The 135,429-nt window shown below is 58.4% G+C and overlaps 4 protein-coding genes across 4 annotated transcripts in view; 3 read left to right on the top strand and 1 right to left on the bottom strand.

Moving 5' to 3' along the window:
• Positions 1-31,705: 31,705 nt before the first annotated feature.
• On the bottom strand, positions 31,706-44,918 carry METTL4 (methyltransferase 4, N6-adenosine). Its single transcript, XM_054381724.1, has 8 exons — positions 44,312-44,918; positions 43,459-43,521; positions 41,956-42,322; positions 40,755-40,824; positions 39,843-40,017; positions 33,765-33,871; positions 33,156-33,244; positions 31,706-32,232 (listed from the first exon to the last, which is right to left on the bottom strand). The coding sequence occupies exons 1-8, from the start codon at positions 44,720-44,722 to the stop codon at positions 32,087-32,089; spliced, it is 1,428 nt and encodes a 475-aa protein (XP_054237699.1). The 5' UTR covers positions 44,723-44,918; the 3' UTR covers positions 31,706-32,086.
• Positions 44,919-46,045: 1,127 nt separating this feature from the next.
• On the top strand, positions 46,046-55,625 carry NDC80 (NDC80 kinetochore complex component). Its single transcript, XM_054381623.1, has 16 exons — positions 46,046-46,155; positions 46,396-46,482; positions 46,922-47,045; positions 47,168-47,340; positions 48,138-48,240; positions 49,058-49,147; positions 49,579-49,672; positions 50,160-50,266; positions 50,904-51,048; positions 51,641-51,846; positions 52,497-52,646; positions 52,764-52,853; positions 53,631-53,723; positions 54,665-54,795; positions 55,208-55,310; positions 55,482-55,625. Exons 1-16 carry the CDS (start codon positions 46,046-46,048, stop codon positions 55,623-55,625), a joined length of 1,950 nt encoding a protein of 649 aa, XP_054237598.1.
• A 1,412-nt stretch (positions 55,626-57,037) lies between these two features.
• Positions 57,038-123,041, top strand: SMCHD1 (structural maintenance of chromosomes flexible hinge domain containing 1). The gene is made up of 48 exons (XM_054381622.1): positions 57,038-57,235; positions 62,593-62,668; positions 71,983-72,144; positions 73,453-73,535; positions 73,647-73,777; positions 75,131-75,245; positions 76,045-76,164; positions 76,453-76,619; positions 77,350-77,443; positions 77,630-77,840; positions 79,128-79,248; positions 79,342-79,525; positions 81,404-81,601; positions 81,765-81,878; positions 84,523-84,629; positions 84,871-84,953; positions 85,106-85,219; positions 87,620-87,697; positions 87,786-87,905; positions 88,928-89,072; positions 89,960-90,056; positions 93,117-93,189; positions 94,011-94,150; positions 95,282-95,416; positions 96,163-96,390; positions 97,290-97,438; positions 99,252-99,340; positions 99,941-100,059; positions 100,864-101,031; positions 104,098-104,223; positions 105,138-105,217; positions 105,837-105,994; positions 106,595-106,710; positions 107,449-107,510; positions 108,186-108,273; positions 109,706-109,837; positions 110,571-110,711; positions 111,765-111,891; positions 112,936-113,055; positions 113,801-113,886; positions 114,987-115,109; positions 115,815-116,005; positions 116,407-116,516; positions 117,381-117,451; positions 119,554-119,725; positions 121,092-121,250; positions 121,962-122,079; positions 122,885-123,041. The coding sequence occupies exons 1-48, from the start codon at positions 57,038-57,040 to the stop codon at positions 122,979-122,981; spliced, it is 6,096 nt and encodes a 2,031-aa protein (XP_054237597.1). The 3' UTR covers positions 122,982-123,041.
• Positions 123,042-132,242: 9,201 nt separating this feature from the next.
• Positions 132,243-135,429, top strand: part of EMILIN2 (elastin microfibril interfacer 2) — a 25,718-nt gene continuing 22,531 nt past the window's right edge. Inside the window, exons 1-2 of the mRNA XM_054381621.1 lie at positions 132,243-132,367; positions 133,098-133,220. Coding sequence (XP_054237596.1) covers positions 132,243-132,367; positions 133,098-133,220 — 248 coding nt within the window. The remainder of the gene's footprint in view (positions 132,368-133,097; positions 133,221-135,429) is intronic.

Genomic DNA, 135,429 nt, shown 5'->3' with positions numbered 1-135,429 from the left:
GACAGGAAGGAGGTTCTGGAGAGGGAGGGTGACCAGGGCAGACAGGAAGGAGGTTCTGGAGAGGGAGGGTGACCAGGACAGACAGGAAGGAGGTTCTGGAGAGGGAGGGTGACCAGGACAGACAGGAAGGAGGTTCTGGAGAGGGAGGGTGACCAGGACAGACAGGAAGGAGGTTCTGGAGAGGGAGGGTGACCAGGACAGACAGGAAGGAGGTTCTGGAGAGGGAGGGTGACCAGGACAGACAGGAAGGAGGTTCTGGAGAGGGAGGGTGACCAGGACAGACAGGAAGGAGGTTCTGGAGAGGGAGGGTGACCAGGACAGACAGGAAGGAGGTTCTGGAGAGGGAGGGTGACCAGGACAGACAGGAAGGAGGTTCTGGAGAGGGAGGGTGACCAGGGCAGAGAGGAAGGAGGTTCTGGAGAGGGAGGGTGACCAGGACAGAAGGAAGGAGGTTCTGGAGAGGGAGGGTGACCAGGACAGACAGGAAGGAGGTTCTGGAGAGGGAGGGTGACCAGGACAGACAGGAAGGAGGTTCTGGTGAGGGAGGGTGACCAGGACAGAGAGGATGGAGGTTCTGGAGAGGGAGGGTGACCAGGACAGACAGGAAGGAGGTTCTGGAGAGGGTGGGTGACCAGGGCAGAGAGGAAGGAGGTTCTGGAGAGGGAGGGTGACCAGGACAGACAGGAAGGAGGTTCTGGAGAGGGAGGGTGACCAGGACAGACAGGAAGGAGGTTCTGGAGAGGGAGGGTGACCAGGACAGAGAGGAAGGAGGTTCTGGAGAGGGAGGGTGACCAGGACAGACAGGAAGGAGGTTCTGGAGAGGGAGGGTGACCAGGACAGACAGGAAGGAGGTTCTGGAGAGGGAGGGTGACCAGGACAGACAGGAAGGAGGTTCTGGAGAGGGAGGGTGACCAGGACAGACAGGAAGGAGGTTCTGGAGAGGGAGGGTGACCAGGACAGAGAGGAAGGAGGTTCTGGAGAGGGAGGGTGACCAGGACAGACAGGAAGGAGGTTCTGGAGAGGGAGGGTGACCAGGACAGACAGGAAGGAGGTTCTGGAGAGGGAGGGTGACCAGGACAGACAGGAAGGAGGTTCTGGAGAGGGAGGGTGACCAGGACAGACAGGAAGGAGGTTCTGGAGAGGGAGGGTGACCAGGGCAGACAGGAAGGAGGTTCTGGAGAGGGAGGGTGACCAGGACAGACAGGAAGGCGGTTCTGGAGAGGGAGGGTGACCAGGACAGACAGGAAGGAGGTTCTGGAGAGGGAGGGTGACCAGGACAGACAGGAAGGAGGTTCTGGAGAGGGAGGGTGACCAGGCAGACAGGAAGGAGGTTCTGGAGAGGGAGGGTGACCAGGACAGACAGGAAGGAGGTTCTGGAGAGGGAGGGTGACCAGGACAGACAGGAAGGAGGTTCTGGAGAGGGAGGGTGACCAGGACAGACAGGAAGGAGGTTCTGGAGAGGGAGGGTGACCAGGACAGACAGGAAGGAGGTTCTGGAGAGGGAGGGTGACCAGGACAGAGAGGAAGGAGGTTCTGGAGAGGGAGGGTGACCAGGACAGACAGGAAGGAGGTTCTGGAGAGGGAGGGTGACCAGGACAGACAGGAAGGAGGTTCTGGAGAGGGAGGGTGACCAGGACAGACAGGAAGGAGGTTCTGGAGAGGGAGGGTGACCAGGACAGACAGGAAGGAGGTTCTGGAGAGGGAGGGTGACCAGGACAGAGAGGAAGGAGGTTCTGGAGAGGGAGGGTGACCAGGACAGAGAGGAAGGGGAGGTTCTGGAGAGGGAGGGTGACCAGGACAGAGAGGAAGGAGGTTCTGGAGAGGGAGGGTGACCAGGACAGAGAGGAAGGAGGTTCTGGAGAGGGAGGGTGACCAGGACAGAGAGGAAGGAGGTTCTGGAGAGGGAGGGTGACCAGGACAGACAGGAAGGAGGTTCTGGAGAGGGAGGGTGACCAGGACAGACAGGAAGGAGGTTCTGGAGAGGGAGGGTGACCAGGACAGACAGGAAGGAGGTTCTGGAGAGGGAGGGTGACCAGGACAGACAGGAAGGAGGTTCTGGAGAGGGAGGGTGACCAGGACAGACAGGAAGGAGGTTCTGGAGAGGGAGGGTGACCAGGACAGACAGGAAGGAGGTTCTGGAGAGGGAGGGTGACCAGGACAGACAGGAAGGAGGTTCTGGAGAGGGAGGGTGACCAGGACAGACAGGAAGGAGGTTCTGGAGAGGGAGGGTGACCAGGGCAGACAGGAAGGAGGTTCTGGAGAGGGAGGGTGACCAGGACAGACAGGAAGGAGGTTCTGGAGAGGGAGGGTGACCAGGACAGACAGGAAGGAGGTTCTGGAGAGGGAGGGTGACCAGGCAGAGAGGAAGGAGGTTCTGGAGAGGGAGGGTGACCAGGACAGACAGGAAGGAGGTTCTGGAGAGGGAGGGTGACCAGGACAGACAGGAAGGAGGTTCTGGAGAGGGAGGGTGACCAGGACAGACAGGAAGGAGGTTCTGGAGAGGGAGGGTGACCAGGGCAGACAGGAAGGAGGTTCTGGAGAGGGAGGGTGACCAGGACAGACAGGAAGGAGGTTCTGGAGAGGGAGGGTGACCAGGACAGACAGGAAGGAGGTTCTGGAGAGGGAGGGTGACCAGGGCAGACAGGAAGGAGGTTCTGGAGAGGGAGGGTGACCAGGACAGACAGGAAGGAGGTTCTGGAGAGGGAGGGTGACCAGGACAGACAGGAAGGAGGTTCTGGAGAGGGAGGGTGACCAGGACAGAGAGGAAGGAGGTTCTGGAGAGGGAGGGTGACCAGGACAGAGAGGAAGGAGGTTCTGGAGAGGGAGGGTGACCAGGACAGACAGGAAGGAGGTTCTGGAGAGGGAGGGTGACCAGGACAGACAGGAAGGAGGTTCTGGAGAGGGAGGGTGACCAGGACAGAGAGGAAGGAGGTTCTGGAGAGGGAGGGTGACCAGGACAGAGAGGAAGGAGGTTCTGGAGAGGGAGGGTGACCAGGACAGACAGGAAGGAGGTTCTGGAGAGGGAGGGTGACCAGGACAGACAGGAAGGAGGTTCTGGAGAGGGAGGGTGACCAGGACAGACAGGAAGGAGGTTCTGGAGAGGGAGGGTGACCAGGACAGACAGGAAGGAGGTTCTGGAGAGGGAGGGTGACCAGGACAGACAGGAAGGAGGTTCTGGAGAGGGAGGGTGACCAGGACAGACAGGAAGGAGGTTCTGGAGAGGGAGGGTGACCAGGACAGAGAGGAAGGAGGTTCTGGAGAGGGAGGGTGACCAGGACAGACAGGAAGGAGGTTCTGGAGAGGGAGGGTGACCAGGACAGACAGGAAGGAGGTTCTGGAGAGGGAGGGTGACCAGGACAGACAGGAAGGAGGTTCTGGAGAGGGAGGGTGACCAGGACAGACAGGAAGGAGGTTCTGGAGAGGGAGGGTGACCAGGACAGACAGGAAGGAGGTTCTGGAGAGGGAGGGTGACCAGGACAGACAGGAAGGAGGTTCTGGAGAGGGAGGGTGACCAGGACAGACAGGAAGGAGGTTCTGGAGAGGGAGGGTGACCAGGACAGACAGGAAGGAGGTTCTGGAGAGGGAGGGTGACCAGGACAGACAGGAAGGAGGTTCTGGAGAGGGAGGGTGACCAGGACAGACAGGAAGGAGGTTCTGGAGAGGGAGGGTGACCAGGACAGACAGGAAGGAGGTTCTGGAGAGGGAGGGTGACCAGGACAGACAGGAAGGAGGTTCTGGAGAGGGAGGGTGACCAGGACAGACAGGAAGGAGGTTCTGGAGAGGGAGGGTGACCAGGACAGACAGGAAGGAGGTTCTGGAGAGGGAGGGTGACCAGGACAGACAGGAAGGAGGTTCTGGAGAGGGAGGGTGACCAGGACAGACAGGAAGGAGGTTCTGGAGAGGGAGGGTGACCAGGACAGACAGGAAGGAGGTTCTGGAGAGGGAGGGTGACCAGGACAGACAGGAAGGAGGTTCTGGAGAGGGAGGGTGACCAGGACAGACAGGAAGGAGGTTCTGGAGAGGGAGGGTGACCAGGACAGACAGGAAGGAGGTTCTGGAGAGGGAGGGTGACCAGGACAGACAGGAAGGAGGTTCTGGAGAGGGAGGGTGACCAGGACAGAGAGGAAGGAGGTTCTGGAGAGGGAGGGTGACCAGGACAGACAGGAAGGAGGTTCTGGAGAGGGAGGGTGACCAGGACAGAGAGGAAGGAGGTTCTGGAGAGGGAGGGTGACCAGGACAGAGAGGAAGGAGGTTCTGGAGAGGGAGGGTGACCAGGACAGACAGGAAGGAGGTTCTGGAGAGGGAGGGTGACCAGGACAGACAGGAAGGAGGTTCTGGAGAGGGAGGGTGACCAGGACAGACAGGAAGGAGGTTCTGGAGAGGGAGGGTGACCAGGACAGACAGGAAGGAGGTTCTGGAGAGGGAGGGTGACCAGGACAGACAGGAAGGAGGTTCTGGAGAGGGAGGGTGACCAGGACAGAGAGGAAGGAGGTTCTGGAGAGGGAGGGTGACCAGGACAGAGAGGAAGGAGGTTCTGGAGAGGGAGGGTGACCAGGACAGACAGGAAGGAGGTTCTGGAGAGGGAGGGTGACCAGGACAGACAGGAAGGAGGTTCTGGAGAGGGAGGGTGACCAGGGCAGACAGGAAGGAGGTTCTGGAGAGGGAGGGTGACCAGGACAGAGAGGAAGGAGGTTCTGGAGAGGGAGGGTGACCAGGACAGACAGGAAGGAGGTTCTGGAGAGGGAGGGTGACCAGGACAGACAGGAAGGAGGTTCTGGAGAGGGAGGGTGACCAGGGCAGACAGGAAGGAGGTTCTGGAGAGGGAGGGTGACCAGGACAGACAGGAAGGAGGTTCTGGAGAGGGAGGGTGACCAGGACAGAGAGGAAGGAGGTTCTGGAGAGGGAGGGTGACCAGGACAGACAGGAAGGAGGTTCTGGAGAGGGAGGGTGACCAGGACAGACAGGAAGGAGGTTCTGGAGAGGGAGGGTGACCAGGGCAGACAGGAAGGAGGTTCTGGAGAGGGAGGGTGACCAGGACAGACAGGAAGGAGGTTCTGGAGAGGGAGGGTGACCAGGACAGAGAGGAAGGAGGTTCTGGAGAGGGAGGGTGACCAGGACAGACAGGAAGGAGGTTCTGGAGAGGGAGGGTGACCAGGGCAGAGAGGAAGGAGGTTCTGGAGAGGGAGGGTGACCAGGACAGACAGGAAGGAGGTTCTGGAGAGGGAGGGTGACCAGGACAGACAGGAAGGAGGTTCTGGAGAGGGAGGGTGACCAGGACAGACAGGAAGGAGGTTCTGGAGAGGGAGGGTGACCAGGACAGACAGGAAGGAGGTTCTGGAGAGGGAGGGTGACCAGGACAGACAGGAAGGAGGTTCTGGAGAGGGAGGGTGACCAGGGCAGACAGGAAGGAGGTTCTGGAGAGGGAGGGTGACCAGGACAGACAGGAAGGAGGTTCTGGAGAGGGAGGGTGACCAGGCAGACAGGAAGGAGGTTCTGGAGAGGGAGGGTGACCAGGACAGACAGGAAGGAGGTTCTGGAGAGGGAGGGTGACCAGGACAGAGAGGAAGGAGGTTCTGGAGAGGGAGGGTGACCAGGACAGACAGGAAGGAGGTTCTGGAGAGGGAGGGTGACCAGGACAGACAGGAAGGAGGTTCTGGAGAGGGAGGGTGACCAGGACAGACAGGAAGGAGGTTCTGGAGAGGGAGGGTGACCAGGACAGACAGGAAGGAGGTTCTGGAGAGGGAGGGTGACCAGGACAGACAGGAAGGAGGTTCTGGAGAGGGAGGGTGACCAGGACAGACAGGAAGGAGGTTCTGGAGAGGGAGGGTGACCAGGACAGAGAGGAAGGAGGTTCTGGAGAGGGAGGGTGACCAGGGCAGACAGGAAGGAGGTTCTGGAGAGGGAGGGTGACCAGGACAGAGAGGAAGGAGGTTCTGGAGAGGGAGGGTGACCAGGACAGACAGGAAGGAGGTTCTGGAGAGGGAGGGTGACCAGGACAGAGAGGAAGGAGGTTCTGGAGAGGGAGGGTGACCAGGACAGAGAGGAAGGAGGTTCTGGAGAGGGAGGGTGACCAGGACAGACAGGAAGGAGGTTCTGGAGAGGGAGGGTGACCAGGACAGAGAGGAAGGAGGTTCTGGAGAGGGAGGGTGACCAGGACAGACAGGAAGGAGGTTCTGGAGAGGGAGGGTGACCAGGACAGACAGGAAGGAGGTTCTGGAGAGGGAGGGTGACCAGGACAGACAGGAAGGAGGTTCTGGAGAGGGAGGGTGACCAGGACAGACAGGAAGGAGGTTCTGGAGAGGGAGGGTGACCAGGACAGACAGGAAGGAGGTTCTGGAGAGGGAGGGTGACCAGGACAGACAGGAAGGAGGTTCTGGAGAGGGAGGGTGACCAGGACAGACAGGAAGGAGGTTCTGGAGAGGGAGGGTGACCAGGACAGACAGGAAGGAGGTTCTGGAGAGGGAGGGTGACCAGGACAGACAGGAAGGAGGTTCTGGAGAGGGAGGGTGACCAGGGCAGAGAGGAAGGAGGTTCTGGAGAGGGAGGGTGACCAGGACAGAGAGGAAGGAGGTTCTGGAGAGGGAGGGTGACCAGGACAGACAGGAAGGAGGTTCTGGAGAGGGAGGGTGACCAGGACAGACAGGAAGGAGGGTCTGGAGAGGGAGGGTGACCAGGGCAGAGAGGAAGGAGGTTCTGGAGAGGGAGGATGACCAGGACAGACAGGAAGGAGGTTCTGGAGAGGGAGGGTGACCAGGGCAGACAGGAAGGAGGTTCTGGAGAGGGAGGGTGACCAGGACAGACAGGAAGGAGGTTCTGGAGAGGGAGGGTGACCAGGACAGACAGGAAGGAGGTTCTGGAGAGGGAGGGTGACCAGGACAGACAGGAAGGGGGCTCTGGAGAGGGAGGGTGACCAGGGCAGACAGGAAGGAGGTTCTGGAGAGGGAGGGTGACCAGGACAGACAGGAAGGAGGTTCTGGAGAGGGAGGGTGACCAGGGCAGAGAGGAAGGAGGTTCTGGAGAGGGAGGGTGACCAGGACAGACAGGAAGGAGGTTCTGGAGAGGGAGGGTGACCAGGACAGAGAGGAAGGAGGTTCTGGAGAGGGAGGGTGACCAGGACAGACAGGAAGGAGGTTCTGGAGAGGGAGGGTGACCAGGGCAGAGAGGAAGGAGGTTCTGGAGAGGGAGGGTGACCAGGACAGACAGGAAGGAGGTTCTGGAGAGGGAGGGTGACCAGGACAGAGAGGAAGGAGGTTCTGGAGAGGGAGGGTGACCAGGACAGACAGGAAGGAGGTTCTGGAGAGGGAGGGTGACCAGGACAGACAGGAAGGAGGTTCTGGAGAGGGAGGGTGACCAGGACAGACAGGAAGGAGGTTCTGGAGAGGGAGGGTGACCAGGACAGACAGGAAGGAGGTTCTGGAGAGGGAGGGTGACCAGGACAGACAGGAAGGAGGTTCTGGAGAGGGAGGGTGACCAGGACAGACAGGAAGGAGGTTCTGGAGAGGGAGGGTGACCAGGGCAGACAGGAAGGAGGTTCTGGAGAGGGAGGGTGACCAGGACAGACAGGAAGGAGGTTCTGGAGAGGGAGGGTGACCAGGACAGAGAGGAAGGAGGTTCTGGAGAGGGAGGGTGACCAGGGCAGACAGGAAGGAGGTTCTGGAGAGGGAGGGTGACCAGGACAGACAGGAAGGAGGTTCTGGAGAGGGAGGGTGACCAGGACAGACAGGAAGGAGGTTCTGGAGAGGGAGGGTGACCAGGACAGAGAGGAAGGAGGTTCTGGAGAGGGAGGGTGACCAGGACAGACAGGAAGGAGGTTCTGGAGAGGGAGGGTGACCAGGACAGACAGGAAGGAGGTTCTGGAGAGGGAGGGTGACCAGGACAGACAGGAAGGAGGTTCTGGAGAGGGAGGGTGACCAGGACAGACAGGAAGGAGGTTCTGGAGAGGGAGGGTGACCAGGACAGACAGGAAGGAGGTTCTGGAGAGGGAGGGTGACCAGGACAGACAGGAAGGAGGTTCTGGAGAGGGAGGGTGACCAGGACAGACAGGAAGGAGGTTCTGGAGAGGGAGGGTGACCAGGACAGACAGGAAGGAGGTTCTGGAGAGGGAGGGTGACCAGGACAGACAGGAAGGAGGTTCTGGAGAGGGAGGGTGACCAGGACAGACAGGAAGGAGGTTCTGGAGAGGGAGGGTGACAGGGCAGACAGGAAGGAGGTTCTGGAGAGGGAGGGTGACCAGGGCAGACAGGAAGGAGGTTCTGGAGAGGGAGGGTGACCAGGACAGACAGGAAGGAGGTTCTGGAGAGGGAGGGTGACCAGGACAGACAGGAAGGAGGTTCTGGAGAGGGAGGGTGACCAGGACAGACAGGAAGGAGGTTCTGGAGAGGGAGGGTGACCAGGACAGACAGGAAGGAGGTTCTGGAGAGGGAGGGTGACCAGGACAGACAGGAAGGAGGTTCTGGAGAGGGAGGGTGACCAGGGCAGACAGGAAGGAGGTTCTGGAGAGGGAGGGTGACCAGGGCAGACAGGAAGGAGGTTCTGGAGAGGGAGGGTGACCAGGACAGAGAGGAAGGAGGTTCTGGAGAGGGAGGGTGACCAGGACAGACAGGAAGGAGGTTCTGGAGAGGGAGGGTGACCAGGACAGACAGGAAGGAGGTTCTGGAGAGGGAGGGTGACCAGGACAGACAGGAAGGAGGTTCTGGAGAGGGAGGGTGACCAGGACAGACAGGAAGGAGGTTCTGGAGAGGGAGGGTGACCAGGACAGACAGGAAGGAGGTTCTGGAGAGGGAGGGTGACCAGGACAGAGAGGAAGGAGGTTCTGGAGAGGGAGGGTGACCAGGACAGACAGGAAGGAGGTTCTGGAGAGGGAGGGTGACCAGGACAGACAGGAAGGAGGTTCTGGAGAGGGAGGGTGACCAGGACAGAGAGGAAGGAGGTTCTGGAGAGGGAGGGTGACCAGGACAGACAGGAAGGAGGTTCTGGAGAGGGAGGGTGACCAGGACAGACAGGAAGGAGGTTCTGGAGAGGGAGGGTGACCAGGACAGACAGGAAGGAGGTTCTGGAGAGGGAGGGTGACCAGGACAGAGAGGAAGGAGGTTCTGGAGAGGGAGGGTGACCAGGACAGAGAGGAAGGAGGTTCTGGAGAGGGAGGGTGACCAGGGCAGACAGGAAGGAGGTTCTGGAGAGGGAGGGTGACCAGGACAGAGTGGAAGGAGGTTCTGGAGAGGGAGGATGACCAGGACAGACAGGAAGGAGGTTCTGGAGAGGGAGGGTGACCAGGACAGACAGGAAGGAGGTTCTGGAGAGGGAGGGTGACCAGGGCAGAGAGGAAGGAGGTTCTGGAGAGGGAGGGTGACCAGGACAGACAGGAAGGAGGTTCTGGAGAGGGAGGGTGACCAGGACAGAGAGGAAGGAGGTTCTGGAGAGGGAGGGTGACCAGGACAGACAGGAAGGAGGTTCTGGAGAGGGAGGGTGACCAGGACAGACAGGAAGGAGGTTCTGGAGAGGGAGGGTGACCAGGACAGACAGGAAGGAGGTTCTGGAGAGGGAGGGTGACCAGGACAGACAGGAAGGAGGTTCTGGAGAGGGAGGGTGACCAGGCAGACAGGAAGGAGGTTCTGGAGAGGGAGGGTGACCAGGACAGACAGGAAGGAGGTTCTGGAGAGGGAGGGTGACCAGGACAGACAGGAAGGAGGTTCTGGAGAGGGAGGGTGACCAGGACAGACAGGAAGGAGGTTCTGGAGAGGGAGGGTGACCAGGACAGACAGGAAGGAGGTTCTGGAGAGGGAGGGTGACCAGGACAGACAGGAAGGAGGTTCTGGAGAGGGAGGGTGACCAGGACAGACAGGAAGGAGGTTCTGGAGAGGGAGGGTGACCAGGACAGACAGGAAGGAGGTTCTGGAGAGGGAGGGTGACCAGGACAGACAGGAAGGAGGTTCTGGAGAGGGAGGGTGACCAGGACAGACAGGAAGGAGGTTCTGGAGAGGGAGGGTGACCAGGACAGACAGGAAGGAGGTTCTGGAGAGGGAGGGTGACCAGGACAGACAGGAAGGAGGTTCTGGAGAGGGAGGGTGACCAGGACAGACAGGAAGGAGGTTCTGGAGAGGGAGGGTGACCAGGACAGACAGGAAGGAGGTTCTGGAGAGGGAGGGTGACCAGGACAGACAGGAAGGAGGTTCTGGAGAGGGAGGGTGACCAGGGCAGAGAGGAAGGAGGTTCTGGAGAGGGAGGGTGACCAGGACAGACAGGAAGGAGGTTCTGGAGAGGGAGGGTGACCAGGACAGACAGGAAGGAGGTTCTGGAGAGGGAGGGTGACCAGGACAGACAGGAAGGAGGTTCTGGAGAGGGAGGGTGACCAGGACAGACAGGAAGGAGGTTCTGGAGAGGGAGGGTGACCAGGGCAGACAGGAAGGAGGTTCTGGAGAGGGAGGGTGACCAGGACAGAGAGGAAGGAGGTTCTGGAGAGGGAGGGTGACCAGGACAGACAGGAAGGAGGTTCTGGAGAGGGAGGGTGACCAGGACAGACAGGAAGGAGGTTCTGGAGAGGGAGGGTGACCAGGACAGACAGGAAGGAGGTTCTGGAGAGGGAGGGTGACCAGGACAGACAGGAAGGAGGTTCTGGAGAGGGAGGGTGACCAGGACAGAGAGGAAGGAGGTTCTGGAGAGGGAGGGTGACCAGGACAGACAGGAAGGAGGTTCTGGAGAGGGAGGGTGACCAGGGCAGAGAGGAAGGAGGTTCTGGAGAGGGAGGGTGACCAGGACAGACAGGAAGGAGGTTCTGGAGAGGGAGGGTGACCAGGACAGACAGGAAGGAGGTTCTGGAGAGGGAGGGTGACCAGGGCAGAGAGGAAGGAGGTTCTGGAGAGGGAGGATGACCAGGACAGACAGGAAGGAGGTTCTGGAGAGGGAGGATGACCAGGACAGACAGGAAGGAGGTTCTGGAGAGGGAGGGTGACCAGGAAGGAGGCGAGGGAGACAGGAGAGGAGGGTTCTGGAGAGGGAGGGTGACCAGGGCAGACAGGGAGGAGGCTCTGGAGAGGGAGGGTGACCAGGACAGACAGGGAGGGGGCTCTGGAGAGTTGTGGTTGCCTCCTCCCTGGGGGTGCTGAAGCCAGGCTGGATGAGGCCTGGAGCAAGCTGGGCTGGTGGGAGGCATCCCTGCCCCCTGGGAGGTTGGAGCAGGGGATCTCAGAGCTCCCTTCCAGCCTGAGCCATTCCAGCAGCCTCTGCCCTTGAAAGGTCCCTCCCTACCCACAGCCTTGCAGGGGGGAAGCTGTGCCCCATCTCTGGCTGCTGTCATTGATCTCCACTCTGACCCCAAACCTCTCTGCCCTCAGAAGCAGCTCTGCATTTTTCCAAGAGCTCCCAGAGGACAGGGAATCACCCACTTGGAATTCAACCCAGCCACCAAACTGCTTCTATTTATTAGTCCCAGGACTAATCCCATTTCTATTAAAACCTCCTCCCCCAATAAGCCACTCCCTGGAGACCTTCCAATGTCTTTATTTCTCTTTAAGGCTGAACAAAACCAGGCCTGCAGAAGCCAAACACAACAGCAAGGATTTTTCTTCCCTGCATCTGAGATCAGCAGTAATCAGCCTGCTGATCCAGAGGGAGTTTGGGGCTCTGGGAGGTCCACAAGCCCTTGGCAAGCTTCAGGAGACAGCTGGAGCCTTGTGAGGGTTCTTAATGCATAAAGGAATTGGAAGGAAGGAGATCTTCAGCAGTGAGATCAGCAGAGCTGGGGGCTGGCTGGGAGCCCTTGGAGGAGGCTGCAGGGAAGTGGCTGCTGGCTGAGTGCAGCTGGAGTCATGGGCCACCCCAGGGGACTGCAGGGGAGGGGGAAAAAACATCTCGCCTTTGGGGGCACCCCCGCGTGAGCAGGGCTGGGGGGGCCTGCTTCGAACATAAAAAGGTCATGAGGGTGCATACTCATAAGCTTAGAGAAGAGGAAGGGACCTGGCCAGGGGCTCACGGGAGAAGGGATTGACGGTGGGGACCTATCCAGCAATCTGGAAGGGGGGGCTCTCCAAGGAAAAAACAGCAGGGGGGAAGGGCTGGAACTTTGTTGTGGGGTGCCAGGGGGGATGGTGATAGGGGTGATGTAGGGGGGGGAACGGGAGCGACACAATTAGTGGAATTGGGGAGATGTGAGAAGGGATGTTAGGAAGAAAGAAATGGGTGGGGGCGTGGGGGGGTAGGGAGTTTTTGGACCAGTGGCAACAGGGTTGCCCGGGAGGGGGGAGTGTGAGAGGGCCCTCATGCCTGAGATGGTTTTTGCCAGCCAGGGGTGGTTTGTGAGGCTGTGAGGCAACCCTTTTGCGTTTGGATTAACAGATAGTGGGAGGTGGTCATGGGGGCATTTGGCAGGGGGGTGGCATCTGGCTTTTGAGCCTTGATGGGAGCCCTGGCCATGGAAGTCTCTTCAAAGAAAGCCCTCAAGGCTCTCCAACAATCTCCACTGGAGGATTATTCCCTGGATTGCAGGTTGGGGACAGAGAGGAGTCACCTGTCCCCTCAAGCTATCTCCATGCCAGCTATTAATAGGTTAGGGAATTACCTTTCCCCAGCTTGAAGGGAAGCTTTCTCATGGCAGGAGACCTTGGTGCAGGGGATCTGCTCCCTCCCAGCACCTGTTTAGCCTCACAGCCCTGTGTTTTAGGGTGGTTTACTTTCTTCAAGAGCCACAGAACTGCAGAGAGCTGATGACCAGGGTCTGCCCACAGCTCCTTTCAGGCCTCTACAACCTCTGTGGGCAGCCTGTACCTGGGGGAACCTACAGCAGCTGCCCCAGCACTCCATGACCCCAGCAGAGAAGGGGCAGCAGGAAAAGGAGACCCAGGGGGGGTAGAATGAAAATTGATCTAAAGAAACAACCAAACTCATGCCAAAGCCAACATGAAGAGCAGAAAGGTAAACTCACCCCAGGGGATGCAGCACTCACCAGGAGCAGGAAGGTTGTCCTCAGGAGCAGAGTCAGGAGGAACCCAAGCAGGAGAAGCTTCTCTCCTCCAGCTTCCCCCTTTAGACTGAGCCTGGTGTGGGTGAGAGCCACCTGAGAGCAAAGAGGGGCAGCTGCCCTGGCTGACTCCCTTGATAGCTGCATGCCTGTCAAGGGCATTGGGTGATGGACCAGCAGCTTCTCCTCACCATCACCACCTCCAGAGGAGAGGCTCTGTCTGCCCACACTGAGACAAATCCCTGCCCCTGGAATCTCACCCCTGTGCTTCTCATCTGACAGTCCAGAGGGGTAAAGAGCTCAGGAAGGCACTGGAGGACACTCCTTGATCAACTGTCCTCTGTCTGGACTTGAGGAGTGAGCCTGCCCTGTGGTGCTGTCCTACCAAAGAGGTGTCAGAGAGCAAGCATGAGGGGAGCCCTTGTGATAGAACCAAATCCCTCTGTGGTGAGGTGGGAAGGGAGAGACCACAGCCCAACCCCTGCTCCAGCAGGGCACCCACAGCAGCTTGCCCAGCAGCACAGTGCCCAGGGGGGGTTGGAAGCTCTCCACACAAGGAGACTCCACAACCTCTCTGGGTAGCCTGCTCCAGGCCTCCAGCACCCTCACACCAAACAACTTTCTCCTCCTGCTCAGCTGCCACCTCCTGCCTTCCACTCTGTGCCCCTTGGCCTGTCCCTGGGCACCACTCAGCAGAGCCTGGCCCCAGCCTCTTGCCCCCCACAGCTCCTTCAGCTCTTGCTGAGCATTGCTCAGATGCCCTCTGGGGCTGCTCTTCTGCAGGCTGCACAGCCCCAGGGCTCTCAGCCTTTGCTCCTCACACAGCTGCTCCAGGCCCCTCAGCAGCTCTGCAGCCTGCCCTGGACTCTCTCCAGCAGTTCTCTGTCTCTGTGGGACTGGGGAGCCCAGCACTGGCTCCAGCACTGCAGCTGTGGCCTCAGGAGGGCAGAGCAGAGGAGAACCTCCCTTGCCCTGCTGGCCACACTCTTCCTCATGTCCCCCCAGGCCACCTTTGGCCTCCTTGGCCATCAGGGCACTTTGCTGGCTCGACAACTCCTCACCCTTTAAGCACTTTCTGCCCCAACCCAGGTGCCCCTTTCTGAGCTTGCAGCACCAAAATGTGCTCTTTGAGAAGGTCACTGCTGGGCTGCAGTTCCATGGTGACAAAAAACCAGCAGCTGCAGAGGCTGCTGATGGAGCTTGCTCTTTTCAGCAGCCCCCAGCCCACCCCAGCTCTCTCCTTGTAGCTGTCCCTTGCCACTGCTCTGACTGGCTCCCCTCTGTCAGACTGAAACTGCACAGTGGCAGGCTCCGTCCTCAGGCTGCTGCTGCTGCTTGCTCCAACCACTGCTGCAGCTGTGGGGCTGGGAGCCACCAGTGGCAGGACAGTCTGGGTCACCAGCCAGGGGGGGCTGCTGCTGACAGAACAGCCTCAGGGGAAACAACAGCCCTGGGGGGGAAACAACAGCCTGAGGGGAAACAATGGCCTGAGGGGGAAGAAGAGTCTGGGATGGAAGAGTCTGGGGTGGAAGAACAGCTTGGGGAAAAACAACAGCCTGGGGGGAAACAAGAGTCTGGGGGGGAAACAAGAGCCTGGGATGGAAGAAGAGTCTGGGATAGAAGAGCAGTCTGGAATGGAAGAGCAGCCTGAGGGGAAAGAAGAGTCTGGGATGGAAGAACAGTCTGGGGGAAAACAACAGCCTGGGGTGAAACAAGAGTCTGGGATGGACGAAGAGTCTGGGATGGAAGAAGAGTCTGGGATGGAAGAAGAGTCTGGGATGGAAGAGCAATGGAGCCACATGGAAAAGCAATCAACAAGTCCAGCAGGCTGGAGGGGTTCCTCAGCTGGGAGCCAGCAGAGCACTAAGCCCTGCCTGTCAGTCCAGATGCAGGAGAAGCCTCCTCCAGCAGGAGCTCCAACCATCCCTGGGCACAGTTGGCTGTCTGACCACCTCTAAGGATGCTCCACCACAAGGAAGCAGCCTTAGGATTAGCCACAGACAGAACAGACTCACAGAGTCATTCAGATTGGGGCAGACATTGAAGGTCATCCAGCCCAACCATCAACCCAACACCACCACGGCCACCAAACCTGGGCCCCAGGTGCCATGGCCTGGGTTCATGCCTCTCTGGGCAGCCTGCTCCAGGCCTCCAGCACCCTCACACCAAACAACTTTCTCCTCATCTTCAGGTGGAACTTCCTGGGCTCCACTTTATGCCCTTTGTCCACAAACCAAGTCTGAAACAAACCTCATTCCAGAACATTCTGCTGTTGCCTTTCCTTGGGGTGCTGGGCTGGATCTTATTGATTTGGGGTTGGATCCTGTTGGTTTGGGGATGGATTTTGTCGGTTTGGGAGTGGATCTTGTTTGGAGACAGATCTCCTTGGTTTGGGAGTGGATCTTGTTGGTTTGGGGTTGGATCTTGTTGGTTTGGGAGTGGATCTTGTTGGTTTGGGAGTGGATCTTGTTGGTTTGGGGTTGGATCTTGTTGGTTTGGGAGTGGATCTTGTTGGTTTGGGAGTGGATCTTGTTGGTTTGGGAGTGGATCTTGTTGGTTTGGGGTTGGATCTTGTTGGTTTGGGAGTGGATCTTGTTGGTTTGGGGTTGGATCTTGTTGGTTTGGGAGTGGATCTTGTTGGTTTGGGGTTGGATCTTGTTGGTTTGGGAGTGGATCTTGTTGGTTTGGGGTTGGATCTTGTTGGTTTGGGAGTGGATCTTGTTGGTTTGGGGTTGGATCTTGTTGGTTTGGGAGTGGATCTTGTTGGTTTGGGGTTGGATCTTGTTGGTTTGGGGTTGGATCTTGTTGGTTTGAGAGGGGATCTTGTTGGTTTGGGGTTGGATCTTGTTGGTTTGGGGTTGGATCTTGTTGGTTTGGGGTTGGATCTTGTTGGTTTGGGAGTGGATCTTGTTGGTTTGGGAGTGGATCTTGTTGGTTTGGGAGTGGATCTTGTTGGTTTGGGGTTGGATCTTGTTGGTTTGGGAGTGGATCTTGTTGGTTTGGGGTTGGATCTTGTTGGTTTGGAAGTGGATCTTGTTTTGGGGATGGATCTCATTGATTTAGGGTTGGATCATGTTGGTTTGGGGATGGATCTTGTTGGTTTGAGAGTGGATCTTGGTTTGGGAGAGGATCTTGTTTTGGAGATGGATCTTGTTTGGGGGCTTATCTTTTTACTCTTGGGATGGATCTTGATTTTGTAGTGAATCTTTTTGATTTGGAGTGGATCTTCTTGATTTGGGGATGGATCTTGTTGGGTCTAGGGTGGATCTCATTGATTTTGGAGTGGATCACGTTGGTTTGAGGCTGGATCTTGTTGATTTGGGGCTGGATCTCATTGATTTTAGAGTGGATCTTGTTGGGTTTAGGGTGGATCTCATTGATTTGGGGATGGATCTAGTTGATTTGGGCTGGATCTCATTGGTTTTGGTGTGGATCTTCTCGGGTTTAGGGTGGATCTGGTTGGTTCAGGGCTGGATCTTGTTGGGTTTAGGGTGGCTCTGATTGATTCAGGGCTGAATCTCGTTGGTTTGAAGGCAGCTCCTTTCCCAGGAGCCTGGAGGAGCCCTGGACCTGCTGCAGCTCTGGGCTGCTCCTGGAGGCTGCTGCTGGCACCGTGGCTCTGGATACTGAGGAGGCAGGAGGCTGCCTCCAAAAAGTGGGAAGCAAACCCAAGTTGCCAGACACAGGCAAGGAAGAGCAGCCCAAGGCAAGCTGACCCCAGCTCAGGAGGGATGGGCAGCAGATGCCTCCTCCTGCAGCAGCAGGGGTGGTGGTGATGGAGGAGGTGGAGAAGTACAGCAAAGCAAGGCAGAGGGAGGGAAGTCCTGAGGGTGGCTTCTGCTGGAGCACCAATGCTCAAACCCTCAGACAAGAGGACTTTAGCAGTGGGGTACCCCAGCCCATGCCAAGGCCAGAGATAGGGGGGGTTGGCCCTGCTGGGGTCAGAGATGCTGTGGTCCAGAGTCCAGAGGAGCTCTGACAACTTCAGAAGCTTCCCTGTGGGTTTGGGGCTTGCAAGGATTACAGGCCCCAGGGGTTCCAGCAGCTTGGGCTTCCTGCTCACCTAAGAGACAGAGAAAATTCCTTACAGGAAGGTGGGGGGAGACACTGGCATAGGCTGCCCAAGGAGGTCGTGGATGCCCCCTCCCTGGGGGTGTTCAAAGCCAGGCTGAATGAGGCCTTGAGCAGTTGAGTCTGATTGAGAGGTGTCCCTGGGCATGGTGGGCAGATTGGAGGAGATGAGCTGCTGAAGGACATCCTGACACAAAAGACTTCTCTGCCTTCATTGCAGAGAGGTGGCTGGAGGAAGGCCAAAAGTGCTGTGGAGTGCAGCATCCAAGTTGGTGGCACAGCAGTGAGGGCATCTGAGAGGCTTTGCTCTGACAGACACAGATCACAGAATCAACCAGATTGGAAGAGACCTCCAAGATCATCAAGTCCAACCCAATGGTTCAGATGGTTCAGACCCTGGAGCTCAAACCAGACCTGGAACTCCCAGAGATGCAAGCACTCAGCTGGCAGAACTCTGCTTCCCTTCCCTCAGCTGAGAGCTCTGGGTCCATCCTTTGTCTGAGCTCATGGTCTTTGAAAGCTCTCCAGCAATCTTCTCCAGCAGGTCCCCTGGCTGTGCTGAACCATCCCTGTTAGATGAGACCAGGCCTGAGCTGCTGCCTTTGGGCACTGCATGAGTCCCTGCACGAGGAGTGCAGGCAGGTCCTCACGGGTGCAGAGCCAAACCCAGGCTTCACCTAACCTTCAAGGCACCTGAAGCTGGCAGGGACCTCTGGAGCTCCCCCAGCCCAAGCCCCAGCTCCAGCAGGGCACCCACAGCAGCTTGCCCAGCAGCACAGTGCCCAGAGGAGGGGGTTTGGAAGCTCTCCAGAAAAGCAGACATCTCAGGTCATCCTGTCCAGCCCTGAGGAGGATTCTCTCTTTGCCTCAGTCTGTGTTTCTGCTCTGGTGTCTGACTCCATCCCATAGCCTTTCCTCAGCTCTCTTTGTGCTGCTTTTCCCACACCCACCCTGGTCAGCATCAGGCAGGGAGGCTGAGGAGGTTGTAAGTGGTGGGGAGGAGATCAGGAAGGGAGGAAAGAGGCCAGAAGACCTGCTCAGATCTTCATAAAGTGGGAGGCTGCATGCTGCTGATCTTAATGCTAGAGCCCAGACTATGCAGACCCAGCCTAAGCTTACTCGGTCCAAACGTTCTCTAACTCAGGCCAGAGCTGCCCCATGGCCCTCAGCACCACAGCTCTGCCTCTGGGAAACACCTCCAGGGATGGGCATTCAGCCACCTCCTGGGCAGCCTGGGCCAGGCTTGGAGAACCCTTTCAGTCAAGAAGTTTCTTTTCATGTCCAACCTGAACCTCCCCTGGGGCAACTTGAGGCAATTTCCTCCTGTCCTGTCCCTGGTTCTGTGGCAGAGGACACCAAGCCCCACCTGGCTCCAGCTTCCTTTTGGAGAGCTGGAGAGTGCCAGAAGGTCTCCCCTCAGCCCCCTGGTCACTCAGGTCCCCCCGATGAGATGTGAGATGTCTCCACTGACTAATTTGCTAACACCTTTTCTTCCACCTCAGGAAGCAGCCAGGTGGCTCCCACCCAGGATGAAGGTTCTGCTGAGCAAACCCCTTCCTTACGCAGCAGAGAAGGGAGTTCTGGTGTAAGAATTTCTCCTGAGCACCCTCCTGAGCTTCAACTCCACATCTCCAGTGGCCAGGGCTCTTGCTGGAGCAGGAGGCAGGCAGATCCTGCCCTGGTTTTGCTTTTCTCCACCTGGCTCGTTGCCAGCTTGCTGCTTTCTGAGCGTGGAGGAAGGCAGGCAGGGCAGAACCGAATCCATCACAGGCTCCTCTTTGGGGTGCTCTTCTCATCAGGAACACAAATTGCTCTCATCCATCATCCCCTGATGTAATCACATCAAAGCCTTCCCCACCCTCAGCCCCACAAGGCAGCTGCTTTGCTCTATTGGATTAGAGAGACAAATGACAGCATCTCCTGCGTGGCTTCAGCCAGCAGACACCTCCGAAGGGTTGGGCACTCTGCAGTGCCACCGCTGGAGGTGGCGCTGGATGGAGGCTGAGCTTAGGACTCCTTGTGCCAGGGACTTCACACAGGGCTGGCTCTGAGAGCAAAGTAACCCAACAACCCCACCCCCCAAAGCAGTGCCCTTAAGACAGCCCCACACACCCCAGGCAGTACCTGGTACGTGCAGGTTGCCACCCAAGTGGGAGATCCATCCAGAGATTCCACTCTGGGGATGCATCACAGAATGGTTTGGCTTCAGGGGTCCCCTAGGCCACCCCTTCCCTGCAGTCAGCAGGGACACAGAACCCTGGAATGGCTCAGAGCTCATCTGCTCCAACCTGCTGCCACGGGCAAGGACACCTCTCAGCCAGAGTCAAGGCCTCAGCATCTTGAACGTGCTGGACAAGGTCAGGTTGCTCAGAGCCCCACCCAAGCTCACCTCAAACCACGCAATGAGGATCCTACCCTTTGGAAACGAGAGGAGGGGGAGCAGAGTTTGTGACCATGGGGAGGAGATGCTCCGTGGCAGGTTTAGTCTGGAGAGCAAGAGGTTGGCTACAGAGAGCAAGGGGAAATCAAGTGCAGGACCACAGGGGGACAGGAACTCCAAATCCCAACATGGTCAGGTGGGAAGGGACCTCTGGAGCTCCCCAGCCCAACCCCTGCTCCAGCAGGGCACCCACAGCAGCTTGCCCAGCAGCACAGTGCCCAGGGGGGATTGGAAGCTCTCCACACCAGGAGACTCCACAACCTCTCTGGGCAGCCTGCTCCAGGCCTCCAGCACCCTGAAAGTGAAGAAGTCCTTCTGGTACAGCCACTGAGTCCTTGGGTCAGCAAGCAGCCAGAGGAGCTGAGCTCTGGTCTTCTGCCTTCCACAGGCTTTGTGCTGGAGATTTCCACTGAGTTCCATGGCCTCTTGCCTCCTTCCCCACCAGTGTGACAGAGGTGACTCAGCTCTCTGATGTCACTGCTTCCTCCTTCTGGAGATGATGGAGTGCTCAGTGACGGGTTTCTTGATGAAATGAATGGGGACCCATTGAAGAGACTCCAAATCCCAATCCCATTGGAGCACAGAGCCCCCACCAACAGCACTGCAGGGGCATGGAGAGCTCCAGAGAATGGCTTGGGTTGGAAGGGATCTTAAAGATCATCCAGTTCCAACTTCCTGCCATGCCCAGGGACACCTCTCAGCTAGACTCAGCTGCTCAAGGCCTCATCCAGCCTGGACTTGAGCACCCCCAGGCAGGAGGCAGCCACAGCCTCCCTGGGCAGCCTGTGCCAGACTCTCACCACCCTCACACTCAAGAACTTCTTCCTCAGTTCCACTCTGGCCCTGCTCTGCCTCAGCTCCAAACCATTCCCCTTGGCCTGTCTCCAGACACCCTCAGCAAAAGTCTCTCTGCAGCCTTCCTGCAGGATCCCTTCAGGTCCTGGCAGGCAGCTCTAAGGTCCCCCTGGAGCCTTCTCCTCTCCAGGCTGCACACCCCCAGCTCCCTCAGCCTGGTCTCACAGCAGAGCTGCTCCAGCCCAAGGATCATCTTTGTGGCCTCCTCTGGCCTCTCTCCAGCAGCTCTGAGTCCTTCTCCTGCTGGGGCCACCAGAGCTGGAGGCAGGATTGGAGGTGAGGTCTGAGCAGAGCAGAGCCCAGGGGCAGAATCCCCTCTCCTGCCCTGCTGCCCACACTCCTCTGGCTGCAGTCCAGCACACAGCTGCCTGCTGGGCTGCAGGAGGGCTCTGCTGGCTCCTGGGGAGCTGCTCAGCACCCAGCACCCCCAAGGCTCTTCCTTCAGGGCTGCTCCCAACCCACTCTGCACCCAGCCTGGATCTGTGCCTGGGGCTGGCCTGACCCAGCTGCAGGACCTTGCAGTTGGCCTGGTTGAACCTCATGCAGTCGACACTGGCACACTCCTCAAGCCTGTCAGGAGCCTTCTGGATGCCATCCCTGCCCTCAGGTGAGTCCAGCAGCACACAGCTTGGTGTCACCCAAACCTGCTGAGGCTGCCTCAGGGCCTGTGTGCATGTGGCTGAAAAACCACAGAGAGAACCATGGGCACTGAAGTTCAGCCCAGCAGGAGGAAGTGGCAGGGCTGGGGGAGTTGTGGCAGGGCTGGGGGAGTTGTGGCAGGGCTGGGGGAGTTGTGGCAGCCTGGGGGAGTTGTGGCAGGGCTGGGGGAGTTGTGGCAGCCTGGGGGAGTTGTGGCAGGGCTGGGGGAGTTGTGGCAGCCTGGGGGAGTTGTGGCAGGGCTGGGGAGTTGTGGCAGGGCTGGGGGAGTTGTGGCAGGGCTGGGGAGTTGTGGCAGCCTGGGGGAGTTGTGGCAGCCTGGGGGAGTTGTGGCAGCCTGGGGGAGTTGTGGCAGGGCTGGGGGAGTTGTGGCAGCCTGGGGGAGTTGTGGCAGCCTGGGGGAGTTGTGGCAGGGCTGGGGGAGTTGTGGCAGGGCTGGGGGAGTTGTGGCAGGGCTGGGGGAGTTGTGGCAGGGCTGGGGGAGTTGTGGCAGGGCTGGGGGAGTTGTGGCAGGGCTGGGGGAGTTGTGGCAGCCTGGGGGAGTTGTGGCAGGGCTGGGGGAGTTGTGGCAGCCTGGGGGAGTTGTGGCAGGGCTGGGGGAGTTGTGGCAGGCTGGGGGAGTTGTGGCAGCCTGGGGGAGTTGTGGCAGGGCTGGGGGAGTTGTGGCAGGGCTGGGGGAGTTGTGGCAGCCTGGGGGAGTTGTGGCAGGGCTGGGGAGTTGTGGCAGGGCTGGGGGAGTTGTGGCAGCCTGGGGGAGTTGTGGCAGGCTGGGGAGTTGTGGCAGGGCTGGGGAGTTGTGGCAGGGCTGGGGGAGTTGTGGCAGGGCTGGGGGAGTTGTGGCAGCCTGGGGGAGTTGTGGCAGGCTGGGGGAGTTGTGGCAGGGCTGGGGGAGTTGTGGCAGCCTGGGGGAGTTGTGGCAGGGCTGGGGGAGTTGTGGCAGGGCTGGGGAGTTGTGGCAGCCTGGGGGAGTTGTGGCAGGGCTGGGGGAGTTGTGGCAGCCTGGGGGAGTTGTGGGCAGGGCTGGGGGAGTTGTGGCAGGGCTGGGGGAGTTGTGGCAGCCTGGGGGAGTTGTGGCAGGGCTGGGGGAGTTGTGGCAGGGCTGGGGGAGTTGTGGCAGCCTGGGGGAGTTGTGGGCAGGGCTGGGGAGTTGTGGCAGGGCTGGGGAGTTGTGGCAGCCTGGGGGAGTTGTGGCAGGGCTGGGGGAGTTGTGGCAGGGCTGGGGGAGTTGTGGCAGCCTGGGGGAGTTGTGGCAGGGCTGGGGGAGTTGTGGCAGGGCTGGGGGAGTTGTGGCAGCCTGGGGGAGTTGTGGCAGGGCTGGGGGAGTTGTGGCAGCCTGGGGGAGTTGTGGCAGGGCTGGGGGAGTTGTGGCAGGGCTGGGGGAGTTGTGGCAGGGCTGGGGGAGTTGTGGCAGCCTGGGGGAGTTGTGGCAGGGCTGGGGGAGTTGTGGCAGCCTGGGGGAGTTGTGGCAGGGCTGGGGAGTTGTGGCAGCCTGGGGGAGTTGTGGCAGGGCTGGGGGAGTTGTGGCAGGGCTGGGGGAGTTGTGGCAGCCTGGGGGAGTTGTGGCAGGCTGGGGGAGTTGTGGCAGGGCTGGGGGAGTTGTGGCAGGCCTGGGGGAGTTGTGGCAGGGCTGGGGGAGTTGTGGCAGGGCTGGGGGAGTTGTGGCAGGGCTGGGGGAGTTGTGGCAGCCTGGGGGAGTTGTGGCAGGGCTGGGGGAGTTGTGGCAGCCTGGGGGAGTTGTGGCAGGCCTGGGGGAGTTGTGGCAGCCTGGGGGAGTTGTGGCAGGGCTGGGGGAGTTGTGGCAGCCTGGGGGAGTTGTGGCAGGGCTGGGGGAGTTGTGGCAGGGCTGGGGGAGTTGTGGCAGCCTGGGGGAGTTGTGGCAGGGCTGGGGGAGTTGTGGCAGCCTGGGGGAGTTGTGGCAGGGCTGGGGGAGTTGTGGCAGCCTGGGGGAGTTGTGGCAGCCTGGGGGAGTTGTGGCAGGGCTGGGGGAGTTGTGGCAGGGCTGGGGGAGTTGTGGCAGGGCTGGGGGAGTTGTGGCAGCCTGGGGGAGTTGTGGCAGGGCTGGGGGAGTTGTGGCAGCCTGGGGGAGTTGTGGCAGGGCTGGGGGAGTTGTGGCAGGGCTGGGGGAGTTGTGGCAGGGCTGGGGGAGTTGTGGCAGCCTGGGTCCCTGGCGTGGCTGGTGACAGAGGCATGGAGCTGCTCAGGCAGCCCCACACGTGAGCGTTGCCATGGCAACCATACATTTTTTATGAGTTCTGATCATGACAGAGCAACATCTCCTGAATTAGCAGCACTCAAAGCCAGAGCTGCTTGGCTTTGTCCTCCCTCAGGACACCCTGAGCCTTTCATGCCTACCTGGCACCACCTCTGTGCTCTCCAGGAGTGCTGGGAAAGGAGGACCACCTTCTGAGGAGGACTTTCCTTTCTCCGGCCTTTCCAGACCACTTTTTCCTTCTTTTTAAAGCAAATCTGTCCCTCGGCAGCACTGTGAGAGCCATGAGTGCAACTGGAGTGCTGGTGGGAGAGCTTGGTGCTCCCCAGCATCCTAGAACCAGGGAAGAGTTTGGGTTGGGAAAGCCTTCCCAGATCCTGCAGTCCAACACCAACCCAACCCCGCCATGGCCACCAAACCCTGTCCCCAAGTGCCACAGCCACACCTTCCTGGAACACCTCCAGGGATGGGGACTCCACCACCTCCCTGGGCAGCCTGTGCCAATCCCTGACCACTCTTGCAGCACACGAATTGTTCCTCATACCCAACCTAAACCAAGCTGTCACTGTCCCAGGTGCCTTTTGGAAACACCTCCGGGGATGGACATTCAGCCACCTCCCTGGGCAGCCTGAGCCAGGCTTGGAGAACCCTTTCAGGGAAGAAGTTTCTTCTCATGTCCAACCTGAACCTGCTCTGGGGCAACTTGAGGCCATTTCCACTTGTCCTGTCCCTTGTTCCTTGGTAGAATAGCCCAACCCCACCTGGCTGCAGCCTCCTCTCAGGGAGCTGTAGAGAGCAATGAGGTCTCCCTCAGCCTCCTCTTCTCCAGGCTGAGCACCCCCAGCTCCCTCAGCTGCTCCTCCCCAGCCCTGCCCTGCTGCTGCCCTGTTGCCATTTCACCTTCTGCTGAAAGCTGCCAAGCTCAGGGTCCCTTTAAGCAGGGCCCACAGAGGCATGGACAAGCCACAGCTCCTTGCAGCAGGGCTGCCCACGTGTAGCTCCGGAGCCAGCAACTGCTCTCCACCCTGAGCTCCAGGGCGTTAATTATTCATGGCCCCTAATGAGCCTTCCAGCATGCAGCACACCAGAGCCAGGCCTGATGGCCTCAGAAGATCATTTCCTGCCGGGAGAGAGGCAGAGAGCAGCAGGCACAAGGGGCAGGGGTGGTGGCTCTGCCCTGGGCACACAGCTGGCTTGCAGGCACCACCTCACCTCCAGCTCATGGAACTGCTGAGCTTGGAAGAGACCTCTGAGCACAGGGAGGGCCTTGAGGCTCCATCCCTGGGGCTAGGCAAGGTGAGGCTGCAGAAGGCTCTGGGCAACCTGCCCTGGGGGAGGTGCCCCTGCTGAGTGCAAGGGGGTTGGACTGGATGACCTCTGGGGTCCCTTACAACCCAACCCAACCCATCCTAGGAGGCTCTGATCCAGTCCAACCTCTCAAGCTGGAGCTCAATGCCACACCGCTGCTGCTAAGCCACTGACACCAGACCATGTCCCTCAGCACCACGTCCCTCAGCACCACATCCCTCAGCACCACGTCCCTCAGCACCACGGCCACACCTCTTTCACACCCCCTCCCCAGGGATGGGGGCTCCACTGTTCCAGTGCCTGACAACCCTTGCTGGGAAGGAATTGTTCCTGATGGCCAAAACTGTTCTTAATATCCAAAACTTTTCCTAATATCCAAACCTTTTTCCTAATATCCAAACTTTTTCCTAATTTCCAAACCTTGTTCCTAATATCCAAACCTTGTTCCTAATTTCCAAACCTTTTCCTAATATCCAAACCTTGTTCCTAATATCCAAACCTTGTTCCTAATTTCCAAACCTTTTCTTAATATCCAAACCTTGTTCCTAATATCCAAACCTTTTCCTAATACTCAATCCTTTTCCTAATATCCAAAACTTTTCCTAATATCCAAACCTTGTTCCTAATATCCAAACCTTTTCTTAATATCCAAACCTTGTTCCTAATATCCAAACCTTGTTCCTAATTTCCAAACCTTTTCCTAATATCCAAACCTTGTTCCTAATATCCAAACCTTGTTCCTAATTTCCAAACCTTTTCTTAATATCCAAACCTTGTTCCTAATTTCCAAACCTTTTCCTAATACCCAAACCTTTTCCTAATATCCAAACCTTGTTCCTAATTTCCAAACCTTTTCTTAATATCCAAACCTTGTTCCTAATATCCAAACCTTTTCCTAATACCCAAACCTTTTCCTAATATCCAAAACTTTTCCTAATATCCAAACCTTGTTCCTAATATCCAAACCTTTTCCTAATACTCAATCCTTTTCCTAATACCCAAACCTTTTCCTAATATCCAAACCTTGTTCCTAATATCCAAACCTTTTCCTAATACCCAAACCTTTTCCTAATTTCCAATCCTTGTTCCTAATTTCCAAACCTTGTTCCTAATATCCAAACCTTGTTCCTAATACCCAAACCTTTTCCTAATATCCAAACCTTGTTCCTAATTTCCAAACCTTTTCCTAATATCCAAACCTTGTTCCTAATATCCAAACCTTTTCCTAACATCCACATTTTTTCCTACTCAGTATCCCAGAGTTCCCTCTTGCAAACCCTTCGTAGCTGCTGGGGTTTCACACCAGCTGCACACCTCCCACCTCTTTCCTCTGCCACCCAGCACTGCTCTGCCCGAGGCTCTGCTGAGCTCCCCTGTGCTGCTCAGGCTTCTCCGACCCTTCAGGAGGTTCCTCCCCCTCCAGGGTCTCTCCTCAGCACTCAGCCAGGCCCCCCGAGCAGTGCAGTGCCTCTGCCCTTCCCCTCACCCAGCTCCTGCATGCAGCCAGGGCTGTCCCTGGGCACTCTGACAGCTGCTGCCCCACTGCCTCCTTCTCCACTGCTCCTTCCCCTCCTGCACATCTGCAGCAGCCTAGAGCTGCACCTCAGGGTCTCACCGAAGGAGTTCCCCCCCAGAGCTCCTGCCTGGGTGAGGCTGAGTGGCTGAGGCTGAGCCAACTCCTCCCAGTCGTGGAATCAGAGACTGGTTTGGGTGAGAAGGGACCTCTGGAGCTCCCCCAGCCCAACCCCTGCTCCACAACCTCTCTGGGCACTGTTATTAGGGAAGACCTCTGGAGTCACCAACTTCTGCCAGATTTTGTGCCCAGCATAGGGGCAGGGTTTGGGGGTTTTTTCTTTTGTTTTTAGTCCTTTTGGGGAGGGGAGATTTGACCCCTGGGATACTGGTCTGCTGTTATGAGGAGGTGCCAGTCTCCTTTCAAAGGTGCCCAGGGACAGGCCAAGGGGCACAGAGTGGAAGGCAGGAGGTGGCAGCTGAGCAGGAGGAGAAAGTTGTTTGGTGTGAGGGTGCTGGAGGCCTGGAGCAGGCTGCCCAGAGAGGTTGTGGAGTCTCCTGGTGTGGAGAGCTTCCAACCCCCCCTGGGCACTGTGCTGCTGGGCAAGCTGCTGTGGGTGCCCTGCTGGAGCAGGGGTTGGGATGGGGGAGCTCCAGAGGTCCCTTCCCACCCCTCCACTCCATGACTCTGACTCTCTCAACTGCCCCCTCTGACGAGCTCCAGAGGTCCCTTTGCCACTCTGCCATTCTGTGATGATTCTCTGATGTGCAGTGCACCAGGAAGGACAGAGGAACCCAAGCTGCTCCCTTCTGCACCCACCACTGCCCACCAGGCCCCTTCTCCACCACCACAGACAGCCCTTGGAGCAGCAGCAGTGCCCCTGCTGTGCCAGCAACCTCGCCCTGGGCACGCCAGGTTGGTTGGCAGCTGCAGGGGCTCTGTGCTGGGGGCAGTGCTGCTTCCCCAGCCTCTCCCAGGGCAGGCAGAGGCAGCAGGGCAGGGGAATGGCATCTGAGCTGCCAAAGCAGCGCTGGGAGGAGGTCAGTGCAGGGGCTGGCAGCTCCCCTGGGCAGCAGGGCAGCAAGGCGGCTGTCTTAGCAGGATCCCTGTGCTAGGAGCTGTTCTGGGGGCCTGCAGCCATCCTGGGGGCACAGGGCAGGGGGTTGCCAAGGCAACAGGAGATGCTGCTCCAAGAAACATGGGGGGATGGGGGGGTGGAAGTTGCTGGCTGCATTGGAGGGAGTTCTACAAGCTGGTGTCAGACGAGGGGGGGTCGTCATGGAAACAACTCCAGAGAGGGAGAAGGAACAGGGAAGCAGCTGGCAGAGGGGTAAGGAATCAGGGAAACACAGAATTGTTTGGGTGGGAAAAGCCCTCTGAGATCATCCAGTCCAACCAGCAACCCAGCCCCACCATGGCCACCAAACCCTGGCCCCAAGTGCCATGGCCATACTTTCCTTGAAATCCTCCAGGGATGGGGAATTCACCACCTCCCTGGGCAGCCTGTGCCACTCCCTGACCACTCTTGCAGCACAGAAATTGTTCCTCAGCTCCAACCTAACCCAGCCCTGCCACCATTTCAGCCAGTTTCCTCTCCTTCTATCACCTGAACCTAGGGAGAAGAACTCAGCCCCCACCTGGCTCCAGCCTCCTCTCAGGGAGCTGTAGAGAGCAATGAGGTCTCCCTCAGCCTCCTCTTCTCCACGCTGAACACCCCCAGCTCCCTCAGCTGCTCCTCCCCAGCCCTGTTCTCCAGACCCTTCCCCAGCTCTGTTGCCCTTCTCTGGCCCTCTCCAGCACCTCACTCTCTCGGGCTGCCAAGGTCCTGCTTCCACACAGCCAAACCCACACCAGAAGGGAGCTTCTGGGAGCTTCTCTCCCATGCCCTCAGTGCTGGACAGTCTCTTTCTAAGCCCTCTGCAATCCAAGGAAGGTCAGAGCAGGCTGTGGCTCCTTGCTGGCTGCCCAGGGGTGGTGCAGCCAAGCTGGATGAGGCCAGCCCCCAGCTGTGCTGCCTCCCAGGTCTGCTGTGCAGCCAAACCCAGGGAGATGTTCTGCAGGCTCTGGGTGGAGCTCATTACAAGTGATTCACTTCTTGAGACCTTCTTTAGAAGACCACAGGGGCAGGAACCCTTCCAATTGCTTCTCCCTTTCTTTTCTCCACCACTGGCTTTAAGGGACCAGGAGAAGATGAAACCAAGCCAAAAGCTCCCTGCCAGCAGCTGGAGCTGCCCAGCCCCTGGGTTCAAGTTGAGGTGACACAAAAACCAGCTGAGGAGGATGCTGACGCTCTGGGAGCCCTGGGACAGAGCCGTGAGCCTCAGGAAATGTCCCTCAAGACCCAGAGGGGCTGGCACTCACTCAGACAAGAGCCACTGGCACCCCTGGGGCTCCTGCTGCACCTCGTAGCCACTGGGCTGAGGGAGCTGCTGCTCTCCCAGCCAGTCCCACCAGCCCCCCCAGGCCTGGAGAGCCCACCCAGGGCAGCCCTCCAAGCACTCTGTGCTGAGGCATCAGCAGGCAGCCTGCAGCAGGTCTCCAAAGGAGAAGGCAAAGCTCCTCAAAGGTTCCTTAGCAAGGACTCTGCAGCTAGAGAGGAGAAGGCTGAGCCTTCAAACAAGCCCCCACAGCCCTGCTCCCACCAAGGGAAAGAGCCTGGGCAGCTCTTTGCCCCTGGAGCTCCAAAGCAGACCAGAGCTGCCCTCCCAGCTAGGACAAGAGCAAGCCCTGCAAGCCCCCAAGAGGCAGGGGCTGGCCAGCCCAGCAGCACCAGGGGGGCTCCAGCCCCTGGCACACCTTGAGCAGTGCTTTGCCCTCACCTCCTGTGGGGAACTTGCCCTCGGCCACCAGAACTGCTCTGCTTGGAGGACATCTTCCAGACCATGGGCTCCAGGCACTGAGCCAGCAGGAGCCACCCTCCCTCCTTGTCCCTGGAGTGCCCAGGGGGCAGCAAAGCCCCTGGGGAAAGTGACAACCCAAGAGGGGGCCAGAAGGGAGAGATGACCTCTCTGCTCCCTCCCACCCCTGGGGGCTGGGTTCCTCCACCTTTGCCAGGACATCAACTGGGCTAAAATGAGACCCCAGGCAAAGGCTGGGGGGAAGGGGTGGGGGTCACCATCTGCTGCCCCTTGGTGATCCCTGCTGGTGGCCTGGCGACACCGAGTCTGGAGGCTCTTCCCCAGCCTTCTGGGCAGCAGAACAGAGGCATGGGCCTCTAGTGCCACCATCAGTGGGCTTCAGTGCTTGCTGCTGAGCTTCAGCTGGCAACTCAGCCATGACAGAGGGTGGAGGGGAGAGGTGTAACACCCTGGTGGGACAGGACACCGCCAGGACTCTTCTGGAGAGCATGACAGGAGAACTGGCAGGGGCTGGAGCAGGGCCAGAGAGGGGTAGCAAGGCTGGGGAAGGGTCTGGACAACAGGGCTGGGGAGGAGCAGCTGAGGGAGCTGGGGGTGTTCAGTGTGGGGAAGAGGAGGCTGAGGGGAGACCTCATTGCTCTCTACAGCTCCTGAGAGGAGGCTGGAGCCAGGTGGGGATTGGGCTCCCTAGGAACAAGGGACAGAAGAAGAGGAAATGGCCTCAGGCTGTGCCAAAGTCAGCTCCACAGCCAGGTGGGAGCTGCTCACTCACTCCACTCCCCCAAGCAGCCTTTGCTCCTGCAGGACCCTTCCAGGTCTCCACAGGTCACCCCCAGCAATCACTGCTCCAGAGCCACCTGCCCTGCTGCAATTCTCCTGCCCTTAGAGAAGTCTCAAAAGCAGCAGTAAAGGTCAGATGCTAATGAGACATTTCCAGATCATCCTCCAAAGCAAAGCTTCAGCAGCTGGAGGATGACACCTGATGGACTTGACCTGGAGAGGCAGCTCACAACAGCTCCCTGCTGCCTGAGGATCTGAGAGCTGGGGCAGAGGAGCAGCTCTGCTGTGAGGCCAGGCTGAGGGAGCTGGGGGTGTGCAGCCTGGAGAGGAGAAGGCTCCAGGGGGACCTTAGAGCTGCCTGCCAGGACCTGAAGGGATCCTGCAGGAAGGCTGCAGAGAGACTTTTGCTGAGGGTGTCTGGAGACAGGCCAAGGGGAATGGTTTGGAGCTGAGGCAGAGCAGGGTTAGACTGGAGCTGAGGAAGAAGTTCTTGAGTGTGAGGGTGGTGAGAGTCTGGCACAGGCTGCCCAGGGAGGCTGTGGATGCCTCCTGTCTGGGGGTGTTCCATCAAGTCCAGGCTGGATGAGGCCTTGAGCAGCTGAGTCTAGCTGAGAGGTGTCCCTGGGCATGGCAGGAGGTTGGAGCAGATGAGCTCTGAGCTCCCTTCCAGCCTGAGCCATGCTTGGATCCTGTGGTTCCTTAAAGAGGGGAGGACACCCCAACAGTTTCTGAGGGGCACTGCCCCTGTGTAGAGTTACCAGGGAGCTACTCCTCATCTTCCCCCACATGCCCCTGCCATCCTCATGTGTTCCCCCAGCCTCACCTTCTCCTCTGCTCCTTCATTTTCTTCCCAGGTTTCTCACCCTTCAGAGGAGCTTTGCCTTTCCTGGCACTGCAGGAGCAGCTTTCCACCCCAAAATAACCTCTGGGGCTGCTCTTCTGCAGGCTCTCAGCCCCAGGGCTCTCAGCCTTTGCTCCTCACACAGCTGCTCCAGGCCCCTCAGCAGCTCTGCAGCCTCCCCTGGACTCTCTCCAGCAGCTCTCTGTCCCTCTGGCACTGGGAGCACAGCACTGGCCCCAGCACTGCAGCTGTGGCCTGAGCAGGGCAGAGCAGAGGGGCAGGAGAACCCTGCTGGCCACACTCTTCCTCATGCCCCCAGGACCCCTTTGGGCTCCTTGGCCAGCAGAGCACTTTGCTGGCTCCAGCAGGCCTCCCAGGTCCTTCCCCCCAGCAGCTCAGCCCCCAGCCTGTCCTGATGCATGCCTGGAGCTGGCTGCCTCTCAGCAGGGCTGGCAGAGGCAGGCAGGTGGTTTCCTGACCTGCTCATCCCTTCCCTTTATTGGCAATTAAAGGAGGGTCTGGAGAGGATGTGGAGCAGACAAGACTCTCACTGCTGCTGACGTGGCTGACCTGGGGGCTGCACACAAGCAGGGGAAGTGCTGTGCCTGGGAGCTGCCTCACTGCTCAAGAGTGACTGCTGGGGGAGGGGGGGAAAAAAAACCTTAGTGGGGGGCAAAGCCAGCTGGTAGTGGGGAAGAAACCCTGGTCCTGGGGGTGGGGAAGCTGGGAGTGGGGCAAGAAGCTGTCTGTGGGGCAAAACACCTGGTAGTGAGGGGGGAGAAGCTGGAGGGGGGGGGGGGGGGGATGGTGGGGGTGGGCAAATAAAGCCTGCAGCCCTGCCAAGAGCCCACTGCCAAGGCTGGATTTGCATTGGTATTCCCCACAGGCACTCAGAACTCAGCTGCCAGCAGCTCCTCAGGCTACCCAACAGGGAAGGAAGAGGAGGAGGGAGGTGAGGTGGCTTGGGCCCTGCTAGGAGCAGCTCAGCAGCTTCCCATCAGGACAAGCAGCTCCTCCAGCAGCTCTGCCCCTCCTGCTGCAGCCAGCAAGTGCCAGAAGCTTCACTGAAGTCTCCTTTGTCCTTTTATTGTTCCCCCAAAGTCCTCCAGGCTTCATCACAAGGGGGACACAGCTTTGGGATGGGCCAAGAATGGTCTTTGGTAGGGCTTTGAAGGGTCCAAGGAGATGAGCAAAGGGAACTGTTAAAATGCCTTTATTCAGTTAACTCAACCAGCTTGGTGTGCAAGACAGGAGCTCAAGGGGGTGGGATGGGGCCAGATTCTTGTCAGTGGTGCCCAGCAACAGGCCACAATAGGCACAAAGTGCACCCCAGGAGGAGAAAGTTGTTTGGTGTGAGGGTGCTGGAGGCCTGGAGCAGGCTGCCCAGAGAGGTTGTGGAGTCTCCTGGTGTGGAGAGCTTCCAACCCCCCCTGGGCACTGTGCTGCTGGGCAAGCTGCTGTGGGTGCCCGTGGCTGGACTAGAAGGTCTCCAGAGGTCCCTTCCACACCTCAGCACACTGAGCACACCATCAGTAACAGAGGCAGGTTGAGGAGGCTGTGGAGAAGGTGCAGAGCTCCAGAGTGAGGCCACCAAAGGCCAGGTCAGCTTTCATCCCCCAGAGGAGTGAAATAATCCATGTGCTGGAACTTCAGGACCTCGTTTCCCCAGCTGGTCCAGCCAGGCTGCAGGCTGCGGGCAAACATCTCCAGGCACTGCACATCTGGCTTGACAAACTCTGCCAGAACCCCTGGGAGGGAGCAGAGAGGAGAAGAGAGGAGATACCAGGAGTGACCCAAGGTACAAGAGCAAACAAACCAACCCTTCAGCCTGGGAGAGCTGGGGCTGGGCAGCCTGGAGAGGGGAAGGTTCCAGGGAGACCTTCTGGTGGCTTTCCATATCTGAAGGGGGCTCCAGGAGGGTGGCCACCAGCCCAGGGTCTCCTGCCCCTCTGCTCTGCCCTGCTGAGGCCACAGCTGCAGTGCTGGGGCCAGCCCTGGGCTCCCCAGTGCCAGAGGGACAGAGAACTGCTGGAGAGAGTCCAGGGCAGGCTGCAGAGCTGCTGAGGGGCCTGGAGCAGCTGTGTGAGGAGCAAAGGCTGAGAGCCCTGGGGCTGTGCAGCCTGCAGAAGAGCAGCCCCAGAGGGCATCTGAGCAATGCTCAGCAAGAGCTGAAGGAGCTGTGGGGGGCAAGAGGCTGGGGCCAGGCTCTGCTGAGTGGTGCCCAGGGACAGGCCAAGGGGCACAGAGTGGAAGGCAGGAGGTGGCAGCTGAGCAGGAGGAGAAAGTTGTTTGGTGTGAGGGTGCTGGAGGCCTGGAGCAGGCTGCCCAGAGAGGTTGTGGAGTCTCCTGGTGTGGAGAGCTTCCAACCCCCCCTGGGCACTGTGCTGCTGGGCAAGGTGCTGTGGGTGCCCTGCTGGAGCAGGGGTTGGGCTGGGGGAGCTCCAGAGGTCCCTTCCCACCCCTCCATGCTGGGACTGGGGGATTCTTTGACCAAGACTCAGGTGCATGAGAACAATTTCAGGAATGCTGAGGACCCACAGGTCCTGCTAAGGACAAGCCCTTGGCACATGGCCACCCAGGCCCTTCATCCATGCAGGTTCCTCGTTCTGGCTCCATCAGCTCAGAGCTCCAAGCCCAAAGCCCCAGCAGCAGAGCAGCAGCTCTCACCTACCAGCCAGGGGGGGCTTGTGTGAGTGCAGGCTGCAGGGGACACTGACAATCAACTTCTGGTCTGGAATTGCAGGCACAGCTTCGGCTTCCCTGTCAGACAAACCACAGCAAGAGAAGAAGTTGGAGGTGGCCACCACCAAAAGTGGTGCTGCAGCTCCCACAGAGCCCCTTCCAGCACCTCCAGACTCAGAAGGTTCAAAGAGGAGGCAGAGAAGCCTTGCAGGGGGTCTGAAGGTTGCTCAGCCATTATCTCTAAGAGGAGGTTTAGGAAACCCCTGAGCATTTGGACCAAAAAGTCCTCAAGCAGAGTCCCCAAGGTCCCTGAGAACCACCAATGTGCTCCTGGATGTTCTCATGGGGGACAACACCAAAGCCCCCAAATGGCATCAGCCTGGGCCAAGGACTCATGGCCAAGAGCAAAACCAGCAAAGGAAGCTCCAGCCACCAGGAACAGGCCAAGGTCTCAACCACCCTTCAGTGTCCCTGGAGCCCTCCCTTCCGCTGGAGCCCAGGAGGCCAATTCAGGTCCTTTAGGGAAGGTCTGGGGCCATTCCCTTGTGCTGTGAGAAAGTGGCATGGACAAAGACTCAGCACCACCATCCTGACCCACCTGGAGGCCTGCTTGGGGTCTCCTCGAGCCCTCCCCAGCACCAGGACTTCGTAAGGCTTCTTGTGCAGGGAGTCCAGAGGCAACACAAACTCTCCAGCTCTGGTGATCTGCACAAGGGAGCAACCATCACCCACTGCAGGACGTTCACCTCCCACCTCTCCTCAGGCACTCTCCTGGACCAAAAGGAAGCTGCTGATGCCACCAGGCCCTTCAAGTACCACAGGAGATGGTGGAAAGGAGACACAGTGGCTGGACCAGATGAGCTCTGGAGACCCCTTCCAACCCAACCCATTCTGTGACTCCATGCCCAGATGAGCTCTGGAGATCCCTTCCAACCCAACCCATTGTGTGACTCCATACCCAGATGAGCTCTGGAGATCCCTTCCAACCCAACCCATTGTGTGACTCCATACCCAGATGAGCTCTGGAGATCCCTTCCAACCCAACCCATTCTGTGACTCCATGCCCAGATGAGCTCTGGAGATCCCTTCCAACCCAACCCATTCTGTGACTCCATACCCAGATGAGCTCTGGAGACCCCTTCCAACCCAACCCATTCTGTGACTCCATGCCCAGATGAGCTCTGGAGACCCCTTCCAACCCAACCCATTCTGTGACTCCATACCCAGATGAGCTCTGGAGACCCCTTCCAACCCAACCCATTGTGTGACTCCATACCAAGATGAGCTCTGGAGACCCCTTCCAACCCAACCCATTGTGTGACTCCAGACCCAGATGAGCTCTGGAGACCCCTTCCAACCCAACCCATTCTGTGACTCCATACCCAGATGAGCTCTGGAGACCCCTTCCAACCCAACCCATTGTGTGACTCCATACCCAGATGAGCTCTGGAGACCCCTTCCAACCCAACCCATTGTGTGACTCCATACCCAGATGAGCTCTGGAGACCCCTTCCAACCCAACCCATTCTGTGACTCCATACCCAGATGAGCTCTGGAGACCCCTTCCAACCCAACCCATTCTGTGACTCCATACCCAGATGAGCTCTGGAGATCCCTTCCAACCCAACCCATTCTGTGACTCCATGCCCAGATGAGCTCTGGAGATCCCTTCCAACCCAACCCATTGTGTGACTCCATACCCAGATGAGCTCTGGAGACCCCTTCCAACCCAACCCATTGTGTGACTCCATGCCCAGATGAGCTCTGGAGATCCCTTCCAACCCAACCCATTCTGTGACTCCATACCCAGATGAGCTCTGGAGACCCCTTCCAACCCAACCCATTCTGTGACTCCATACCCAGATGAGCTCTGGAGACCCCTTCCAACCCAACCCATTCTGTGACTCCATACCCAGATGAGCTCTGGAGATCCCTTCCAACCCAACCCATTGTGTGACTCCATGCCCAGATGAGCTCTGGAGACCCCTTCCAACCCAACCCATTCTGTGACTCCATACCCAGATGAGCTCTGGAGACCCCTTCCAACCCAACCCATTCTGTGACTCCATACCCAGATGAGCTCTGGAGACCCCTTCCAACCCAACCCATTGTGTGACTCCATGCCCAGATGAGCTCTGGAGACCCCTTCCAACCCAACCCATTGTGTGACTCCATGCCCAGATGAGCTCTGGAGATCCCTTCCAACCCAACCCATTGTGTGACTCCATGCCCAGATGAGCTCTGGAGATCCCTTCCAACCCAACCCATTGTGTGACTCCATGCCCAGATGAGCTCTGGAGATCCCTTCCAACCCAACCCATTGTGTGACTCCATGCCCAGATGAGCTCTGGAGACCCCTTCCAACCCAACCCATTGTGTGACTCCATGCCCAGATGAGCTCTGGAGACCCTTCCAACCCAACCCATTGTGTGACTCCATGCCCAGATGAGCTCTGGAGATCCCTTCCAACCCAACCCATTCTGTGACTCCATACCCAGATGAGCTCTGGAGATCCCTTCCAACCCAACCCATTGTGTGACTCCATGCCCAGATGAGCTCTGGAGACCCCTTCCAACCCAACCCATTCTGTGACTCCATGCCCAGATGAGCTCTGGAGATCCCTTCCAACCCAACCCATTGTGTGACTCCATGCCCAGATGAGCTCTGGAGACCCCTTCCAACCCAACCCATTCTGTGACTCCATGCCCAGATGAGCTCTGGAGACCCCTTCCAACCCAACCCATTCTGTGACTCCATGCCCAGATGAGCTCTGGAGACCCCTTCCAACCCAACCCATTCTGTGACTCCATACCCAGATGAGCTCTGGAGATCCCTTCCAACCCAACCCATTCTGTGACTCCATGCCCAGATGAGCTCTGGAGATCCCTTCCAACCCAACCCATTCTGTGACTCCATGCCCAGATGAGCTCTGGAGACCCCTTCCAACCCAACCCATTGTGTGACTCCATACCAGATGAGCTCTGGAGACCCTTCCAACCCAACCCATTCTGTGACTCCATACCAGATGAGCTCTGGAGACCCCTTCCAACCCAACCCATTCTGTGACTCCATGCCCAGATGAGCTCTGGAGACCCCTTCCAACCCAACCCATTGTGTGACTCCATACCCAGATGAGCTCTGGAGACCCCTTCCAACCCAACCCATTGTGTGACTCCATACCCAGATGAGCTCTGGAGACCCCTTCCAACCCAACCCATTGTGTGACTCCATGCCCAGATGAGCTCTGGAGACCCTTCCAACCCAACCCATTCTGTGACTCCATGCCCAGATGAGCTCTGGAGATCCCTTCCAACCCAACCCATTGTGTGACTCCATACTCAGATGAGCTCTGGAGATCCCTTCCAACCCAACCCATTCTGTGACTCCATGCCCAGATGAGCTCTGGAGATCCCTTCCAACCCAACCCATTGTGTGACTCCATGCCCAGATGAGCTCTGGAGATCCCTTCCAACCCAACCCATTCTGTGACTCCATACCCAGATGAGCTCTGGAGATCCCTTCCAACCCAACCCATTCTGTGACTCCATGCCCAGATGAGCTCTGGAGACCCCTTCCAACCCAACCCATTCTGTGACTCCATACCCAGATGAGCTCTGGAGATCCCTTCCAACCCAACCCATTGTGTGACTCCATGCCCAGATGAGCTCTGGAGACCCCTTCCAACCCAACCCATTGTGTGACTCCATACCCAGATGAGCTCTGGAGATCCCTTCCAACCCAACCCATTCTGTGACTCCATACCCAGATGAGCTCTGGAGATCCCTTCCAACCCAACCCATTCTGTGACTCCATACCCAGATGAGCTCTGGAGATCCCTTCCAACCCAACCCATTGTGTGACTCCATACCCAGATGAGCTCTGGAGACCCCTTCCAACCCAACCCATTGTGTGACTCCATACCCAGATGAGCTCTGGAGACCCCTTCCAACCCAACCCATTGTGTGACTCCATACCCAGATGAGCTCTGGAGATCCCTTCCAACCCAACCCATTGTGTGACTCCATGCCCAGATGAGCTCTGGAGACCCCTTCCAACCCAACCCATTCTGTGACTCCATACTCAGATGAGCTCTGGAGATCCCTTCCAACCCAACCCATTGTGTGACTCCATGCCCAGATGAGCTCTGGAGACCCCTTCCAACCCAACCCATTCTGTGACTCCATACCCAGATGAGCTCTGGAGACCCCTTCCAACCCAACCCATTCTGTGACTCCATGCCCAGATGAGCTCTGGAGACCCCTTCCAACCCAACCCATTCTGTGACTCCATACCCAGATGAGCTCTGGAGACCCCTTCCAACCCAACCCATTCTGTGACTCCATACCCAGATGAGCTCTGGAGACCCCTTCCAACCCAACCCATTGTGTGACTCCATGCCCAGATGAGCTCTGGAGATCCCTTCCAACCCAACCCATTGTGTGACTCCATGCCCAGATGAGCTCTGGAGACCCCTTCCAACCCAACCCATTCTGTGACTCCATGCCCAGATGAGCTCTGGAGATCCCTTCCAACCCAACCCATTCTGTGACTCCATGCCCAGATGAGCTCTGGAGATCCCTTCCAACCCAACCCATTCTGTGACTCCATACCCAGATGAGCTCTGGAGACCCCTTCCAACCCAACCCATTGTGTGACTCCATGCCCAGATGAGCTCTGGAGACCCCTTCCAACCCAACCCATTGTGTGACTCCATGCCCAGATGAGCTCTGGAGACCCCTTCCAACCCAACCCATTCTGTGACTCCATGCCCAGATGAGCTCTGGAGACCCCTTCCAACCCAACCCATTCTGTGACTCCATGCCCAGATGAGCTCTGGAGATCCCTTCCAACCCAACCCATTGTGTGACTCCATACCCAGATGAGCTCTGGAGATCCCTTCCAACCCAACCCATTCTGTGACTCCATACCCAGATGAGCTCTGGAGACCCTTCCAACCCAACCCATTCTGTGACTCCATCCCAGATGAGCTCTGGAGACCCTTCCAACCCAACCCATTCTGTGACTCCATACCCAGATGAGCTCTGGAGACCCCTTCCAACCCAACCCATTCTGTGACTCCATGCCCAGATGAGCTCTGGAGATCCCTTCCAACCCAACCCATTCTGTGACTCCATGCCCAGATGAGCTCTGGAGACCCCTTCCAACCCAACCCATTCTGTGACTCCATGCCCAGATGAGCTCTGGAGACCCCTTCCAACCCAACCCATTGTGTGACTCCATACCCAGATGAGCTCTGGAGACCCCTTCCAACCCAACCCATTCTGTGACTCCATGCCCAGATGAGCTCTGGAGACCCCTTCCAACCCAACCCATTGTGTGACTCCATACCCAGATGAGCTCTGGAGACCCCTTCCAACCCAACCCATTGTGTGACTCCATGCCCAGATGAGCTCTGGAGATCCCTTCCAACCCAACCCATTGTGTGACTCCATGCCCAGATGAGCTCTGGAGACCCCTTCCAACCCAACCCATTGTGTGACTCCATGCCCAGATGAGCTCTGGAGATCCCTTCCAACCCAACCCATTCTGTGACTCCATACCCAGATGAGCTCTGGAGATCCCTTCCAACCCAACCCATTGTGTGACTCCATGCCCAGATGAGCTCTGGAGACCCCTTCCAACCCAACCCATTGTGTGACTCCATGCCCAGATGAGCTCTGGAGATCCCTTCCAACCCAACCCATTCTGTGACTCCATGCCCAGATGAGCTCTGGAGATCCCTTCCAACCCAACCCATTGTGTGACTCCATGCCCAGATGAGCTCTGGAGACCCCTTCCAACCCAACCCATTCTGTGACTCCATGCCCAGATGAGCTCTGGAGATCCCTTCCAACCCAACCCATTGTGTGACTCCATGCCCAGATGAGCTCTGGAGATCCCTTCCAACCCAACCCATTCTGTGACTCCATACCCAGATGAGCTCTGGAGATCCCTTCCAACCCAACCCATTGTGTGACTCCATGCCCAGATGAGCTCTGGAGATCCCTTCCAACCCAACCCATTGTGTGACTCCATGCCCAGATGAGCTCTGGAGACCCCTTCCAACCCAACCCATTGTGTGACTCCATGCCCAGATGAGCTCTGGAGACCCCTTCCAACCCAACCCATTCTGTGACTCCATGCCCAGATGAGCTCTGGAGATCCCTTCCAACCCAACCCATTGTGTGACTCCATGCCCAGATGAGCTCTGGAGATCCCTTCCAACCCAACCCATTGTGTGACTCCATGCCCAGATGAGCTCTGGAGACCCCTTCCAACCCAACCCATTGTGTGACTCCATGCCCAGATGAGCTCTGGAGACCCCTTCCAACCCAACCCATTCTGTGACTCCATGCCCAGATGAGCTCTGGAGATCCCTTCCAACCCAACCCATTCTGTGACTCCATACCCAGATGAGCTCTGGAGACCCCTTCCAACCCAACCCATTCTGTGACTCCATACCCAGATGAGCTCTGGAGATCCCTTCCAACCCAACCCATTCTGTGACTCCATGCCCAGATGAGCTCTGGAGACCCCTTCCAACCCAACCCATTCTGTGACTCCATGCCCAGATGAGCTCTGGAGATCCCTTCCAACCCCTTCTGTGATGCAAGCTGCCCCAGTAGCAGCCCCCATGGTGCTCCCAGCTGCCAGGGCAGCTGCTGGTGAGCCTTACCTTGACCCAGTGCCACTCTGCCAGGGGCTGCAGGGCCCAGTGTGGGTAGAGCTGGTCCCTGACGAAGCGCAGGTGCCGCTGCCTATTGGTCACCCAGGTGAGCACCAGGCAGCTTGGCGCTGCCAGGGCAGGCACAGGGAGCTGCTTGATCTGCCAGGGGGCCAGAGAGCTGTACCTGCATGGTGAGCAGAGCAGGGCACCAGTGGGCACAGAGTGCCCAGCAGACCTGCTGGCTGCACACCCAGCCAGGGGCTCAGCCAACACCCACGGCTGGGCCCCGACTGGCATTCAGTGGCCACAGCGCTGGGTGCCAGCTGAAGGCCACCCCCCCTGGGCTCCACCCTCCTCCCTGCAGGCCCTGGGCAAGGCTGAGCAGCCTGCTCTAGGGCAGATGTCCCTGCTGCCTGCAGGGCCCTTGGACTAGCTGAGCCCTAAGGACCCTTTCAAGCCCAACCATGACTCCCCCACACCAAGGGCCCCTGGGCTGTGACTTGGAGGTTCAGGAGCCCACTGCCACTCAGGAGCTGCCCACTGCCACTCAGGAGCTGCCCACTGCCACTCAGGAGCTGCCCACTGCCACTCAGGAGCTGCCCACTGCAAGGGCATCTTCTCATCTGCAGGCCAGAAGCAAGCTGCTGAGTGAAGAGCAGCTCTGCACCAGCCCAGGGCTCAGTGGCAGCAGGGGCAAGCCCCCTGCTGAAGGGACACGATGGCAGGGCAAGGACCCAGGCAAGGGCAAGTGGAAAGTTCAGCCCAGAGCCATCTCTTCTCCAACCACCTGCAGAGCACTCAGCAGCCCAACCCCCCACTGCTGCTCATCAGGCTGGGGGCAGTTCCTGGCTGGGGGCCCAAGGCAGAGCTCCTGGCTGGCCCTGAGGTGCCCAGCCTGTGGGACCTGAGTGCCACCTTCACCTCTTGCTCCTCTTCAGGGACTTGTTCTCCCACGGTGGGTCCATCACAATGACATCAAACCTCCTCTTGCCTGGGCAGTGACATTGCAAAGAGGGAAAAAAGCCAAAGCACAGAGGGTTAAGTGACTATGCCCCTGCAGAGTGACCAAGGCCCAGCTTCCCCCACACAGCCTGCAGGCAAGCAGCCACCAAGGCACCAAACCACAGCTTGCTCCCTTCCAGCCAGAGCAGAGGCCTGAAGGCTCCAGGCAGGTTTGCTTTCACCACACAAACAAGACTGCGTTGGGCTGGCAGGGACCTTCCAGATCACTCAGCTCCAACCCCCTGCCATGGGCAGGGACACCTCCCACTAGCCCAGGCTGCTCAAGGCCTCATCCAGCCTGGCCTTGAAGCGTCCACAGCTTCTCTGGACCTGTCCCAGTGCCTCCTCACCCATTTTCCCCTCATGCCTCATCCCAGTCCAGCTCCTTGCAGTCTGAAGCCAACCATCACACACTTCAGAGGTGTTCAGGCTGCTTACCCAAGAAAAGGACCTTTGTGTGACCTGGGCCAGATCCCTCCAAGAGCTTTTGAACATCTGGGGGCTGAGGGCAGGTGTCAAAGGATTGCCTGGAGGCTCCCACCAGGGGCTGTGTAGGAATGGCAGTGAAGGGCCCTGAGTGCCAGACTCCTCTGCTGTTGGAGGAGTCCAGCAGCCCAGCTGGGACATGGAGAGCTCCAAACCAGCTCTGCAAAGAGCTTCTCACTATCTGCAGCTCCCTCAAAGGAGGCTGGAGCCAGCTGGGCATTGAGCAACCTGCTCTAGTGTGAGGTGTCCATGCCCAGGGCAGGGGGCTGGAACTGGATGATCCTTGAGGTCCCTTCCAACCCTGACAATTCTGTGATTTTATGACAAGAGGGAATGGCCTCAAGTTGCCCCAGGAGAGGCTCAGGTTGCCCATGAGGAACAATTTCTATCCCTTCAGGGTTGTTCAGGCCTGGCCCAGGCTGCCCATGGCAGTGGTGGAGTCCCCAGCCCTGCAGATGTGGTGTGAGGACCACGGGTTAGAGGTGGAACGGGCAGGGCTGGGTTAACACAGCCCTGGCTGCCCCAGGTGAGAAGCAGCACCTCGCCAGCCTGCAGCAGCTGTGTTCTGCTGGCCAGCGAGTGACCTGCTCAGGCAGCAGGGCAGAGCTCAGCCCTGCCAGCTGCAGATACTCACAGCTCAGCAGGGGCTGCAGGCAGGAGACATCAGAGAGAAGGAAGCTGCTCTGTGGTGGCACCAGGTACTTCTGCCCCATGACCACCACGATCCTTGCAGAGCTGGAGCTGTTCTCTGTGAGGCAGGAGAGCAGGGCCTGCTCTGGAAGGGAGCTCTCCTCACCTAGCACCTGCACAGCTGGCTGCTGGCCTTCGCCCACAGCTGGCAGCTGCTTGGCCATGTCGCAGAGCTCGGCCAGCCCACAGCCAATGTGCCCAGGGAGAGTCTTCCTCTTGTGACTCAGTCCTGCAGCACTGGGCTGAAGGAATCCACTCCTGAGCCCTTCCTGGACCAAACCCAAGGTGCCTTCCCAGATGAGCTGCCTGACCTGGATGGGCACCAAGAAACAAGGGAAATGCTTCAGATAGCTCCTGGATCAGGAAATGAGCCAGAAACCAAACCATCACCCCACCACAGTGGGCAAAGGATGCTGGGCACACACTGAGATCCCCTCCAGCCTGTATCACAAGAGCACAGCAAACATCCTCTGGGTGCACTGCAGGGACTGCAGAGGTGACACCTCGAGAGGCTCTGCAGCTGTGCAGGGAGACCTGGCCAGGGGGAGAGCTGGGGGAGAGAACCTCATGGAGTCCAACCAGGGCAAGTGCAGGGCCCTACCCCTAGCAGGGAACCACCTCCTGCAGCAGAACAGCTGAGGGGGGACCTGCTGGGAAGCAGCTCCAAGGAGAAGGAGCTGGGAGTGCTGAGGGACAAGAAGGTCCCCGGGAGCCAGCAAAGTGTCCTGGTGGCCAAGAAGGCCAAAGGTGTCCTGAGGGGCATGAAGAAGAGAGTGGCCATCATGCCAAGGAAGGTTCTCCTGACCCTCTGCTCCACCCTGCTCAGGCCACAGCTGCAGTGCTGGGGCCAGTGCTGTGCTCCCAGTGCCAGAGGGACAGAGAACTGCTGGAGAGAGTCCAGGGGGAGGCTGCAGAGCTGCACAGGGGCCTGGAGCAGCTGTGTGAGGAGCAAAGGCTGAGAGCCCTGGGGCTGTGCAGCCTGCAGAAGAGCAGCCCCAGAGGGCATCTGAGCAATGCTCAGCAAGAGCTGAAGGAGCTGTGGGGGGCAAGAGGCTGGGGCCAGGCTCTGCTGAGTGGTGCCCAGGGACAGGCCAAGGGGCACAGAGTGGAAGGCAGGAGGTGGCAGCTGAGCAGGAGGAGAAAGTTGTTTGGTGTGAGGGTGCTGGAGGCCTGGAGCAGGTTGCCCAGAGAGGTTGTGGAGTCTCCTGGTGTGGAGAGCTTCCAACCCCCCCTGGGCACTGTGCTGCTGGGCAAGCTGCTGTGGGTGCCCTGCTGGAGCAGGGGTTGGGCTGGGGGAGACCCAGAGGTCCCTTCCCACCCCTCCATGCTAGGCTGGGACTGGGGGACTCCCCTTAGTGGAAGGAGCTCCCAGACCAGAACTTGTTTGCAACCATGACTTGCACCCAGGACAGGCCCTGTGCTGAAGGCTGCCCTTGGCTGTCCTCACCTTGCAGTGGTACTGCAGGGCCTCCAGCTCCCCCTGGTTGAGCTCCTGCTGCCGTCTGCGTTTCTGCAGTGAGGACACAAGGACACAGAATCAGGACCCCTGTGGAGCTGAGGCTCTCACTGTGCTGCTCCACAGGGGACAGCATTCCACACCCAGCCTGTTGAGAGGACCTTTACCCTCTCCTGCCCTGTGGGTCACCTGCACAACCTGGACAGCTGCCAGAGGGCCTCAGGGGCCTGATTACAACCTGGGACAGAAGATCTGTGAGCAACCTGCTGCTGCTGCTGAGCCATGGGGTGCCCATCACTAACACAGGGCACCCCAGGACCTCCTGTGAGGCCCTGCAGTTTCCATGCATCCTGAAGCCTGCTGTGGAAAAGTTGCATGAGGAGCAGCTGAGGGACCTGAGGGTGTTCAGCCAGGGGAGGAGGCTGAGGGGAGACCTCATTGCTCTCTACAGCTCCCTGAGAGGAGGCCTAAGACAGGTGGGGGTTGGGCTCTTCTCCCAAGGAACATGGAAAATGGCCTCAAGTTGCCCCAGGGGAGATTCAGGCTGGACACGAAGAACAATTTCTGCCCCAGAAGGGTTGTCCAGGCCAGGCCCAGGCCGCCCAGGGCAGTGGTGGAGTCCCCGTCCCTGAAGGGGTTTCAGAGCCCTGGAGATGTGGTGCTGAGGGCCATGGATTGATGGTGCCCTGGCAGTGCTGGGTTAAGGGGTGGACTCCATGATCTCAAAGGTCTCTTCCAACCCAAAGGATTCCATGGTTGTATGAAACACACACAAGCAAGACACCACTGGTGGCCTCTTATCTCCCAGGAGTGACTGGAGGTCAGTGCATTACAGAGAACTCACCTTCCTAGCACTGCACACAGAGCCTCCAACACCACGCTGGGCTCCCTGGGAGAGTTCCTCTCTGCTGCTGTTGGCCTTTCCTGCTGTAGGACTCAGGTCAGAGCATCCCTGCCTCAGCTGCTCCCCGGTAGCTGCAGCTATGTGGGGCTGAGAGATGTCAAAGAACTCCTCCCGAAACACAAATCTCCTTCTGGCTGCTTCACCTCCTGCTTCTCTCCCAGCTGCAGGCCCAGGCTCCAGCCCATCTCTTGACAAGGAGGTAGCACCAAGGGCAGGAGCAGCACAGCAAGCTCCAGGAGATGTGGCAGCAGCAGGGCTGGCAGAAGAGTCCCAGATCTCATAGCCACACTGGTTGATGAAGGCCAGGTGATCCACCAGCCACCCTGCTGCCAGCCGATGCACCACAGCCATCCTCACTGCCTTGCCAGAGCAGAAGGCAACTCCCTGCAGCCAGGGCTGCTCAGCACAGGCACCTCCTGCAGCCAGCTCCTCCTGAGGGGATGATCTGAACGCTTTAGAGGTGTTACTGGGTCAGAAAGCAGCACTGACCTTCTGCCAGCATAGCCATGGGACCTTGAAACATGCTGCAGGCACTCCTGACTCCAGTTGTTTGCATGTTACCACATCTGTCGGTGACTACTGCACTGCTCTGCAGCAAATCAGACCTAAAGAAGCGTCGAGAATTGATCGATTTACTCTGAGGCAGCTCCGTTAGCAAAGAAACAACAGCACGACACAGCAATGGTCCTGGCGAAGAATATGGGTGACTGCACTGGGAAAAAAACACAGACACGCGGGGCCTAGCAGCTCCGCTTTCTGCACAAAGCGGACCGCTTACGCCCCAAAACCGGCCCGCTCCTGCCTCACCCCGGCCGCGGGCAGGAAGCGCGGCCCGAATATGGGCGCAGGCCTCGCGACGCCGGGAGGAAAAGGAGAAGTCGCTACAGGAGCGCTATGCGGGACTGAAGCCGGTGCGGGACTGAAGCCGTTGCAGGGCTGCCCTCCACCCCTGTCCCTCGCTGCGAGCCCAGGGGCTCGGTACGGCAGGGTCTCGTCCACATACCTGCATTGAGCCGTCGCCTCTGGGCGCCGCCATCTTGCTATCGGACGGGACGGTTACGCACTTCCGGTGGGACCGGGGGGGCGGGGCCAGCGGAAATGATACTTCCGGTCGCCCTTGCCGCTCGGCGCTCGCATATGACGTCACCGCGTCGCACAGTGTGACGTCTTGGCGGGCGGTTTGAAAGTGCCGAGGCGCAGCAGCGCCGGTAACGGGCGGGCCGGTAACGGAGCTGGGTTTGTGAGGTGGGAACGGGCTCTGGGGTCGAGGCGGGCGTTGCCTGCCCCGTTTGGGCTCGGTGCGATTTATCGGTGCTGTTGCGGGTGGGGGTGGCGGCCCCCGGTTCATGCCGCGGCCCCCCTGCTTTGGACGGGGAGGGGCTGGAGCGGGCCCGGGTGAAGGGCAGCTGTAGATTAGAAGTGAGCAGATCCAAAGGCCAAGCTTGCCCCTGTCGTCAATGCAAGGGTTGATCCGAGAGGCTGTGTCTGACGACGCCCTTCTGTCCGTGGCTGCTTTTCTTTAAGGAGAACCCAAGAGAGGCTGGAAGCTGTCTCAGTGGCTGGTCTACGGCAGAGTTCTGCTGCTCCTCTTGCCTGTGTAGGAGGTGCCTGTGCTGTCTACCACAGCCACTGCTCCTAGCTCCTGGGTGCTGCGCTTTCTCCAGCTGCGTCACCATGAGGAGGAGCTCCATCATTGCTGGCAGCAGCGGCCGGCAGTCCATCACGGCTCTGAGGGTGCAGGACAGCAACAAGATGGGTCTCTTTGGTCTCCAGACACCCCAGATGTAAGTGGTGCTGATGCTCTTGCTGGAAATGGTTTGGGAAACTCCTTCTGAACAGGTGTCCTGGGGTGGGTGTGCAGGGACTGCAGGCAAGTGGGAGCAACAGAGGGAAAACCCCTTGCAGCAGAGGTGGTTGGCACACAAAAGTGCTCCAGTCCTGCAAGGAGCTCCCCTTCATCCATCCATTGGTCTGCCTGTGACACATCTCCAACAGACCCTTGAAGCCTTCTTTTTGCCCCTCAGGAAGGACAGAGGCATATCTGGGAAGCTGAGCATGAGCAAGCCCACCCCTGGCACTGTGGAGAGGAAAGTCAGCTCTGCTGGGCACAGGTATGGAGCTGTGCTGCAGGCAGAACCAGGGACAGCCCTGCAGCACTGGGACACAGCAGCTCTGTGGTAGGGAGCAGTGTGTCTGCAGCTGCAGGCCTTCGGTCAGCCTTGGTGGGTTGGGAAGTGCTGTGAGAGCTCCTCTTCCTCTTGGCACGGTGAGCACTGCATGGCTGAGAGCTTCTCAGCACATCTGCCTAAGGCAGAGCAACATCTGCAGCATTCTCTGCCTTGTCCTCTTCTCTGAGCCCCAAACCTTCCAGCATTCCCCAGCCCTGGATATCCTTCTGCTCTCTGGAGCTTCATTTTGTTAAGGGGCTGGAGCAGGTGGAGAGAAGGGCAGCCAAGCCGAGCCAAGCCCTTGGTCTTGGGGCCCCAGGGCTGGTGAGGAGCAGCTGGGGGCCCAGAGCCTTACCCCAGGCTGTGCCTGCTCTCCGCTCAGGACCAGCGGGGCCGGGGTCTCCCGCAGCAGCCAGTTCGGCGTCTTCGGGACGGAGAAGATGAAGGACCCCAGGCCCCTCCATGACAAGGCCTTCATCCAGCAGTGCATCAAGCGGCTCTCTGAGGTGACTCCTCGTGCCCAGCCTGGCCCCTCGGGCACGCAGGGCACTGCCCAAGGCCTGGCTGCTCTGCAGCTTCAGCCCTGGCCTCAGCTTGGCTGCTCAGCCCCTGCCTTGCTCCTTGCCAGTTCCTGGCCGAGAACGGCTACGCCCACAACGTCTCCATCAAGTCCCTGCAGTCTCCCTCGGTCAAGGACTTCCTCAAGATCTTCACCTTCATCTATGGCTTCCTCTGCCCTTCCTATGAGCTGCCTGGCTCCAAGTTTGAAGAGGAAATCCCCAGACTCTTTAAAGAGCTTGGGTAAGGTGCTCGTTACCTGGGAGACAGCCTGGGCTGGGGAAGCTGGGGACTGTGCAGGGCAGCTGTGGGTGCCCCTAAAGGGTTGGGCTGGAAACACTCCCAGCCCAGGTGGCTCAAGGGCAATGGTTTAGGTCAGTTTAGCAGCAGCTGTCATAGACGGGGTTGGGTGGGAAGGGACCTTCCAAGGCCATGCAGTCCAACCCCTACACCTCCCAACAGGAGCAGGCTGCTCAGAGCCCCAAATAACCTGACCTGCAGTGGTCCCAGGGATGGGGCAGTTCCCACCCCTCTGGGCAGCCTGAGCCAGGCTTTCCCCACCTGCAATGTCAAACATTTCTCCCTTCTCTCCACTCTCAATTTCCCTCTTTGAGTCCAAACCATCCCCCCTTGGCCTGGCACCTCAGGCCCTGAGAAAAAGTCCCCAGCTTTCTGATTCCCTCTTGAAGCATTGAAAGGCCACCAGAAGGTCTCCTGGAGCCTTCTCTAGGCTGAACAATTCAAATTCTCTCAGCCTGGTCTCACAGTAGAGAGGCTCCAGCCTCTCTGTTGGATGGTTTAGAGTTGGGTAGTCCTGGAAGGAGCAGGCAATTGGATTTGATGGTCCTCATGGTCCCTTCCACCTTGAGAAGCTGTGGAATTCCCAAGGGCATCAATCCATGCAGTCAGGGCTTGGTTCCTCTCCCTTCCAGGTGCAGGATGAAGGGCAACTGAGTTTGTCCTCCCTTGGTGTCCTGTGAACACCTGCTGGGTTGGGTTCCTCACTGCAGCAACTCACAGTGTGCTTTCCTTCCCTGCAGGTACCCCTTTGCTCTGTCCAAGAGCTCCATGTACACGGTGGGAGCCCCACACACCTGGCCTCAGATCGTGGCAGCTCTGGTCTGGCTGATTGACTGTGTCAAGGTAGGGGTTGGCTTCTCCAAGCCAAGTGTAGCCACTGCAGGCTGGGGGAGAGGCCGTTTCAAGGCCTATCTCTGAAGTGCCTCCTGAAGGTTTTGCTTTGTTTCCAGAAAGAAACATTCCTGCCCCAAAAGGGTTGTCCAGGCCTGGCCCAGGCTGCCCAGGGCAGTGGTGGAGTCCCCACCCCTGGAGGGGTTTCAAAGCCCTGGAGGAGATGTGGTGCTGAGGGCCAGGGGTTGGTGGTGCCCTGGCAGTGCTGGGCTAAGGGTTGGACTCCATGACCTGCAAGGTCTCTTCCAGCCCAGTTCCCTGGTTGCAGGACAAATGCAGATATCCCTGTTTGGTACCTGCTGAGCTCTGTGCTGGTGAGCCTGTAGCTGTATGCAGCACATCACCTGGTGCCTGAGAAAGGGGGAGGGGAAAACTCAGACACCAAAATAGAGCAGTTGAGGGAAATTCTTCCCCAGGAGGGGAAGAGCCCCAGGAGGCTGCTGAGGCACTGGGACAGGTTGCCCAGAGAAACTGTGGAAGCTCCATTCCAAGGCCAGGTTGGATGGGTCCTTGAGCAGCCTGCTCTAGAGGAAGGTGTCCCCTGCCCAGAGGGTTGGAACTGGATGATCTTTAAGGTCCCTTCCAGCCCTACCCAGTCTGTGACTCTAGGCCAGTCCTGTGCCTCCAGTGCTGATCTCATGCCCTCTGCCAGCTCATCACAGGTCTAAGGTTGGACTTTTCAGTAGCAGCTACCCAAGTGTGCTCCTCCTGAAGGTGGGAGTGGGATGGGAGGGGTCTTGCTGCTCACCCTCTCCACCTGTCCTTGCAGCTCTTCTCTGCCATGAGGGAGAACACAGCAGCCTTCGATGATGACCAGAGCTGGGGAGGAGAGACAGAGGATGGCATCATCCACAACAAGGTAGCAGGGACACCCAGGGGTGGCCAGCTGAGTTCCCCAATGCCAGGGAGACAGAGAACTGCTGGAGAGAGCCCAGGGGAGGGCCTGGAGCAGCTGTGTGAGCAGCAAAGGCTGAGAGCCCTGGGGCTGTGCAGCCTGCAGAAGAGCAGCCCCAGAGGGCATCTGAGCAATGCTCAGCAAGAGCTGAAGGAGCTGTGGGGGGCAAGAGGCTGGGGCCAGGCTCTGCTGAGTGGTGCCCAGGGACAGGACAGAGACATTCTTGATGCCTGGCACAAGCTGCTGACAGCTCCTCTAAGAGAGGAGGAGGAGTTGATTTCTGCAGCAGTTTGCTCAAACCACTGAAGCTGTTTCGGGAGTGTGGGCAGTGTTGGCCTCTCCAGCTCCTGCACAGCCCTGGCAGGCACTGACAGAACTTCTGGCCTTGTTCTCAGCTCTTCATAGACTATGCTGTGAAGTGCTACGAGCTCTTCATGAAGGGGGCAGACACCTTTGAGGAGCAGGATGCAGAGCTGGAGGCCAAGCTGAGTGAGTCATCCCTGGGAGGAGGGCTTTGCCTGAGGGGCAGTCAGCTGGGCTTGGGGGACTGAAGTCCCTCAGCACCTCTCAGCTCCTCAGGCTGAAGCCTCTTTGGGTGCATCATTGCTGATGGGGCCTGCTGGAGGAGCTGGGCATGCTCTGCTGCCAGCTGGAGCTGTGCCACCCTCTTGTGTTGGGTGGCTTTGCAAGAAGCACTGCAGAGCTCTGCAGGTGAAGTTCCACCTCTGCAGATGGTTGCTGTCTGACTCAAGGAAGCTTGAGCAGGGCATACAACTCTATGCCAGGGAGCTCAGTTCCTAGGAGCTGTGGCAGTAGCCTGCTCTGGGGCTCTTTAGAGGTGGTATTGATGGGCTTGCTCCTGCTGGTCCAGGGGTGGTTGCAGTTGGGGATGGCTGTCCAGGTGATGGTGCTTGCCAGAGCAGGGATGATGGTGCCTGGTGAGATCAGTTTGTGATTCCCTCCTGCCCCTTCCCAGAGGAGCTGTTCAAGGTGGATGAGTCCAGGACAGAGGAGCTGGTGGCTGAGAACAGGAGGCTGACTGAGGAGATTGCCAGGCTGGAGAAGGAGAAGGAGAGTGAGCCGGTGAGTCCCTGGGCTCTGCCTGCCCCACTCCATCCCAGCAGTCACCCAGAGCCTGGGCACTGCACCTGCAGCACAGGGCCTTGCTGAGGAGCCTCCAGCCCCTCTCACCCTGCACAGAGTTGGTGTGGGGATCCCAGTGACACTGAGTCAGAGTCCTTGGGGCACCTCTTCTTGTCCTGACTCTCACCCCCCGATCCAGAAGCTGTGGAGCTCTTGCAGGCTCCCCTCTCTGGTCCCAGGTGTTGGTACCAGGAGAGCTGAGGGCAGCAGAGGTGGCACTCGGAGCAGGGACATCTTTGAGCTGGGGGTCTGCTTCTGGAACCAGTTTAAAATGGAGAGGGGGCTGTGCAGCTGGCAAGCTGCCTCCTGCCCACATGCAGTGGTGCTGCTGGTGTCCTCAGCTGCCCTTGCCCTTGGTGTGCCATGTTGGGTGCCCTGTAGGAAGAACTTTGTGCCAGGCTGATGGCACAAGCCCTGCTTCTAGCCTCTCCTGCTGTGGTGGTCATGCCACAGGGGCCAGCAGCTGCTGAGGTCCTGGCCTTGTCCATGGCTGCTGCCTGGTGCCTGTGGGAGCTTGCAGAGCAGGGCTGCTGGGGATAGCTGCCAGCAGTGGTTGCTCTCCCACCCCCCCTGGCAGGACCGCAGAGTGGCCCTGAGGAAGCTGAAGGCCTCTCTGGAGCAAGATGTGCAGAAGTTCCAGGCTTACCTGGCCAACATGGAGTCCCATGTGGCCCTCCTGGACCAGAAGCTGGAGGGGGTGAACGAGGAGGTGGAAGCAGCAGGTAAGGAGGCCTCAGCCAGCAGCAGGAGAGGGGAGGCAGGAGGGGGCTTCAAGTGGAGCAGACAGTGAGGGGCTGCAGAGGGCCAGAGAAGGACAGCAAGGCTGGGGGAGGGCCTGCCGAACAGGGCTGGGGAGGAGCAGCTGAGGGAGCTGGGGGTGTTCAGTGTGGGGAAGAGGAGGCTGAGGGAGACCTCATTGCTCTCTACAGCTCCCTGAGAGGAGGCTGGAGCCAGGTGGGGGCTGGGCTCTGCTCCGCCGTATGTGGTGATGATAGAAGGAAAGGAAATGGCCTGAAATTGTGCCAGGGGGGGAGGGTAAGGTTGGGCATGAGGAAAAATTTTGTTGCTGCAAGAGTGGTCAGGGACTGGCATAGGCTGCCCAGGGAGGTGGTGGAGTGCCCATCCCTGGGGGTGCTCAAGAAACCTGTGGCCATGGTGGGGTGGGGTTGCTGGTTGGACTCAGTGGTCCTGGAGGTGTTTCCCACCCCAAACAAGTCCATGAGCCTATCAATGCAGATGTGCTTAGCTCCTAGCAGCCCCGAGCCGAGGCCCAGGTGGCCCAGGCTGAGCCCCCAGCCCCCTGTGTGCCCCCAGAGCTGGAGGTGGAGGCGATGCGGCAGGAGAACGCACGGCTGCAGCACGTCCTGGACAACCAGAAGTACTCTGTGGCCGACATTGAGAGGATCCACCGTGAGAAAAACGAGCTGCAGCAGACCATCAGCAAGCTCAGCAAGGAGCTGGAGGCTGAGGAGCAGCAGCTGTGGAACGAGGAGATGAAGTATGCACGGAGCAAGGAGGCGGTAGGTGACGGCTCTGCTGCTGCTTCCAGAGCCAGGGAATCGTGGAATGCTTGGGTTGGACCTCAGAGATAAGCCAGTTCCACCCTACTGCCATGGGCAGGGACACCTCCCACCAGCCCAGGTTGCTCAAGGCCCCATCCAGCCTGGCCTTGAACACCTCCAGGGAGGAGGCAGACAGGACCTCCTGGGCAGCAGATGTCTGCAGAGGCTGAAGTGAGCAGAACCTCTCTGGATAACGTGGGGGGCTCTGCTCATCCCTGGTGTTAGCACCACACAGATGTCCTCTGTTGGTGCTCTTCTGCACCTTGAGAGACACAACTGGGACGTTAGCCAGAGCTTGAGGCTGCTTTGGTCACACTGCACTGGGGTGGGCCCTAGTGTGGAGGCCACAGCCAGCACTTGGCTTCAGTCTCTCTGTGCTTAGGGCTAGAGAGGTCCCTCGTGTCCAAGCTCTGGGAGGTTCTGAGGGCCCAACTCAGCCCCTTGAGCAGAATGGGAAGATGTGGTCCTGGAAGTGGTGGAATGCAAAAGCTTCCTGCGGAGTCAGGCTGGCAGAGAGCAGCTCAGAGGCTGCTGGGAAGGCCCAGTGCAGCCTTTGCCCAGCCTCACTCCCTGCTGTCTCTGCCTCATGCCCTGCCCTGGCCGCGCAGCTGGAGCTGCAGCTGGCAGAGTACCACAAGCTGGCCAGGAAGCTGAAGCTGATCCCTGCCAGCACCGAGCACTCCAAGGGCTACGACCTGGCGCTGCAGTTCAGCCCCGAGGACGGCGCCGCCTTCCTCAGCCGCTGCAGGGAGATCAAGGTGAGCAGGGCGGGGGGGCTGGGCTGGGGCCCCACTCAGTGCCTCAGCAGGGTCTGGAGAGCAGGGCTGAGCTCAGGCTGCCCTCTTGCTCTGACCAATCTGCCATTGGTGTCCCAGGATCCCCTCATGGACATCATGAACCAGACCGAGGAGGACATCCGGGACACCGCGCAGCGGAAGATGTCTCTTGAGGAAGCTCTGGAACAGGTCTGTTGGTTGGGCAAGGCCAGGGCTGGGGCACCAGAAGGTTCCTTGCTGTCTGCTCTGGTTGTGCTGGGTCCTGGGTCCTGCTGCAGGCCCTGCGAGTGGGTTGGGTTTGGTGAGGCTTGGGGGGAGTGGGAGAAGGAAGGGAATCTGTGAGGAGATGGCTTTGATCAGGGTGGAACCTGAAGGGTTGGGGGGAGAATTGGAGACATAAAAATGCCTCCTGCCCTCTGCTCTGCCCTGGTCAGGTCACATCTGGTGTGCCGAGGCCAGTGCTGGGCTCCCAGACACAGAGAGACAGAGAACTGCTGGAGAGAGTCCAGGGGGAGGCTGCAGAGCTGCACAGGGGCCTGGAGCAGCTGTGTGAGGAGCAAAGGCTGAGAGCCCTGGGGCTGTGCAGCCTGCAGAAGAGCAGCCCCAGAGGGCATCTGAGCAATGCTCAGCAAGAGCTGAAGGAGCTGTGGGGGGCAAGAGGCTGGGGCCAGGCTCTGCTGAGTGGTGCCCAGGGACAAGGGGCACAGAGTGGAAGGCAGGAGGTGGCAGCTGAGCAGGAGGAGAAAGTTGTTTGGTGTGAGGGTGCTGGAGGCCTGGAGCAGGCTGCCCAGAGAGGTTGTGGAGTCTCCTGGTGTGGAGAGCTTCCAACCCCCCTGGGCACTGTGGTGCTGGGCAAGCTGCTGTGGGTGCCCTGCTGGAGCAGGGGTTGGGCTGGGGCAGCTCCAGAGCTCCCTTCCCACCCTTCCATGCTAGGTTGTGAGTGACTCTGCCCTGCTTTCCTTCCAGTTGAATGCCATGGTGGTAGAAAAGAACAACAGTGTGAAAGTGCTGAGGGAAGAAGCTGAGAAGCTGGATGAGCTTTATCATCAGAAGCTGAAGGTACAACTCCCTGGCTGATTGTCTCTGCTCCCAAGGAATAAGGGATAGGAGGAGAGGAAATGGCCTCAAGCTGCCCCAGGGCAGGTTTAGGCTGGACATCAGAAGAAGCTTCTTGACTGAAAGGGTTCTCCAAGCCTGGCCCAGGCTGCCCAGGGAGGTGGCTGAATGCCCATCCCTGGAGGTGTTTCCCAGAGGCAGAGCTGTGGTGCTGAGGGCCATGGGGCAGCCCCAGCCTTGGCAGGGACAGATCATGGTGGGACTCAGTGATCCCAAAGGTCCTTTGTATGCCAGATGCTTCCATGATTTTATGACCCTTTCCCATCCAGACTCCCTGCCCTGCTGACAGCTGCCCTGGTGGCTGCAGACAATTCCTGTTGTTCCAACCCCCCTGAGATGTCCCTTTTGTTGTGCTGCTCTCCTAGGGTGAGCTCAGACAGCACTTCTTTGCTGTTGGATGGTTCTAACAAGCTGTGGCCATGGAGCTTATGGGGTGAGACCTCAGATGGTAGCCAGGAGCCTGCAGCATGCCAATGGTGTGGGAGGCTGCTGTCAGTGAGTGCCCACAGTGGGCACTTAGCTGCTGGCAAAGCTTAATTTGATCTAAGTGCTACTGTCCTGGCAGAGGTGGTGACTTCCATCTCATGCTCCTCCTCTGTACACAAGGCACAAAGCAGCTTCCTTGCCCAGCTGGAGGTTTGAGCCTCGGCAGAGTTTTCCAGGCTCTTTGAGCTCTGAGCTGGGTCAGTGACTCTTTGTATAGCTCTCTTCCCTTTGGGGTTCACCTCAGTAGCCTTGAGACCCTTTAGAGAAACCAAGGGAGTGGGCTGGGTTGGGCTGGAGATGACACAATCCCTACAGCTTCCACCCTGGGGGTGATGGGCATGAGAACAAAACCCCTCCTGACTGATGCAGGGTTGGGCTTTTCCCTCTGGTGTCTGCAGGAGGCAGAAGAGGAGGAGCAGAAGTGGGCAGAGGAGCTGGAACTGCTGGAGAAGCACAAAAGGCTGCTGGAGGGTGGCATCAACGAGGGCCTGGACGAAGCCACGAAGGAGCTGCAGGACCTCCAGCGGCAGTAAGGGCTGAATCCAAGCTACCTGGGCAGCTCAGCTGGGCCCCCTGTGTGCTAGGGGTGAGGAGCTGTGTCCCTCTCCACACCTCACTGTCACTACTGACTGACATGTTTCTGCTCCACACTGAGCTAGAAGATGGCTCTGCCACACCAGAAGCTCTGCTTTCTAGAGGGGGCTTCATACCTAGGGCAAGGAAAGGAGTTTGTTTCCCAACACCTGAGACTGCACTTTGCAGCCTGGAACCTGCAAAGCCAGTCCCAGTTCTCTGAAGGTCTTTCTTGCTCACCACCTAGCAGGCATGGTCCTCCTGCGCTGGGTACTCACGGGCAGGTCTGCTGTGGTCCAGGTTCCTGCTCTCAGAACACCCCCCTAGCAAGGCCAGAGCCTGATGGGGCTCTCTGGCTGTCTTCGCAGATACCAAGTTCTTCTGCAGACCAGAACAGAGGAGAGCAGGAGGACTGGGGACAAGCTGGAACACCTTCTCGACGCAGTTGCTACTCATGTGGTGTCCATAGAGGTGAGCTGGAGCTGGATGGAGTCTCCTCCTTTGGAGAGCTTCCCAGCTGCTGTGGGTGGGGGTTGGACTGCTCATTGAACTCCATCCTGCTGGGCTCCATCTGCTCCTCCTGGAAGAGCTTTCAGAGGAGAGCAGGACTGCTCTGGTCACCTTTCTGTGCCTCTCTCCTAGAAATACCTCAATGAGCAGAGCACACAAACCGACAGAGCCTACGAAGAGCTCATGGCTGAGGACCTCTTGTCACCCCTGACTGAGATCCTAGACAGCTACAGAAGGAAGGCTGAAGGGCTGAAGGCTGGAGATGGCCCCAGCTAGTGAGATGATGCCACTGCTCCAGCTTTCTCCCTCTGGGCCTTGGTGCCCCACAAGTCTGACAGCCTGATGCTGGGCAGAGTTTCTCCCTGCCCCTCTCTTTCACTTTACCTTTCCAAACTCTCTTCTCTCTTCCAGCCTTACGCAATCTGTTCCTGCTCTGTAGGAGCCTTTTTTCCTTTCACCATCTCATGTTTTTAACCTAAAGCAGAGGAGTTCTCCTTGGCTACCCCAGCCCCATACCTCACTGTGCTGCTTTGAACCAGCTGCTGGTTCCAGGGCCCTGCTCTCAGGGCTGCCTGCCAGCTCCTGGTTTATGAAGCTGGAGCTGTGCCCTCTCTTGTGTTTATTTCTAGCTTAATTTTTCTGGCCTTGGGATGGACAATTCCCTTGTGTACTGCTGTGTCTTCTGTACAGCTCCCTCAACAAGCCCTAACTTCTGTATTTTCACAGCCCAGGCCAGCAGTGGGGCACAAACCCCACCCTGACTGGGATTTTCCTGGGGTGGCAGCAGCACCCCTTCCTGTCCTGCCTGCTGGGATGGGGAGAGGAAAAGTAGCTCTAGAAATAGCTGTTTCCTAGAAGGGGCAAAGGAATAAAGAGTGCTCTTACCCTTTGAGTGATTTGTGCACCTGGGTGTTCATCTTCCCACCAGCCTTGCTCCTTTGCTGCCCTACTCCTCTCTGTGGTCTCTCTTCCGTCTCATTTTTACCTCACCTGGGGTGGGGACTCCACCTCCCTGGGCAGCCTCGGACAGGCCTTCAGCATCCTTTCAGGGAAGAGATTTCTTCCACTATCGCATCTAAACCTCCCCTTGACGCTAGCAGGGCCGATTTAAACTGAGTGATGTCCCTCAAGCCCTCGGCTCGACTCTGGGGGCATGGCAATGGGAAGGGGCTGGGTAGGGCCGAGGGCAGGGCGCCGGCTCCTCCCTGCAGGGCAGGGCACGTTTGGGGCATTACACACAGACCAGCTGCCTGCGCACCCCGGCCCAGGCTTCACTTGGAGGCAGAGAAGCGGAGGCGCAGCGAGCCCCAGGCGCACCGGCCGCGGCCTAGGCCCGGCCAGGGCCGAGAAGCAGCCTGCGGGTGGCTGCGCAGAGCCCGACCCTCGCCGCTCAGCCGGGCCCCGCGCAGCCGGGCGCCACAAGCGGCCGTCCCCAGGCCCTCCACCTCTCGAGGCAGCGGCTCCGCAGCCGGCTTCGCTTCCCGAGCGCTTCCCGCTCTCGCCCCGCCGCTTCCGGGTCCCCGCCGCTTCCGGGCCTCCCCGCCCTGGCTCCTCCCGCCGCGAGGCCCTGGGTGCGCTGGCCGGTAGCCGCCAAACGGGGGCGCTCGCGGGTCAGGCCGGGGGTGCCGCCGTTGCCGCCGCCGCCGCCATCGCTGCGGGACGGCTTCGCGTCTCCTTGGCTCCCCAACATGGCAGCGGACGCGGCGGCGGCTGGAGGAGGAGGAAGCAGCCGCGGAGGTCGCAGGCCGGCCCTGCTGACGCCCGGCGGGAACGGGGACCGCACCGTTTTTCTTTTCGATCGGCGGCGGGAACAGGCGGATCGGGAGGAGAAAGTGCTGAGCTACGGCACGGACAACTACCGCGCCTTCCGCAGCGCCGTCTGCCAGGTACCGGGAGGCGGAGGAGCGCTGGGAGCTGGGAACGGGCGGGCCCGGGGGCCGGCAGTGCTCAACCGGTTCCATCGTTCGTTCCTCCCGGTTCCGTGATGTAGGGGGGGCGGCACTTGCCGCCGTGCCCCACGTGCGAGGGGAGGCGGGAAGGGGCCGGTCCCGGTAGCCCTGCGGCCTCCTCCATCCTCCTCCTCCTCTTCCTGCCAATCCTGTCCCCTTCTCGGGCCGTTCCTACCCGGGACAGGTGCCGTTCGGACCTCGGGAGGAGGCTGCGGGGGTCCCTTCCCGCTGGGTACCGGACCCGCCGTTGCGCTGAGAACGGCCGGGGCGCTGCAGCCGGAGCAGCCCGTGGTGGCGGGCGGGAAGGCAGCAGCAGGCCCGGCAGCTGCCCGCGGGGTCTTCCCTCCCGGGGCTGAGAACGGAGCAGCCTCTGCTGGTGGCTCAGGAGCGAGCAGCAAGCCCGGCAGCTCCCCGTGGGGTCTCCGTTCCCCGGGCTGACAATGGAGCAGCCTCTGCTGGCAGCCCGGGAGGGAGCAGCAAGCCCGGCAGCTCCCCATGGTGTTCCCCGTGCTGAGAACCGAGCAGCATCTACTGGCGGTTCGGGAGGGAGCAGCGGAGCCGGCAGCTCCCCGCAGGGTCTCCGTTCCCCTGGCTGAGAACGGAGCAGTCCCGGCGGCAGCCCAGCAGCTCCCCGCGGCGTTGCCCGGACTGAGAAGGGAGCAGCCCCGGTGGCGGCCCGGCAGCTCCCGCGGGAGCTGAGCGGGCGGAGGTTCCCCACGTCCCGGGGCTATGCTGTCCAAGGTGGTAGCCTCGGCAGAGGAGCTCCAGCCGTGCAGCTCCTGCGGAGCCGCTTTCCCGTGGCTCGGGGTGGAGGGGGTCCGCTGGCACCGGCTGTCCTTCCGCCTGCCTGTGTCGGGTCCCGGTACAGTCCCTGCCAGACTACTTGGATCGTTGGCAGCCTTCTACTGAGCCACTGTCAGGGAGCTTTTCCCTTGGGTGCCAGTCAAAAGGAAGAGGTTCCCCAGTTAAGCCGCAGCTGGAGTTCCAGATTTATGTTCTTCCACCAAGATCTCCCATTGGAGGCTCCTTGACCGTTGGCCTAAGGAAAGGGCTTTCAGAGGCTCTCCCAGGCTTTGAAGCTTCTGTGGGAATCCCTGATGAGTTTTGGTTTGCCTGGCCGTTGGCTGCCAGCTCCTTGCCTGCTACAGAATCATTTTGGCTGGGCAAGACCTTCAAGATAGATTCACAGAGTCATGGAATCATTTTGGCTGGACAAGACCTTTAAGATCATTGAGTCAAACCGTTCTGCAGCTCTGCCAAGCCCGGTGCCAAGCCAGTGAGCCGTAGCTGTGCCATCAGTAATTCAGTTGCAGGTCTTTCAGAGCTGCTCCCCCAGCCCTAAACCTTTGGTGTCCTGGTCAGGGTTACCTGTACTTTACTCTCCAGGCCCTAACCTCTGAGTTTCTGCTATGTCTGGGTGGTGCTTAATGGTTCCTTTGCATATGGACCTCTTGGAGCAGGTCCAGAGGAGGCCACCACAATGATCCGAGGGTGGGGTATAAAAACGTGGTTCCAAGGGCTGTGAGGGTCCTCTGCTGTGAAGGCAGGCTCAAGGAGCTGGGCTTGTTCAGCCTGGAGAAGAGAAGGCTCCAGGAGACCTTCTGGTGGTCTTGTTGAGGCTGATCAGAAAGCTGGGGACAGACTTTTTCTCAGGGCCTGAGGTGCCAGGCCAAGAGGGGATGGTTTGGACTCCAAGAGGGAGCTTGAGAGTAGAGAGAAGGGAGAAAGGTTTTCGCTGAGGGTGGGGAGAGCCTGGCCCAGGCTGCCCAGAGAGGTGGGAGCTGCCCCATGGCTGGCACCACTGCAGGTCAGATGGTTTGGAGCTCTGAGCAGCTGGCTCTGGATGGGGATGTCCCTGCTGATCGCAGGGGGTTGGACTGGATGGCCTTGGAAGGTCCCTTCCACCTATCCAGTCCCTGATTTCCTTCTGGGGTGGAAGCTGAGTGACCATCTCAGGAGGAGCTGTCACACGTGGCGTCCTCCTTAGAGCAGAGCATGTGCTGCTGCCTGAGGTGCTCCTGGCCAGCAGTGACCAGGCTGTGGATGTCACTCAGGCTCAGCAGAGGATTCCGGACCAAGCTCCTGCAAAGGAGCTGCTGGAGCAGTAAAGCTGCATTGGGTTTGTCACCCTGAGGAGCTGAGGTATGCAGAGGAGCTCTGCAGGACAGCACTGAAGATGTCCTTCCCAGGCTTCTCCATGCTCAGCAGCTACAGCTGAGGTGCCCCTCAAGAGGGTTGTGTTGGCTCCGCAGATGATGGCTGTGGAGGGTGGCTGTTAGGTCTGGTGGCACACTCCCTGCACCTCCAGGGCTGGCTTCTGCTCACCAGCTGTGGTGGTTGGCCTGGGCTGGGCGACCTTTGGCTCAGTGCTGTGACCTGAACTTCTCAGGTGGCTTTTTGTCTCTCTTGTGTGCAGGTAACTCTTCGTCTTTGGGCCACTCTGGATGTGGTGCTGACAGCTTAGGAGTCCTTCTCCCCTCATGGAGAAGAAGGCTTGTCTTTCCTCCTAGGTGTGGGTTAGCTTGGAGATGGTGTCTGGTTTCCCCCAGAAGAAAACTTTTCTGCTTGGCTGTTCTAGCACAGCTCCTCCCAGCATGTATCCACTGCACAGGGACGTTTCTGAGTGCAGCCATCCTGCTGAGCCCTTCAGTGGCTGGGTGACATCCCAAGCTTGGCCATCCAGACAGCCTGCAAAAGAATAACCAACAGACTGGTGCTGTGGTGCTGGGTCTTGCTGTGCATCTTGCTGGGATCAAGGGCTGGGTGCATCTTCAGCACTTAGCTGAAGAAGGGCAACACAGTGAGGCTGAGTGAGCACTGAACCTGGTATCAGGTCAGCCATAGGCACCAGGATGCCTCCTGCTTGAGAGGGCCTGGGTGAGAATCACAGAACCAACAAGGTTGGAAAAGACCTCAGGGATCATCAAGTCCAACCTAGTACCTAATCCCTAACACCTGCTGACAACTAAACCGTGGCTCCAAGTGCCACAGCCAATCTTTTTTTGAACACCTCCAAGGATGGTGACTCCACCACCTCCCTGGGCAGCACATTCCAATGGCCAGTCTCTCTCTCTGTGAAGAACTTTCTCTTCACCTCCAGCCTAAACCTCCCCTGGTGCAGCTCGAGACTGTGTCCTTTCCTCCTGTCACTGGGTGCCTGGGAGAAGAGCCCAACCCCCTCCTGGCTACAACCTCCCTTCAGGTAGTTGTAGACAGCAATGAGGTCTGCCCTGAGCCTCCTCTTCTGCAGGCTAAACACCCCCAGCTCCCTCAGCCTCTCCTCACAGGGCTGTGCTCCAGACCTCTCCCCAGCCTCATTGCCCTTCTCTGGACACGTTCCAGTACCTCAATGTCCTTCTTAAACTGAGGAGCCCAGAACTGGACACAGCACTCAAGGTGTGGTCTAACCAGTGCTGAGCACAGGGCAGGATGACTTCCCTTGTCCTGCTGGCCACACTATTCCTGATCCAGGCCAGGATGCCATTGGCCTTCTTGGCCACCTGGGCACACTGCTGGCTCCTGTTCAGCTGCTGTCCACCAGTACCCCCAGGTCCCTCTCTGCCTGGCTGCTCTCCAGCCACTCTGCCCCCAGCCTGTAGCTGCCTGGGGTTGTCGTGGCCAAAGTGTAGAACCTGGCACTTGGACTGTGAGAAGTGAGACCTCTGACCAAACACTGCTTACCAGCAGGAAAGGGCACAGCAGCAGCTGCTCAGGTTAATTATCCAGGAGGGTCACTTTCACTGAGGGATGAACATCTTCTCTTCCTGGAAACCATGTCCATGTGGCGGGACAACTGTGCAGCTACCTCAGTGCTGCCTGGTGTAGGCTTCAGTGACTTGTAGGACAGGGAAGTCAGCCAGGTCATGTAGACACCACAGTGAGAAAGAACTCTTCTGAGCTGGCCAAAGCCTACAGAGGCTGTGGCATCTTCTGGCCTGGACACCAGAAAGAGCTTATCTGTACTCAGCAGTGCCAGCCTTGGTCCAGGAGCTTGCCCAGCAGCTTATCTCCTAGGGGCAACATTTTAGAGTGGAGCAGAAGGGACCTGCTGCTGCTAGACATGGCAGTGCTGGGCTTGCCTGAGCAGCTCTGCAGCTTGGTTGAGGTTCCTCATGGAATGGGGGCAAGGACCAGGAGGAGGCTGCCCCTGCCAGCTTCTAACTTCTGGCTGCCTTGAAGTCAACCCTAGACTTTTGCTAGGGCTTGGAGAGCTTCTGGGAGGCAGGGAAAGCAGGGAAGCTCCAATGACAGATGGAGGGCAAAGACCTGTGGAAAGCTCTGCAGCCAGGCTGTGCCAGCCAGGAGCCTCCAGTGGCACAGGAAGGGCATTGCCTGCCTGTGTTCCTTTCTCTGAGGGGTTTGTGGCTGGGTTCCTCCTGCACAGGTTTGCCACATGGAAGTTGGTGTGATGGGAGAGGTTCAGCTGGGGTGATCTGAGTTAGACAAGTTAAAAAGCAAGAGCTGTTGCAGGCTCTGGACATCCATCTCTTGGTATCATCTCCACTGGGACAATGAGAAGCTTGGCAGCTGTGCTACTGGACAGTGAGGTATGGACATGGTCACAGCTAGGGAGGAGGCCACTGAAAGCTGCCCTCTGGGGAGACCTGCAGCAGTGTTGTAAAGATGAGACTCTAGAGTGCCAGGGATGGAGAGAAGGAGGTGTGGGAAACTGAGGACAAGCTGGCCCAAGAACTTCAGGGGAGAGTCCAGCTGGAAGTGCAGAAAGCTCCTTTGGAGTGGTGACCACAGGGCTGGAGGGGTTAATGAAGACCAGAGCTCACTTGCACTTGAGATTCAATGACCCAGGCAGGCAGGAGAAGAGGGAGAGAGTGGCTGTCTGGGAAAGATGAGTGTGGGACTGCAGGGGTAGGGCATATGGAGAAAGCAGGACAAGGTCCAAGGCTGCAGGAACAGCCTTCCCAGCCAAAGAGCCAAGACTTTGATGTGTGTCCAGCGTTGAGAAGGATTTGGTTTAACATCTCAAGAGTGCAGCTAAACCTGGAACACCCTCTGGAGCATGATTGTTGCAGTGGGGCAGGCAGGCTCTTGTTCCTCAGCCCTCAAGGTGGTTACCCATAGGATGGTTCTGAACACTCTTGTTGCTCACTGGAGCGGATTTGAAGCAGCTGAGGAACCAAAGAGCTCTGCTACAGCTTTGGCTGAGCTGAGGTTTCATAGATTCCACAGAGATGACCTTTAGTGCTCCCTTCCAAGCCAGCCCATTCTGTCCAACCTTGTTGCCATGAGCTATCTGGAGGACTTCTTTCTGACTGGGTGACCTCTGCCTTTTGTAGACCTTTGGCATAGCTGATGAGGAAGCTTTTGTTATCACCACAACCAACAGGAAGGAAATTACAGAAGACAACTTCAGTGAGTAGAAGGGGAGATGCTCTGTGCTCAGTAAGAGCTGAAGGAGCTGTGGGGGGCAAGAGGCTGGGGCCAGGCTCTGCTGAGTGGTGCCCAGGGACAGGCCAAGGGGCACAGAGTGGAAGGCAGGAGGTGGCAGCTGAGCAGGAGGAGAAAGTTGTTTGGTGTGAGGGTGCTGGAGGCCTGGAGCAGGCTGCCCAGAGAGGTTGTGGAGTCTCCTGGTGTGGAGAGCTTCCAACCCCCCCTGGGCACTGTGCTGCTGGGCAAGCTGCTGTGGGTGCCCTGCTGGAGCAGGGGTTGGGCTGGGGGAGCTCCAGAGGTCCCTTCCCAACCCCCCCTGCAGGGGTTCTGGGGGCTGGTGAACAGAGCTGTTGGTGCTGCTGCCTGTGAAGCCCCTGGGGTGCCTGCTGGTGCTGTGCTGCAGCAGTGAGCAACAAATCCTTTAGCACTTTGCCAGCAGTTGTTCCAAATCTGCTTCCATCACTCCTTCAAGTGGCACTGGTGCAGGGGAAGCTTGCAACCTCCTCTCCCAGGCTCTGTAACAGCAGGAAATGATATGGCAGTGGGCACCACTGGGAGACCTGGAGGGGGGAAGGGATGGCATAGAATTGCATGGAAGATGAGCTGAGGGAATGTCAGTTGGCTGCGTGCATGCTGAGTGGGTGAGAGTTGGGTGAGTGCATGGTGAGTGGGTGAGAGTTGGGTGAGTGCATGCTGAGTGGGTGAGAGTTGGGTGAGTGCATGGTGAGTGGGTGAGAGTTGGGTGAGTGCGTGGTGAGTGGGTGAGAGTTGGGTGAGTGCATGGTGAGTGGGTGAGAGTTGGGTGAGTGCGTGGTGAGTGGGTGAGAGTTGGGTGAGTGCATGCTGAGTGGGTGAGAGTTGGGTGAGTGCATGCTGAGTGGGTGAGAGTTGGGTGAGTGCGTGGTGAGTGGGTGAGAGTTGGGTGAGTGCGTGGTGAGTGGGTGAGAGTTGGATGAGTGCGTGGTGAGTGGGTGAGAGTTGGGTGAGTGCATGCTGAGTGGGTGAGAGTTGGGTGAGTGCGTGGCGAGTGGGTGAGAGTTGGGTGAGTGCGTGGTGAGTGGGTGAGAGTTTGGTGAGTGCGTGGCGAGTGGGTGAGAGTTGGGTGAGTGCGTGGTGAGTGGGTGAGAGTTGGGTGAGTGCGTGGTGAGTGGGTGAGAGTTGGGTGAGTGCGTGGTGAGTGGGTGAGAGTTGGGTGAGTGCATGCTGAGTGGGTGAGAGTTGGGTGAGTGCGTGGTGAGTGGGTGAGAGTTGGGTGAGCGCGTGCTGAGTGGGTGAGAGTTGGGTGAGTGCATGGCGAGTGGGTGAGAGTTGGGTGAGTGCGTGGTGAGTGGGTGAGAGCTGGGTGAGTGCATGGTGAGTGGGTGAGAGTTGGGTGAGTGCATGGCGAGTGGGTGAGAGTTGGGTGAGTGCATGGCGAGTGGGTGAGAGTTGGGTGAGTGCGTGGTGAGTGGGTGAGAGTTGGGTGAGTGCATGGTGAGTGGGTGAGAGTTGGGTGAGTGCATGGTGAGTGGCTGAGAGTTGGGTGAGTGCGTGGTGAGTGGGTGAGAGTTGGGTGAGTGCGTGGTGAGTGGGTGAGAGTTGGGTGAGTGCGTGGTGAGTGGGTGAGAGCTGGGTGAGTGCGTGGTGAGTGGGTGAGAGTTGGGTGAGTGCATGGTGAGTGGGGGAGAGTTGGGTGAGTGCGTGGTGAGTGGGTGAGAGTTGGGTGAGTGCGTGGCGAGTGGGTGAGAGTTGGGTGAGTGCGTGGTGAGTGGGTGAGAGTTGGGTGAGTGCGTGGTGAGTGGGTGAGAGTTGGGTGAGTGCGTGGTGAGTGGGTGAGAGTTGGGTGAGTGCATGCTGAGTGGGTGAGAGTTGGGTGAGTGCGTGGTGAGTGGGGGAGAGTTGGGTGAGTGCGTGGTGAGTGGGGGAGAGTTGGGTGAGTGCGTGGTGAGTGGGGGAGAGTTGGGTGAGTGCGTGGTGAGTGGGTGAGAGTTGGGTGAGTGCGTGGTGAGTGGGTGAGAGTTGGGTGAGTGCGTGCTGAGTGGGTGAGAGCTTGGGTGAGTGCGTGGTGAGTGGGTGAGAGTTGGGTGAGTGCGTGGTGAGTGGGTGAGAGTTGGGTGAGTGCGTGGTGAGTGGGTGAGAGTTGGGTGAGTGCGTGGTGAGTGGGTGAGAGTTGGGTGAGTGCGTGGTGAGTGGGTGAGAGTTGGGTGAGTGCGTGGTGAGTGGGTGAGAGTTGGGTGAGTGCGTGGTGAGTGGGTGAGAGTTGGGTGAGTGCGTGGTGAGTGGGTGAGAGTTGGGTGAGTGCGTGGTGAGTGGGTGAGAGTTGGGTGAGTGCGTGGTGAGTGGGTGAGAGTTGGGTGAGTGCGTGGTGAGTGGGTGAGAGTTGGGTGAGTGCAGGCTGAGTGGGTGAGAGCTGGGTGAGTGCGTGGTGAGTGGGTGAGAGTTGGGTGAGTGCGTGGTGAGTGGGTGAGAGTTGGGTGAGTGCGTGGTGAGTGGGTGAGAGTTGGGTGAGTGCGTGGTGAGTGGGTGAGTGTTGGGTGAGTGCGTGGTGAGTGGGTGAGAGTTGGGTGAGTGCGTGGTGAGTGGGTGAGAGTTGGGTGAGTGCGTGGTGAGTGGGTGAGAGTTGGGTGAGTGCGTGGTGAGTGGGTGAGAGTTGGGTGAGTGCAGGCTGAGTGGGTGAGAGCTGGGTGAGTGCGTGGCGAGTGGGTGAGAGTTGGGTGAGTGCGTGGTGAGTGGGTGAGAGTTGGGTGAGTGCGTGGTGAGTGGGTGAGAGTTGGGTGAGTGCGTGGTGAGTGGGGGAGAGTTGGGTGAGTGCATGCTGAGTGGGTGAGAGTTGGGTGAGTGCGTGGTGAGTGGGTGAGAGTTGGGTGAGTGCGTGGTGAGTGGGTGAGAGTTGGGTGAGTGCAGGCTGAGTGGGTGAGAGCTGGGTGAGTGCGTGGCGAGTGGGTGAGAGTTGGGTGAGTGCGTGGTGAGTGGGTGAGAGTTGGGTGAGTGCGTGGTGAGTGGGTGAGAGTTGGGTGAGTGCGTGGTGAGTGGGTGAGAGTTGGGTGAGTGCGTGGTGAGTGGGTGAGAGTTGGGTGAGTGCGTGGTGAGTGGGTGAGAGTTGGGTGAGTGCATGGTGAGTGGGTGAGAGTTGGGTGAGTGCGTGGTGAGTGGGTGAGAGTTGGGTGAGTGCGTGGTGAGTGGGTGAGAGTTGGGTGAGTGCGTGCTGAGTGGGTGAGAGTTGGGTGAGTGCGTGGTGAGTGGGTGAGAGTTGGGTGAGTGCGTGGTGAGTGGGTGAGAGTTGGGTGAGTGCGTGGTGAGTGGGTGAGAGTTGGGTGAGTGCATGGTGAGTGGGTGAGAGTTGGGTGAGTGCGTGGTGAGTGGGTGAGAGTTGGGTGAGTGCGTGGTGAGTGGGTGAGAGTTGGGTGAGTGCGTGCTGAGTGGGTGAGAGTTGGGTGAGTGCGTGGTGAGTGGGTGAGAGTTGGGTGAGTGCGTGGTGAGTGGGTGAGAGTTGGGTGAGTGCGTGGTGAGTGGGTGAGAGTTGGGTGAGTGCGTGGTGAGTGGGTGAGAGTTGGGTGAGTGCGTGGTGAGTGGGTGAGAGTTGGGTGAGTGCGTGGTGAGTGGGTGAGAGTTGGGTGAGTGCATGGCTGAGTGGGTGAGAGTTGGGTGAGTGCGTGGCGAGTGGGTGAGAGTTGGGTGAGTGCGTGGTGAGTGGGTGAGAGTTGGGTGAGTGCGTGGTGAGTGGGTGAGAGTTGGGTGAGTGCGTGGTGAGTGGGTGAGAGTTGGGTGAGTGCGTGGTGAGTGGGTGAGAGTTGGGTGAGTGCATGGTGAGTGGGTGAGAGTTGGGTGAGTGCGTGGTGAGTGGGTGAGAGTTGGGTGAGTGCGTGGTGAGTGGGTGAGAGCTGGGTGAGTGCATGGTGAGTGGGTGAGAGTTGGGTGAGTGCTTGGTGAGTGGGTGAGAGTTGGGTGAGTGCGTGGTGAGTGGGTGAGAGTTGGGTGAGTGCGTGCTGAGTGGGTGAGAGTTGGGTGAGTGCGTGGTGAGTGGGTGAGAGTTGGGTGAGTGCGTGGTGAGTGGGTGAGAGTTGGGTGAGTGCGTGCTGAGTGGGTGAGAGTTGGGTGAGTGCGTGGTGAGTGGGTGAGAGCTGGGTGAGTGCATGGTGAGTGGGTGAGAGTTGGGTGAGTGCGTGGTGAGTGGGTGAGAGTTGGGTGAGTGTGTGGTGAGTGGCTGAGAGTTGGGTGAGTGCGTGGCGAGTGGGTGAGAGTTGGGTGAGTGCGTGCTGAGTGGGTGAGAGTTGGGTGAGTGCGTGGTGAGTGGGTGAGAGTTGGGTGAGTGCATGGTGAGTGGGTGAGAGTTGGGTGAGTGCCTGGTGAGTGGGTGAGAGTTGGGTGAGTGCATGGTGAGTGGGTGAGAGTTGGGTGAGTGCGTGGTGAGTGGGTGAGAGTTGGGTGAGTGCGTGCTGAGTGGGTGAGAGTTGGGTGAGTGCATGGTGAGTGGGTGAGAGTTGGGTGAGTGCATGGTGAGTGGGTGAGAGTTGGGTGAGTGCGTGGTGAGTGGGTGAGAGTTGGGTGAGTGCGTGGCGAGTGGGTGAGAGTTGGGTGAGTGCGTGGCGAGTGGGTGAGAGTTGGGTGAGTGCATGGTGAGTGGGTGAGAGTTGGGTGAGCGCGTGGTGAGTGGGTGAGAGCTGGGTGAGTGCTTGGTGAGTGGCTGAGAGTTGGGTGAGTGCATGGTGAGTGGGTGAGAGTTGGGTGAGTGCGTGGTGAGTGGGTGAGAGTTGGGTGAGTGCATGGTGAGTGGCTGAGAGTTGGGTGAGTGCATGGTGAGTGGGTGAGAGTTGGGTGAGTGCGTGGTGAGTGGGTGAGAGTTGGGTGAGTGCGTGGTGAGTGGGTGAGAGTTGGGTGAGTGCATGGTGAGTGGCTGAGAGTTGGGTGAGTGCATGGTGAGTGGGTGAGAGTTGGGTGAGTGCGTGGTGAGTGGGTGAGAGTTGGGTGAGTGCATGGTGAGTGGGTGAGAGTTGGGTGAGTGCGTGGTGAGTGGGTGAGAGTTGGGTGAGTGCGTGGTGAGTGGGTGAGAGTTGGGTGAGTGCGTGGTGAGTGGGTGAGAGTTGGGTGAGTGCGTGGCGAGTGGGTGAGAGTTGGGTGAGTGCGTGGTGAGTGGGTGAGAGTTGGGTGAGTGCGTGGCGAGTGGGTGAGAGTTGGGTGAGTGCGTGGCGAGTGGGTGAGAGTTGGGTGAGTGCGTGGTGAGTGGGTGAGTGCATGGTGAGTGGGTGAGAGTTGGGTGAGTGCATGGTGAGTGGGTGAGAGTTGGGTGAGTGCGTGGTGAGTGGGTGAGAGTTGGGTGAGTGCGTGGTGAGTGGGTGAGAGTTGGGTGAGTGCGTGGTGAGTGGGTGAGAGTTGGGTGAGTGCGTGGTGAGTGGGTGAGAGTTGGGTGAGTGCGTGGCGAGTGGGTGAGAGTTGGGTGAGTGCGTGGTGAGTGGGTGAGAGTTGGGTGAGTGCGTGGCGAGTGGGTGAGAGTTGGGTGAGTGCGTGGCGAGTGGGTGAGAGTTGGGTGAGTGCGTGGTGAGTGGGTGAGAGTTGGGTGAGTGCATGGCGAGTGGGTGAGAGTTGGGTGAGTGCGTGGTGAGTGGGTGAGAGTTGGGTGAGTGCGTGGTGAGTGGGTGAGAGTTGGGTGAGTGCGTGGTGAGTGGGTGAGAGTTGGGTGAGTGCGTGGTGAGTGGGTGAGAGTTGGGTGAGTGCGTGGTGAGTGGGTGAGAGCTGGGTGAGTGCGTGCTGAGTGGGTGAGAGTTGGGTGAGTGCGTGCTGAGTGGGTGAGAGTTGGGTGAGTGCGTGCTGAGTGGGTGAGAGTTGGGTGAGTGCGTGGTGAGTGGGTGAGAGTTGGGTGAGTGCGTGGTGAGTGGGTGAGAGTTGGGTGAGTGCGTGGCGAGTGGGTGAGAGTTGGGTGAGTGCGTGGTGAGTGGGTGAGAGTTGGGTGAGTGCGTGGTGAGTGGGTGAGAGTTGGGTGAGTGCATGCTGAGTGGGTGAGAGCTGGGTGAGTGCATGCTGAGTGGGTGAGAGTTGGGTGAGTGCGTGGTGAGTGGGTGAGAGTTGGGTGAGTGCGTGGTGAGTGGGTGAGAGTTGGGTGAGTGCATGCTGAGTGGGTGAGAGTTGGGTGAGTGCGTGGTGAGTGGGTGAGAGTTGGGTGAGTGCGTGGTGAGTGGGTGAGAGATGGGTGAGTGCGTGGTGAGTGGGTGAGAGTTGGGTGAGTGCGTGGTGAGTGGGTGAGAGTTGGGTGAGTGCATGGCGAGTGGGTGAGAGCTGGGTGAGTGCGTGGTGAGTGGGTGAGAGTTGGGTGAGTGCGTGGTGAGTGGGTGAGAGTTGGGTGAGTGCGTGGTGAGTGGGTGAGAGTTGGGTGAGTGCGTGCTGAGTGGGTGAGAGTTGGGTGAGTGCATGGTGAGTGGGTGAGAGTTGGGTGAGTGCATGCTGAGTGGGTGAGAGTTGGGTGAGTGCGTGGCGAGTGGGGGAGAGTTGGGTGAGTGCGTGGCGAGTGGGTGAGAGTTGGGTGAGTGCGTGGCGAGTGGGTGAGAGCTGGGTGAGTGCGTGGCGAGTGGGTGAGAGTTGGGTGAGTGCGTGGTGAGTGGGTGAGAGTTGGGTGAGTGCATGGCTGAGTGGGTGAGAGTTGGGTGAGTGCGTGGTGAGTGGGTGAGAGTTGGGTGAGTGCATGGCTGAGTGGGTGAGAGTTGGGTGAGTGCATGCTGAGTGGGTGAGAGTTGGGTGAGTGCGTGGTGAGTGGGTGAGAGTTGGGTGAGTGCGTGGTGAGTGGGTGAGAGTTGGGTGAGTGCGTGGCGAGTGGGTGAGAGTTGGGTGAGTGCATGGTGAGTGGGTGAGAGCTGGGTGAGTGCGTGGTGAGTGGGTGAGAGTTGGGTGAGTGCGTGGCGAGTGGGTGAGAGTTGGGTGAGTGCGTGGCGAGTGGGTGAGAGTTGGGTGAGTGCGTGGTGAGTGGGTGAGAGTTGGGTGAGTGCGTGGTGAGTGGGTGAGAGTTGGGTGAGTGCGTGGTGAGTGGGTGAGAGTTGGGTGAGTGCGTGCTGAGTGGGTGAGAGCTGGGTGAGTGCGTGGCGAGTGGGTGAGAGTTGGGTGAGTGCGTGGTGAGTGGGTGAGAGTTGGGTGAGTGCGTGGTGAGTGGGTGAGAGTTGGGTGAGTGCGTGGCGAGTGGGTGAGAGTTGGGTGAGTGCGTGGTGAGTGGGTGAGAGTTGGGTGAGTGCGTGGCGAGTGGGTGAGAGTTGGGTGAGCGCCTGGTGAGTGGGTGAGAGTTGGGTGAGTGCGTGGTGAGTGGGTGAGAGTTGGGTGAGTGCGTGGTGAGTGGGTGAGAGTTGGGTGAGTGCGTGGAGAGTGGGTGAGAGTTGGGTGAGTGCATGCTGAGTGGGTGAGAGTTGGGTGAGTGCGTGGTGAGTGGGTGAGAGTTGGGTGAGTGCATGGTGAGTGGGTGAGAGTTGGGTGAGTGCATGCTGAGTGGGTGAGAGTTGGGTGAGTGCGTGGCGAGTGGGTGAGAGTTGGGTGAGTGCGTGGTGAGTGGGTGAGAGTTGGGTGAGTGCGTGGCGAGTGGGTGAGAGTTGGGTGAGTGCGTGCTGAGTGGGTGAGAGTTGGGTGAGTGCGTGGTGAGTGGGTGAGAGTTGGGTGAGTGCGTGGTGAGTGGGTGAGAGTTGGGTGAGTGCGTGGTGAGTGGGTGAGAGTTGGGTGAGTGCGTGGTGAGTGGGTGAGAGTTGGGTGAGTGCGTGGTGAGTGGGTGAGAGTTGGGTGAGTGCGTGGTGAGTGGGTGAGAGTTGGGTGAGTGCGTGGTGAGTGGGTGAGAGTTGGGTGAGTGCGTGGCGAGTGGGTGAGAGTTGGGTGAGTGCGTGGTGAGTGGGTGAGAGTTGGGTGAGTGCGTGGTGAGTGGGTGAGAGTTGGGTGAGTGCGTGGTGAGTGGGTGAGAGTTGGGTGAGTGCGTGGTGAGTGGGTGAGAGCTGGGTGAGTGCGATGGCTGAGTGGGTGAGAGTTGGGTGAGTGCGTGGTGAGTGGGTGAGAGTTGGGTGAGTGCGTGGCGAGTGGGTGAGTGTTGGGTGAGTGCGTGGCGAGTGGGTGAGAGTTGGGTGAGTGCGTGGTGAGTGGGTGAGAGTTGGGTGAGTGCGTGGTGAGTGGGTGAGAGTTGGGTGAGTGCGTGGCGAGTGGGTGAGAGTTGGGTGAGTGCATGGTGAGTGGGTGAGAGTTGGGTGAGTGCGTGGCGAGTGGGTGAGAGTTGGGTGAGTGCATGCTGAGTGGGTGAGAGTTGGGTGAGTGCATGGTGAGTGGGTGAGAGTTGGGTGAGTGCGTGGCGAGTGGGTGAGAGTTGGGTGAGTGCGTGGCGAGTGGGTGAGAGTTGGGTGAGTGCGTGGCGAGTGGGTGAGAGTTGGGTGAGTGCGTGGTGAGTGGGTGAGAGTGGGTGAGTGCGTGGTGAGTGGGTGAGAGTTGGGTGAGTGCGTGGTGAGTGGGTGAGAGTTGGGTGAGTGCGTGGTGAGTGGGTGAGAGTTGGGTGAGTGCGTGGTGAGTGGGTGAGAGTTGGGTGAGTGCGTGGCTGAGTGGGTGAGAGTTGGGTGAGTGCGTGCTGAGTGGGTGAGAGTTGGGTGAGTGCGTGGTGAGTGGGTGAGAGTTGGGTGAGTGCGTGGCGAGTGGGTGAGAGTTGGGTGAGTGCGTGGTGAGTGGGTGAGAGTTGGGTGAGTGCGTGGCTGAGTGGGTGAGAGTTGGGTGAGTGCGTGCTGAGTGGGTGAGAGTTGGGTGAGTGCGTGGCGAGTGGGTGAGAGTTGGGTGAGTGCGTGGTGAGTGGGTGAGAGTTGGGTGAGTGCATGCTGCGCGCTGCCAAGCAGACCCGGGTCCGGGCGGGCTCTGGGCAGGTGCAGCGTTGAGCAGCTCGGTGTAGTGCTGGGCAGCTCGGTGCAGTGCTGGGCAGCTCGGTGCAGCGCTGAGCAGCTCGGTGTAGTGCTGGGCAGGTCGGTGCAGTGCTGGGCTGCTCGGTGCAGTGCTGGGCTGCTCGGTGCAGTGCTGGGCAGCTCGGTGCAGTGCTGGGCTGCTCGGTGCAGTGCTGGGCAGCTCGGTGCAGTGCTGGGCAGCTCGGTGCAGTGCTGGGCTGCTCGGTGCAGTGCTGGGCAGCTCGGTGCAGTGCTGGGCAGCTCGGTGCAGTGCTGGGCTGCTCGGTGCAGTGCTGGGCAGCTCGGTGCTGGGCTGTGCAGCTCGGTGCAGTGCTGGGCTGCTCGGTGCAGTGCTGGGCAGCCTGGTGCAGCACTGAGCAGCTCGCTGCAGCGCTGGGCAGCTCGGTGCAGTGCTGGGCAGCGCCGTGAGTGTGCTGTCGGCCGCAGGTGAGGCGGTGCAGGATGGGGTGACGCTGTACCTGCTGCAGAGCGTGGACCAGACGCTGCTGTTGGCCACCAAGGAGCGCATCGACTTCCTGCCGCACTACGACACGCTGGTGAAGAGCGGCATGTACGAGTACTACGCCAGCGAGGGGCACAACCCCCTGCGTGAGTACCTCCTGCCCGCAGCCCCCTGCCCCTGCGGCAGAGCTGGGCAGAACCAGGGCGAGGGGACAATGGCTTTGAGCTGGGAGAGGGCAGATTGAGACTGGAGAGGAAGGAGAAATTCTTGGCAGTAAGGGTGGGGAGGCACTGGGACAGGCTGCCCAGGGAGGCTATGGATGCCTTCTGCCTGGAGGTGTTCAAGGCCAGGCTGGATGAGGCCTTGAGCAGCCTGGGCTGGTGGGAGGTGTCTCTGCCTATGGCAGGGGTTGGAAGTGGATGGTTTTGAATGTCCCTTCCAACCCAACCCATTCTGTGCCTTCAAAGATCAGTTCACTCTGTTCTCCATGCAGATTGTCCTTCAAAAGTGACTCCAAATGGCTCTGTGATGATCCTGCTCTGTAGAGGGATCTTATCAAATCTTCTCCAGATGTGGCCTCAACAGGGCAGAGTAGAGGGGCACGAGAACCTCCCTTGCCCTGCTGGCCACACTCTTGATGCCTCCCAGGACATCTTTGGCCTTCTTGGCCATCAGGACACATTACCAGCTCATGGGGAACTTGTTCCCCAGCACTCCCAGGTCCTTCTCCTTGGAGCTGCTTCCCAGCAGGTCTCCCCTCAGTCAGTTCTTGACACTCTTTGGTGCTCCCTGTGAATCTCACACACTCATTCCCAAGCCTGGCCAAGTCTCTGCTGCAGTGAGGAGCCTGCTGGAAGCCCTGAGGAGCAGTGGTGGCTGACTGTGTCCTGGGAAGCCCTGAGGAGCTGGGATCACCACCTGTGTCCTGGGAAGCCCTGAGGAGCAGTGGTGGTTGACTGTGTCCTGGGAAGCCCTGAGGAGCTGGGATCACCACCTGTGTCCTGAGAAGCCCTGAGGAGCAGTGGTGGTTGACTGTGTCCTGGGAAGCCCTGAGGAGCTGGGATCACCACCTGTGTCCTGAGAAGCCCTGAGGAGCAGTGGTGGCTGACTGTGTCCTTGGAAGCCCTGAGGAGCTGGGATCACCACCTGTGTCCTGGGAAGCGCTGAGGAGCAGTGGTGGCTGACTGTGTCCTGGGAAGCCCTGAGGAGCTGGGATCACCACCTGTGTCCTGGGAAGCCCTGAGGAGCAGGGATCACCACCTGTGTCCTGGGAAGCCCTGAGGAGCAGTGGTGGCCAACTGTCCTTGCCAGCAGCAGAGCTGTGTGGTCAGCAAGGCTCTGGCAGCCCCTCTCTGTGTCTAGGCAGTGTCCTCCTGCTGGCTGAGCAGCAGCTCCTGTGAGTTCCCCAGTGAGGAGAAGCCTTTCCCAGGGCTGTTGTCCTTCTCTCCCCGCAGCCTTCGCCCTGGCTGAGCTGATCGACAACTCCCTGTCGGCCACCTGCCGCAACGCTGGCGTCAGGAGCATCCAGATCAAGCTGGTGAGGGAAGGGCCTGGTGGCTGCTGCTGCACTGGGTGGGAGGGGGCTGGCTCTAGGGGAGGGGGGTGGGTGTGTTCTGGTGCTCTTTGTGTTCTCTTCTCCCCCACACAGCTCTTTGATGAGTCCCAAGGGAAGCCGGCAGTGGCTGTGATGGACAACGGAAGAGGCATGACTTCGAAGCAGCTCAACAACTGGGCTGTGTACAGACTGTCCAAGTTCACCAGGCAGGGGGACTTCGAGAGGTCAGCACAAACACTGAGGGGCTTGTCCTGGCACTGGGGAGGGTCACTGGGAGCTGCAGGGCTTGTCCTGGCACTGGGGAGGGTCATTGGGAGCTGCAGGGCTTCTGGTGGCACTGGGGAGGGTCACTGTGAGCTGCTTCTACAGCACCCAGCACCTGTCAGGCCCTGAGTCTCTGCAGGAATCTTTATAGGTATGAAATAGAGAAGCTGCACAAAAGTTTGCCCAGGGAGGTGGTAGAAGCCTCATCCTGGGAAGCTTTTAAGGCCATGTTGGATGTGGCTCTGAGCAACCAGATGTAGTGTGAGGTGTCCCTGCCCGTGGCAGGGGGGTTGGAACTAGATGACCCTTGAGGTCCCTTCTCACCCTAACAATTTTATGGTTCTATGATTCTAACACAGAAATGATGTTCTGGGCTCTATTTGAGTTAGCTACAGACAGCCAGGGGCTGGCTCTGTTCTGCAGAGGGCTTCAACAAGGCTAACTGCAAGGTCCTGCAGCTGGGTCAGGCTAGCCCCAGGCACAGATCCAGGCTGGGTGCAGAGTGGGTTGGGAGCAGCCCTGAAGGAAGAGCCTTGGGGGTGCTGGGTGCTGAGCAGCTCCCCAGGAGCCAGCAGAGCCCTCCTGCAGCCCAGCAGAGAGCTGTGTGCTGGACTGCAGCCAGAGGAGTGTGGGCAGCAGGGCAGGAGAGGGGATTCTGCCCCTGGGCTCTGCTCTGCTCAGACCTCACCTCCAATCCTGCCTCCAGCTCTGGTGTCCCCAGCAGGAGAAGGACTCAGAGGTGCTGGAGAGAGTCCAGAGGAGGCCACAAAGATGATCCTTGGGCTGGAGCAGCTCTGCTGTGAGGCCAGGCTGAGGGAGCTGGGGGTGTGCAGCCTGGAGAGGAGAAGGCTCCAGGGGGACCTCAGAGCTGCCTGCCAGGACCTGAAGGGATCCTGCAGGAAGGCTGCAGAGAGACTTTTGCTGAGGGTGTCTGGAGACAGGCCAAGGGGAATGGTTTGGAGCTGAGGCAGAGCAGGGTCAGAGTGGAGCTGAGGAAGAAGTTCTTGAGTGTGAGGGTGGTGAGAGTCTGGCACAGGCTGCCCAGGGAGGCTGTGGCTGCCTCCTGCCTGGGGATGTTCCATCAAGGCCAGGCTGGATGAGGCCTTGAGCAGCTGAGTCTAGCTGAGAGGTGTCCCTGTGGTGGGGAGGTTGGAGTGGGTGAGCTCTGAGGTCCCTTCCAGCCTGATCCATTCTGGGATTCCATGATGATTTTGGGGCCAAGTGGAAGGAGTTTGACAGGAGCTGTGTAGCTGAGGCTGTGCTGTTTGGATTGGCCTCTCCCGGGCAGCTCACTGCAGGCCCTCTCCCCGCAGTGACCACTCCGGCTATGTGCGCCCTGTGCCGGTGCCACGCAGCCTCAACAGCGACATCTCCTACTTCGGGGTTGGAGGCAAGCAGGCAGTGTTCTTCGTGGGGCAGTCTGCCAGGGTGAGTCAACCTCAGCCTTCCTGGAAAGCATCCTCACATCGTCTGGGAGGGCCAGCAGGGCACCCAGAGAGCTGCCAGCTGGGCGCAGGGAGGGTTGCCAGGCTCCAGTGCTGTCCGGGGCTTCGGCCGTGCAGAAAGCAGCACAGTTACAGCAGCCACATCCCCGGGGCTGGGGGCAGGCACTGCTGCTTTGCTCAGTGCTGAGTCAGGGCATGCAGGATCACACAGCAGTTGAGGTTGGAAGTGCCCTTTGAGATGATCAAGTCCAAGCACTCAGCCCCACCTTCACCTCCTGGGGTCCTGCACAGCACAGGGAGCTTCTGCCTCTTCACGCAGCACTGGGTCCTGGCAGCTGCTTAGGAGAGGAGGAGCTGTGAGCGTGGGCAAGACCTGCCCCTGTGCTGCAGAACAGTTGGGTCCTCACCCAACAGGGCCACCCTCTGCCTTCATGGCTGGTGGCAGCTGCCCAGGCTGAGCTTGGCACCCCTACTGTACCCAGCAGCAGGCAGCCTGTGTCACCTGGTGGTTGTCACTGTGCTGGGAGCCATCAGGTGTCTCCATAGCTATCCAGAGAGGTGGGAGCTGCCCCATTGCAGGTCAGGTCAGGTTGTTTGGGGCTCTGGGCAGCCTGCTGTGGTTGAGGATGTCCCTGCTGGCTGCAGGGGGTTGGACTGGGTGAGCCTGAAAGGTCCCTTCCAAAGCAGGCTGTGAGTCTGTGGTCGGTCATGTTCTAGCTTTGAGTCCCTGCTCATTTTGAACCTGGTGTGGATGGTCACCACCCTTTCTTTGATGCAATCAGATGATCAGCAAGCCTGCAGAGTCTCAGGATGTCCATGAGCTTGTCCTGTCCAAAGAGGACTTTGAGAAGAAGGAGAAGAACAGAGAATCAATCTACAGTGGCTACATCCGAAACAGAAAGGTAACAGCCTTCACCTCGGCTGCTGGTGGAGACCCTTCCCCAGCTGGGAGAGGGTTTCACTCTGCAGTGTTCTAGCAGGCCTTAGCTTGTCCCTCAAGTGGTGATGGTGTCCCTCAAGCTGTCCCTCACACTTTCAGGGGATCTCTTTGTCTGATTGAGTCATTTGTACTCTGGAGTGTAGAAAGATGCTGGTGCCCCCAGCAGGAGAAGCACAGGGAAGTGCTGGAGCAGCTGATGGGAGCTCCCAGAGCCAGCTGCCATTCCTGCTCCTCTTGACTGTCTCTGCAGCCCTCTGACTCTTCTCACATCACGAGCGATGACGAAAGATTTCTCCATAACCTGATCCTAGAAGAGAAGGACAAAGAGAGCTTCACAGCAGTTGTCATCACAGGGGTCCAGCCAGACCACATGCAGTACCTGAAGAACTACTTCCACCTCTGGACACGGCAGCTGGCGTAAGCTACGGGGTGGGAAAGTGGACTGCCAGCAAATTGGCAGCTGCCATGGTCAGTTAGCATGAGCAATTAACATGAGCAATTGACATGAGCCATTAACGTGGTCAGTTAACCCATTTCTGCCCAACCCCCCTGCAGCCAGCAGGGGCACCCCCAGCTAGAGCAGGCTGCTCAAGCCTGAGGCTGAGGGGAGACCTCATTGCTCCCTACAGCTCCCTGAGAGGAGGCTGGAGCCAGGTGGGGTTGGGCTCTGCTCCCAAGGGACAAGAGATAGGACAAGAGGAAATGGCCTCAAGTTGCCCCAGGGGAGGGTTAGGTTGGACATCAGAAGAAACTTCTATGCTGAAAGGGTTTTCAAAGCCTGGCCCAGGCTGCCCAGGAAGGTGGCTGAATGTCCATCCCTGGAGGGGATGAATCCCTGGAAGGGATGAATCCCTGGGGTGGCTGAATACCCATCCCAGAGGCAGAGCTGTGGTGCTGAGGGCCACCCCAGCCTTGGCAGAGTTAGGGAGTGGTTGGACTGGGTGAGCTTGGAGGTCTTTTCCACCCAAACCCACCGAGTGCCTGCAGAGGACTCCTCCCTCTCTGGCTTGCAGCAGCTGTCCCTGTGCTGTGGAGCTGATTTGCAGCCATGCAATGCAGCAGTTCAGTGAAGCCAGGAGCTGCTGCAGGTCCCTGGCCATGGCAGCTGCCAGGTTGCCTCTCTGAGCTGTGTTCCTCCCCACCGCAGCCACATCTACCACTACTACATCCATGGGCCCAAGGGCAATGAGACCAGCACTGCCACCAAGGACATCAGCCCCTTCAACAACATTGACATTCAGGTGAGACACCCCAGGCCTGCTGCTCTCTGCAGCCTGCTGGCTCTCTGCCTCCTGCCCTGCCACAGGGCTGTGCCCCCGGCAGCACCCTGAGTGCTGCCCCTGGGCCCCAGCGCGGTGGCACTGCTGGTCCTGCTGGCTGCCAGCGCTGGGGGAGGAGCTGACCTGCTGCTGGGTTTGCCTTCTCAGATCTCCATGTTTGAGAAGGGCAAGGTGCCCAAGCTGGTGAACCTGCGGGAGATCAAGGACGACATGCAGACCCTCTACATCAACACAGCTGCAGACAGCTTCGAGTTCAAGGCGCAGGTGGAAGGGGAGGGCATCGTGGAGGGCATCATCCGCTACCACCCCTTCCTCTACGACAGGGAGACCTACCCTGATGATCCCTGCTTCCCTTCCAGTGAGTCACAGCTCCCCGGCCTGCCACTGGCTTGCCTTGGAAGGGACCTTTTGACACTGTCCCGTTCTGACCCCCTGCCATGGGCAGGGACACCTCCCGCTGGCCCAGGTTGCTCAGGGCCTCATCCGGAGTCTTGGTACCTTTGGTGCTCAGCTTTAATGAGAGAGAAACCAGAACTGATAGAGGAGGTAGACCGTGAGGAGAAGCCTCTTTGGTTTCTTCACAGAACTGCTGAGGGGCCTGGAGCAGCTGTGTGAGGAGCAAAGGCTGAGAGCCCTGGGGCTGTGCAGCCTGCAGAAGAGCAGCCCCAGAGGGCATCTGAGCAATGCTCAGCAAGAGCTGAAGGAGCTGTGGGGGGCAAGAGGCTGGGGCCAGGCTCTGCTGAGTGGTGCCCAGGGACAGGCCAAGGGGCACAGAGTGGAAGGCAGGAGGTGGCAGCTGAGCAGGAGGAGAAAGTTGTTTGGTGTGAGGGTGCTGGAGGCCTGGAGCAGGCTGCCCAGAGAGGTTGTGGAGTCTCCTGGTGTGGAGAGCTTCCAACCCCCCCTGGGCACTGTGCTGCTGGGCAAGCTGCTGTGGTGCCCTGCTGGAGCAGGGGTTGGGCTGGGGGAGATCCAGAGCTCCCTTCCCAACATGCTGGGGTTCTGTGTGGTGCCGGAAAGAGCACCAGGGAGAAACGACACAATACCAATATGCTTTGAGGTCATTATTCTCCAATTTTACTTAACAATACAGCTTTTATAATACTCTATAAGGGTGTTTAATTCACATAAAATATGATTGGTTCAATAATTAGATGTCAGCACCTCCCCTTGTAGATAATCTTGTGGTTTTGCCTCTGTCCTCGAGTCATAAATTCATAAATCCTCGATTCCACTATCACGTAGACAGTTCTTACTTTCTTCTTCTATTCCTCCAGATCCTCAAAGGAAGGCATTGTTTTGTTGTTAAAGCATGGGTTGCTCACAGACATTAGTCCATGTCCTCGCTCCACAAGAAACTCCTCCACACTGTGGCTGAGGGGAAGCCACCCTGTCTGAGACTGGAATTTGCAGCTCTGCTCTGTTTGATCCTAGTTTTCCTTCCCTGTAGGAAATGTTTCCTTGGTGTTCCTGCCTGGTTCTTCTTCACCAGCAAACCCAAACTCTGCCTTTGTAGAACCTGGTGTGGTCATAGCTGTCCCACACACCTCCAGCAGAGACAATCCTCAGTTTAGGCTGCTCTGGGCTTTCTGATTGTCTCAGTTTTTCAAACAGTGTACTGATGGAGACTCTTCTGTTTCTAATCAAGAGCCAGGGGAGGAGGATGATGACGAGGACTGCTTCATAATCCAGAAGGGGGCCCGAGGAAAGAGACCTATCTTTGAGTGCTTCTGGAATGGGAGATTGATCCCCTACACCACTGTGGAAGAGTGAGTGTGCACCTCATTCTCTTCCCAGCGGGGCCCAGCCTGCCTCTGCCCCTCTCAGAGCTGAGCCTGCCCCTCTCTGTGCTCCCCTTCCAGCTTCGAGTGGTGTGCCCCCCCGAAGAAGAGGGGCCTGACCCCCATCGAGTGCTACAACAGGATCTCTGGGGCCCTCTTCACCAATGACAAGTTCCAGGTCAGCACCAACAAGCTCACCTTCATGGACCTGGAGCTGAAGCTGAAGGACAAGAACACTCTCTTCACCAGGATCTTCAATGGCCAGGTGAGCTCCTGGCTCTTGGCTACGGCATGAGATTGAACACATCTAAGTGCCAGGTCCTGCACTTCGGCCACAACAACCCCAGGCAGTGCTACAGGCTGGGGTCAGAGTGGCTGGAGAGCAGCCAGGCAGAGAGGGACCTGGGGGTGCTGGTCGATAGTAGCTGAACATGAGCCAGCAGTGTGCCTAGGTGTCCAAGAAGGCCAATGGCATCCTGGCCTGGATCAGGAATAGTGTGGCCAGCAGGAGCAGGGAAGTCATCCTGCCCTGTGCTCAGCACTGGTTAGGCCACACCTTGAGTGCTGTGTCCAGTTCTGGGCTCCTCAATTCAAGAAAGATGTTGAGATGCTGGAAGGTGTCCAGAGAAGGGCAACAAAGCTGAGGAGGGGTCTGGAGCACAGCCCTGTGAGGAGAGGCTGAGGGAGCTGGGGGTGTTTAGCCTGGAGAAGAGGAGGCTCAGGGGAGACCTCATTGCTGTCTACAACTACCTGAAGGGAGGTTGTAGCCAGGTGGGGGTTGGTCTCTTCTCCCAGGCACCCAGTGACAGGAGGAGAGGACACAGTCTCAAGCTGCACCAGGGGATGTTTGGGCTCGAGGTGAGGAGAAAGTTCTTCCCAGAAAGAGAGATTGGCCCTTGGAATGTGTTGCCCAGGGAGGTGGTGGAGTCACCATCCCTGGAGGTGTTTAAAATAAGCCTGGATGAGGCACTCAGTGCTATGGTTTAGTTGATTAGATGGTGTTGGATGATAGGTTGGACTTGATGATCTCAAAGGTCTTTTCCAACCTGCTGAATTCTGTGATTCATGGCATCCAGCTACCTGATGGCTGAAGGGCCTTCACCTGGGGCACTGCTGCAGCTCTTGGGAGCAAACAGCTCTGCTGCCTTTGGCTAGGGCATGACTCTGGAAATGTGAAAGAACAGCTTCAGAACTTTCTGCTCTCAAACAACAACTGCTGGGGAGCAGCTTCAGGGAGAGGGACTGGGAGTGCTGGGGGACAAGAAGGTCCCCAGGATCCAGCAATGGGCCCTCCTGGCCAAGAAGGCCAAAGGTCTGTCCTGGGGGACATCAACAAGTGTGTGGCTAGCAAGGGAAAAGAGGTTCTCCTGCCTCTCTACTCTGCCCTGCTCAGGCCACAGCTGCAGTGCTGGGGCCAGTGCTGTGCTCCCCAGTCCCAGAGAGACACAGAACTGCTGGAGAGAGTCCAGGGCAGGCTGCAGAGCTGCTGAGGGGCCTGGAGCAGCTGTGTGAGGAGCAAAGGCTGAGAGCCCTGGGGCTGTGCAGCCTGCAGAAGAGCAGCCCCAGAGGGCATCTGAGCAATGCTCAGCAAGAGCTGAAGGAGCTGTGGGGGGCAAGAGGCTGGGGCCAGGCTCTGCTGAGTGGTGCCCAGGGACAGGCCAAGGGGCACAGAGTGGAAGGCAGGAGGTGGCAGCTGAGCAGGAGGAGAAAGTTGTTTGGTGTGAGGGTGCTGGAGGCCTGGAGCAGGCTGCCCAGAGAGGTTGTGGAGTCTCCTGGTGTGGAGAGCTTCCAACCCCCCCTGGGCACTGTGCTGCTGGGCAAGCTGCTGTGGGTGCCCTGCTGGAGCAGGGGTTGGGCTGGGGGAGCTCCAGAGGTCCCTTCTCACCCCTCTCCACTGGGGTCCTGTGTGAGCTTTACTCAGTTGTGTCATAGTGTGTGTGGAAAATCTCTTCACAGAGGGTCTTGGGTGCTGGCGGAAAGGTCTCCTCTGGCTCTGAGTCTGGCTCTCCAAGCAGTCTGTGGGGTGTCCCAAGCTGAAGGTTTCTCCTGGGTGCAGGTCTGCTGTCCCCCTGGAGCTGCCCATGGCTTGGAGCTGGCAGCTTGTGTGTGGTGCTGTGTCCATCTGTCCCCTCTCTGCCCCCAGGAGCAGCGGATGAAGATCGACAGGGAGTTTGCTCTCTGGCTGAAGGACTGCCACGAGAAGTATGACAAGCAGATCAAGTTCACCATCTTCAAGGGAGTCACCCCACGCACTGATCTGCCCTCCAAGAGGATGCAGAGCCCCTGGACAGTCTATGGGGCCATAGAATGGGATGGCAGAACCTTCAAAACCGGGCAGCTGGTGAGTTAGCTCCTCGCTGAGCAGAGAGGGGCACCCTGGTAGTCTGCCCCAGCCTCCCTCCTGCTCCTGGGCTGGCTTGCTTTGATGCTCTAAAGAGACCACCAGCAAGCATCAGCCCTGTGCTGCAGAGGTGTGCCCCTGGGTGGTTGTCTTCTCTTCACAGGTGAAGACAGTGAAGACTCTGCCAATATTCTATGGAACCATTGAAAAATTCTTCCTGTATGGCCACCACGACGGAGACATTTTTGCCACGGGAGGAGAGGTTCAGATTGCTTTGGTAAGAAAGGACTCCCACAGCCAGGGTGCCTGGAGGTCTTCAAGCACAGTCCTGGCCCAGGCTGATTTAAAGAGCTTTTTGACAGCTCCAAAATGATGTGGAGGTGCTCCCAGCTGCTTTGGAGTGCTCCAAGTTGCTGTGGGGTTCTCCAAGCTGCCGTGGCATGCTCCCAGCTGCTAGGTGTGCTCCCAGCTGCTGTTGGGTGCTCCCAGCTGCTGTGGGGTGCTCCCAGCTGCTAGGTGTGCTCCCAGCTGCTGTGGGGTGCTCCCAGCTGCTGTTGGGTGCTCCCAGCTGCTAAGTGTGCTCCCAGCTGCTGTGGGTGCTCCCAGCTGCTAGGTGTGCTCCCAGCTGCTGTTGGGTGCTCCCAGCTGCTGTGGGGTGCTCCAAGCTGCTGTGGGTGATCCAAGCTGCTGTGGGGTGTTCCAAACTGCTGTGGGGTGTTCCAAGCTGCTGTGGGTGCTCCAAGCTGCTGTGGGTGCTCCCAGCTGCTAGGTGTGCTCCCAGCTGCTGTGGGTGCTCCCAGCTGCTGTGGGTGCTCCCAGCTGCTAGGTGTGCTCCCAGCTGCTGTGGGTGCTCCCAGCTGCTGTGGGTGCTCCCAGCTGCTGTGGGTGCTCCAAGCTGCTAGGTGTGCTCCCAGCTGCTGTGGGTGCTCCAAGCTGCTGTGGGATGCTCCCAGCTGCTAGGTGTGCTCCCAGCTGCTGTGGGGTGCTCCCAGCTGCTAGGTGTGCTCCCAGCTGCTGTGGGGTGCTCCCAGCTGCTAGGTGTGCTCCTAGCTGCTGTGGGTGCTCCAAGCTGCTGTGGGTGCTCCCAGCTGCTGTGGGGTGCTCCCAGCTGCTAGGTGTGCTCCTAGCTGCTAGGTGTGCTCCAAGCTGCTGTGGGGTGCTCCAAGCTGCTGTGGGGTGCTCCAAGCTGCTGTGGGTGCTCCCAGCTGCTGTGGGGTGCTCCAAGCTGCTGTGGGTGCTCCCAGCTGCTGTGGGTGCTCCAAGCTGCTGTGGGGTGTTCCAAACTGCTGTGGGTGCTCCAAGCTGCTGTGGGTGCTCCAAGCTGCTACGTGTGCTCCCAGCTGCTAGGTGTGCTCCCAGCTGCTAGGGGTGCTCCAAGCTGCTGTGGGGTGCTCCAAGCTGCTGTGGGTGCTCCCAGCTGCTGTGGGTGCTCCCAGCCGCTGTGGGGTGCTCCAAGCTGCTGTGGGTGCTCCCAGCTGCTGTGGGTGCTCCCAGCTGCTGTGGGTGCTCCAAGCTGCTGTGGGTGCTCCCAGCTGCTGTGGGGTGCTCCAAGCTGCTGTGGGTGCTCCCAGCTGCTAGGTGTGCTCCCAGCTGCTGTGGGTGCTCCCAGCCGCTGTGGGGTGCTCCCAGCTGCTGTGGGTGCTCCCAGCTGCTGTGGGTGCTCCAAGCTGCTAGGTGTGCTCCCAGCTGCTGTGGGTGCTCCCAGCTGCTAGGTGTGCTCCCAGCTGCTAGGTGTGCTCCAAGCTGCTGTGGGATGCTCCCAGCTGCTAGGTGTGCTCCCAGCTGCTGTGGGGTGCTCCAAGCTGCTGTGGGGTGCTCCAAGCTGCTGTGGGGTGTTCCAAACTGCTGTGGGGTGTTCCAAGCTGCTGTGGGTGCTCCCAGCTGCTAGGTGTGCTCCCAGCTGCTAGGTGTGCTCCCAGCTGCTGTGGGTGCTCCAAGCTGCTGTGGGGTGTTCCAAGCTGCTGTGGGGTGTTCCAAGCTGCTGTGGGTGCTCCAAGCTGCTGTGGGTGCTCCCAGCTGCTGTGGGTGCTCCCAGCTGCTAGGTGTGCTCCCAGCTGCTGTGGGTGCTCCCAGCTGCTGTGGGGTGCTCCCAGCTGCTGTGGGTGCTCCCAGCTGCTGTGGGTGCTCCAAGCTGCTAGGTGTGCTCCCAGCTGCTGTGGGTGCTCCCAGCTGCTGTGGGTGCTCCCAGCTGCTGTGGGATGCTCCCAGCTGCTAGGTGTGCTCCCAGCTGCTGTGGGTGCTCCCAGCTGCTGTGGGGTGCTCCAAGCTGCTGTGGGTGCTCCCAGCTGCTGTGGGTGCTCCCAGCTGCTGTGGGTGCTCCCAGCTGCTAGGTGTGCTCCCAGCTGCTGTGGGTGCTCCCAGCTGCTGTGGGTGCTCCAAGCTGCTGTGGGTGCTCCCAGCTGCTGTGGGTGCTCCCAGCTGCTGTGGGTGCTCCAAGCTGCTGTGGGTGCTCCCAGCTGCTGTGGGTGCTCCAAGCTGCTAGGTGTGCTCCCAGCTGCTGTGGGTGCTCCCAGCTGCTAGGTGTGCTCCCAGCTGCTGTGGGTGCTCCCAGCTGCTGTGGGTGCTCCCAGCTGCTAGGTGTGCTCCCAGCTGCTGTGGGTGCTCCCAGCTGCTAGGTGTGCTCCCAGCTGCTAGGTGTGCTCCCAGCTGCTGTGGGGTGCTCCAAAGCTGCTGGGGGGAGCTCCAAGCTGCTTTAGCAGGGGATTGGACTGAATGGGCTCCAGAGGTCCCTTCCCACCCCAGCCTGCTGGGACTGGGGCATCTCAGCAGGCTTTAGAAGTGCCTGCTGGAGCCCCCAGGCAGTGTTTGCCAGCACATGGCACTGTGCCCATGCCTGCTTGTCTGGGCCCTTGCCACAGTGAGGTTTCCTGTCTGCCTTCACCTGGCTGTTGGTAACTGGCCTCTATCTCTGCTGTCTCCAGGAGCCTCAGGCCTTGTATGCTGAGATGAAGACCATCCCCATCTCCAAACTGGACAGGACCATGTGTGACAGTGCCATCAAGAAGTACATTGAGGATGAGATGGCAAGGTCAGCACTCAGCTGGGCTTGCTCTCTGCTGCCCTGCCTGCTGCTTAGGAGCCACAAGTGGAGCTTGGTTGCCAGCTGGGGCAGCAGCAGCTGCTTCAGGAGGGACGAAAGAGCTCTAAACCAGGAGGAACTAGTCCATGGTGGAGTTTGCTCACACACTGCCTTGCTGTGCCTTGGCTGGAGCTCAGCTGCCCTGGTTTTCAGCCCCCAGCCAACTGCTGGTTCTTTACTTTTTCCCCAGGCTCCCTGACAAGCTGTCAGTGACGTGGCCTGAAGGAGATGAGCTGCTACCAAATGACACCAGATTTGCTGGCACACCAATAGGTACCTTGGGTTTGGTCCCCAATGCCACAGGGAAATGGCCATTTAAAGAGTCATGTCCTGCTCTCTTGTCTAGAAGAGAAGCCCCCAGCAGCCTCCAGTCCCTTCCAGTACACAGCCTGTTCTGAGCCTGTCCTTTCTCCCCTGGAGCACAGGAGCACTGAGAATAGAAATTCTCAACAAGAAAGGAGAAGCAATGCAAAAGCTTCCAGGGACGAGCCATGGAGGGTCAAAGAAACTTCTTGTGGAGCTGAAGGTTATCTTACACTGTGAGTATCTCGTGTGCAAGTCACTGAGTGGTTCAGGTTGGAAGGGGCCTTGGAGCTCCTCTGCTCCACCCTCCCCACCATGCCCAGGGACACCTCTCAGCTAGACTCAGCTGCTCAAGGCCTCATCCAGCCTGGCCTTGAGCACCCCCAGGCAGTACCTCCCTGGGCAGCCTGTGCCAGACTCTCACCACCCTCACACTCAAGAACTTCTTCCTCAGCTCCACTCTGACCCTGCTCTGCCTCAGCTCCAAACCATTCCCCTTGGCCTGTCTCCAGACACCCTCAGCAAAAGTCTCTCTGCAGCCTTCCTGCAGGATCCCTTCAGGTCCTGGCAGGCAGCTCTAAGGTCCCCCTGGAGCCTTCTCCTCTCCAGGCTGCACACCCCCAGCTCCCTCAGCCTGGCCTCACAGCAGAGCTGCTCCAGCTCATGGAATTCCAGATTTCTTCCTGCACAGCCATGTCAGAGTTTGTCAGATGGACAGACCTGGGGAGTGTAAGGACAGTGTCCCATCAGAGCATGTGGTCCTCCAAAGCCATGTTTGAGGGCCTGGCAACTGCTTCAGTGCCAAATGTTATGTATCTGAATGCTTTGCTCTGCTGAGACCTCACCTGGAGCACTGCCACCAGCTCTGGAGGCCTCAGCACCCACAGACAGGGACCTGTTCAGCTGGGCCAGAGGCCACAGCAGTGCTGGGAGGGCTGGAAGCCCTCTGCTGTGAGGCCAGGCTGGGAGAGTTTGGCTTGGTCAGCCTGGAGAAGGCTCCAGGAGACCTTCTGGTGACCTTTCAGTGCTTCCAGGGGTGAGAAGAAAGCTGGGGACAGGCTTTTTCTCAGGGCCTGTTGTGCCAGGCCAAGGGGGGGTGGTTGGGACTCAGGGAGATTGAGAGTGGAGAGAAGGCAGAAAGGTTTGACACTGAGGGTGGGGAGAGCCTGGCCCAGGCTGCCCAGAGAGATTGGAGCAGGAAAGGGCAGCTGAAGGGATCTGCTCAGAGGTGTGGGGGACACTGAGGTTGCCAAAGGAAGCTCAGTGAAAGGCTTTGTTTCACCTGTAAGATTTCAGATGGTGCTTTAATGACTTGGGGCCTGTGCCCTGCAGTCAGCTGCAGCCTCTGGCAGTGCTCCCATTGCAGCCAGCTCCTTGTGGTCCTTTGTCACACTGAGCAGGGAGGCTGTCACCAAAGGGCTGGGGACACAGAATCACAGAATTAACCAGGTTGGAAAAGACCTTTGAGATCATCAAGTCCAACCTGTCACCCAACACCATCTAATCAACTAAACCATGGCACTGAGTGCCTCATCCAGGCTTATTTTAAACACCTCCAGGGATGGTGACTCCACCACCTCCCTGGGCAGCACATTCCATGGACAATTACTCTTTCTGTGAAGAACTTTCTCCTCACCTCGAGCCCAAACTTCCCCTGGTGCAGCTCGAGACTGTGTCCTCTCCTCCTGTCACTGGGTGCCTGGGAGAAGAGCCCAACCCCCTCCTGGCTACAGCCTCCCTTCAGGTAGTTGTAGACAGCAATGAGGTCTGCCCTGAGCCTCCTCTTCTCAGGCTAAACACCCCCAGCTCCCTCAGCCTCTCCTCATAGGGCTTGTGCTCCAGACCCCTCCCCAGCCTCATTGCCCTTCTCTGGACTCGTTCAAGTCTCTCCTCTCTCTCTTAAACTGAGGAGCCCAGAGCTGGACACAGCACTCAAGGTGTGGCCTGAGCAGTGCTGAGCACAGGGCAGGAGGACTTCCCTTGTCCTGCTGGCCACACTATTCCTGATGCAGGCCAGGATGCCATTGGCCTTCTTGGCCACCTGGGCACACTGCTGGCTCATGTTCAGCTGCTGTCCACCAGTACCCCCAGGTCCCTCTCTGCCTGGCTGCTCTCCAGCCACTCTGCCCCCAGCCTGTAGCTCTGCATGGGGTTGTTGTGGCCAATGTGTAGAACCTGGCACTTGGACTTGTTGAATCTCATGCCCTTGGACTCTGCCCATCTGTCCAGCCTGGCAAGGTCCCTCTGCAGAGCCCTCCTACCCTCTAACAGACCAACAGCTGCCCCCAGCTTGGTGTCATCTGCAAATTTACTGATGATGGACTCAATCCCCTCATCCAGATCATCAATAAAGATATTGAACAGGATGGGGCCCAGCACTGATCCCTGGGGGACACTACTAGTGCCTGGCTGCCAGGTGACAGTGGCACCATTCACCACCACTCTCTGAGCTCAGCCCTCCAGCCAGTTCTTGACCCAGCTGGCCAGGGGCTGTTGGGGTGTCTGAGGCTAGGGACTGTTGGTGGGGTCAGGCTTAGGTGGGGAGGGGACCTGGCAGGCTGGCTCTGGCAGATTTACTCCAGAGCACTGAGAATGGAACCTTGTGGCTCAACATCTGCCCCTTGCTTGTCTTGCAGCACCCACTGGGAACAAGGAGATCATCTCCCACATCAGCCAGCACGGGGGCAAGTGGCCCTACTGGTTTAAAAAGATGGGTATGTGCCCCTGGGGGGGCAGCTGTGCTCTGCATGGGGCTTCCTTCTTTCTTCCTTGTGCCCTGAGTGCCCTTGCCCTTGCCCTCAGAGAACCTGCAGAAGCTTGGCAACTACACCCTGAAGCTGCAGGTGGTGCTGAACGAGAGCAACGCTGACACCTACGCAGGCAGACCCCTGCCCTCCAAGGCCTTCAGGTTCACCATCATAGGTGAGGGCTGCCAGGGGGGCTGCTGTGGGGAAGAACCAGCCAGGGGTGGCTGTTGTGGGGATGAATCCAGCTAGGGGTGGCTGTTGTGGGGAAGAACCAGCCAGGGGTGGCTGTTCTGGGAATGAATCCAGCCAGGGGTGGCTGTTCTGGGAATGAATCCAGCCAGGGGTGGCTGTTGTGGGGAATGAATCCAGCCAGGGGTGGCTGTTGTGGGGAAGAACCAGCCAGGGGTGGCTGTTGTGGGTAATCCCAGGCACAGATCCAGGCTGGGTGCAGAGTGGGTTGGGAGCAGCTCTGAAGGAGGAGACTTAGGGGTGTTGGGTGCTTAGCAGCTCCCCAGGAGCCAGCAGAGCCCTTCTGCAGCCCAGCAGGCAGAACAGCTGCAGTCTGGGAACTCACCATGGCTTTGTCTGGGCAGCAGAGGATTTGCCTTCTCTGACAGCTCCTTCCTCGGTTTTTGCTGCTCCTGGGAAGGGAAAAGTCCATCAACGGCTGCTGAAAGCAAACCTTGCCCAGGCAGCCTGCAGGCTGAGGGAGGTGCTCCTGGCAGGGCAGAAGGTTGCAGTGCTGCTCTGCCACATCACTGCACATCTCTCACCACCCTGTGGGTGAGGGCTTGGTGGTGGAACTGCCAGGCAGGTTCTACCTCCCCATTCTGGGGCAGCTGTAGGATAAAGAAAGGTTTTGTTGCATGAATGGTTCTGCTTTAGCAGAAGTGAAGCAATGGAATGTCCAAGGCTGTCCAGAAGGAGCTGTCCACTTCCAGCTGCTGTGTTGGGGCACGTCTGGGCTCCCTGGGATGCTGCCTGCAGCCCAGCCTGCAGCTGGTTTAGCTGTTGGGTTTGTGTCAGTGTGAGGTCAGAGAGGAGGAGCAGACACCAAGCCATGGTCTGGGTCACAGCAGCATTCCCAGCAGCCTCTGAGGAGCACTGGTTAATGGCAGCTTCCCATGAAGAGGAAGGCAAGGAGCACAGCTGGTCCTGCTTGCTGGGAAATTCCCTCCATGTGTCCTTTTCTCTTAGAGGGCAAAGCAGAGAAGTTTTCTGTCGGCCTCTTGGACCTGCCCTTTCGGGTTGGGGTCCCCTTCAATATCCCTCTGGAGCTGCAGGATGAGTTTGGCCATGCCACACAGCTGTCCCCTGACCTTAAGCCAGTTCTTGAAGTCAGGTAACTGAACCATCTCAGCCTGCACTGCCTTGGGGTTGGGCCTTCTGCCTTTCTTCACACAGCATCAGGAAAGTCATGCTGGGGGGTGTTGGGGGGGTGTGCTGGTTTGGGGCCAGACAGATCGTCTCTTGCCCTGAAAGGGACAAAAGAATGAGACTCACACAAACGGATTGGAGAGTGATGGAAAGTTTAAATGGAAAAGCAATTGGTGAAGCTACAGAGAACTACAAACCACAAAGCATAGTGACAAAGAGTATCCCAAAGCGTACAGAACCCCTCACAGAATTCCCAAAGCTTCCCAGTCCTTCCCTCCTTCCACCTGAGGGTAAACCCAAACCCCCCAGGGCTCTTTCTTCCCCCTCCCACTGCTAGGCAAGTCTCAGGCTGGCCAGGTCTGAGACGGCCCCCCCCTCCATTCTCCTCCTGGCATTAGGCCTAGACAGGCCTAAGAGGCCTTGAGGATACTCCCCCGGCATTACCCGATAAGAGAGGACATCTCCCGTGGGAGCAGAGAGGGAAGAAAGAGGAAGAGAATGACTCTGCAGATGGCCTTATAGGGTGCAGGATTTATGGGTAGAAATACTCCGTTTCCTGTGTCCACCCCTGTGGGTGGGCACCCAGGACACCAGAGGTGTATCTCATGCGGCAGTGGCAGGGGGCACCCAGCCTAAACTGCCACAGGGGGGGGTCTGAGGGGCTGCCTAAGCTAATGGTGGTTGGTCTGTAGCTGGCATGAGAGCAGCTCGGAGTGGGTGGCTGTTGAAGCACCTGAGGGTGGGTCTGGAGGTGGTTTGGGGGTTAAAACACAGAAGAACATCTGAAGGGGTCTGCAGATTGGAGCAGCCTTGCTCTGTACCTGCCCTGCTCTGTTCTCTCTGCATTCCCAGTGGGCTGACCTTGCAGTACCGAGAAGTGACCACAGGAACCAAGAGCATGATCAAAGGTGTCACTGTCAGAGGCTCTATAAACAGCTGCCAGGGCAAGGTAGGCCCCAGCATTCTTCCTGAGTTCAGATCAAACCACAGCATCCTAGAAGGGCTCAGCCTGGAAAGGGACCTCAGAGCTCTTCTGCCTCGACCTCCGGCAGGGACACCTCTCAGCTAGACGCAAGACCTGAGCCAGCCCAGCCTTGAACACCCCCAGGGAGTTAATAAATGAACCTGTTTAATGAACAGGGGGGTTGGAACTGGATGGTCTTTAAGGGCCCTTCCAACCCAAACCATTCTGTGGTTCTATGAAAAAAAGACAAAAGCAAGCAGAGAGCCAAAAGCTGTTGTGTGAAATTCAGAGAGTCATGGAATGGGTTGGGCTGGAAGGGACCTCAAAGCTCACAGAATCAGCCAGGTTGGAAAAGACCTCAGAGATCAAGTCCAACGTATTACCTAATACAAGAAGGGCCTGAAAGAGGAACCAGGAAGTTGCAGACCTGTCAGCCTGACCTCAGTGCCAGGCAAGGTTATGGAACAGGTCATCCTGAGTACAATCACACAGAACCTGCAGGATGGTCAGGGGATCAGGCCCAGCCAGCACAGATTTAGCAGGGGCACGTCTTGCCTGACCAACCTGATCTGCTTTTGTGATCAGGTTACCACCTGGTGAATGCAGGGCAGGCTGTGGATGTAGTCTGCCTGGACTTCAGCAAAGCCTTTGACACTGTCTGCCACAAGAAGCTCCTGGCAAAGCTGGCAGCTCATGGCTTGGACAGATTCACTCTGAAATGGATCAAGAACTGGCTGGAGGGCTGAGCCCAGAGAGTGGTGGTGAATGGTGCCACATCCAGTTGGTGGCGAGGCACTAGTGGTGTCCCCCCGGGATCAGTGCTGAGCCCCATCCTGTTCAATATCTTTATTGATGATCTGGATGAGGGGATTGAGCCACAAGCTTCCACAGATGTTGAGCCACAAGCTTCCATTCTCAGTGCTCTGGAGTAAATCTGCCAGAGCCAGCCTGCCAAGTCCCTCCCCACCTAAGCCTGACCCCACCAACAGTCCCTAGCCTCAGACACCCCAACAGCCCCTGGCCAGCTGGGTTAGGAACTGACTGGAGGGCTGAGCTCAGAGAGTGGTGGTGAATGGTGCCACATCCAGCTGGCAGCCAGGCACTGGTGGTGTCCCCCAGGGATCAGTGCTGGGCCCCATCCTGTTCAATATCTTTACTGATGATCTGGATGAGGGGATTGAGTCCATCATCAGTAAGTTTCCAGGTGACACCAAGCTGGGGGCAGGTGTGGATCTGTTGGAGGGTAGGAGGGCCCTGCAGAGGGACCTTGCCAGGCTGGATGGGTGGGCAGAGGCCAATGGGATGGGATTTAACAAGGCTGAGTGCAGGATTCTACACTTTGGCCACAATAACCCCAAGCAGTGCTACAGGCTGGGGACAGAGTGGCTGGAGAGCAGCCAGGCAGAGAGGGACCTGGGGGTGCTGGTTGATAGTAGGCTGAACATGAGCCAGCAGTGTGCCCAGGTGGCCAGGAGAGCCAATGGCATCCTGGCCTGGATCAGGAACAGTGTAGCCAGCAGGACAAGGGAGGTTATTCTTCCCCTGTACTCAGCCCTGGTCAGGCCACACCTTGAGTCCTGTGTCCAGTTCTGGGCTCCTCAGTTCAAGAGAGATGTTGAGGTACTGGAATGTGTCCAGAGAAGGGCAAGGAAGCTGGGGAGGGGTCTGGAGCACAGCCCTGTGAGGAGAGGCTGAGGGAGCTGGGGGTGTTTAGCCTGGAGAAGAGGAGGCTCAGGGGAGACCTCATTGCTGTCTGCAGCTACCTGAAGGGAGGTTGTAGCCAGGTGGGGGTTGGGCTCTTCTCCCAGGCAACCAGCAGCAGAAGGAGGGGACACAGTCTCAAGTTGTGCCAGGGGAGGTATGGGCTGGATGTTAGGAGGAAGTTCTTCACAGAGAGGGTGATTGCCCATTGGAATGGGCTGCCCAGGGAGGTGGTGGAGTCTCCATCCCTGGAGATGTTCAAGAGAAGCCTGGATGAGGCACTTAGTGCCATGGTCTGGTTGATTGGCTAGGGCTGGGTGATAGGTTGGACTGGATGATCTTGGAGGTCTCTTCCAAGCTGGTTGATTCTATGATTCTGCCTCCTGACAACTAAACCATGGCTCCAAGTGCCACATCCAAGCTCATCCAGTTCCAACCCCCTACCACAGACAGGGACACCTCCCACCAGCCCAGGCTGCTCCAGGCCTCATCCAGCCTGAAGGATTATTGATCACAAAGCCTGGATGTGTTCCTGTGCAGCCTGCCCTAGTTAGCCCTCCTCTGGCAGGGATGTTGGTCTGGATGATCTCCAGAAGTCCCTTTCCAACCCTTCCTATGCTGTGATTATTGGTCACAAAGGTTATTGATCACACTGCTTCACTCTGATTTGATGTGAAGATGAGTTGGGCTGAGGCAGTTCAACCCTTACTGAGGAGCTGGATGGTCCTTGTGTGCCTTGTGGTCCTTCAGGCAAGTGGGGAGGGAGGAGTGGCCGCAGAACCTGCAGACTTGGCCTTCAAAACCACTTGGTTTGATCTGGCCACATGTTTTTTTCCCCTCTAAAGCAGCCTCTGAGCAGGAATCACAGAATGGTGAGGTGGGAAGGGACCTCTGGAGATGAAGTCAACTGCCCTGCCAGAGCAGGATCACCCAGGGCAGGTCACACAGGCAGCATCCAGATAGGTCTTGAAAGTCTCCAGTCAAGGAGACTCCACAGCCTCTCTGGGCAGCCTGCTCCAGGCCTCCAGCACCCTCACACCAAACAACTTTCTCCTCCTGCTCAGGTGGCACCTGGCTTCCAGTTTGTGTCCTTTACTGCAAGTGGTGGTGGCTGCTCTTGATACAAATGCACCACAGTGCTGCAGCTCCTGGGTGAACATCTCTGGGGAGAAGGATATGCAAAAGGCAGATTGCAATAGGGGGGAAAAAAAAACACCCTGAATTATGGAGCAGGGCAGGGAAATGTGGCTGGGGCTCTGCAATGGAAAGCTCTGGGAGCTGGCCTGGCTGGGACTGATGACCTGGTTTGGTGTGACCTTAATATCTGAAATGTTCTTCCATCAGAACTTCAACCTGAAGATTACTCTGCCTGGGCTGAAAGAAGACACCCAGACCCTTAAGATCAGAGTGCAGCCTGGTGAGTGTCCACACAACTAGGGGCTGGCTGCTGAGCTGTATTCGAGCCTGTCCATGAAATGCTGCTCCTCCCAGGGAGGGAGAACATTGAGTGAGGCTTCACAGAGGCTGTTGTAGCTCATCCATGTGCTGGCTGAAGAGGCACAAAACTGGGTCAGGCCAGCCCCAGGCACAGATCCAGGCTGGGTGCAGAGTGGGTTGGGAGCAGCCCTGAAGGAAGAGCCTTGGGGGTGCTGGGTGCTGAGCAGCTCCCCAGGAGCCAGCAGAGCCCTCCTGCAGCCCAGCAGAGAGCTGTGTGCTGGACTGCAGCCAGAGGAGTGTGGGCAGCAGGGCAGGAGAGGGGATTCTGCCCCTGGGCTCTGCTCTGCTCAGACCTCACCTCCAATCCTGCCTCCAGCTCTGGTGTCCCCAGCAGGAGAAGGACTCAGAGGTGCTGGAGAGAGTCCAGAGGAGGCCACAAAGATGATCCTTGGGCTGGAGCAGCTCTGCTGTTAGGCCAGGCTGAGGGAGCTGGGGGTGTGCAGCCTGGAGAGGAGAAGGCTCCAGGGGGACCTTAGAGCTGCCTGCCAGGACCTGAAGGGATCCTGCAGGAAGGCTGCAGAGAGACTTTTGCTGAGGGTGTCTGGAGACAGGCCAAGGGGAATGGTTTGGAGCTGAGGCAGAGCAGGGTCAGAATGGAGCTGAGGAAGTAGTTCTTCAGCACAAACCACTGTGCTGCCTCAGTGGTTTGGTACCATGGCTCTCCTGGCAGCCTGGCTTTGCAAAGGGTGTGAGCTGGCAAAGCCCTGAAGTGCTGCCCAGCACCCCCTGTGTGCTCCCCAGGTCCTCCCCACCAGCTGAGGGTGAAGCCTGTGTCCGAGGTGCTGAAGATCGAGAACGGCACAGCCTTCCCCTTCCAGGTGGAGGTGGTGGATGAGTCAGGCAATATCACAGCCCAGCCCAAGCTGATCGTCCACTGCAAGGTGAGTGCCTCCTGCAGCTGCCCCAGGGCTCTGACAGCTGCTTGAGGGCTCTGGCTGCAAGAGAGGATTGATTGTCCTCAGTAAGGCTCTGGAAGTGTCTGCTGCTTGGCTGCCATAGAATGGTCTGGGTTGGAAGGGACCTCCCAAAGGGCATCCAGCCCACCCCCCCTGCACTCAGCAGGGACATCCTCCACTAGATCAGGTTGGTCAGAGCCCTGTCCAGCCTCACCTTGAGTATCACCAGGGATGGGGCCCCAGCTGCCTCCCTGGGCAGGCTGTTGCAGTGTTCCCCCACCCTGGTGGTGCAGTTGTTGTTGCTCACATCCCATCTGACCCTGCTCTGCTCCCACTCCCACCCACTGCACACTCCTGATACCACCTCTTGATTTCTCCTACACATCAACAAGGATAAGTGCAGAGTCCTGCAGCTGGGAAGGAAGAATAAACTGCAGCAGTACAGGTTGGGAGGGGATCTGCTGGAGAGCAGCCCTGTGGAGAAGGATCTGGGAGTGCTGGGAGACAACAAGTTCTGAATGGGACAGCAATGTGCCCTGGTGGCCAAGAGAGACAATGGGGTCCTGGGGGGCATTCAGAGGAGTGTGCCCAGCAGCTCTAGGGAGGTTCTCCTCCCCCTCTACTCTGCCCTGGTGAGACCTCACCTGGAATATTGCATCCAGTTCTGGGCTCCCCAGCTCAAGAGGGACAGGGATCTGCTGGAGAGAGTCCAAGGGAGAGCTCCCAGGATGCTGAAGGGACTGCAGCACTGTCCAGTGAGGAGAGGCTGAGAGCCCTGGGGCTGTTCAGTCTGGAGAAGACAGAGATGGGATTTAATAAATGTTTATAAATATCTGAGGGCTGAGGGTCAAGAGGGAAGGGAAAGGCTCTGCTCAGTTGCACCCTGGGATAGGCCAAGGGGCAATGGATAGAAACCTCCAACACAGGAGGTTCCACCTCAACATGAGGAGGAACTTCTTCCCTGTGAGGGTCACAGAGCACTGGAACAGGCTGTGGGAGACTGGGGTTTAGCCACCTGAGCTGTGAGTAGCCCTGGCTCTGCTTGGCCTTGGCCAAGTGCTGATTGCTGCAGTGCCCCTGCAGCTGTCAGCTGAGGCCTGGCTGCCCTGTCCCCAGTTCCTAGGCACCTCCAACCTGCCAGTGTACTCCGTGGACTGCAGCAATGGGGGGACCAACATCCTCACAGGCCCTGTCATCCAGGTGCAGAACATCAAGAAGGACAAGATCGTGAAAGCCAGGATTGAGATACTTGTGAGTATTGCTTGGCTGGATCCTGCCTGCTTAGTGTCCTGGACTCCTTTGGGAACCAGCTGAGCCCCCAGAAGCTTCTAGTTACCATCATCAGCCTGCACATGTGGCTGGCTGTGGCTCCTGGAGCTTCCCAGAGGTCAGCACTGGCTCCAGTCCTGTTCAGCATCTTCATCAATGACCTGGATGAAGAAGGGAGGCAGTGGAGCCTCAGCCAGTCTGCTGATGCTACCAAACTGGGAGGAGTGGCTGACAGCTTCTCACTCTCTACAACTCCCTGAAAGGAGGTGGGAGTGAGGTTGGGGGTCAGTCTGTCCTTCCAAGTAGCCCAGGGGAGGTTAGAATGGCCATGAGGAACAATTTCTGCCCCTTGGGGGTTGGCAAGGCCTGGTCCAGGCTGCCCAGGACAGTGGGGGAGTCCCCATCCTTGGAGGGGTTTTAAAGCTGTGGAGAAGTGGTGCTGAGGGCCGTGGTGCTCTGGCAGTGCTGGGTTGATGGTTGGACTCCATGATCTTCGAGGTCTCTTCCAAAGAATTCCCTGATTCCTTGGGTTTTTCACCCTTCCTGCTGCCTGCTAAAAGATGTCAGTGTTGTGGCACCTCCTCTGGATTGATTTCTGAGCCCTGGGCAATCTGCTGTTGGCAGAAGCAGTGTCCCTGAGCAGTGCCCCAGGCTGCCAGGGGTGGGATTTGTGCTCATTTCCATATTCCTCCTCTTCCTTGCCCATCTCCTTCCCCCCTCATCTCCAGAACTGTAAGGAGGTGCCAGCAGTGGAGAAGATCATCAGACTGCTCCCCAGCAGCCACGTGGCCAGGCTGCAGATCCTGAGCATGGATGGGCAGAAGGCCATCCAGATCAAGCACCAGGATGAGATCAACTGGGTTGCTGGGGACGTGATGCACAACCTGATCTTTCAGATGTATGATGAGGGGGAAAGGGAGATCCACCTGACTCCAGCCATGGCAGAGAAGATCAAGGTAGGTCCTGCTGGGTCAAAGGCAGCATCTGGGGGAGGTTCTGATTCTCTGCTGGGCCTCTTAAGCTGCAGAGGGGTCAGGCTGCAGAGCCCTGTTCCCCAGGGCTGTGTCAGTGAACGTGGGGACTCCACTTCCTGCTGAATCATTGGAAGGAATGTGGTGAGTTCAAGCTCAGGTCACCAAGGGAGGTGTCCCTGCTGGCTGCAGGGGGTTGGCCAGCAGGACCTCAGAGAGGCCCTTGCAGCCTGATGAATTCTGTGAAGCTGTGGTTTTAGGACCAATTTCTGTGCTGCAAGAGTGGTCAGGCACTGGCATAGGCTGCCCAGGCAGGCAGGTGGTGGAGTCCCCAGCCCTGAAGGTGTGGCCATGGCACCTGGGGCCATGGTCTGGTGGTCATGGTGGGGTTGGGTTGATGTTGGACTAGGTGACCTCAGAGGGCTTTCCCAAGCCAGCCAATGACTCTGACACTTGAGGGCAGTGTTATGGAAAGCAGGTTGTCAATTCCTGATGAACCTCATCCTGGCAGCTGTGGTTCTGCAGCTCTGGGGCTGCCCCAGCTTCAAGGAACCTCCAACAGAGACCTTCCTTCATGGAGATTTGCTTTGCCCTCTCCCCCTCTGGCTGTGGAGCCTAACCAAAGGGAGAGCTCCACCAGAGATGTGTTTGGGTGAGGTGTTTCACTCAGCTCTTCACTTGGAGCAGATGAGCTGTGAGGTCCCCTCCAGCCTGAGCCATCCTGCGCAATGTGATCTCTGTTCCAGCTGCGGTTTTCCAGAGTCCTTTCCTGGCACTGGGAGCTGCAGGGAGGCTGCTGGTGCCTGGCTGTGCTTCCAGCTCTCTGGAAGTGAGGCAGCTGTATTCTGCAGCTCTGTGACTGACTGAAGCCCTTTCCATTCTAGGTGAACTGGACCCCTAAAATCAACAAGGAGCAGCTGATGCAGGGCCTGCTGCCCGACGTGAAGGTGCCCACCTCAGTCAAGGACGTTCGCTACTGCCTGATCACCTACCTGGACGACCACGTCTCCCTGGAGAGTGCCTTCACAGTCAGGTCTGAGCTCATGCTCTGCTCTCTCAGCTGCCATGCTGCTGGGCAGGGCCTGGCAGCTCTCCTTGGAGGCAAAAGCAAGAGGGAAAACCTCTCTGCAGCAAGCAGTTTGCAAACAGGGCAGCGGAGGGAGGGCTGCGGGGGTTCATCCCTGGAGTTTGTAGGTGAGGACCTGAGCCATGGGAAAGAGGCCACCATGCTCTGCAGCCCCTCTGGGCAGCCTGCACTCTCTGCAGGAGCTGGATGCTGCCTGGGGAGACTCCCAGGAGACATCAGCTGCTCAAACAGCTGCTGAGACCAGAGGTGACCAAAGAGAAGTGTCACTGGCAAGGTCACTGTGCCCCTCAGGCACCACTGCTTAGGAGCTGAAGGGTAGGGAATGAGCTTAAGAGGGTAGAAGGTTAAAGGGTAAAAGGTTAAAAGAAGGTTAAGAATTGGGAGGTTGAAGGTTAGTAGGTTAAAGGTCAGGAGGTAAAGGGTTAGGAGGTTAAAGGTTAGGGGTTAAAGGCCAAACCCTGGATGCCCACCTCTGGTTCCTCAGTCAGGAGTGGCAGGCTGCAGAGTGAGTCCCAGGCTGCCAGTTGGTGTCTCTGGGCAGTTAGCTGTGCCCCCTGCAGCCTTGCACAGCTGGGGAGAGGAACCTGGCTGTGAGCTGCAGGTGTGCTGCAGGAGGCTGCAGGGGAGCACAGCTGGGACAGGTCAGCTGCAGCAGGAAGGGAAGCCAGGAAACAATGCAGGAAGGGGAAAATGCCCTGATAAAATCCTCTGAAGTTTGGGAGCTGCTTGCTACAGCAGTGGGGCAGAACCCCTGCAGCTCAGTCCTCAGAAGAGCAGCAAAGCAGGCTGAGCTCCTGGCTGAGCTCCTTGCCTTCTGGACAGAATGCAGAGCACTGCTGGGTCTGTGGAGTGAGGTTGGTGCCTTTGTACTTGTCCCTGAAAAGCAGCTTCAGCTCAAGGAGCTTGGGTTAGGGCCTCTTGGGTTGTAAAAGTTACCTGGAGGCCACTCTGCTGGAGGGGGCTTAAAGAGCTCAGGATTCTTTCTAGCTGAGAACACACTAAAGGAGTGAAAACCTTTGTGCTGGATGACTCCTCAAGGGCACTCAAGAAGTGCCAGGTGACTCTTCAGTGTTTGGGGAGCCAGCACAAGGCCTGCAGGTGAGGAGAAGGGAGAGGCTGAGGTGCCTTACAAGCACCCAGGAAGGGTCTGTCAGGCCCTGGAAGTCTGGGTTTGTGTTTTGGGGTGGTTCTCTTGGGGATTGGGTTGCTTTCAAGGCAAGGTCCAGGTCACTGAAAACCTGTCAGTGGTCATCAGAGCTATGGGAGCCAGCCCAGGTTGGCACAGCAAGGCAGGCTGGGGTAGCTCTGGGCACAGCAGGGTCCCTGCTGGCACTTGGGGAGGGGTTTATTAAGTCACATGATTAGGAGATAGTTAATGTGGAGGCAGTCTGTGATGCTGAATAGGACACAGCTGGTGGCTCCTCTGGGCTGGGGGTGCTGTGAGGCTGGGGTTTGTCAGGGTCTAAGCTGTTCCACACTGCAGCTGTGCTTTCTCAGCTGCACCCATGTGCTCTGTGGAGAGCCCCTGGTGGGCAAGCTCCTGCAGATCCACTGAAACTGTCTGAGGTGGCTGAGGTTTCTCTCAGCAGTGCCTGGTAAGCTGCCCTGAGCAGGCTGAGGTGGCAGCTGCCCTGTGCACATGAGCCTTGGTGCTCTCAGTGGGGCAGGGCCAGAAGCAGAGCCCAGGTCCCTCCTGCCTGCTCTTGTGCTCTTACTGCTCACCTCAGAGCTCTAACTCTGCTCTCCTCTGCTGCCCTAGACCCATTGCTGATGAGCCCAAGCACATCAAATGTAAGTTAAAAGGACCAAACACACTGCAGCTGGGTGAGGAGCTGCCAGGAGAAGTTGGTGAGTAGCTGAATGTTCTCCAGTGCTTTGGGGGCTCCCTGAGTCCTGCACACACAGGTGGGGAGGGGAGGGAGGGAGCCTCAGCTGCTCTCAGTGGTGCTCAGGGAAAGGACAGGGCACAGGGAGCACAGACTGGAACCCAGGAGGAGAAGTTGGTGTGAGGGTGCTGGAGGCCTGGAGCAGGCTGCCCAGAGAGGTTGTGGAGTCTCCTGGTGTGGAGAGCTTCCAACCCCCCCTGGGCACTGTGCTGCTGGGCAAGCTGCTGTGGGTGCCCTGCTGGAGCAGGGGTTGGGCTGAGGGAGCTCCAGAGGTCCCTTCTCACCTCACCATGCTGGGGTTCAGTGAGGGGAACTGAGCACTGGCACAGCTGTCCAAGAGGTGGTGGAGTCTCCATCCTTGGAGAGAGTCAAAAGGCATCTGGCCAGATTCCTGGGCCTGGCCCTGGGAGCAGATGAGCTTCCAGAGAACCTTCCCCAACTCAGGCACTGTGTCTCTGTGGTGTGTGCTGTACACCTTGATGTGCCACAGGCTGGCTGAGGGCTCATTGGAGCAGCTGCTGAGGTAATTAATCACCCTGCTAATGACCTTCTCTTGTAACAGACATCATGATCACAGATCAGTATGGAAACCAGGTCCAGACAGTGACATCTTCATGCATCAACTCCCTGGGGGTTTCTGCACCTGGGCTGGATAAATCCAACCTGAAGATCACTTGGCAGGTACTGAAGAGCTGCCAGGGAACTCCCTGGTGCTGGCTGTCTCATTCCATCCCCCAGAGCTCAGCCAGAGCTGCCTGGCTCAGCTTTGCTCTGCTGGAGGGCCACTCTGCTCTGTGTTTGCTCTAACTCATTCCTAGTCTGCTGGGTGTGTTTCTGATGAGCTGATTTGCTCCCTTGAAGAACCCTCTGGAAGGGACCAGTGATGTTACCTGCCATGGTTCACTCCAACATTCATCCTGTGCCTTTTGGAGTAGAGAACCCAGCTATGCCTCACTCTAGGAGCAGTGCTTCAGTTGGCAGCCCATCACCTCTTCCCCAAGGAGTCCACTGAAGCTGAACAAGAGAAGCAGAATTTGTAGTTCAGTTTGTAGCCCACAGTGAAAGCAGCAAATGGGAAGGCTGGAGGGGGACATTTCCTAAAGGGGTCTGAGACAGGCCAAGAGGAAATGGCTTGGAGCTGAGGCACAGCAGGGTCAGACTGGAGCTGAGGAAGAAGTTCTTCAGTCTCTGGGTGGTGAGAGTCTGGCACAGGCTGCCCAGGGAGGCTGTGGCTGCCTCCTGCCTGGGGGTGTTGAAGGACCAGGCTGGATGAGGCCTTGAGCAGCTGAGTCTAGCTGAGAGGTGTCCCTGAGCATGGTGGGGAGGGTGGAGCAGAGGAGCTCTGAGGTCCCTCCCAGCCTGAGCCATCCTGGGTTTGAAGCAGTGTCTGGAGGTGTCAGTGGTGCAGTGCCAGGGGGACCAGAGAGGGCTGAGCTGTGGTGGGGCTGGCCCTGTGCTGACTGAGGCATTGCTGTGTCCCCACAGGGCAGCTCTCTCATCATGCGGGTCAAGGGCATCCGGTTCAGCAGCTGCCAGCTGGGCACCAAGGAGCTCTGCTTTGCCTGGAGAGAGTTCTCTGACTTCATCAGGGTCACCCTGACTGCAGGCCCCCCTGCCAGGCTGCAGTTGCTGGACTGGCCAGAGTTGGAGAAGGTCAGTGCCACACCTGGGGTCACCACAGGGGCCTCTGACCCTGCCCCTCTGCTCTGCTCTGCTCTGCAGAGACCTCACCTCCAGCTCTGGTGTCCCCAGCAGGAGAAGGACTCAGAGCTGCTGGAGAGAGGCCAGAAGAGGCCACAAAGATGATCCTTGGGCTGGAGCAGCTCTGCTGTGAGGCCAGGCTGAGGGAGCTGGGGGTGTGCAGCCTGCAGAGGAGAAGGCTCCAGGGGGATTTTCTTTTCCAGTGTTCACTTGGGCTGTTCAGGTGCTAGGGCTGAAGCTGGAGCAGAAAGCCAGAGTGGAAGTAAGGGAAAGAAAATCAGAGCTGAGAGCAACAAGAAAGGGAAACAAAACTGCATGTGTGAGAGCAGGGAAAGGGGGAGCAAAATGGGATCCCTGAATGGAGAGCAGGGATGAAGGAGAGCAAAATGGGATTGGTGAGTGGAGAGCAGGGGTGAAGGAGAGCAAAATGGGATTGGTGAGTGGAGAGCAGGGGTGAAGGAAAGCAAAATGGGATTGGTGAGTGGAGAGCAGGGGTGAAGGAGAGCAAAATGGGATTGGTGAGTGGAGAGCAGGGGTGAAGGAAAGCAAAATGGGATTGGTGAGTGGAGAGCAGGGATGAAGGAGAGCAAAATGGGATTGGTGAGTGGAGAGCAGGGTGAAGGAGAGCAAAATGGGATTGGTGAGTGGAGAGCAGGGATGAAGGAGAGCAAAATGGGATTGGTGAGTGGAGAGCAGGGATGAAGGAAAGCAAAATGGGATTGGTGAGTGGAGAGCAGGGATGAAGGAAAGCAAAATGGGATTGGTGAGTGGAGAGCAGGGGTGAAGGAGAGCAAAATGGGATTGGTGAGTGGAGAGCAGGGGTGAAGGAAAGCAAAATGGGATTGGTGAGTGGAGAGCAGGGATGAAGGAGAGCAAAATGGGATTGGTGAGTGGAGAGCAGGGATGAAGGAGAGCAAAATGGGATTGGTGAGTGGAGAGCAGGGATGAAGGAAAGCAAAATGGGATTGGTGAGTGGAGAGCAGGGATGAAGGAGAGCAAAATGGGATTGGTGAGTGGAGAGCAGGGATGAAGGAGAGCAAAATGGGATTGGTGAGTGGAGAGCAGGGATGAAGGAGAGCAAAATGGGATTGGTGAGTGGAGAGCAGGGATGAAGGAAAGCAAAATGGGATTGGTGAGTGGAGAGCAGGGATGAAGGAGAGCAAAATGGGATTGGTGAGTGGAGAGCAGGGATGAAGGAGAGCAAAATGGGATTGGTGAGTGGAGAGCAGGGATGAAGGAAAGCAAAATGGGATTGGTGAGTGGAGAGCAGGGATGAAGGAGAGCAAAATGGGATTGGTGAGTGGAGAGCAGGGATGAAGGAGAGCAAAATGGGATTGGTGAGTGGAGAGCAGGGATGAAGGAGAGCAAAATGGGATTGGTGAGTGGAGAGCAGGGATGAAGGAGAGCAAAATGGGATTGGTGAGTGGAGAGCAGGGATGAAGGAGAGCAAAATGGGATTGGTGAGTGGAGAGCAGGGATGAAGGAGAGCAAAATGGGATTGGTGAGTGGAGAGCAGGGATGAAGGAGAGCAAAATGGGATTGGTGAGTGGAGAGCAGGGATGAAGGAAAGCAAAATGGGATTGGTGAGTGGAGAGCAGGGATGAAGGAAGCAAAATGGGATTGGTGAGTGGAGAGCAGGGATGAAGGAGAGCAAAATGGGATTGGTGAGTGGAGAGCAGGGATGAAGGAAAGCAAAATGGGATTGGTGAGTGGAGAGCAGGGGTGAAGGAAAGCAAAATGGGATTGGTGAGTGGAGAGCAGGGATGAAGGAGAGCAAAATGGGATTGGTGAGTGGAGAGCAGGGATGAAGGAGAGCAAAATGGGATTGGTGAGTGGAGAGCAGGGATGAAGGAGAGCAAAATGGGATTGGTGAGTGGAGAGCAGGGATGAAGGAAAGCAAAATGGGATTGGTGAGTGGAGAGCAGGGGTGAAGGAGAGCAAAATGGGATTGGTGAGTGGAGAGCAGGGATGAAGGAGAGCAAAATGGGATTGGTGAGTGGAGAGCAGGGTGAAGGAGAGCAAAATGGGATTGGTGAGTGGAGAGCAGGGGTGAAGGAGAGCAAAATGGGATTGGTGAGTGGAGAGCAGGGATGAAGGAGAGCAAAATGGGATTGGTGAGTGGAGAGCAGGGATGAAGGAGAGCAAAATGGGATCCCTGAATGGAGAGCAGGGATGAAGGAGAGCAAAATGGGATTGGTGAGTGGAGAGCAGGGATGAAGGAGAGCAAAATGGGATTGGTGAGTGGAGAGCAGGGATGAAGGAGAGCAAAATGGGATTGGTGAGTGGAGAGCAGGGATGAAGGAGAGCAAAATGGGATTGGTGAGTGGAGAGCAGGGGTGAAGGAGAGCAAAATGGGATTGGTGAGTGGAGAGCAGGGATGAAGGAGAGCAAAATGGGATTGGTGAGTGGAGAGCAGGGATGAAGGAGAGCAAAATGGGATTGGTGAGTGGAGAGCAGGGATGAAGGAGAGCAAAATGGGATTGGTGAGTGGAGAGCAGGGATGAAGGAGAGCAAAATGGGATTGGTGAGTGGAGAGCAGGGATGAAGGAGAGCAAAATGGGATTGGTGAGTGGAGAGCAGGGGTGAAGGAGAGCAAAATGGGATTGGTGAGTGGAGAGCAGGGATGAAGGAGAGCAAAATGGGATTGGTGAGTGGAGAGCAGGGGTAAAGTTTCTGTTGAGCAGGTGGAGAAGGAAGGTGTTAAGAGGCAGGTGATACAGAAGGTTCAGGGACTATCAAACTCTTTTTGTTCTGAGGTCCATCCCGTGGGGAAGGTTTGAGGCCTTTTGCTGTCTCCCTTAGAAGGAAGCTGCTGGCTGAGCCTCTCCAGAGCAGCTCCTTCCTTTAGTCACCCCACAGCAGTGGCAGTTCCCAGTGAGAGCAGGATGCCAGCTGTGGGAATGGCTGCTGGAGCCTGGCAGCCCTGCTCCAGGGGGTCAGCAGGCTGCTGGGGCACTGCTGCCCTGCCCAGTGGGAGCTGCAGGGCAGGGCAGGCTGAGCCAGGCCTGTCTCCTGCAGCCTCTGGCGGTGATCAACGGCAGGCAGCTGCAGAAGGCCCTCCAGGTGCAGATGTGTGACCAGTGGGGGAACCCAACTCCTGAAGCCAACGTCAGGATCGGCCTCACCAAGAGCAGCCACCTCAAGGTGAGCCTGAGCCTCCTCCCCTGAGCTCTGTGGGACACCAGTTCTGCCTGGCACCTCTGCCTCCTCTCCTTCCTTGCCAAGCCCTGGGACCCACAAGACTGAAAGGGCCCAGCAGACGGAGGCAGGTGGCCAGGGGCAGCTTGCTCAGGTCCCTGTCCTTACACCAGGAATTCCAGTCCTGTGCAGACTGGAGTCTCAGACACAGAGTCATGGAAGGGATCCAAAATATCAAACAAGTCCTAGTCACACAATGGGTGGGTTGGAGGGGACCCCATTGGACAGCCCCAGGGAGGAGGCATCCACAGCCTCCCCAGGCAGCCTGCTCCAGCTGGGGCAGATGACTTGGAGACCTGGCTCTGAACCTGAGCAGGTCCCTCTGAAAGAGCAGGAGGAGAACACTGCTGTGGAACTCATCCCTTCACAGCCTGGAACCTCTCAAGGTCATCCAGTCCAGCCCCCTGCAGTCAGCAGGGACACCTCTGACCTCTGGCTCTTGCAGCTCCCTGGGAGGAGGCTGGGGCCAGGTGGGGGCAGATCTCTTAGGCCCTCAGGGATGGGGCTGGAGGAGCTGGCCTGGAGTTGCCCCAGGGGAGGTTGAGGTTGGAGAGGAGGAGAAAGTTCTTCACTGGAGGGGTTCTCAAGCACTGGAACAGGCTGCCCAGTGAGGCTCCAAGCATTCAGGTGGAGCCTTGAGCAAGGGCTCCAGCAGGAGGTGTCTCTGCCTGTGGCAGGGGCTTGGAGCTGGATGATCTTGAAGGTCCCTTCCAGCCCAAGCCATGCCATGGAGGAGTCAGTGCTGCAGTGGCAGGACAGCAGGCAGCAGGGGAGCCCCACCTGCCATGGCCTCCAGCTGCAGCCCCTTGCTCAGAGCCAGCCCTGGCACAGGGACACTCACAGCCTCTGCTTTGGCACAGATTGGCCTCTCCAACCAGCAGCTAAAGACTGACGACAGCGGCAGGGCCAACCTGGGGGTGTTCAGCATCCACGCACCCAGGTGAGGGGGGAAAGCTGGGGGGGCTCAGGGGTCCCTGCAGGGGTGGGAGCTGCACATCCTGGGGACAGCTGGGGGGCTCAGGGGTCCCTGCAGGGGTTGGGGCTGAGTTATCTGTGTATGGGTGGGAGCTGCACATCCTGGGCACAGCTGGAAGTCTGAGAGGTCCCTGCCATGGATGGGGGCTGAGGTGTCCCTGCAGGGGTGGGGGCTGAGGTGTCCATGCATGGGTGGGAGCTGCACATCCTGGGCACAGCTGTGGGGGCTGAGGTGTCCATGCATGGGTGGGAGCTGCACATCCTGGGCACAGCTGTGGGGGCTGAGGTGTCCATGCATGGGTGGGAGCTGCACATCCTGGGCACAGCTGTGGGGGCTGAGGTGTCCATGCATGGGTGGGAGCTGCACATCCTGAGCACAGCTGTGGGGGCTGAGGTGTCCATGCATGGGTGGGAGCTGCACATCCTGAGCACAGCTGTGGGGGCTGAGGTGTCCATGCATGGGTGGGAGCTGCACATCCTGGGCACAGCTGAGGCTTTCATGGCACTTCCATGAGGGTGCTTCCCCCTTGCAGGGCTCCTCTCAGCAGAGCTTTTGGGCAGCTGTGTGCTTTCTGTGCTTGCAGGGGGGAGCACACCTTACAGGTGAGAGCCTTCCACTACAAAGCCACCTTAGATGCTCCTCTCATCACCTTGAACGTCCTGCCTGACCCTGAGAAACCTGTCTGTCTGAAGGTCAAATATGACAAAGATGCTTCCTTCCCAGCAGGAGGAACCTTCCCTGGTGAGCAGAAGGCTTCTCTGGGGGAAACCACTCCCTCAGCAGCTTTGTAAACCTCTCTGGATGGTTCTCCTTGGGCATTTTCCTCCCTGCTTTTGTCTCAGTGCTTTAGAACAGCCCTGTCTGAGGTGCCTCTATGACACTCTGAGGAGAAAAAGCCAGAGCACCACCTTTGGGGGGAGCATCTCCACAGAGCCCTGGTTTGTTCCAAGGTGCTCCCTAAGCAGACCTGGGGCTGCTGGGCTCTGAAGGACAGGTTCTGCATGGCTGCTTTGGGGTCTGTTTGGAGTGAGGGCTTTGTGTGGCTTTCCTCAAGGTGTGAGGGAGGTGCAGGAATCTATGGACTCTGGTCTTCAGCAGAGTTCTGTTTGGCTTGGCAAAGCCCTCCAAGCTGACCCAGTCCAACCAACTCTGTGCCAAGGCTGGGGCTGCCCCATGGCCCTCAGCACCACAGCTCTGCCTCTAGGAAACACCTCCAGGGGTGGGCATTCAGCCACCTCCCTGGGCAGCCTGGGCCAGGCTTGAAGAACCTTTTCAGGGAAAGAAGTTTCTCCTGCTGCCTCCCTCCTAAATACTGAGCAAACTCCTGTCTTTCACCTGCAGACTTCATGGTCAGTGTGCTGTCTGAGGATGAGAACATCATCAAGAACATCAGCTCAGCCCGGGTCACCATGAGCATGTGGGAAGCACAGAGCCCTGGGGCTAAGGCACCCACTGCAGTAAGTCACCAGAATGGGCACCACGAGGCCAAACAGCTGGAGGAGGAGAAGCTTCCCTTCATTGCACTTGGGTCACTGTCCTGTTCTGGCCTTCACAGGACCAGGGTTTGGCTCCTGATGATACCAATTGGTGCTTGCTCAGCACTAACAGAGCCATGGAGCTGTTTGACTTGGAGAAGACCTCTAAGGTCATCCACTCCAACCACTGACTCAACACCACCATGGCCATCAAACCACGTCCCAGAGTGCTGTGGCCACCACTAAATATGGTCAGATTTGTGTTGTAGAATCATGGAGTGCTTTGGGTTGGAGAAGACCTTCAAGATGATCAAGTCCAACCATTCTCTAATTCTAGCCAGGCTGGTGGTAATCCACAGCCCTCAGCACCACACCTACAAGGCCTTGGAACACCTCCAGGGATGGGCACTCCACCACCAACCTGGGCAGCCTTGAGCACTCCTGCAGGGCAGAAATTGTTCCTCATGGCCATCCTGACCCAAGTTGTCACTGTCTCAGTGTCCAGGCTGTGTAAGGACCATGGTGGTGCTGCTCTGCAGGAGCTCACTGATGGCAGGCAGGCTGGTCAGAGCTGCCACCCTGCCCAGGCTCCAAGGATGAAGGCTCTGGGGTGAAGCCTGGCAGAAGGCTGCCTGGCCTCCAGCCTGGTGGGCAGCTCCCAGGTGGAAGTGCCTGGACCTGCAGTGCAGGGCACTGATTTTTGTGCCCCTCCTGTTGCAGGTGACAACATTCAGCTGCAGCAAGGTGAAGGAGGACAAGGAAGATGGCATCTTCTACTTCAGGTATGGCAGCATGCTGCTGCCACTCCTTGCAGGGCCAGGGGATGAGGTGCAGGCAAGAGGTTCAGGCTCTGCAGTGATCACAGTCTGGTCATTCAGGTTGGAAAAGACCTTTAAGGTCATCGAGTCCAACCAAGGTCCAGCTGCCATGGCAGATGTCTCCTGCCAGCCCCAGGTCCCAGCCAGCCTGGCTTTGAATACTTCCAGGCCTGGAGCCTCCACAGCTTCTCTGGGGGACCTGCTCCAGTGCCTCATGAGTTGTGTGGGCTGGAAAAGACCTTTGAGATCATTGAGTCCAAGCTACCATGGCCAAGGATGGGAACAAGGAGCCAGGCCCCAGCCTCTTGCCCCCCACAGCTCCTTCAGCTCTTGCTGAGCATTGCTCAGATGCCCTCTGGGGCTGCTCTTCTGCAGGCTGCACAGCCCCAGGGCTCTCAGCCTTTGCTCCTCACACAGCTGCTCCAGGCCCCTCAGCAGCTTTGCAACCTGCCCTGGACTCTCTCCAGTACTTCCCTGTCCCTGTAGAACTGCAGGGCAGAGCAAAGGCACAGGAGAGCCTCCCTGGCCCTGCTGGCCACAGGAGTTGGGAAGAGCACTCAGCTGTGAGTTGCCTGTGTGCTTGGCTGCTCCTCACCTCAGCACTAACTTTACTTTTGTTTGGACTTTGTTTTTCCTCAGGGATAAAATGATTCCAGAGAGAGTTGGCACTTACTGCATCCAGTTTACCTTTGCAGTGGACAAGCTGAATACCCTCAGGAGTGAGCAGGTTTGAGTCCATAACTCATTCCATGTCCTCTGGAATCAGCTGGGGGTGGAGGGGGTATGATCAGACACCTTCCAGACCCAGAGAGCAGCTTTCACCTGCAAGCTCTGCAGAACATTGCCATTGGTTAGAGTTGGGTGGGTTCAGCTGGTGTCTGAGCTTTTGGAACTGAGCAGAAATCAGAGAGTGCTTTGGTTTGGACCCATGGAATCCCAGAATGGCTCAGGTTGGAAGGGAGCTCAGAGCTCATCTGCTCCACCCTCCCCACCATGCCCAGGGACACCTCTCAACCAGACTCAGCTGCTCAAGGCCTCATCCAGCCTGGCCTTAAGCACCCCCAGGCAGGAGGCAGCCACAGCCTCCCTGGGCAGCCTGTGCCAGACTCTCACCACCCCCACACTCAAGAACTTCTTCCTCAGCTCCACTCTAACCCTGCTCTGCCTCAGCTCCAAACCATTCCCCTTGGCCTGTCTCCAGACACCCTCAGCAAAAGTCTCTCTGCAGCCTTCCTGCAGGATCCCTTCAGGTCCTGGCAGGCAGCTCTAAGGTCCCCCTGGAGCCTTCTCCTCTCCAGGCTGCACACCCCCAGCTCCCTCAGCCTGGCCTCACAGCAGAGGTCCAGCCATTCTCTATCTGCACCAAGTGCTGTGCAGCAGCAGAGCTGCCTCACTCCCATCCAGCAGAACTCAGTTATGAAAGGATTTCAAAGTCAGCTACGGGCAGCTGCTGTCCTGAGCAGAGCTCAGAGTGGTTTGGGCTGGAAAAATCCCTTGAAGATCTCTGGAGTCCAACTATTGTGCAGCTGTAGCAACTGGTGTTGAGCAGCACAGCTGCCTGCTGCCAGCCCAGCAGAGCTGTGTGCTGCTGCTCTGGGCTGCTGCTGCCTTTCTGCTGGTGTGCAGGGAGTTGCAGCATCCATGCATGGCCTTAAAAGCCTCCAGGCATGAGGCTTCCACCACCTCCCTGAGCAACCTCTTCCAGTCTCTCTTGGGGAAGAATTTCTTCCTAACATCCAATCTGAATCTCTCCATTTCTAGTTTTATTCCATTCCCCCCAGTCCTATCACTCCCTGACACCCTCAAAAGTCCCTTCCCAGCTTTCTTGGAGCCCCCTTCAGATACTGGAAGGCCACAAGAAGGTCTTCTCAGAGCCTTCTCTTCTCCAGACTGAACAGCCCCAACTCTCTCAGTCTGTCCTTATAGCAGAGCAGCTCCAGCCCTCTGCTCATCCTCACTGCCCTTCTCTAGACACCTTCCAGCACCTCCAGATCCCTCTTGTCATAGAGGCTCCAGAACTGGACACAGAGCTCTGGGTGAGGTCTCACCAGAGCAGAGCTGAGGGGCTAGTCCTGGGTGATCCTTGAGGCCCCATCCCACCCTACCAATTCCAATGATTCTATGCTGTGTGTTTGTTTCCTTCTCTTTCCCCCTGCTAGATCCTGGTGGAAGCTGTGCCCAACGCCCCTGTCCGCCTGGCCCCCGACTCCTTGCCAGCCACCCCGGCCGTGTCCAACGTCCATGCCCTGGCCAGCCGCACCCTGGTCAAGGACCTGCAGCTCCACGTGATGGTAACTGTGCCAGGGCTGCTGGGGCTCAGCTGGCAGCCCCCTGCACACAGCCACTGCCCCCCTGCTCTGCTCAGGGGCACAGCTGGCTGTCTGCTCCCTGTGGTGCCCTCCATGGGCACAGCTGGCTGCCTGCACACCCTGGTGCCCTGCATGGGCACAGCTGGCTGGCTGCTCACCCTGGTGCCCTGCATGGGCACAGCTGGCTGTCTGTTCACTCTGGTGCCCTCCATGGGCACAGCTGGCTGTCTGCTCACACTGGTGCCCTGCATGGGCACAGCTGGCTGTCTGCTCCCTGTGGTGCCCTGCATGGGCACAGCTGGCTGTCTGTTCACTCTGGTGCCCTGCATGGGCACAGCTGGCTGTCTGTTCACCCTGGTGCCCTGCATGGGCACAGCTGGCTGTCTGCTCCCTGTGGTGCCCTCCATGGGCACAGCTGGCTGTCTGTTCACCCTGGTGCCCTCCATGGGCACAGCTGGCTGTCTGCTCCCTGTGGTGCCCTCCATGGGCACAGCTGGCTGTCTGTTCACCCTGGTGCCCTCCATGGGCACAGCTGGCTGTCTGCTCCCTGTGGTGCCCTCCATGGGCACAGGTGGATGTCTACTCCACCATTCCTGTCAGGAGGTGACCCTGCAGCCCCCCACTGCTGGCAGCTGATGAGCCAAAGCCAGCAGGGGAGGAGTCATTGCCTGCAGCTGGTGGCCCTGAGCACCCTTTCTGCCCTCTTCCCTTGCAGGATCAGTACAACAACCACGCTGGCACTGAGCTGGGGGGCAGAGTCCTGGCCAAGATCAAGAGCCCTGTTGAGGAGGACATTGAGGTGCCCCAGTTCCAGGGCAAGGTGGAATTCCCCCTGGACAAGGGCTCAGCTTGCATTGTAAGTGTGGCTGAAATCTCTCCTCAGCTCCTTAGCAGCAGGCCTGGGGAGGTCTCTGTGGCCTCCAGGGCCTAAGGAGGCCTCTGCAGCCTCCCAGCTGAGCTCACCCTGCTTCCTGCTGTGGGGAGGGTTTGCAGAAATGAGGCTGGGGCCAGGCTCTGCTTGGTGGTGCCCAGGGACAGGCCAAGGGGCCAGGGGCACAGAATGGAAAGCAGGAGGTGGCAGCTGAGCAGGAGGAGAAAGTTGTTTGGTGTGAGGGTGCTGGAGGCCTGGAGCAGGCTGCCCAGAGAGGTTGTGGAGTCTCTCCTGGTGTGGAGAGCTTCCAACCCCCCCTGGGCACTGTGCTGCTGGGCAAGCTGCTGTGGGTGCCCTGCTGGAGCAGGGGTTGGGCTGGGGGAGCTCCAGAGCTCCCTTCCCACCCCTCCAGGCTGGGACTGTGTCAGACTGAGGAGATGAGCAGAGGAAGAATTGTTCTCCCAGAACTTCTGCTGAGGCACCCTCTGGGCTGGGCTGGTGGGAAGAATTTAGTGCAGGTCTCTCTGGATCTGCTGGAGGTGTTCAAGACCATGCTGGATGAGGCCTTGAGCAACCTGAGCTGGTGAGAGGTGTCCCTGCCCATGGCAGGGGTTTGGAGCTGGATGATCTCTGAGCAGCTCTCCAACCCAGGCCATTCTGTGACTCTGTGACCTGCTGTCTGCTCCCATGGTCACAGCAGCAGCAGCAGCTCAGCACTGGCCATGGTTTGCTGTTCCCTCCCTGTGCTCATGCTCTGGGGCTCTTCACTGTTCCAGCTGTTGTTGTGCAACCCAGGAGAGCTTGCAGGACATGGATTTTGTAAGCACAAAACACAAGAGAGCCAAAGGGCTAAGAGGGACAATTGCTGCAGGTCTTTGGGGTCATTCTGTGGGTGAGCTCTAAAAGGCACCTCCAGGCCAGCACTCAGGTCCCACACGGCATTGCTGGGAGCTTGGGAGGTTTGGTGTTTGAAGGATGTTTCTGTGATGGGACCTCAGCAGTTAACAGAACCTTCTGCTTGGTTGTTTGTTGGCTTAGAACCTGGTGCTGGCTGAGAACAGCCCTGGAAGGGACAGCACTGAGTATGTCCTTGTGTTTGAGCCAGAAGTGCCAGCTCTGAAGAAGCCTCTGGAGCCCTACCACCTGTCCTTCATGTTCTACAATGGTAGGTGCAGCCCACACACTGCCTGAGGAGCAGGGATCCATGCAGTGGCTTGGGCTGCAAGGGACCTCAGAGCTCATCCACTGCAACCCCCTGCCATGGGACACCTCCCACCAGCACAGGCTGCTCAAGGCCTCACCCAGCCTGGCCTTGAACACCTCCAGGGAGGGAACATCCACAGCCTCCCTGGGCAACCTCTTCCAGACTCTCCCCACCCTCACTGTCAACAATTTCTTCCTCCTCTCCACTCTCCATCTCCCCTCTCCCAGCTCAAAGCCATTGTCCCTCCTCCTGTCACTCCCAGTCCAAAGTCCCTCCCCAGCTCTCCTGGAGCCCCTTCAGGTACTGGAATGCTGCTCTGAGGTCTCCCTGGAACCTTCTTTTCTCCAGGCTGAACAGCCCCAGCTCCCTCAACCTGTCCCCACAGGGGAGGTTCTGCAACCCTCTGATCATCATTGTGGCCTCCTCTGGCTCCTCTCCAACAGCTCCAGGTCCTTCTTGTGCTGCAGGCCCCAGAGCTGGAGGCAGTGCTGCAGGTGGGGTCTGAGCAGAGCAGAGGGGCAGAATCCCCTCCCTGTGCTGCTGCTCTCCCTGCTCTGGATGCAGCTCAGCACACACTGCCTGCTGGGCTGCCTGGGACCATTGCTGGCCCCTGAGGAGTTTGTCACCAACTGACACCCCCCAGACCTTCTCCTCCAGGCTGCTCCTGAGCCACTCCTCACCTAGCCTGGGTTTGTGCTTGGCATTGCCCTGACCCAGCTGCAGGAACCTTGCCCTTGGCCTTGTTGAACTGCCCGAGGTTGGCTTGAGCTCATCTCTGCAGCCTGTCCACGTCCCTCTGGATGGATCCCTTCCCACCACAGAGCTTGGTGTCACCCCCAGAGTCACTGAGGGAGCACTCAGCAGCTGCTTTTAGTCCATGACAGTTCTTCAGAGTGGTGCCATGGCCTGGCTGATTTTGCTGCTGCTCACCCCAACAAAACCCTCCCTTGCCTGTTCCTTGCTCATTGTATTTCACCCTAAATGTCCATTTCTGTGTTTCTGTAGATTTCAAGAAGCAGCAGCAGATGGCAACACTCACAAAGGAGAGGGACCAGTTATCCCAGTCCATAGGTGTCTACAGGAACTGGTTTGAGACCAACAGTCAGCTTGTAAATGAACTCAAATGTAAGTTCAGTCAGAGAGAGAGAAGGTAACTTCCTGGGAATTAAACCATTTGGGTTTTTTGCTTTGGGAATGTATAAAGAGAGAGAAAAATCCCTGTTGGAATGGTGAGAGAGTAAGGAGACGGGGGGAGCTTTGCTTTAGCAGGGTTGGACTGGCCCAGGAAGGGTCTTGGGCTGAGGCAGAACTGCCAGAGGAGGAACAAAACCGCTGACACTGTCTGGGGGTCAGGGGGGAGGTTCCAATGGGCTGCCCAAGGAGGCTGCAGATTCTCCCTCCCTGGAGGTGTTCAAGGCCAGGCTGGATGAGGCCCTGAGCAACATGGGCTGGTGGGAGGTTGAAGCTCTTCAAGGTTGATGGTCTTGAAGGTCCCTTCCAAGCTACCCCAAGGGCTGTGATTCTGCCCAGGAGTGCCCTGCACCCCCTCTCTGCAGTGGGTGTCAGAGTGCTCATCCCTCTGCAAACTCAGCATGGCCTAAAAACAAACCATGGATGGTCCTCTTCCAAAGGGCTGCTCTTGCCCTCCCTTGCCCCCAGTCCCTCGGGGTAGTTGTGGGTCTGGCCCCACTGCTTCTGCCTGAAGCTGCTTAGCAGCTGGGCAAAGGATCCTGGTGGCCCAGCCCTGATAGCCTGTGCTGAAGTGAAGGAGCAGAGAGGATCAGCTGTGGGGGGCACTGTTCTGAGAGGCTGCAAGCAGGGGTCCACTGCTCTGAAAGATTCCCTTGCTTTCTGATTTGCTTGCTTGCAGGTCAGGTTAAAGAGGCTGAAACAAGAGAAACTCACCTGAAAAACGAGCTGAGGAAACACCAGATTGAAGTGCCACAGACAAACACAGTAAGGCTGCTCCCTCCCTACCCTGCACAGCTACAGCACAAAACCTAAACCCAGCCTTGAGAGGAACCACAAAGCTAAACCCAACCTTGAGAGGAACCACAAAGCTAAACCTAACCTTGAGAGGAACCACAAAGCTAAACCCAACCTTGAGAGGAACCACAAAGCTAAACCCAACCTTGATAGGAACCACAAAGCTAAACCCAGCCTTGAGAGGAACCACAAAGCTAAACCCAACCTTGAGAGGAACCACAAAGCTAAACCCAACCTTGAGAGGAACCACAAAGCTAAACCCAACCTTGAGAGGAACCACAAAGCTAAACCCAACCTTGAGAGGAACCACAAAGCTAAACCCAGTCTTGAGAGGAACCACAAAGCTAAACCCAATCTTGAGAGGAATCACAAAGCTAAACCAAACCTTGGTAGGAATCACAAAGCTAAACCCAACCTTGAGAGGAACCACAAAGCTAAACCAAACCTTGGCAGGAATCACAAAGCTAAACCCAACCTTGGTAGGAACCACAAAGCTAAACCCAACCTTGATAGGAATCACAAAGCTAAACCCAACTTTGAGAGGAACCACAAAGCTAAACCAAACCTTGGCAGGAATCACAAAGCTAAACCCAACCTTGGTAGGAACCACAAAGCTAAACCCAACCTTGATAGGAATCACAAAGCTAAACCCAACCTTGAGAGGAACCACAAAGCTAAACCCAGCCTTGAGAGGAACCACAATGGGCTCCTTGCCCAGATGGAGGTGGGTGACAAGTGGTGTCCCTCAGGGGTCTGTACTGGTCCCAGTGCTGTTCAATCTCCTCATCAGTGCTACAGACACTGAGATTGGGGCACCCTCAGCAGCTTTGGAGATGACACCAAGCGGAGTGGTGCTGTTGGTAAGGCTGAAGGGTGGGATGGAGCCATCCAGAGGGACCTGGACAGGCTGCAGAGGTGGCTGGGGAGAACCTCGTGAGGTTCAGTAAGGCAAAGGGCAAGGCTGTGGATTATTTTTGTTGGTATGAACTTGATGGACACCAGGTAAAGTAACTTCCCCTGCAGCTCAGCCCCCTGACCCCTGCTCACCAAGCTGCCCTTCCAATTCCCAGCTCCAGTATGTGGATTCTCTGATCAAACAAAAGCTGTTGGACCAAGAGGGAGTGAGGAAGCAGCCCAGGAGAACCTGCACCCTCCCAAACTATCCAAAAGGCAACCCAGATGTCCTAGGCAAGGTGAGGTTCCTTTTGGCATTCAGGTGAGGTCTGTGGGCTCCAGGAAGTGGGAGTGATGAAAAATGAGCCAGCTGTAGGAGCAGGTCCAGAGGAGGCCACAAAGATGATCCAAGGGCTGGAGCAGCTCTGCTGAGAGGCCAGGCTGAGAGGGAGCTGGGGGTGTGCAGCCTGGAGAGGAGAAGGCTCCAGGGGGACCTTAGAGCTGCCTGCCAGGACCTGAAGGGATCCTGCAGGAAGGCTGCAGAGAGACTTTTGCTGAGGGTGTCTGGAGACAGGCCAAGGGGAATGGTTTGGAGCTGAGGCAGAGCAGGGTTAGAGTGGAGCTGAGGAAGAAGTTCTTGAGTGTGAGGGTGGTGAGAGTCTGGCACAGGCTGCCCAGGGAGGTTGTGGCTGCCTCCTGCTTGGGGGTGTTGAAGTCCAGGCTGGATGAGGCCTTGAGCAGCTGAGTCTAGCCGAGAGGTGTCCCTGGGCATGGCAGGAGGTTGGAGCAGCTGAGCTTTGAGGTCCCTTGCATCCTGAGCCATGCTGTGAGAGCTCTGCCATCTCTGGGCAGGGTTCAGGAGGTGGCCTCCTAGCCCCTGGGCACAGCCCTGCTGCCGGAGCCGCGGAGCAGGGGCTGGGCAGGGTCCAGGCACTGCCGCAGGGCCATGTTGGGGCCGTGCAGGGCAGGTGTGTGCCGCTGTGACCCTCCCCTCCCTGCTGCAGATCGCACACCTGGCCCAGATCGAGGACAACGAGGCGGCCAAGGTCATCTCCTGGCACCTGGCCAGCGACATGGACTGCGTGGTGACGCTGAGCACCCAGGCCGCCCGCGCCATCTTCGACGAGACCCAGGGCCGCCAGCAGGTCCTGCCCCTCGACTCCATCTACAAGAAGACTCTGCCAGACTGGAACAGGTAGAGCAGCAGCTGCTGCAGCTGCCCCTGCTGGGGGGAGCCTGCTTGGCTCCGGGGCTGGCTTCAGACTCCCAGCCTGCTGGGGCCTGGAAGGGACCTCCAGATCCCCGTGGTCTCAGGCAGGTCACCTGCGGGAGGTTTGGGGGCAGATCACAGCTCAGTGCTGTCCCAGATCGGCTTTGGGACAGCTCAACCCCACTGCCATGGCTGGCAGGGCTGGGGTCACAGCTGCAGGAGCAGCAGCTGGGGCTGGGTGGGCTGCAGGGCTGCCTTCAGCCTCACTGTGTTGGCAGCCTGGGTCACTCAGGTAGGGCTGAGCTGCTCTCAGCCCCTGGGCTGGGCAGTGGGCAGCAGCATTGAGCTGAGCCCCTGCCCTGTGCTCTCTCCCTTGCCCCTGGCAGGCCCCTGCCCCACCTGCGGAATGGGAAGATCTGCTTCAAGCCCGTGGGCAACCCTGTGTTTGCCAGAGACCTGCTGAGCTTCCCTGACAGTGTGGAGCACTGCCAGACAGGTGAGCTTGGGGCTCCTCACTCTAAGAAGGACAGTGAGGAGCTGGAGCAGGGCCAGAGAAGGGCAACAGAGCTGGGGAAGGGTCTGGAGAACAGGGCTGGGGAGGGACCACAGAGCTAAACTCAGCCTTGAGAGGAACCACCAGGCTGGGGAGGAGCAGCTGAGGGAGCTGGGGGTGTTCAGTGTGGGGAAGAGGAGGCTGAGGGGAGACCTCATTGCTCTCTACAGCTCCCTGAGAGGAGGCTGGAGCCAGGTGGGGGTTGGGCTCCTCTCCCTAGGATCAGGTGATAGAAGGAGAGGAAATTATCTGAAATTGTGCCAGGGCAGGGTTAGGTTGTTGATAAGGAACAATTTCTGTGCTGCAAGAGTGGTCAGGAAGTGGCACAGGCTGCCCAGGGAGGTGGTGAATTCCCCATCCCTGGAGGTGTTCCAGGAAGGAGTGGCCATGGCACTTGGGCCATGGTTTGGTGGCTGTGGTGGGGTTGGGTTGCTGGTTGGACTGGATGATCACAGAGGGCTTTTCCCACCCAAACACTTCTCTGATTCTCTGAATAAAGCCAGTTTTAAGTCCAGGTCACTTCAGAAAGTTCTTGTCAGAGACTTTGGCCATAAATTCTTCTTTGTGTCCCTTGGGGGAATTCAGAGACCCCAAAGCTTTGCACTCCTCATGTGAAGCCACATCACAGCAGGCTCATGTAGAAGAGCAAGCAGAAGCAAAGCAGGAAGCTGAGTGGGACATCAGCCTGAGGAGGGTTCCTTTGCCCCAGTGCATGCTGAGCTATCAGCAGAATGCTGTGGGGCAGAGGCAGTGCTGCCAGCAGGCAGAGGGCTCCCTGCAGCAGCTCCTCCACGTTGCCTTTTGCAGTGTTTGGGATGCTCCTGGGTGACACCATCATCATAGACAACCTGGATGCTGCCAACCACTACAGGAAGGAGGTGAGACCTGGCTGTATAAGCTGACCCAGGGCAGCCCCACTGCTGCTTTAGCCCCCAGTGTGTTGAGGCTCTGCAGGTCTTGGTGCAGCTAACAGCTCCTGGCAGGGTGACCTCAGCTGCTTCCATCAGGTGGTTTCAGCTCTGCTCTCAGTGTGCAGTGCAGGGTCTGCAAGAACAAAACCCAGGGGCCTGAGGCAAGGGCTTGGGGTTCAGACCCACTGAGGAGACTTGGAGAGCTCTCTGTGAGCCATGTGGCTGAGGTTTGGTGGGACACAGGCAGGAGTCTCAGGGGAAGGTCTGAAGCTCAAGAGTGTGGAGTGGAAACAGTTCAGCACAAGGGTGCAGAGCTGCACTCCTCACACACTGAGCTGCTGGGGCTGGGCAGTCCTGGTGTCCCCTCCCCAGGAGGATGAGAAGCTGTGCTGCAGGGCTCCTCTTAGGGCAACAAGTGGAGAAGGAGCCCCTGGGTTGTCTGCTCTGTTCCTCAGCTCTGTGTGCAGCACAGATCTGCTGCTCTGTGCTCCTGGCTGCTGCTCGCAGCTGCCAGCCCAGGCCTGCACCCAGCACCCTGCAGGACTGAGACCAGCTCTTGGGGTCTATGTCCTTGGGGCAGCTCTGGAGACAGAGGTCAGAGCTCCACAGGCAAAAACCTGCCCTGCACTTCCTGACCTCTCCTGTGGTCGATGCTGACACAGAGCTCCCTCTGAGAGGTGACCTGCCCAGGTGGACCCTCCTGAGTGCCACCTTGTGCCCTTTTCCCTGTCCCTGGGCACCACTGAGCAGAGCCTGGCCCCAGCCTCTTGCCCCCCACAGGCCCTTTAGATCTTGCTGAGCATCGCTCAGATGCCCTCTGGGCCCATGAGCTAGAGCTCCATCAGACAGCTTCTGATGAGGGCCAGGCTGCAGCCCAGCTGGAAGCCAGAGCTGCCCAGCTGGGGTCCTGTGGTAGTTTTAGGCTATGCCTTTAAATTTTTTACACAGATCTTAAACAGAAAAGTAGTAAAGTGTAAATAAATCTCTATTGGGTGTAAAAAGGAAAATAATGATAGTTCTAAACAATCCCATTGGAGAGATGAGGGACTTAAACTAGTTGTACCACAACAATCTCTCTCTCTCCTCACTTCCTCAGGCTGGGAGATGCTAACTTTGTGCTTCTGCTGGCTTCTGTTTGACCTTGGCTGCATTGTTTTGGCTCAGTCTAACATCTCTCTGCTCTTTCACTTGGCCCTTTTTGTGTGCAGGGTGGGTAGGGAGGAGCAGGCAGAGAGAAGGTATTAGCTTCCCCTGGTCTTTGGCCAGGGAGGGTCCTTGTGCTGTTTATTAATTGTAAACACCTGCAAATATTGTAAATATTTGCAGCAGGAGCAGGGAAGTCCTTCTGCCCTGTGCTCATCTCTGGTTAGACCACACCTTGAGTACTGTGCCCAGTTCTTGGCTCCTCAGTTTAAGAAGGACACTGAGATACTTGAATGTGTCCAGAGAAGGGCAATGAGGCTGGGGAGGGGTCTGGAGCACAGCCCTGTGAGGAGAGGCTGAGGGAGCTGGGGGTGTTCAGCCTGGAGAAGAGGAGGCTCAGGGCAGACCTCATTGCTGTCTACAACTACCTGAAGGGAGGTTGTAGCCAGGTGGGGGTTGGGCTCTTCTCCCAGGCACCCAGTGACAGGAGGAGAGGACACAGTCTCGAGCTGTGCCAGGGGAGGTTTAGGCTGGAGGTGAGGAGAAAGAGCAATTGGCCATTGGGATGTGCTGCCCAGGGAGGTGGTGGAGTCACCGTCCCCGGAGGTGTCAAAGAAAAGCTTGGATGTGGCAGTTGGAGCCATGGTTTGGTTGTGGGGAGGTGTTAGGCATTAGGTGAGAGGTTGGACTTGAGCTCTGAGGCCTTTTCCAGCCTGGCTGCTCCTGTGAGTCTGTAAGTGTTGTCTGTTCTGTACACCTCCTTCGCGTTCCGGTGTAGAGGGGAGCTTTGCTTGTAAATACAGCTTCCATTTGCTTCCAGCCGAGCTGCTCTGGCAAGTTGAGTTTTGGGGAGGGGGAGGGAAATGTTCAAGCCAAGCACAGGGCCCCGTGCTGCCCTGCAGCTGCTGACTGTTGCCCTGGTGCAGGTGGTGAAGCTGACACACTGCCCCACGCTGCTGACCCGGGAGGGCGACCGCATCCGCAGCAACGGCAAGTTCGGGGGCCTGCAGAACAAGGCTCCCCCCATGGACAAGCTGCGGGGAATGGTCTTTGGAGCCCCCATCCCCAAGCTCTACTCGGCCTTCTCAGCACAGATAGGTGGGTCCCAGGCTCGTGGGCACACAGCTGTGGCTCTCTGCTCCCTCCTGGCCCAGGCCAAGGGAAGAGCTTCAGCTTAGCTCCAAGCTCTTCGGAGGAGTGTGGCCTCGGCCAGGTCCTCCCCGTGAGTTCCCCTTCCCAGCAGCTGAAGTTTGGGAAACACCAAATTAAGAGATCAGGAGAGGTTCCTCCTTCTCTTGAGGCTCACTAAAGGCTCTAAGCAGTGGTGACTGTTCAGAGAGCCACCAGGAAAGCTTGAGCTGGTTGAATTCCAAAGAGGAAGGACTTGAGGGTGCTGGATGAATCCAGAGAAGGGCAACAGAGCTGGGGAAAGGGTCTGCAGAACAGGGATGGGGAGGAGGAGGCTGCTGAGGGACCTGGGGATGTTCAGCCTGGAGGAGGTTGAGGGGAGACCTCATTGTTCCCTGAGAGCAGGCTGGAGCCAGGTGGGGGTTGGGCTCTTCTCCCAAGGAACAAGGGACGGGACAAGAGGAAATGGCCTCAAGCTGACCCAGGGGAGGTTCAGGTTGGCCATGAGGAAGAATTTCTGCCCCGAAAGAGTTGTCCAGGCCTGGTCCAGGCTGCCCAGGGTAGTAGTGCAGTCCCCATCCCTGGGAGGGTTTCAAAGCCCTGGAGATGTGGTGCTGAGGGATGCAGGTTGGTGGTGCCCTGGCAGTGCTGGGCTAAGGCTTGGGCTGGATGATCCTCAAGGTCTTCTCCAGCCAAAAGGATTCTGTGATTCTCCAAAAGCAGGGAGAAAGTGGAGAAGCTGGAGAGCCTTGCTCAGTGTCCCCCTGGGCAGCAGCCACAGCTGGCCCCTCCTGCAAGCATGGTGTGAGCACAGAGGGGCAGGAGGTGGTCATGGCCATGGCCCTCACCTGCTGAGGTCTTACTGACAGCATTCCTGGTGTGGTGGTGGTGGCTTGGCTGGCTGTCACCCCCCTGCCATCTCCTTGGTGGCACACAGGGAAGCTGGGGGTGGACTCCATGGCTCTGAATGCAGAGATGCCAGGAGCACACAGGGAGAGCAGTGAGCAGGAGCCCAGAGCTGAGGAGGGCTGTGCAGAAAGCCCTGCTGGCCAGCAGTCAGCTCAGACATGGCCTCCACCAGAGCAGAGTCACCCCCACACTGGCTGTGGTCCTTTGGCAGCATGTCCTCGGGGTGGCTGGGAGAAGGGCCACCCAGTTTGGCTGGGGGCTTCCAGGTGGTGCTTCTGGAAGGGGGGTCCCATGTCCATCCTCCCCGTGTGGGGCTTCTGTCTGGTGTAAGGATCTGAATCCAGAGCACCCCTGGGTTCCTCCTGGCTTGTTCTTGGCTTCCTCCTGGGTTACTCCTGGGTCTTTAGCTGTTGTCCTCTTCCCCCAGACCTTCTTCAGCAATACCGAGCAGCAGTGGTCAAGCTGGACCATGTCAACAAGGACCTGGACTTGCATCTGCAGTCCCTGCAGACTCCAGAAGCACAGAAGAAAAAGCAGGAGCTTGCTGAGCAGGAGAAGAGCCTCAAGCTCATAGAACAGAAACTGGGTAGGTGGCTGTGTGGTGTTGTGGTGCCCTGAAGGAGGAGAGGAAGGGTTAACTGCACCCAGATGTCCTCTGCTCCTAGAAACCAGCAGCTTCAGGCTCTGCAGGAAGGGCTTGGAGGAGCTTAGGGATGTCTCATTTTAGGGAACTGCTGAATTTCAGCTGCCATCCAGGGAGATCTGCTCAGGCTGGGCAGCTGGGGAGAGGAACCTCTTGGAGTTCAACCAGGGCAGCTGTAGGGGCCTGCCCCTGGGGAGGAACAACCTCCTGCAGCAGTGCAGCTGAGGGGGGACCTGCTGGGAAGCAGCTCCAAGGAGAAGGAGCTGGGAGTGCTGAGGGGCAAGGTCCCCAGGAGCCAGCAATGTCCCCTGGGGGCCAGGAAGGCCAAAGGTGTCCTGGGGGCCATCAAGACTGTGGCCATCATGCCAAGGGAGGTTCTTCTTCCCCTCTGCTCTGCCCTGGTGAGGCCACAGCTGCATGCTGGGCCCAGTTTCCTGGTTACAGATGGAGGCTTTGTCACTTCAAATCATTTCTGATGTTCAGGATGTTTGAAAGGCTGTGACCGACCCAAGCAGGTGGCTTCATCTCCCTTGTCTGACCTCCTGGAGAGATCTCTCCTGCCCTTCCAGCTCCAGCTCTGCTGTCACAGGCCCATCTGTGACCCTCAGGATTCATCCTTTCATTGATTCCTCCTCCTTGGTGGCTCTTCCCCAGGCATGACCTCCTCAGAGCGCGTCTCAGGGTCCCTGCTGCAGCCTATCCCACTGGAGATGTCCAACAGCCCCAGCCCTGCCAAGAGGATGAGGAGAGAGACCTCCAAGAAGCTCTATGGGTGAGTGCTCTGAGGCCAGCCAGCACTGCCCAGGGCTGCATGCCCACCCAGACCCAGCCTGCAACCCAGGAGGTGACACCTAAGCAGGAGGAGAAACTGATTAAATGGAGGTAGACCATGAGAAGAAACCTCTTGGGTTTCCTCACAGAGCTGCTGAGGGGCCTGGAGCAGCTCTGTGAGGAGCAAAGGCTGAGAGCCCTGGGGCTGTGCAGCCTGCAGAAGAGCAGCCCCAGAGGGCATCTGAGCAATGCTCAGCAAGAGCTGAAGGAGCTGTGGGGGGCAAGAGGCTGGGGCCAGGCTCTGCTGAGTAGTGCCCAGGGACAGGCCAAGGGGCACAGAGTGGAAGGCAGGAGGTGGCAGCTGAGCAGGAGGAGAAAGTTGTTTGGTGTGAGGGTGCTGGAGGCCTGGAGCAGGCTGCCCAGAGAGGTTGTGGAGTCTCCTGGTGTGGAGAGCTTCCAACCCCCCTGGGTACTGTGGTGCTGGGCAAGCTGCTGTGGGTGCCCTGCTGGAGCAGGGGTTGGGCTGGGGGAGCTCCAGAGGTCCCTCTAGATCTACTGGAGGCTCAGGGCTAGGCAGGATGAGGCCTTGAGCAACCTGGGCTGGTGGGAGATATCCCTGCCCCTGGCAGGGGGTTGGAGCTGGATGATCTCTGAGCTCCCTTCTGATCTCGTCCATTCTGGGTCAGTATGAATTGGACACAAATCAATTAATGAATCCCTTTAATTCCTGTCCCCCTGTGCCCCTTAGAGCAGCAGGGAGAGGGAGGGTGAGGGTTGGTGCTGAGCTGCTGTGCTCTCTCCCCCAGCTCTGAGGAATGGATCTCCTCTGCCTCCAAGAAGCAGCCCCAGGTGCTGCCGCTGTGTGCCACGGAGCTCAATGGGACGCGCAAGAGGAAGGCCTAGAGCCCAGCTGCAGGAGGTGGCTTCTGCCCTGCCAGGCAGTCTGTGCTGCTGGGAGCCAGCAGCAGCAGCAGCCCCCGGGGGCTCAGCTTTGTACAGTACAGTTCTGTTTCTGAAGGCTTCCAGGAGTTCTGTGCGCAGAGGGACAGCAACCCCCTGGGCGGAGGAGCTGACAACTACCAGTTTTTATTTATGAGAACCAAACCTTTGCAATAAAACAGCTTCAGTTCAACAGCTGCACCCCTGCTGCACCCCTGCTGCACCCCTGCTGCACCCCTGCTGCACCCCTGGCACCCTGCCCCCCTGCGCAGCAGCTCCTGCCCCAGGGAGGACACAACTCCATTGCTGAATGGGCTTCTGCCAAGCCAGGTGTGCCCAGAGCCAACCACAGCTCTTGGCAGAGTCTTTGGGTGGTGAGCAGCAGGCAGGTGTCTGGCCACAGAGGAACTGCCAGCTCCTGCAGCAGGGGACAGAGGAGTAGCTCCTGAGCATAGAAGTGGAACAAGTTCTCCAGGAGGGGGTTGTGGAGGGGAAGAGGGCTGAGGGGGGATGCTTGGAGGGTGCAGAGGAGTTGGCCTGCTGGGAAGCAGCTCCAAGGAGAAGGAGCGGGGAGTGCTGGGGGGCAACAAGGTCCCCCAGGAGCCAGCAGTGTGCCTTGGTGGCCAAGAAGGCCAGAGGTGTGCTGGGGGGGATGAAGAAGAGTGTGGCCAGAAGGGCAAGGGAGGTTCTCCTGCCCCTCTGCTCTGCCCTGGTCAGGCCACAGCTGCAGTGCTGGGGCCAGTGCTGTGCTCCCCAGTGCCAGAGGGACAGAGAACTGCTGGAGAGAGTCCAGGGGACCAACAGCAGCAGAGAACTGCAGTGACAAGGACATGAAATGAGTGCTTCACTCAAAGGAGCACTGGGCTGGCATGTTCCTGCCCTCCCTCACAGCCAAGAAGGTGCCCTTGGCACCCCAAGGATCTTCTACCAGGTAACCTGTACAGGTCTGACACCCAGGCCTGCTGTCCTGGGAAAGCAGCTGAGGGGCTGGAGGAAGAGCAGCTGAAGGGGCTGGGAGAGGTGGTTGTGCAAGAGGCAGATTGCTGCCAGCCTGAGGAATGCAGTGAGAAGAATTCTGCCCAGCAATGGAGGAGGCCTCTGCCAGCTGCTCAACATCTCCTTTTCTTCAGCAGAGCCCTGGAGCACTTGGAACAGAGAAGTGGAAGGGGTGGTTGGAAGGCCCCTGCCTGGCACAAGCAGCCATGAGAGGAGCTCTACAATGCCTGCCAGAGCCAAGCAGGGACAGGACTCCAAGCAGAGCTCTGCTGAGGCTGCAGCCTGGGAGAAGCCTCCCACGATGATGCTGAGCTGCTGCTGCACTTGGTCACTGCCCACAGAAAGCTGCAGCTTTATCTGCCACACCTGAGGCACCTGGATGTGCCAAGCTCTGGCTGCCCAGGGCAGTGGTGGAGTCTCCATCCTTGCAGGTGTTTCAAAGCCATGGAGATGTGGTGCTGAGGGCCATGGGTTGGTGGTGACCTGGCAGTGATGAAGTCTCCATCACTGGAGGGCATTCAGAGCCATGGAGCTGTGGTGCTGAGGGCCATGGGTTGCTGATGGGTTCATGGTGGGACTGGATGATCTTGGAGGCCTTTTCCAGCCTTAATGAATCCATGACCCAAGCTGGCTGTGTCAAAGTGCTGTGACAGCCTGATGACAACAGGGATGGGTCAGAGCAGCCCCCAAGCTCTGGTGGTGTTCTGCAGCCATGTGAGGGCTGGCAGCTGCTGGTGTCCTGCTGTGGCACTTTACCATCGTTGGAAGCCTGCACTGCATTCCCAGAGGAGAGCCTGCAGATGGCCACAGGCACTTCATTGTCCTGCTGGAAAGGCAAGAAGCCCCTCTGAGAGTGGGTGGTCGGGCCAAGGTCTTGATGTCTCCAGCTAGCTGTGGGTGCAGGCCTGCAGGACTGAGCCCACAGACCTCCCTGTGCCCACCTCCTGACCTGGGAGCCCAGCAGGAGCTCTGCAGGGGGCTGCATGGAGCCAGAAAGGGCTCCTCCTCTTTCTCTTCCTCTTAACTCAGTGAGCAGCAGATGCTGGGCCAGTCCCTGTCCTCTGCCAGGCTTTGCCACTCGCTGCAGGGCAGTCAGCTTCACCTCCAGCCCTGGGAAGGTGATGGGGCAGCTCCTTCTGGAGGCCATCTCTAACCACAGGGAAGAAAAGAAGGTTCTTGGGAGCAGCCAGCATGGATTTACCCAGGGGCAATCTTGCTTGGCTCAGCTGAGAGCCTTCTGCAAAGGCTGTCCCAGAGAGGTGGTGGAGTCTCCTTCTCTGGAGCCTCTCCAGACCCACCTGGATATGTTCCTGTAGCTTCCCTGGGCTGCTGGAGCCACAAGTTTAACCAAGATGGTGATGAGAGATGGGAATCCTTTTAGCCAAGGGTGTTGAAGAGAGCTTCTGAGAGTCTGGAGGGGGGTCTGGCAGGCTTGGGGCAGGAGGTGGGGGGAGGCTTTGGTGGGAATTGTGGCAGAGATATCTGGAATGAAGGTGGGCTGGCCACAGCTGCTCTGAGTCCAGCTTCTCCTGCCAGCATGCCACATAGGAAGTCCAAGCTTCACTCCTGCTTCCTGATGCTGGATCAAATGATGTTGGACTAGATGATGGAATCATGGAATCGTTTGGGTTGGAGCAGACCTCCAAGCTCATCCAGTCCAACCGCTCTCTAACTCTGCCAGGGCTGGTGCTGAGCCACAGCCCTCAGCACCACATCTGTAAGGCCCTGAAACACCTCCTGGGATGGGCACTCCACCACCTCCCTGGGCAGCCTGTTCCAGTGCTTGAGAACCCCTCCAGTGAAGAACTTTCTCCTCCTCTCCAACCTCAACCTCCCCTGGGGCAACTCCAGGCCAGCTCCTCCAGCCCCATCCCTGAGGGCCTAAGAGATCTGCCCCCACCTGGCCCCAGCCTCCTCCCAGGGAGCTGCAAGAGCCAGAGGTCAGAGGTGTCCCTGCTGACTGCAGGGGGCTGGACTGGATGACCTTGAGAGGTTCCAGGCTGTGAAGGGATGAGTTCTACAGCAGTGTTCTCCTCCTGCTCTTTCAGAGGGACCTGCTCAGGTTCAGAGCCAGGTCTCCAAGTCATCTGCCCCAGCTGGAGCAGGCTGCCTGGGGAGGCTGTGGATGCCTCCTCCCTGGGGCTGTCCAAGGCCAGGCTGGATGAGGTGTCCCTGCCCATGGCAGGGCGTTGGGGCAGATGACCTGTGGGGTCCCCTCCAACCCACCCATTGTGTGACTAGGACTTGTTTGATATTTTGGATCCACTTGCAGGGGACAGAAGCAGGCTTGGGGTCCTACCATTCCAAAGTGGCCTTCTCTGGAATCAGCCTTGCCCAGCTTGCCCTCTGGCAGTGCCTTGCAGGAGCCCTGTGGTGCCCCTGTGCCAGATAAGGTTATCAGGAGAGAGGAATGTGGGGTCAGGGGGTGCTGCTGGGCTCTGGTGCCAGGACTGGCTGCTGCAGCTCCTTATAAAGCCAGGCTGACACCTCTGGGTGGTGGCCTCGGGGGCCTGCTGCTCTGCAACATCTCCCTCAGCACCCTTTGAACCCTGAGCCTGTCCTGTGCTGACAGAGCCTCCTGCAGCTGCAGGCTGAAAAGCAGCCACCAAAAATGTGCCCCACTCCTGGGGGTGGGGGACACTTGGGGACAACATGGGCTCTGCTTCTTCAGCTGGCAAGGCAGAGTCAGTTTGAAGCTGCCTTGCCCTGCAGAGCACCAGAGAGCAAGGTCCAGTCACAGCTTTGGACATCAGCAAGGCTCAGAGAACCACAGAGCCATGGCATGGCTTGGGCTGGAAGAGACCTTGAGGGTCATGCAGCTCCAACCCCCTGCCAAGGGCAGGGACACCTCCACTCGACCAGCTTGCTCAAGGCCTCATCCAGAGTCTTGTGACCTTGTTCTCTGGTGCTCAGCTTCCAGCACATTTCTGCACTTCAGCATCATTCTCAGTCTGCCGTGAGGCCAGGCTGAGGGAGCTGGGGGTGTGCAGCCTGGAGAAGGCTCCAGGGGGACCTCAGAGCAGCCTGCCAGGACCTGAAGTATGCTGCAGGAAGGCTGCGGAGGGACTTTTCCTCAGGGTGTCTGGAGACAGCACAAGAGGGAATGTTTTGGAGCTGAGGGAGAGGCCTCACCCAACCTGGCCCTAATGCTCTGCCCTTTAGTGCCTTGGTTTTAAACCCAAATCCTTTCTCCCTTTCTGCCTTAAAACACCAGGAGAAGCACCAAGCCTCAAGGAGCAAGGGCATGGAGCCTGCAGAGGCCCAAGCCAGCCCTGTCCTCAGCACTGAGGTTCTGTTCTGGAATCTCTTTCCAGCCCTTCTCTGCCAGTTGCAGAAGACCCCAGAGACAGCCAGGGGGGGGCTTGGTTTGTTCCCCCCTGCCTGTGTCCAGCCTCTGTTGCAATGCTTGGCTGTGGGCTTTGCTCCTTTGTTGTTGTTGTCAGCTGCCTGAAAACAAAGGAGAGTGAAGGCTCTGGGCTTGGATTGAAGCTGAGCTCCTCCAGAGCCTGGAAGCAATTATGGCCCCTGAACACTTGGTTGTCTCAGATGAGTTTTGCAAGTCCCTGAGCAGTGATTCAGGCTGGAGGGACTGCCTGTGGCTGCAGCAGCAGTGGGGACACACTCAGCTACCCTGGGCTGAGCCAGAGGGGAGGAAGGGAAGGTCCCTTCTGCTCTGGGCTAAAGCAGGAACCTTTCCTAGCAGTTCCACACCCACAGAGATTCAGAGAACCACAGAATGGGTGGGCTTGGAAAGGACTTTAGAGATCACCCAGCTCCACCCCCCTGCCATGGGCAGGGTCTCCTACCAGCCCAGGCTGCTCAAGGTTTCATCCAGCCTGGCCTTGAGGGCAGCAACAGCCTCCCTGGGCAACCTGTGCCAGTGTCTCCCCATCTTCACTCTCAAGAATTTCTTCCTCCTCTCCAGTCTCAATCTCCCCTCTTCCAGCTCAAAGCCATTGCCCCTCATCCTGGCACTGCAAGCAGGAGTCCCTGGCCAGAGTAACTGACCCAAAAATAAAATAACCGACCAGAGAAAGCTTCCAGAGCAGGAAATGGAACAAAGCAGTGGTAAAGGAAGGCTGAGCTGCAAGACAGGAGTGAGGACCTCTGAACCCATCGTTGGAGAGCTAATCAAAGTCTTTGGTGCCTGTTGATGTGCCACAGAGCAAATATCTGCAGTGCCAGCTCCAGAGGAGTGCCCCAAGCCAGCAGCAGTGGGATGAAGACAATCAGATACTGCAGGGATGAAGCAAACCAAGCCAGGAGCCTGGCTTGAGCCAGGAGATGTCAGAAGCGTGCAGCTCAGGGGCTGCAGGATGGTGTTGGGTCAGGTTTCCAAGCTGCTCTCTGCAAAGCCATGCCAGAACTAACTTTCTCTTGCTATCCAATCTGAACCACACTGGAATTCCAGGAACTGGAGCTGGAGCGCAGAAGGGAACTGCAGGAGATGCTGTGAGGCTAACAGAAAGCTGGGGGCAGAGGAAGCTCAGGGGCTGCAGAGATCACTTCCATGCCCTGGTTCTCAGCGAAGGCTGAGGTCAGAGACCACATCCCTGAATCTGGCTGTGAAGAACTCCTCTCCACCAGGGCCTCGCTGCTATGGCCTTGGCCTGCCCAGACTTCTCTAGGAATGAAGGGCTTGGGAGCCTTCCCACTTTTTTTCTGGGCAAGGAAGGACGACTCCTGGATGAGGCAGCGGTGCTGCAGCCACAGGGGCTGCAGGCAGGGAAGTGACTAAAAGCAATCCCAACCTCGGGCACAGCTGCTGCTGCTGCACCGGCATCAGTGCCAGCTGGTGGCTGGTCACCCATGGTGGTCCCCAGGGCTCGTTGGTGTCTTTATCAATACTCTGGGTGAGGGGATCCAGGCACCCTCAGCCAGTCTGCAGATGGCACCAAGCTGGGTGGCTCTGCTGGTCTGCTGGAGGGGAGAGGGGTCTACAGAGGGACCTGGCCAGGCTGCACATGAGGGTGGCATCTCCCAGCAGAGACTCTCCTGTTTCTCCCCAGCTGGAGCCAAGCAAGAGCAGAAGTGTTTCTGAGCTGGCAGCTCTTTCTTCAGGAAGACCAAAAGTCCCTCTCCCTTCTCTGCCTCCTTCCCACTGCCTCCACCTTCCAGCCCTGCCTCAGCATGGGATCAGGAGAAGCGTGGAGAAGGCTTCCTGGATGCTCACAGCCCTTTCTCTGCTGAAGACTGGGAGTTCTGTGTGCCCAGAAGTTGTGAATTGCACTGTTGGAGCTTAGTGACATCAAAAACTTCCTCCTCTTGTTTGCTGAGCTTCTTGTTTTCGTTTCACTGCATTTTAAATCAATTCCTTATTAAAAAAAACAACATCTCTTGTGCTTCTCTTCTGCATGGGAAGGGTCACTGCTGGGCTTAATCTGGCTGGGCTGAAGCACCAAGCTCCAGTGGGAGACTGGGGAAATGGAGTGAAAGCCTCGGAGTCAGTGGACATTCTTCACCAGAACAATGTCATTGTTTGAAAAATCCACTGACAGCCTTGTACCAGACACTGCAAAGGCAGCTGCCACTCCCTGCCCCTCCTTCCCAGCTCTGCTGGAGCCTGGAATCTGGCATGTGGAACCAGGGAGAGGCAGAGGAGGAAGGGAGGACACACTGGGGACTTTGGAAGCTCCTGGAGGTGAGGACTGCCCCCCTGTTTTCATCTTTATTCTGAACATTCTGGAGTTCTTCAGTACCAGAGTGGTGGGACTGGAACAGGCTGCCCAGGGAGGCTGTGGATGCCTTCTCCCTGGAGGTGTTCAAGGCCAGGATGGATGAGGCCTGGAGCAGCTGAGTCTAGTTGAGAGGTGTCCCTGGGCATGGCAGGGGGTTGGAACTGGCTGATCTTCAAGGTCCCTTCCAGCCCAACCCACTCTGTGAGAACAGTTCAGAAGGGTTGCTGGGCTCCCATCTGTGATCTCCATCACCCAGGGGCACATGGAAGCTCTGCTCAGGGCAGTCCCAGGCTGCAGGCTCCCTGCAGAGGGAGGGCTGGGAGGATGCTTTCCATCTACTGTCAGAGCCACCCACCCTGGGCTGTCTGTGCAGCTTAGAGGACACAGCAGGAGGAGGACAAAGTGTGAGCACTGCTGTGTCCTTGAGAACACAGCTCACCCTCATTCCTACAGCCTGAAATAAAGGCAGTTACACCCACAGCAAAAATGCATCCATGAGTAGAGCCTGGCCCACACGGCTGCACCTGAGCTGAGCATCCTCCCAGCAAAGCCCAGTCCCACCCTGGCTGGGGCTGCACCAGCTGACTTCATAGGCCCAGTGTGAATATTGGAGGAGCTGAGGTCAGCTCTGTGCATCTGCCCAAACTCCTCCATTTCTGCTCAGCTCTGGGCTTCCCAGCACAGCTCATCCTCTGCTGTCACCGAGCCACGCAGCAGAGCCCTGTTCCCACACAGCTCCAGCTGCAGCCAGGAGCAGCCAGGCCCTGCAGGGCTCATTGCAGACAGAACAAACTCAGCCTCTGCAGGGAAGGAGACTCCACAGCCTCTCTGGGCAGCCTTTGCTGTCCTCAGGCTGCAGCAAGTCCCCAGTCCTGGGGTCAGCCCCCTTTGGTGTGTGTCTGCAGTGGGAAGGTTACTAAGGAGTACTCTGAAAGCAGCACTTGGCCTCAGCACTTAAAGCTCATCCCTGCTGGCTTTGGAGACAAGTGAAGCCCATGTGTGAGACCTACTAGCTGAAGGAACCTGTTGGTCTCAGCAGCCTGGGGCAGGGGGTGAGGTCCAGGTTGAGCAGAAAAAGGGTCCAGCCCCTGCTTTGCCTGCATGCCAGACCTAGGAAGCTGAAGCAGCTGCTGTGGCCATGAGACGGTGTGGGCAGGGTTGGGACTGCTGCCAAGTCTCACACCTCCCCTCTTCTCCTCCTGAGCACTGCTCCCTTCCCATCTTTTATTCCTTTCCTCTACCCCTTTCCCCACCTTGGTTCATCTTGGCCTGGATCTTAAGCAACTACTTCAAAAGAGAGGGAGCTGAGGGGGGTCCTCACTGTGGTGGGACTCATCACATGGTCAGGTCACCAAGTCAAAAGTGCTTCAGTGAATGTGAGTGAGCCAAGGTGAAGGGCCTGGAGCAGCTGTGTGAGGAGCAAAGGCTGAGAGCCCTGGGGCTGTGCAGCCTGCAGAAGAGCAGCCCCAGAGGGCATCTGAGCAATGCTCAGCAAGAGCTGAAGGAGCTGTGGGGGGCAAGAGGCTGGGGCCAGGCTCTGCTGAGTGGTGCCCAGGGACAGGCCAAGGGGCACAGAGTGGAAGGCAGGAGGTGGCAGCTGAGCAGGAGGAGAAAGTTGTTTGGTGTGAGGGTGCTGGAGGCCTGGAGCAGGCTGCCCAGAGAGGTTGTGGAGTCTCCTTGTGTGGAGAGCTTCCAACCCCCCCTGGGCACTGTGCTGCTGGGCAAGCTGCTGTGGGTGCCCTGCTGGAGCAAGGGTTGGGCTGGGGGAGATCCAGAGATCCCTTCCCACCTCACCATTGCTGGGGCTGTGTCTGATTCAGTGAATGCTCACTGCCCTCTACCCAGCAAATGCTCCTCCTTAGGGAATCATTTTAGTTGGAAAAGACCTTTCAGATCATCCAGTCCAGCTCTGCCAGGGCACCACCAACCCATGGCCCTCAGCACCACATCTCCACAATTTTGAATCCCCTCCAGGGATGAGGACTCCACCACTGGCCTGGACGACCCTTTTGGGGCAGAAATTGTTCCTCACGTCCAACCTGAACCTCCCCTGGGACGCCCTAAGTCCGTTTCCTCTGGCCCTATCACACCAACAACGGCTTCCTGCACTCCTGCAGCAGGGGGTAAAAGCCTCCCTCAGCGACCGCAGGACCCCACCGGACGCCCCCGCCCCGGAGCCTATCCCCCTCCTCTCCCTCATCCTCCTCTCGGGGGGCTGCACAGGCTCCGGGGCACCTCAGGCAAGGGCCGGGGGTGCCCCGCTCATGGCGCTCGAGCGCTGTGAAGGGGCTGGGGTCAGCCTCTCCGCCGGCGCGGGGCGAGAGCGGGGCCAAGGCGAGGGCCGGGACTGGGGCCGGGCAGGGGTGGACGAGAGCGGCCGGAGGGGGCTGCGGAGCCGCCGAGGAGGGCGGAAACAGGGTGGGGGGAGGTTTGCGTCAGTGAGGGAGCTGGGAGCGGGCGGGACGGACGGACGGACCGAGGGGCGGACGGACAGACAGACAACGGAGGGACCGAGCCCGCGGAGCTGCAGCGGCACTCCCCGCTCGCCCCCATGGAGCTGTGTCCGGCCCCCGCTGCCCCCTCGGGCTGGGCGCTGCCGCTTCTCCTCGCCCTGGGCGCGGGGCTCAGCCGGGCTACCCCGCACCTGCGCTACAGTCGCCCGGGATCCCGCAGCAAGTGAGTTACCGACCGCCCCGGGGCTGCCGACGGGCCAGCCGGGGCCGCCCGGGGCCAGCCGGGGCGGGAGGGCTGGGGCGGCCCGGGGGGGCTGGGACGGGAAAAGGAGAGCCGGAGCAGGAAGGCTGGAGCATCCTGAGGGTACTGGGGCAGGCAGGGGTGCCAGTGTGGGAGGGCTGGGGCGGCCCGGGGGTGCTGGGGTGGGCAGAGGTGCCAGGGCAGAGGGTTGGGGCAGCCCGGGGGTGCTGGAGCGGGAAGAGGAGAGCCGGAGCAGGAAGGCTGGAGCATCCTGAGGGTACTGGGGCAGGCAGAGGTGCCAGGGCTGAAGCAGCCCGGGGATGCTGCGGCGAGCTGGGGCAGGCAGAGGTGCCAGGGTGGGAGGGCTGGGGCGGCCCGGGGGTGCTGGGGTGGGCAGAGGTGCCAGTGCGGGAGGGTTATGGCAGCCCGGGGGTGCTGCGGCGAGCTGGGGCAGGCAGAGGTGTCAGGGCGGGAGGGCTGGGGCGGCCCGGGGGTGCTGGGGCAGGCAGAGGTGCCGGGGCGGGCGGACTGAGACAGCCTGGCCGTGCTGGGCCAGGCAGGGGAGAGCCGCAGCAGGAGGGCTGGAGCAGCCTGGGAGTGCTGGGGCGGATTGGGACAGCCTGGCATGTCGAGGCGAGATGGGGGTCGCTTCAGGGGGTCCCCTCATGCTGTGCCTTCCCTGACGCCCGCTGTGCTGCCCTGCCCTGCTCAGGAACTGGTGCGCCTACATCGTGAACAAGAACGTGAGCTGCTCGGTGCTGGACGGGACGGAGAGCTATGTCCAAGCCCAGTACAGATGCGCCTGGAACCAGTTCCCCTGCCAGCCCACCTCGGTGTAAGTAGCTAAGGAGGAGCCCTCGGAGGGCAAGTGGCTGCCGCAGCACTCGGGCTGTGCCCCGCGCCTCAAGACTCTGAGGGCCGGGGCAGGGGGAGGCGTCCCGGCTCTGCTCCGCGGCACGCCCCGAACAAAGCAAGCTCTGCCCACAGCCATCAGCCCTCAGCCGTCAGCTCGCAGCCATCAGCCCCGCAGCGCTAATTGGAGCCAGATTGCCTGCAGGGCCAGGCCGGAGGGCAGCGGTGCTGGCACCCCTCGGTGCCCCACACCCTGCTTCCCTGGTGTGCTGGGGCTTGGGCTGGGCAGCCAGAATGTCAGCATCTGCTGGGAGCACACCTGGCTACCCCAGGGCAGCTGTGCTAGGGCATGGCAGTGCTCAGAGCCATAGAATCAGAGAAGTGTTTGGGTTGGAAAAGCCCTCTGAGATCGCCCAGTCCAATCAGTAGCCCAACCATGTCCATCAAACCACAGCCCTGAAGGCCATGTTTCTTGAACACCTCCAGGGATGGTGACTCTACCACCTCCCTGGGCAATCCCTGACCGCTCTTGAAGCACAGAAATTGTTCCTCATGTCCAACCTAACCCTCCCCTGGCACAGTTTCAGGCCATTTCATCTCATCCTCTCACTTGTTACTAGGGAGAAGAGACCAACCCCCACGTGAATCCAGCCTCCTTTCAGGGAGCTGTAGAGAGCAGTAAGATCTCTGCTCTTCTGAGGAAAGAGCCTCAAGTTGTGCCAAGGGAGATTCAGGTTGGACATGAGGAACAACTTCTCCATAGAAAGGGTTCTCAGGCACTGGCCCAGGCTGCCCAAGGAGGTGGTAGAGCCCTTATCCCTGCAGATGTTTCAAAGCTGCATGAATGTGGTGCTGAGGGAGGTGGTTTGGTGGCAGTGGCTCAGCAGCAGTGGTGGGGTTGTGAGCTCCAGGTGAGATGTTGGACTTGCTGATCTCAAAGGTCACCTCCAACCTCAACACCTCTGTGTTCTGTGATCCTGCAGCAGAGCTGTGTGAGCAGGTACAGCGGTCAGGGAGCAGCCATACCTCAGTTATGCTCAGGCACATCCCCTTTGCTTCCCTCCTTGAACAGCAGCAATATTTGCACACCTCTGATGGAAAGCCGGGGGTGATAAGCACTCTGTGGAGCCATGTCACCTCCCTCAGAAGGCAGGGGAAGGACACCCCGAGATTTTCACAGAGTCACAGCTTGCAATCATGGAATGGTTTGGGTTGGAAGAGACCTCAAAGCTCATCCAGCTCCACGCTCCTGCCATGGGCAGGGACACCTTCCTCCAGCCCAGGTTGCTCAAGGCCTCATCCAGCCTGGCCCTAAACACCTCCAGGGAGGGGGCAGCCACAGCCTCCCCAGAGGGGACCTTAAAGATGGTGGTGGGCAGAGGTGACAGTGAGGATTCTGTTGCAGCAAAGCATAACTTTGGTTTTCATTCTGCACATGAAGCAGTGAGGCTGAGGGCAGGCCCTGGGTGCTGCTGGAATCAGGCTGTGGGGGCTGCCGGTGACACTGCAGCCCTGGGGCCTGGTGACAGTAGGTGCAGGGCTGTCTGTTTGTTTGGATTGCTATTTCTGTTCCCAGAGCAGCTCTGCTCTGCTGGGAGGTGCACAAACAGTGGCACTGGAAGGAAATAACAAAGGCAGCAGACAGCTGAGTGCTGCTGGGGGACGTGGTTTGGCCCTGGCCTTGGTGGGCTTGGACTTGATGGTCCTGGGGGGTCCCCTCCAGCCAAAACAATTCTGTGAGTCTGTGACAGGAAAATCAGTCTGTGGACATGTTAAAAGCAACATCTGCATGTTTTTTGGGATTAAACTACCTGATAGGACTGGGGGGAATGGAACAAAACTAGAAATGGGTAGATTCAGATCGGATGTTAGGAAGAAATTCTTCCCCATGAGGGTGGTGAGACACTGGCAGAGGTTGCCCAGGGAGGTGGTGGAAGCCTCATCCCTGGAGGTGTTTGCAGCCAGGCTGGATGTGGCTGTGAGCAACCTGCTGTAGTGTGAAGTGTCCCTGCCACTGGATGATCCTTGAGGTCCCTTCCAACCCTAACATGAGCTGTTAAAAATTCATCTTGGGGTTGGATTTCTCCTCTTTCCTTTGCTAATGTTTGAAACGTCCTTGGGGGTGTTCAAGGAATGTGTGGCCATGACTCTCTGGGCCATGGTCTAATGGCCATGGTGGTGGTAGTTTGAAG

The sequence above is a fragment of the Indicator indicator genome, chromosome 6 (genome assembly GCF_027791375.1).
Source record: "Indicator indicator isolate 239-I01 chromosome 6, UM_Iind_1.1, whole genome shotgun sequence".
Lineage (NCBI taxonomy): Eukaryota > Metazoa > Chordata > Aves > Piciformes > Indicatoridae > Indicator > Indicator indicator.
Note: the sequence above shows the minus strand (reverse complement) of the source record. Positions and strands in the feature narration are given on the sequence as shown.

What these genes read in the sequence shown, in the direction of transcription:
- METTL4 (XM_054381724.1), bottom strand. Translation starts at nt 44,722, where the DNA reads ATGGCTGTGGTGCATCGGCTGGCAGCAGGGTGGCTGGTGGATCACCTG. An exon ending in GACCCCAAGCAGGCCTCCAG is followed by an intron (nt 33,245 to 33,764) that starts GTGGGTCAGGAT and finishes TTTGTCTGACAG; the next exon opens with GGAAGCCGAAGCTGTGCCTG. An exon ending in ACACAAGCCCCCCCTGGCTG is followed by an intron (nt 32,233 to 33,155) that starts GTAGGTGAGAGC and finishes GCTCCCTCCCAG; the next exon opens with GGGTTCTGGCAGAGTTTGTC.
- NDC80 (XM_054381623.1), top strand. Translation starts at nt 46,046, where the DNA reads ATGAGGAGGAGCTCCATCATTGCTGGCAGCAGCGGCCGGCAGTCCATC. An exon ending in ATGGCATCATCCACAACAAG is followed by an intron (nt 49,148 to 49,578) that starts GTAGCAGGGACA and finishes CCTTGTTCTCAG; the next exon opens with CTCTTCATAGACTATGCTGT. An exon ending in AGAGCTGGAGGCCAAGCTGA is followed by an intron (nt 49,673 to 50,159) that starts GTGAGTCATCCC and finishes GCCCCTTCCCAG; the next exon opens with AGGAGCTGTTCAAGGTGGAT.
- SMCHD1 (XM_054381622.1), top strand. Translation starts at nt 57,038, where the DNA reads ATGGCAGCGGACGCGGCGGCGGCTGGAGGAGGAGGAAGCAGCCGCGGA. An exon ending in GCTACATCCGAAACAGAAAG is followed by an intron (nt 76,165 to 76,452) that starts GTAACAGCCTTC and finishes CTGTCTCTGCAG; the next exon opens with CCCTCTGACTCTTCTCACAT. An exon ending in ACCCAGATGTCCTAGGCAAG is followed by an intron (nt 115,110 to 115,814) that starts GTGAGGTTCCTT and finishes TCCCTGCTGCAG; the next exon opens with ATCGCACACCTGGCCCAGAT.